The sequence below is a fragment of the Triturus cristatus genome, chromosome 7 (assembly GCF_964204655.1).
Source record: "Triturus cristatus chromosome 7, aTriCri1.1, whole genome shotgun sequence".
Classification (NCBI taxonomy): domain Eukaryota; kingdom Metazoa; phylum Chordata; class Amphibia; order Caudata; family Salamandridae; genus Triturus; species Triturus cristatus.
In genome coordinates, this window is record NC_140590.1 from 552350464 (window position 1) to 552494642 (window position 144179).

At 44.4% G+C, this 144179-nt stretch overlaps 1 long non-coding RNA gene across 3 annotated transcripts; it reads right to left on the reverse strand.

Annotated features, from left to right (window-relative positions):
* Nucleotides 1-32761: 32761 nt before the first annotated feature.
* Nucleotides 32762-117756, reverse strand: LOC146810087 (uncharacterized). Of its 3 annotated transcripts, none has more exons than XR_014966544.1 (4): nucleotides 117714-117756; nucleotides 113221-113321; nucleotides 76713-76860; nucleotides 32762-32931 (listed from the first exon to the last, which is right to left on the reverse strand). It is a non-coding gene; the product is annotated as an uncharacterized LOC146810087 (long non-coding RNA). The 3 variants fall into 3 exon arrangements; XR_014966546.1 differs by lacking the exon at nucleotides 32762-32931 and adding an exon at nucleotides 35383-35413; XR_014966545.1 differs by lacking the exon at nucleotides 32762-32931 and adding an exon at nucleotides 37486-37594.
* Nucleotides 117757-144179: the final 26423 nt, after the last annotated feature.

The window sequence follows — 144179 nt, forward strand, 5'->3', positions numbered from 1 at the left end:
CCTGTAGCTCAACACCATAGACGGATCCCCTTTCATCTCCAACAAGCAGTCGAACAGGAGCTACAGGATCTGCTCAAAGCTGACATCATTGAAAGGACAGATGGACCTACACCCTGGGTTTCTCCAGTAGTCGTCGTGCCGAAAAAAGGTGAACCTGACAAAGTCCGTCTGTGTGTTGATATGAGGGCGCCCAACACCGCCATTGAAAGAGAAAGACACCCTGGGCCACATATCAGTGACATGATTGCCTCACTCAACGGAGCAAAGATATTCTCCAAACTGGATCTCAATAAAGGTTACCACCAACTGGAGTTACACGAGCAGTCGCGTCACAACTTTCTCAACCCACCTTGGTCTCTTCAGGTACAAGAGACTCAGTTTTGGAGTGTCTTCTGCTGCTGAAATCTTGCAAGAAGCCATTAGAAAAATCATTCATCACATCCTCAATGCCCTAAACTACAGTGATGACATCCTGGTTTTATGGGTCCACAACACAAGAACACGACACCGCCCTAGAACGAGTCTGTCATGCACTAATGGAAGCCAACCTCACGTTAAATAAAGCCAAGTGTGAGTTCCATAAGTCCACGTTGAAGTTCTTTGGCCATATCTTCTCCCAGGCGGGAATGAGACCAGATCCAGACAAAGTGGCTGCGTTGAATGACACCCCCAGCCCTCGGAATGCAGGAGATGTTCGCTCCTTCTTAGGGATGGCCAGCTACTGTGCCCGGTATATACAAGACTATGCAACCATCAGCTATCCCCTGAGACAACTCACAAAACAAGGTCATCCGTTCCAGTGGTCGGCGGGATGTGGAGTCAGCCGACAACATGGCTTATTTTGATCCGAAGAAAAAGACAGAAATCACCGTAAACGCCAGTCCCGTGGGGCTGGGAACCATTCTAGCTCAATATGACTCTAAAAGTGACCAACGATACATAGTTGCCTATGCCAGCAGAAGCCTGACTGAGACGGAGAAAGCATATTCACAGCCCGAAAAAGAAAGCTTGGCTGTCGTTTGGGCCTTTGAGCATTTTCACATCTTCATATACGGAAAACATTTCACATTAATCACCGATCATCAGGCCCTCATCACCATCTTTGGCAATCCTCAAGCTAAGATGCCACCGAGAATAAAACGCTGGGGCCTTCACCTCCAAGAATACACTTACACAATTGTGCACAAGCCCGGAAAAGCAGAAAACCCTGCTGCCTACATGTCAAGGCACCCCAAAGAGACAACCAAGTGCAGATCGTCTGTAGCCGAGGAATACATATGCTTTGTGGTGGATCAGACCCGACCACCAGCAGTCCCGCTGGAAGCCATCTTAGATGCCACTCTTGAAGATGTCACTCTGCAAGACGTAAAGCGCCGTGTACAAAACAATGACTGGAGACACTTAGATGTCAACACTCCAAACAGCGTAGTTGACAGACATGAACTTACCGCTTCAAGCACGTGATGGAGGAACTGTCAGTAGCCACAAATGGCCTGCTCTTACGAGACAATCGAATAGTCATCCCAAAACATTTACGGCAAGGCATTATTAATCTGGTACATGAAGGCCACAGAGGCATTGTGGCCACCAAGAGATCACTGAGGGAGCGGGTATGGTTTCCAGTGCTAGACCAAATGGTAGAGCTCACATTGAAGGACTGTCCCCAATGTCAACTGGTCAGTCGACCTGATCCTCCCGCACCACTGCAAATGTCCCGATTGCCGGAGGGTGTGTGGCAGCATATTGCTGTAGACTTCTTTGGGCCATTTAAATCTGGACAATATATCCTGGTTATCATGGATGAGTACTCACGTTTTCCGATCGCACAACTCATTGCGTCAACAAAAGCGTCCAGCACAATACCTGTCTTGGATGAAGTGTTCGCTGCCTGGGGCATTCCCAAAATAGTGAAACGGATAATGGGCCTCCGTTCAACAGTCAAGATTTCCCTGACTTTGCCAAGCATCTCAACTTCAAGCATCGCAAAATTACACCTCTGTGGCCACAGGCCAACGGAATGATTGAGAGATTTATGCCTACATTAAAGAAAGCCATTCAACAGGCTGAAGTGTCGCGGCAAGACACTCAAATGGTCCTAAATGAAGTCCTGCGAGCTTATAGAAACACGCCTCATTCCACTACCGGTAAGTGCCCCGCGACCCTAATGCTGGGCTGGCCGGTGCGCACCAGAATACCCATGGTTGACTGGAATGATGGAGCAGTATCCCACGACTCTGACCCAGATGACATAGCTGGCACTGACCGACTCAAGAAGGAGAGAATGAAGACGTATGCTGATCGTCATAGTAGAGCTGTACCGTCCTTGATTCACGAAGGTGACTGGGTACTAGTGAAACAAGAACAGCAAAAGAAAACCGATTGTCGTTATCATGAAACTCCACTAGTAGTCACCAAACAAAAGGGAACCATGATCACTGCTGAATCGGATGAGAAGAGAATCACCAGGAATGTGGCGCACTTTCAGAAGTGCAGTCCTAAAGTTAAAGAACTACTCAATGGTCCTGCCACTGGAGAAACAAGACTTAGTGTAACTGAAACCAGTGACCAGCCATCGAGAGCGATCCTTGATGGAGGAGAACCTGACTGTCCAGACGTCCATATCCGTCCCCGCCGAACCATTAAGAGACCGAGTCGTCTGATTGAAGAACTGTAACTATGTGACATTTTTTTTTTGGTTATCTATTGAAAAGATTGAACTAACTCATTTTGTTAAGAAAGGGGGAGATGTAGTATTGCATTCAAACATTGGGCACTAGGACCTCCTCGGCTGAGGAGGCGGGTTGAGGGTGGGATAAGGGAGGAGGCGGAGTCATGCCCTGGGGAAGGGCAGTAGTGAGAAGGAATCGATTAAGGAAGGTAGCAATAAAGAAAGTTGAGAGACTCCTGACCCTGCGTCTGTGTCCTCTGTGGCTAGGACACTACAGGTGTGAACATGTAAATGCGGGGCCCGAACTGTACATCTTTGGTTGTGCAGCGCTTGCACCGCGTACCCAGAGTGTCATGTGTTGCGACGCAACCTTTGCACACAGTCAGTAAAACATTTACGCTCTCAAGGCCCGGGCTTTGGTGGGCCATTGTTCTGCTGCTGCATCACGTCATCTCATTAGGTGCATTAAACACCATTTAGAAGTGTTTACTCGGGATCCGAGTTACTCGATCATTGTGTTCTCTCCCTTCTGCTCATTTCGTAACATTGGCTAATTCTTGTAAAAGCTCCTTCGAAGTTCCCCTATCGTCTTACCCTGAACCTTTTTACTGCTTGACCCGCCGTCTGAAGTTTGGATAGCATTACTTCTAAGCATCTTTAGTATGAAAGAAGCCTTTGTGTTCTTTTTGATGTCAAACATTTTTGCAATTCCTTCCTATTGTCTCCAACGTGAAATATGTGTTTGTCTTCGCATTGCCTTGTGAAATGGGGTGACGAGATTTTGTGTTCAGAGCAATTGTTTTCTCTTTTACAAACGAACACTAGACCTTGATCCAGATGAAAGGCAATATATCGGTGTCTATATGAAGATCGTTGTATGTCCATGCCTAAATGTATATATGGTGTCCATTTGAAAACTGCCAGATATCCTTGCGTGTTGTCATTGTTGGGTTTATTTGTAATGACAAAATTCACTAAAATTAGAAAAAAAGATCAGTTTCCATGGTAGGCCATGCATTCTGCTCCAAAAGTATGATTCCAATAAATGTTATATTTCCGTGTGCTTTGTATTAGAAATGCCATATGCACTCTTTAATCCATATTTTAATGAAACATTAATTAAGCCTTGCAAGTGAATTTGAAATGTGTGTCACTAATTGCGCCTCTGTAGTTCAGAACACTGCTCAGGAAAAGCCATTTTTCTATTACCAATAACTTTGCTCCCACTTTTCCAATTCTTAGAAAACATTCATAACAACATACTGACTTTCAGACTACCAAGAATGTTTATCAAGAAGGGGTGATAAGTGTAGGAAGGGGGTAATAAAAAAAAGGGCTTTTCACTTTCAATATATAGATATCCCCAACTTTCTCCACAATCAAAACAGAAAAACAGCCACCCATGCATGATATTGCTTGCTCACCCGAACTGGGACAATTTAATTTGTTAAAAAATCTTTTGACAATGATATTGACTCTAATGTATGCTCCGCTTAACATGCTTTCCTTAGACATGTGTTAAGTTAACTAACCTCAGGCAACTGAGTCTGGGGGCACTCTTTGCGGAGGCTAATAGTGTCTGATTTTAGACTACTGCCTGTACACACAGATGGCTGCAGTCTCCTGGCTTTCCTCGCCTGTTCACACAGATGGCTGCAGTCTCCTGGCTTTCCACGCCTGTTCACACAGATGATTGCGGTCTCCTGACTTTCCTCGCCTGTTCACACAGATGACTGCAGTCTCCTGGCTTTCCGTGCCTGTTCACACAGATGACTGCAGTCTCCTGGCTGTCCACGCCTGTTCACACAGATGACTGCGGTCTCCTGAGATTCCATGCCTGTTCACACAGATGCCTGCAGTCTCCTGGGTTTCCATGCCTGTACACACAGATGACTGCGGTCTCCTGACTTTACGCGCCTGTACACACATCACTGCGGTCTCCTGGGTTTCCTTGCCGGTTCACACAGATGGCTGCAGTCTCCTGGCTTTCCACGCCTGTTCACACAGATGATTGCGGTCTCCTGGGTTTCCATGCCTGTTCACACAGATGACTGCGGTCTCCTGGGTTTCCATGCCTGTTCACACAGATGACTGCAGTCTCCTGAGTTTCCATGCCTGTTCACACAGATGACTGTGGTCTCCTGGCTTTCCACGCCTGTTCACACAGATGACTGCGGTCTCCTGGCTTTCCATGCCTGTTCACACAGATGACTGCGGTCTCCTGACTTTCCACGCCTGTTCACACAGATGACTGCAGTCTCCTGGCTTTCCGCGCCTGTTCACACAGATGACTGCGGTCTCCTGGGTTTCCATGCCTGTTCACACAGATGACTGCAGTTTCCTGGCTTTCCACGCCTGTTCAAACAGATGACTGCTGTCTCCTGGCTTTCCACACCTGCTCACACAGATGACTGCGGTCTCCTGGCTTTCCACGCCTGCTCACACAGATGAATGAGGTCTCCTGGCTTTCCACGCCTGCTCACACAGATGACTGCGGTCTCCTGGGTTTCCATGCCTGTTCACACAGATGACTGCAGTTTCCTGGCTTTCCACGCCTGTTCAAACAGATGACTGCTGTCTCCTGGTTTTCCACGCCTGCTCACACAGATGACTGCGGTCTCCTGGCTTTCCACGCCTGCTCACACAGATGACTGCAGTCTCCTGGCTTTCCACGCCTGCTCACACAGATAGCTGCGGTCTCCTAAGTTGATGGCTCATATTATTATGATAAATCGATGGCGATGGGATGTGCGATATCTTGTGCATATTTTGAAGAAGGCAGCTCGCGCCTAGAATGGGTTTTCTGCCAAGTGCCAGTCTCCATCAGTGTGATTCGTCACTTAGATGACATTCCGTTTATGGGAGGGAGCTCCAACATCTGGCGAGTGTGACTGAGAGCCAAGCTCCTTTATTCACCTTGGTAAGGATTTAGGCGTTCTCCTTTTGTGAAACAAACAACTGGGCCATCCCTCCCGGCGTCCAGCAGGTCTTTGGGCTTGTACGTAGCAGAGGTATGGGCCATATTAGAGGACGATTGGTTCAGGAGGGACTGATCTTTCCTAAGGAGTGGAATCTGATTTTTTGTAACAAAATACACTTTTTTGTAATTGCTCCCTTTTGTGATCGCCGTTTCCATTTTGACTGAGCATTTCAAGGATAAGAGCATCGTATTCTGTGTGACAATATGGGAGAGGCCAATAACAAGCAGAGGGTGTGCTACAAATAAGTTTTGAGATTGCAGAAGCAGCTGGTGTTGTAATGTTTGAAGGAAAATACATCGTTTTAAGCAAAACGCCCCAATGCTTTGTTTCACTTTAAGTTGCAAGAATTGAGAAGCCTCCCTCCCCTGGGCAATGATGGACTTCCTGGATGAGTTATGGAGGCGTGGTATCCTGCTGTTTCTGAACTAATAGTCCATCTTTTGCAAATAAAATGTGCGGCGCCTATGACATATAGGAATTTCTTACTGGGGAAAGGGAGGGAAGACATCTTTTCACTTGTCTGCACTTCTTCCCATAAAGGAGCTGCCAACACAAGGCTGGGCCGCCTCTTACGCGTGGTCCCATATCATGGCTTTGAGCTTCTTTGCCAAGCTTGTGGGAGTGACTGACAACTGATCACATTTCCTAATTAAGGAGGCCTTGATGGGATGGTCTTGATTATCACTAAGATGGGCAGACTCTAGGCACCCTTTAGACATTAGTAAGCAGCATGGTATAGTGGTCCAGCTGCAGAAAGTGTGTTCCTCATCCTCATCCTGTGAAGGGAAGTTGTTTGTCACAGCATTTGTGTTTGGCTTTTATGGAGCTTTTCATGTCAATGAGATCATGGAGAAGTTCAGTTTAATCCAGCGGATCAGATTAAAAGAGAGGGGACCAAACTGAATGTCTTTGAATGTATCTCCCTAGTTGATGTTTCAGAAATGGCTATCGTAAATGCTAGGTCGGAAACTCCCCTTGATCCCTGCCTCCCTAGTATTCTAAAATGTGCAGCTTCCGCCATCAACAAACATATTAATGCGTTGATCACTCGATTGCTGGAATTGGGATCGGTCCCTCCCTCCTGCAAAATGGCTTTAGTTTTACTATTGTTGAAAAAGCACAATGCATATCCACTTAGTCTGAGAAATTACAGGCCCATCTCCTTGTTTCTAACTTTGGAATTGCTGGAAAAATTGGTAAACAAGTAGCTCTCCCATTATACTGAAAGGAAAGGAATCTTACATCCCACCTAAACGGGGGCCTTTGGCTTGGTTTCAATACAGAGTTTGCACTCCTAGTGGTGGCAGAGTGGGAGGGGTCAGGGGACGACAGAAGACAATGACAAAATAGAAATCAAATAAAAAAATAATGTACCTGCAGCCGGTCGTGTCTCACTCTTCTGATCCCCTGCTTTCATGCTGCTTGAAACAGCGTCAGGATTGGCTTGACCACTCTGAATTTGTGCTCCCAGTGAGTCTGGAAGACTGAGCCTGCTGTCTCCAACCTGACAACACAGCTCAGGTTGGAGTCAGCTTCAGTGCGCATGACAGTTTGGCCGGCCTGAGACGGTCGGCCAAACCGTCATGCGCACTGATCACAGTACACTTACCACTCCTCCTGACGCTTGTCATCCCCATGGCACCGCCCCCAAAGACTCGGCAGGAAAAGAAAAACAAAATGATTAAACATGTTTATTATCATTTTATTTTTCCTTCCCTGCCATTTTGAGACAGCTGGCAGGAGAGGAGACGCTCCTCCACTATAGCTGAGTATTACCATGCATTTCCAGAGTTAGTTAAGCAAGAACGGGTGGACGATCGTTCTTGCTATGGCAGCTAAATTGTGGAATGCGCTGGCCTAAGAGCTGAGAGAGATTAAATCAGAATCACTATAAAAATCAGGTCTGACGATCTTCCTCTTTAGGGGAGGTTTACTAATAGTTTATGACACGATGTTGATAAGTGCTGTGACGCTTCCTTTTGAAAAAGCTGTTTAACTGATCAAATGGCATTTCATCCAGTTATTTATTTGGTTCACTGGGAGAGGATGGTGATCCATTTTAATGTGAGTCAAACTGGCATCTGTTCTCTTGGACATTCCAGATTCCCCTGTACCCCTCTCTATTCTTATTAGAAGCTTGGTGGGTTGGGGTAGGCACTAACTCTTATCTGTATTTAGCTAAGATCTCTCCTCTGGGAAAACCCCCTCCTTTTGTGCTGGGTTATTGTCCAGGCCTCTTGGTCTGGAGTTAATTAAACAAAGAGACTGAAAGAGATCCTTCTCACACAGACTGATCATGGACTGATCCCGCAGTGAACATGCAGATAATATGCCCCAGGATTGGAGGGTCATCCAGGATGCAAACGCCGGGGACCCTCTGATTGGATTCACCTGTCATGCAGGCAATGATAAATGTTTGGCTTCCTCTGCCTGTTGGTGGTTGAAGGCTGATCTTATTTCTGACAAGGCCTCTGCAAGGGGTCGTCGAGGAAGCCGAGATCCAGGAGTGGAATCCAGGGGTTGGATTGCCATTCAAATTCTTGTTTTCAATGTGGTTAATCAGAAGACGAGTATTACCACACTAAGGCAATTCCTGTGTAATTATTTATCCTAATTATTGTTTTCGTTTTTATTATTCATATTTATAACTATGTATTATTCTCCATAAACTTGCTGGTACTGTTTTATGTGTTAAACGAACTTTTATGGCTGACAGCCGAAATAAAGTTTTCTGACTGGCTGACTGACATTCTACTTTCTGACCTGAGGGTAGGGTTATAACTTTAGAAGGTGTCTCTGTGACGGATTACTGGTGAAAGGAATTTGCCAGTCTGACGGAAGGAGCAGGGCTGCAGCTCGGAAAGATCATCACAGCAGAGAACAAGCTTTCTGAGGCTTGTTGAGGCTATTTGTGCTTTGGAACACAAGTAGGCTTCAGACAGCTGCTCAAGTTGAGGAAAAATCCTGCACATCAACATTGAGGGAGACAGGCGATGCTCCATGTTGTCAATGAAGGTGAGAATACTTCGCCCCTGACCTCTTCCCTCTGCTGTGGGAGCCTGTGAGTGCTTCCAGCTACCACCTGTAGCTGGGAGAAAACTGCCCTGTTGAAGAACTTACCATTTGAACCCTTAGTCCCTGCCCCAGTACTAGCACATTCTCCAGCTCTGTTTTTGCTTGTCCTGCACTAGTAGCAAGTAGCCTGTACCTGTGGGTGCCCTGCTGTTAGAAAATCTACACTGTGACCAGTGGGCCCTGTGGTACAGGCCCTTACTCCTTTTGTGGCATCTGAGGGTATCGGGGGGACTGGCACCCTGGCCAGCCGCTTATCTCCTACAGCTAGCCCAGTGACTACTGGACTAATAGGACTCCAATATCTGTGTGAAGACAACAGGCACCCCCAACCAGACCTCTGACACCACCAATGCAGTGCTCTCGCCAAGCAAGGGTTTGTTTGAAGATTTATTTAGCACGGCTTTTCACCGGTGAGGTTATCCAGTCCCTTTTCATGGGAACGGGCGATCAAATGATCTGCCCAGAATCACAGGTTGTTGGGCCAATGCCAAAGACTCAAACCCAGTTCCTCAGTTCTGAAGTTTTGAAGAGTAACCCTGTCCAACATAAGGCCTGATTACGAGTTTGGTAGATGGGATACTCCGTCACAAATGTGACGGCTATCCCGTCCTCCGTACTACAAGTTCCTTAGGATCTAATGGAATTGTAATTTGTCCTGTCCACCAAACTCGCAATCAGGCCTATCATCTGCATAATGACATTGTAACTGTGTTTTACAGTGCTTAGCTTGCTCGTTTTCACTGTGTATCTTAGTTTTATGTGTAGTATATTTTTCATGTGTTATTTTGTAGTTTAATTTTATAAAGTAAAGCGCTGACTGGACATTGATCTTATTAGCTGGTGTTAGGGTGTAAGCTATATTCTGAATGGCCAACCCACCTCACCTCCTTGAGTAAGGCTTATACTGCTCTGCCTTGCTACCCTGAGAGAGTCAAGTGTTGTAGAGGAGTACTTGGTTATCCAATTTGGGGTCCAGCAGTGCTGTGGCCGCAGGACACCAGCGTTTAACGACTCTAGCAACTGGAGCTCTGTTTGGTCTTAGAAATGGACCATCTAGTAGCTTTGTGTATTTTCTCCAGCACTCCCTCCTAAAAGGGAAATGAGCTCCGGCATGCCCATATCATGTGAACAAAGTGAGCTACTGCTTCCCCGCATTTAGGGCAAGCATCCGAACTTTCTGTATAAATTTTACTTAATCTGTATGGGGTTAAATATACTTAGTGTACTATGTGATAGTGAATTAATTTAAAACGTGTGTTAGAACTCACTTCAGTGACCCCTTCATTCCTTGTAACTCCTGACTGCCCTGGCGCTCCAGGAACCTAGTCGTCACACACATCATTAATTAGTACAATAAATGTTTGACTTAAATGAATTTGGGATGGCACTCTGGTTGTCACTGTACATTTTCATTCTGTGGAATGTGTTCCTCATGGGTGCCATTAAGCAAATGAGACTCAGCTATAGCTGTGTAGGGCACTGGGAGCCCTGGAGCTCACTACTAGGGTTAGGACCCCTCTACCTGGTGGATTTAAGGGGGCAGGTCTAGAACTGGGTGGTAGCCTGGGATCATCCCCCAATGACGCAAGTGTTTTCGCTTGTGTGTGTAGCTAATGATCGTGTGATGTTAAACTGCTCATCATGTAAAAACTGCTGTTAGTTTTGTCCTTTTTTAGTATGTGCTTAATTTTGAGTACGTTTAAGAAGATATCAAAAATTGTTTAATATATTTAATAAAGCTATTTTTATGGCTTTCATTTGTTCTCCTAAAAAGTTTTCTCTTGTTTTTTGGACAAATACAGTCCACGTGCGATTGCCGTTGATGTTTAGAACGATTTGTGTTTGACTCGGTTGAGTAGCAGGGGTAGGAGCCAGATTAGGCACTTCTGCAACCTAAAGGGGATTGGACGGCTGGGACGCTAAAAAAAACTACCATACATAAATCAATCAATCAATCAGGCATTTGTTGAGAGCGACTACTCACCCGTAAGGGTCTCAAGGCGCTGGGAGTGGGGGGGTGCAGGTTCCAGTCCGTCAAGGAGGGGGTCTGTTGAAGAGCCAGGTTTTGAGGTTTCTTGCGAAGATGGGGAGCGATGTTGTCTGTCTGAGGTGGAGCGGAAGGGCGTTCCAGGCTCTTGCCGCGAGGAAGGAGAAGGAGCGGCCTCCTGATCTGGTCCTTCTGGTGCGAGGGACCACAGCGTAGGAGAGCTGGGCTGTTCGTAGGGTCCTTTGGGGTGCGTAGAATTTGAGTCGGCTGTTCCGTTGTAGTGGAGGGCCTTGTGTGCGTAGGTGAGCATCTTGAAGGTGACTTAGCCTCGATGGGGAGCCAATGGAGTGTGCGCAGGTGCTGGGAGATGTGGCAGTGTCTTGGAAGGTTGAGGACCAGTCTTGCAGTGGCGTTCTGGATGTTCTGTAGTTTGTGCGTGAGGTTTTGTTTATTCCGGCTTAGAGTGCGTTGTCGTAGTCGAGTCTGCTGGTGACCAGGGCGTGAGTGACGGTCTTTCTGTGTTCGAGAGGGATCCATTTGAAGGTCTTACGTAGGAGGCAGAGGGTGTGGAAGCAGGAGGACGAGACGGAGTTGTTCTGGTGTTCCATTTGGAGCTCAGAGTCCAGGATGATTCCCAGGTTGCGTGCATGGTCCGTAGGGGTAGGCGGGTTTCCGAGGGCGTGGGGCCACACGGTGTCGTTGCAGTCATCGTGGTTTGGGCCCATTATGAGTACTTCTGTCTTGTCGGTGTTTAGTTCTAGGCAGCTGGTTTTCATCCATTTGGCGACTGCTTCCATGCCTTCTCGAAAGTTGTGTCTGGCGGTGTGTTAGTTCGTTGGGAAGGGAGAGGATGAGTTGGGTGTCATCTGCGTATGACACAATGTTGAGTCCGTAGGTTCTGACGATGGGGCGAGCGGAGCCATGTAGACTTTGAAGAGAGTAGGGCTGAGGGAGGACCCCTGGGGGACTCCGCAGGTGGTTGGTGTAGGGTCCGAGAGGAAAGGGGGAAGTCTGACCTGCTGCATTCTGCCGGAGAGGAAGGAGCGGATCCAGTCGAGGGCCTTGTCCTGGATCCCTGCATCATGGAGTCTGTTTATTAGGGTGCGGTGAGAGACTGTGTCTAACGCCACTGGGAGGTCGAGGAGGATTAGGGCTACTGTTTCTCCTTTGTCCAGTAGGGTGCGGATGTCGTCTGTTGGGGCAAACTGGGCGGTTTCCGTACTGTGTTTTTTTCTGAAGCCTGGTTGGGAGGAGTTGAGGATGTTGTGCTCTTCGATAAAAGTGGCAAGTTGTCTGTTGATGGCTTTCTCAATGACTGTCGCAGGGAACGGGAGCAGGGAAATGGGTTTGTAGTTTTTGAGGTCGGTGGGGTCCGCCAAGGGTTTCTTTAGGAGGGGGTTGACCTCGGCGTGTTTCCAGTTGTCGGGGAACGAGGTGGTCGCCAGGGAGCAGTCGATGGTGTGGCGGAGCATGGGTGCGATGGTGTTGGCGGCTCTGTTTAAGATGTGGTGGGGGCAGGGGTCTGTGGGGGCCCCGGAGTGAATTGACTTAATTGTCTTCATTGTGTCTTTGGTGGTGATGGGTGTCCAGTTGTTAATTGCTGGCTTCAGGGTGTCAGGGTGGTTGGTGGGGGTTCAGTGTGTTGGTTGTCTTCGTCGAAGTTGTCGTAGATGTTCTTAATTTTGTGGTGAAAGAAGGTGCTGAGTTTGTTGCAGAGGTCTTGTGAGGGAGGGATGTCAGTCGACTCGCTGGTGGGTTGGGCAAACTTCTTGATGGTGTTGAAGAGTTCTTTGCTGTTGTGTGCGTGTGTGGAGATTCTGTCTTCAGTAATTTAGTTCCACGTTTTGCTGATGAGATGGTGGTGAGCGTTCTTAGCAGCTCTGAAGTTGTTGTGTGTTTCTGTGGATTTGGTGTTCCTCCAGGCCTTTTCGAGGTGGCGGCAAGTGCATCTGGACTTTCGAAGTTTGGTGGTAAACCATCTGGCTTTCTTGGAGTGGGTGTTGTTGTTTTTCTTGAGGGGGGCTATGGTGTTGGCGCTGCCGGAGATCCATCTGTGCAGGGTTCGGGCTGCAGTGTTGGGGTCGTCGTTTTCCGCGATGGTTGTGGTGGAGTTGCTGAGTGAGGAGGTGAGCTGGTCATCGGTGATTCTGGTCCAGTTTCTTCGTCGTGGGAGCAGGTGCTGGTGTCTGTGGATTGTGGATGTTCTGAAGGTGAAGTGGATGCATCGGTGGTCAGTCCATAGGAGTTCGGTGGTGTGGCTGAAGGTGATGGAGTTTCATGTTGTGAAGAGGGGGTCGAGGGTGTGTCCTGCTGAGTGCGTGGGTTCAGTCACGATTTGGCGGAGACCAATGCTGTGTAGGTTGTCCAGGAGGGATGTGGTGTTGGGGTCCAGTTGGTTGTCGAGGTGGAAGTTGAGGTCTCCCAGAAGGGTGTAGTTGGTGGATGCGATGGCCAGTGGGGAAATGATGTCCGTGATGGAGTTGGCGAACGGTCCACGGGGCCCAGGGGGTCAGTCGATGAGGGTTCCTCAGAGGGTGGTGGTAGGGCTGGCCAGTATCTTGAAGTGTAGGTGTTCCATTATGTCTGTGGGCTCGTCGGGGAGTGTGCTCAGGCGGAGGTTGGATTTGTGGATGATGGCGATTCCCTCCTCCTAACTATAACTGCAGAGCTTGTTCCTTCTAGGCATGGCATGAACATGTGAAGGTCATACCTCCTTCAGATAAAGAACACAGCGTTTACAGCATGAAAACGTTCTCTTCAAAATGTCAGAAATAAAAATTCCACTTTGGCGTCCTCTGGATTTGAAATATCACATGCTGCTGTCTTCTACCTTTAATTGCATGGAAACATTATTAAACCTTTCAAGTGAATTTAAAATGGATATTACTAATGGCTGCTCTGTAATTAAGGTTAACACAAAGACATTTTTTCATCACCCATAACTTTGCTCCCATTTTACCACTGTGTAGCAAACTTAGGAAAACAGTCATACAGTATACTGACTGTCATACTGCCCAGTCTGTTGCTAAGGAGAGGTCACAAGGGGACACAAAAACATGTTTATGCTGTTAATAGGGAAATGCCCAAATTTCTACCAAATGAAACAGATAAAACACTTATTGGAACTAAATCAGTTGAAACAGATTTGTATTGCCAACATTCATTTGATGCCTTTTATTTGTTTAGTGCATGTTCGTTCAGCCGTTTCAACTTGGATAAAACAAATATACCTATTGCACATATGCAGATGATATGTTTGTTGGATGTGATTGGTTCACGCTTTTACACGTGCTATATGTACCCCTAGAAAATTTGTGTCTCAAAGGGGCGCCCTAATGTTGGGTGGATCGGGGAGGGTGGTGACCTCAAATCATGAGCCAATGTGTCCCAGAGACAAATCCAAAATAGCATTGCAAAATACAGTGAATGCGAAAAGGACTGACTCAAAATACGAGTTCTAGAACGGAATTTAGAAAAACTACAAAGGAATATTTCAAAAATGTAAAAATACAATACAGAAATAGTAAAATGTAAATGCCAAAATATCCTCGTTTAAATGCACAAAGTCATTGCCATGAAGATTCTCAGTAACCGAAATAATGGAGAAAAATAGGCAAAATCAGAAATAGACTAAGGGCCTGATTACGAGTTTGGTGGTCCCATCTCCGCTTCCAACTAGATGATCCGCCCGCCGTATTATGATGTTATCGGTTTACTGTTCAAAAGATAGCCGGAGCACTCCCAACACAGCCAGCTATTCGCAGACTGACTTGACGGTGGTCAGGGGAAAGCAGCGGTCATAGGGCAGTACAGAGAAGTTTCACAGCCTTCTGAATTGCAAGTTGGCTTTCCAACGAGCTGACCATGGTGGTGGGACCGCCTGCTTAGATTCGGTGGAATGAAAGGATTTGGGGTGCATATTGACCCACTTCCTTTTCTTCCCTTCAGTCTCCCACGTGGATCCCTTGCTCCAGGTCCCCCCTTCGCAGTAGCATCTTAAACCCGAAGAAAATGACCCTTTTGGCACTGACGTCCAGGTAAGTCCATTTGGCAGTATTTACCTGTTCACTGGACTGGGCTAATATGGTCCAGACTCAAGCAACGGAAAAGTACTGGTAGGAGGTATTTTTTTCACATGTCATGCATATGTGTGCACTGCAGTCATAAAATGCACACCAGCATCGACATATATGAAAAAATATTCCCCGCCATCAGAAACACCACTGCAGGGCCAGCGGGAACATCGTAATACAGCGGGTGGGAGACCGCAGACGCAGCGGTTTTCTTGGGACCACCACAGCGGCGGTATGGCGGTAAGACCACCAAATTTGTGATCAGGCCCTAAGTCTCAAATGGGCAGCAAAATCAGTAAAAAATCTGCCAGGATCCCCAGGGGTCAGGAAAAGTCCTCTGGCTCACCTGTAAATACAAGGGTTTATGTGCAGTTTTCTTGCTTAGGAAGGTATAAAATCTGCACAGCCAGTGATGGAGCAGGTAGTGCAAAATGTTTTATACCTCCTCTATTATCGCATGAAAATACTAATTATAATATTATTAAACGAGTATTGCATGTATACTAATCAACATTATTAAAACTTAAATTACACATGGGATTTGCTATTTGCATGGCTAAATAACTCTTATAACTAAAATCTGTATGCATATTAACAATAGTATAAGTGGTAATAGAATACTGCATGATATATGTTGCTTTGTGATGTTGCACCCTCGAGGAGGATCGAAAAAGGTGAATATAAATGCTTTAAATGTCGCTATATGCTAGAAAAATACAAGCACATAGAGGGATTAGCAAGGGGTTAACATTAGAATCTCCATTTCTATGAATTAATTATTCTTGTGTGTTTGTTTTGCTTAAGTTGGCATCTGGGCCTAAATCCAATATGGACGCTGTCACCACACGCAGAGTGAGCTGCGCATGTGCAAGAAATCTCCTAAACCTCATAGCGACCTTTGTTCATCATGTACCCGGTCAAGGATATGAAACGGGACGTTCGCCAAGACAGGGGACCAATCAACCTTACAGTAAACGGCAACAAGCCGACATTTCGCTGACCAATGACCTCACCCCTCGAACTGTACTAAGAATCTGGGAATAAAGTCGGACGATCTCGACCAGCCAATCATGACTGTTCTAAAGCTTAAAAGTTGCGTCTTCTTTAACTTGATTTTATTATAAAAAGCGTAGTAGAATAGGGAGGGGTACTCAACTACTTCATCTTTTCCTTGCTCAAAGCTATGTTCGTGACGCCGTTCCTGATGATCCAGATGCTGCCCGACCACTTGATGACTGTGATAATGCCGGATTCTTGCCTACCTGACTATCTCCAAGAATCCTCACAGGTCACCTGGATCTTTTTATTTGCCAGATAGCTTGGAGGGGATGAACACAATTATCAGAATATATCTACCACAATTGGACTTCATTTAAGAAAGGACCACTGAATCTAAAATTTGTAAGATTTTATTACAACCAAAAATAACTGAACATACAAACACCTCAGAACAAGGTGTAAAAGGTAAATGGGCACTAGCACAAATGCAAGCCTACGCAAAATTCTCATTCGGCTTAAAACAAACAGAATTACAGATTCTAAAAGCATCAAAAGGTGATTGTAAGACCAATGTCTAAATTGGGAATCATTATTCAAAAAGGAAAATGTTAGTCTGTCCCTACTCTACCTCTAAGGTGACATCCCTACTTAGCGTTCCCATCCCAGGCAAGAGAATCAAGGAAAAAGGTGTCAGAAGTGAAGACTTCCTTTAAGGAGTACCTTCACTTAGTAAGAGCTCGGTCTAAGATGCTCCTTCTAGCTTCCCGTCTAAACCTCATCTGCCCAACCCACGGGGCACTGTCCCTAATACAAAATCCCAAAATCATAGAACATGCCCTTTGGCACACCTCTTCAACCAGGTGTTCTCTCGGTAGTTTTCCACAAAGTTGTCTTGCATCCAACGACGGTTAGCTTGACCTTGGGTCCCAGGCACCTTGCGCAGTAAATGTATCTATCTCACATTCCAATGCACTCCCCTGTTGGCTTCTAACAGCATCCTAACTCCTACAACAAAGATCTATTCCCTCTAACGAACTAAATGTCCTTGCACCTGCAACAGAAACATGGGAACAAGAAAAGCCATTTCACATCTTTAAGATTTTACATTTCCCTGCAACCCAAAGCCTTTTCCAAGGGAGTCATTTTCGGCCTACAACATTAGCTAACATAAGGAATGAACAGGCCTTCTCTTTAGCATATAGGTGATCAGGCCTTTACACATTAAACACTATTAAACCACACTCTAAGCATTAGTTCACTATTTTCATATATGTGAATAAGCAACCTATGCGTAAACTTCAACATGGCACACGTTTAGCCTAATACATTGCATTATACGAAACTAATGATTATTCGTTTTGTTGAATACATTCACAATAACTTGCAGCATTGATCCTCACAAAAGCATTATTACAGTTCTAATCACCTCTAAGGTAAACGATTACATCAATTCATTTCTATGACACTTTTAAACATACATTGATTAATATGCGGGTGCTGGCTAACGGTGAATATGACGCACCCCTACAAATTTCAGAATCTTGTGACGCACTATCACAACTGCAAACTTTTTCTAAATCCACGGGCTATGATAGATGCTTGCACGATATCTGGTCCTTTGACAAGTTGGGACTGTAACGTGCTGAGCAGAGGACTTTGAGCTTTGGCCTGCTTTTTCTGACAATTTACGACAAAATTTGGTTATGCAGAGTCAATGAATTAGAGGACTTCAAATAGCCAGATTAGGTAAATATGAATTTCTGCGATTTATTTGAATTGATCTAAAAAATTCTAAACTTTGATGAGACAAATGCAAATATTAATCATTATGAAAATTTAGATAAACAAATATTGATTAACAAGAAATATGAGTTTATGGTTTCATTAAGGGAAATAAGGATTCTGAGTCTTAAAATGTGTTTTAGCTGGTTCTAAATCACCATCAACCAATCCAACTAAATTGGTCCGTTGACCAAGTAGGTGGAATGTTTGGGACTAGGGATCTATAGGCGGAGGATTTTAATGTTTATTTTGTAAAATAACTTTTCTCTCCCTATAGGTTATAAGGTATTTCCCCCCACATGTCCAGCGCTTGAATTACTCATCCCTCCTGTGTGTGCAGATCAGTGAGAGAGACGTATGAGTGTTGGTGTTATGGGCCCCACCAATGACTGCGTGTGTGAATGAGCTAGTGTGACGTCGGGTCTGCGACGCAGGGAGGGTATCGGTAAATGTTATTCCCCATTCCCAGTCTTGTGCTGGATCAGCTTTTCTGGTAGCAGAGTTAAGGTTTTTATTGTATTGGTTTGGTGATTATTGCTTGTAAATTGCTTATTGATTATTGATTGTGGATAAGTATTGGTTTATGTATTAACACTCTATGTTGAGTCGCGTCGAGTTCTGTGTTATTTGACGGCTTCTGGGATGTAGGAAGTCGGAAGTTTGTAACGGTTCCATAGTAGAGCAGAGGTAAGTGCTGCTCTCGGGAAAGATGGGATTGTTGTTGCCCCGTAGGTACACGGGAAAACGTGTGACGATTGAGTTGCACGACGCATTGTCTGGATTCGATAACATCGTCGTGTGTTCCCATTATGGATATTTTCTGTATGAGAAAAATGTATGGTAGCGAAGGTCACCTGTGAAATTGTGGTCTTAGGTACCAGGAGTCCAAAAGGCACTCTGATTACGCTTATCACTGGAAAGGTAATAGGTGTTCCCTAAGCTTGCTAGAAAGATAAAGTAGAGGGAAGTGCTACTTTATTAACGAAGTGTCATAATTCTGTAGTAGGACAGACTGTTCGCTGTTCTCGGGAAAGACAGAATTCTGTGTGAATGAACTACATTTTCCGTATGAAAGTGCGTGAATGAAACATTATTCAGGTTAATTGTGAAACTCTGGTTTTATTTCTCAGGAGCAGAGCGTCTCCAACTAGGTGTCTTAATTCTGGAGAAAAGGTTAGCTAATGCTTGCTAGAAGGGTAAGATAGAGGGATGTGCTACTTTATCAACGGAAGTAACCATTCCGTAGTAGGGCAGAGGTAAGCGCTGCTCTCGGGAAAGACGGAATTCTTGTAAGAAAGGTCATTAACTATTCTTTTGTTAGCGAAACAGATAATGGTAGTGTTTTTATGTTGTTACTAACAGATTTGTGAGTCAGAAAGAACGTAAAAAAGTTTGCCGATACATTTTGTAAAGGAGGGGTCAGCAGAAGCAGGAGTAGCGAGAAAAGCTGACGTCAGAAAGACCGCGCTGGGATTGGCTCGTCAGTAAGAAACGTAGACGCTCCTGATTGGTGCGTTAGTGTACGCCTTGATAGGAGTGAAGAATTACAGGGTGACGTAGACGCTCCTGATTGGCGCGTTAGTGTGAGTTGCGCTGGGATTGGAGAATTATAGAAGTGACATAGACGCTCCTGATTGGTGCGTTAGTGTGAGTCGCGCTACGATTGGTTAAAACAACAGAATAGTCGTAGGGAAAATCTAGCGATACACGGAAAACAAAATGATGTATTACGATCCACCAGAAAAGGAGAAAAAGTCCTGGTTTGGAAAGATCAAGAGTTTATTTCAAAAGGACAAACCGATTGTGGCTAGAGAGGGACAGTTGCTTCCCCCGCCAAAAATGCCTGCATCCTTTATGGTTGTGAAATACGGATACCATACTTCTATTTGGTTGGACAATTGGGCAAAGTATACAAAAGATGATGGAGTTTTAGCATTTCCAGAACATGGTTCATTTAATTTAGCGGTTTTGAGAAATTTAAGAGAGAGAATGATGAATCTAGAACCGAGACCTAGACCAACACAGTTTGAGGCACTGACAGAATGGGAAGATGAGATGCATGACAGAGAACGACAGAGGAGTGGCGGAAGGTACAAATATATGTTTGGTAGCTCATATGGACAGGAGAATCATGATGATAGAATGAGGAGATGGTGAAGTGCAAATATGACTGAGGGTTTGTTTCCTGTAAGAAATGCTGAAGAAATTAGCAATAGAAAATGTATGGAAAAGAGAAATAATATCGAGTCAAGAGGGTATGGTGTGCATGAATCGGAGGATGATGTTCTTGACGACATGTTTTATAAAAATCCACCTCCTTATCAATCAGATTCCACATTGACACTAAGTGCCCCAATGAGAGAGACCCCACGAAATATACAATTTGAATCAGTATCACAAGAAATAGGAAGAAACGATACTTTTAGAGAAATAGAGAAAACACAACATGGTAAAATAGGTAATGGGAATTCAGCTGAAGTAGCGAAAACCACTTTAGAATTAACTGAGAAAATCAGGGAATTGACAAAAAATTTGGAAGCCGTAACCGTTCCAGTAACTATAGGACCTGTAATGCCTATTTTTGATAAACAGAAGGATAGTGAGCATTGTCTGACGATTCCTTATAACAGTAATAAACAAAATGAGAGACCAGAAAAAATTGCAGACGAGAACCCATGGAGACAAACAACCGGTATTCCAGAACAAAGTACACCTAAAAATTTGACAGTAAATCAAAGTTTAGTGGATAGAATAATAATGACGACAGAATCAGTCCCAGGATCACCAAAGAGATTAGCTCAACAAACTACTGAGAAAGATAGTGTAGGGCCTACTTCAGATGAATTAAGTGAATGGCTAAGGAGTTTGCAGCAGAAAGATAAAGAATCCCAATCTATAGATGTGGCCAAGCTGAAAATTGTTTTGGCTAATTAATAGTAGGGACTATCCCCACGGAGAAGTTAAGAGCCTATCAGGATGAAAAATTACTATTTTTATGTAAAAGTATGACCTGGAGAGCAAGAAATCTACATGAGAGACTAGAAGAAGTGGCAAATGAAATGGGCATAGACTTCGAAAAAGTAAAAGCTTTACAAAAACCATACAGAGTAGATTTATCTGAAAAAGATATTGAAAATCTGAATACCGCAGGAAGAGCAACTCAAATTAAAGACATAATCATTTTGTTAAGAAAATGGGGAGATGTAGATAAATGGAAGAGTAGGTGGTTCCGAAAACGAGATGATGCCTCGGATAAAACGTTTGCAGCTTTTCCCGTAAGAGAAAAAGAAAAGGTGGTAACAGAATGTCCTATGAGAGAAATTCCAGGAGGAGGATATGTACATGTCCCTTGGACTAGACAAGATATTTTGTCATTTACCAATGATTTCCCTCGACTATGCGAAAAGCCAGTCGAATGGTATAGGCAAGTGGATAGGTTCGTAAAGTTATCAAAAGTTTTATGGATTGATTTAAATAGTCTTTTTGACATAATAGTACCAGCAGATTTATGGACGGAGTGCAAGATCATGATAAACTGGCCTACACAAGAATACCCTCTTGACCTAAAAACAGGTGCCCCTGATCCTGAGGTGATGAAAAAATATGAACAAGTAATTACCTTTATGAAAAACAAAGTACCTCCCAAGGAGACTGATTGGGTAAAAATTGACAGGACTCATCAGGAAGCTAAGGAATCGGTACACGCTTATTATGAGAGGTTAATCCTCGCCTTTAAGCAGTTCAGTGGTGATGAAAATTTAAGTGAAAAAGATTTAAGTCACTTTGTATACCGATTTGTATATGGGCTGCATCCAGAAATAAGTGAAATGATTAAACAGCATACAGTGGACTGGCAAAATAAGAAAATAGATGAAGTACTGAGACATGCAAAATATTTTAGTGATGAAATTGAAGCCAAACAGCCTAAGTTAAAAGAAAAGGCTATGTGGGCACAGGTAACGGTGGCAGAAAGACAGGAAGCTCAATTGATTGAACAGGTAAATGGTGCAGGTATGAAACCTGAATTTAATGTTGGAAAAGGAAAGGGACAATTTAATATAGAAGAAGCCAAAAAGAAGTGGCCATGTCATAATTGCAGAAGAATAGGGCACTGGAAATCCGAGTGTAAATTTCCCCCGAGTACTAATGGTGATAATGCATCATTGAATTCGCAGGTGCAGAAAGAGGTGAGTTGTCAACCACAGCGACAGCAGCAGGTTGTTGCCCAACAGAATCAGGCGCCAAAACCGCCTTTTCCACAGAGCGTAAATCCTCAGAAATACAGTAATGAGACAGGATTCTACAACGAAGAACAGGTAACTAAACTGCCGCGCGCTAGTGCTGTTTCTCAGTATTGGCTACAACGCGATGAGCGTGAGTCAGAAGAAAGCTATTGACGGTGCCGAGGGGAGGAAGAAGAGTGCGTACTTGGCGCAACTCTAGAAGTAGACCAGACAGGCCCTTTTGTCGATGGAAAGGTAAATGATGAAAATATTACTTTCCTAGTAGATACTGGTGCTACTCGTTCAACTGTCAGGTCAGCTGATGTTAAAAACCTTCCTCTCTCGGATGAAACAATCCAAGTAGTTGGGGTATCCAACAGACAGATTAAAACGTATCTCACTGAACCAGTAAAAGTTTCATAGGGAAATGTTCTGAAATGCACCGCTTTGTCGTGTGTGATTCAAGCCCTGTAAATTTGTTCGGAAGAGATTTATTGTACAAAATTAATTGCACCATATTTTGCACCCCGATGGTATAGCATTTGAGTCCCCTGATGAAGATGTACTATATAAAATGACTATGGCTAATATGGAACCTGAGATTTCTGAGGCATTTGCTGTATTTAACCCTGAAGAACTACCAAAGGAACTGAAAAAGACAGTAAAGGCAGAGGTCTGGGATTTCACACGAGAAGATGTAGGATTGATGAAAAATGTAGATCCTGTAAGAGTGACTGTAAAGGAAGGAATAAGTTGCCCAAATATTCCTCAGTACAAATTGACACCCGAAATAATTGAAGGAGTTACTCCCATAATAGAGAAAATGATTAAACAAGGTATTTTGAGAGAAATAATGAGTAGTCCATGTAATTCACCAATTATGGGCCTGAAAAAGCCTTATGGAACATTCAGAATAGTACAAGATTTGAGAAAAATAAACAAAATAGTTGTGTCATGTTGTCCTATTGTACCAAATCCATCTGTGATTTTGTATCAGATTCCACATGATGCGGAATGGTACACAGTAATTGACCTGTGTCATGCTTTCTTTTCCATCCCATTGCATCAAGACAGTCAACAGATTTTTGCGTTCCGGTTCGGCGAACGCATTTTGGCATGGTGCCGAATCCCACAGGGGTATACAGAGAGACCCTCAATATTTAACCAGATATTGAAAAAGTCTTTAGAAGATCTAGAGATGTCCGAGAGCTCAGTACTAGTGCAATATATCGACGACCTGCTTGTGGCGTCAAAAACACGAGAAGCTTGTGTGGTGGATACCATAGCATTGCTAAATCATTTAGCAGATGGAGGACTTAAAGTATCCCCATCGAAATTTGCAATTCTGCCAGAAAGAAGTACAATATTTAGGCCATAAAATTGAAAAAGGATTGAGGAAAATAACTGCAGAGAGAATCAAGATAATAAAAGGAATGCGAGCCCCAATGACGCAAAGAGAAGTGAGAATGTTTCTTGGAATGGTAGGATATTGTCATCAGTAAATAAGTAACTTTTCCCAGATTGCAAAACCTTTGATACGCCTGACAAGAAGTGATGTAAAAGACCCCAATGAATTGAATAAAGAAGAGCTAACAGCCTTTAAACAATTGAGAGACAGTTTGTGTGAGGCACCAGCACTTGGTATGCCTGATTATGAGAAGGAGTTTGAACTATACTGCAGTGAAAGGAATGGATGTGCACTTTCTGTATTAATACAGAAACATGGAAAACTGAGAAGACCAATTGCATATTTTTCAGCTATACTCGACCCAGTAGCTGTAGCGTTACCTGGTTGTCTGAAAGCAGTGGCTGCCACTTGTAGGAGTCTGAAACAGAGCGAAGGAATTGTGATGGGATATCCTGTGCAAGTATTTGTACCTCATGATGTGGCAATACTTCTAACAAGGAGCCGCACTCAGTTCATGACACATAGTCGGCTGACTAAATATGAAAAAGTCATATTAGGTGCAGCAAATGTTATCCTTGTAAGATGTCTGAATCTGAATCCTTCAACGTTATTGCGGGATGCTGAGAATGTGGAAGTCAGAGATGATGTGGATCATAACTGCTTGGATGTGCTTGATTTCTGTACAAAACCACGACCTGATATAAAAGATGTACCTTTGACAGAAAGTGACTATGTGATGTTTGTGGATGGATCATGCTTGAGGACAGATGAAGGAATTTCGAGTGCAGCATATGCAGTGTGCACAGTAGCAGCAGTAATGGAACCATCTTACCTAAAGGAAGTAAAGTCAGCCCAAGTTGCTGAACTTTTTGCTTTAACCAGAGCATGTAAGTTGGGAAAGAATGTGAGAGTGACTGTGATAACTGATAGTCAATATGGCTTCGGTGTTGTGCATGATGTTGGACAAATTTGGTCACAGAGAGGATTTTTGACTTTAAGTGGAACCCCTATAAAGAATGCTGAAGTGGTTGTGAAATTGCTTGAGACGATACAGCTGCCTAAGCAATTGGCTGTTGTAAAGTGTGCTGCTTATTCAAAGACCGGAGATTACATCGCAGCTGGGAACCAGTATGCAAACGATATGGCTCAATATTGTGCGCGAAATCAGAATTCGGTGAACAGGGCAAAAGAGAAGGAAAGGAATTCATGTCCCTTGTTGTTTACTAACATTGTGAATACATGGGAAAAAGTGAGGCAGTTACAGGAAGAAGCAGGAGATGAGGAAATGAGACAATGGGCCAAGGCAGGATGTGCACCAAGGGAAACAGATCATGTGTGGGTCTATCGGGATGGAAGACCAATTATGCCTGATAGCATGGTGTCAGCCATGGCCCGGATGTATCATGGACAAGCACATGTAGGGAGAGATGCAATGCTTAGATTACTTAAGCAGACATGGTATAATGCAAAATTCAGACTTGTAGCTGAGAGTCTTTGTCAAAGATGTCTTATATGTCAGCAGTTCAGTCCTGGAAGAAAAGCAGTGGTAAGTCTAGGAACGATAGGTCGAGAAGGAGGGCCTTTCACTAGAATGCAAATCGACTTCATTGAGATGCCTCCCTGTAACAGGTTGAGGTATGTTTTAGTGATGGTCTACCTGTTTTCTAGATGGGTAGAAGCATATCCCACAAGAAGAATTGATGGAATAACAGTAGCAAAACTGCTTTTTAGGGAGTTCATCCCAAGATTTGCTTTTCCAGTCACAATTGAATCAGATAGAGGAAAACATTTCCATAATGAAATCACAAAGCTAATTTGTGAAGCATTGAATGTACAACAAAAACAGCATTGTGCCTATCGGCCAGAGGCTTCTGGTGTGGTAGAACAGATAAATGGCACTATTAAAAACAGATTAAGAAAGATGTGTTTAGCCACAGGACTGAAATGACCTGATGTCTTGCCTCTGGTACTCATGACTATTAGATCAATTCCAGATAGGAACACAGGTTTGAGTCCCCACGAGATTGTGATGGGGAGAGCAATGAGGCATGTATTCATACCAGTCAACAAGTTATTGCCTATCTCTGATGATTTGGTGTAGGATTACTGTAAGGGGCTGGCTGACGCCGTACATTCTGTGTTTCATCAGGTTGGATCGGATGCCACCACCCTTGAAAAGAAGCCAACTCATGATCTGAGCCCAGGTGACTGGGTGAGAATTAAAGTGCACAGAAGAAGGAACTGTTTGGTCCCACATTGGGGAAAACCACGACAAGTGGTTTTAACTACAACAACAGCTGTAAAGTGTGCAGGAATAAAGAACTGGATCCATGCTAGTCATACCTTGCGAATTCCAAACCCAGTGGATAACAAGGAAGGAGAGTATTTTGAAGATTAAGAAACTAGTTCTGAATCTGACACTGTAGACACTAGAACAGGACAAAATACTCAAAAGTGGGGAGTCAGAACCAAATTTGACCGTTGCCCCAGAGAACATTCCCTTGAGGAGGAAGTTGCAGATTTCTGACACCAGCTCAGACTCAGAGACTGAACAAGCACAGGTACATACAGGAAAAGAGAAAAACAGTGAAGAGACAATTAAAGAAGTTTTCGATAAAGAAATTCCTGATGGAAAGTTGAGAGAAATTCCACCTGAAGTAACAAAAGCAGATGGTCAGGTGACAGATACAGAAAGTGAGGGAAAGATTTTTGCGGAAGACCCCCGAGGAGTTGTAGGGAATTCGAACATCCAGTTAGAGGAAGGGACAGTGAGTCAGCAGGAAGATTGTGTGCAAGAAACACGAGGAGGGACAGAAGTAGGGAAAATAAAAGAAGTGGTGGAAAGAAAAACAGCTGAAGGTAAAAGTCAAGTTGAAACAGAATCAGAGGACAGTGATGAAGAAGCACCAGAAGGTCGAGTCCTGAGAAAAAGAGCATGGAGAGCTGAGAAAAACGAAAAGGGAAATAAATTGAAAAGATCAGCAAGAGATGAAATCTGGCCAAACAAAATAAAGAGATTAAGATACCGACTGACACGAGTAAATTCATCCAGAGCTGAACAAGTGAATGAAGTATCTTGTCAAGAAAAATTGAAAGACGAGGGAAAAACGACAACAGAAGAAAATAAGAGAACAAGAAAACCTAACCAGAAGTATAAGTCACCGGAATGGTCATATGTGGTGCTGCCTGAAATAAAAGAAGAGGCGGATAGCCAAGAAAATCCAGAGGTGACTGTACCAGGAGTGGTTGAGGAAGACGAAGAATCGGAAATCCTGAGAGTTATCTTGTCCGACATTGGAGAAGATACAGATGTTCAGGAAGTTCTGTATCAAGATTGTGAAAGAAAAGTGAAAGACGATCAAATGCCAAATTGAAAAGACCAGAAGTGATACCAATGGAAAGACAATCAATTACTGGAAAAGACATACCTGATAGAACCAAGTAGGTGCTTAGAGCCTTGGGTTAGACAAAACTAGTTGTGAAGTAGAAGAGGCTAAGTCAAAAGACACTGATCATTTTTCGAAATGGCAAACACAGAGAATAGAAAAACGAAATGTGTATTTCTTAGAAGGAGGTTAAAAATGTGTTGTTGTTGTACAGGATTACTAATGCTTCTATGGAGTGCTTTGGCTTTAATGATCTCATTTAAAGTTACACTAGAAACAATAGAAGGACATAGTGAGAATAAAACTAATGTAGAAAAGTTTCAGAAAGTATATCCAACTAATATAGATAGAAATTATTTACATAAAGACAGGTCTATAAATGATTTCTCTAACAATGTATTTTCAAAATGACTATATGAATATGTAAAGACAATGGGTTTGAGGGACTGCTAAGTCTGCATGCAGTTACCTGCATCTGTATCTGAGGGAGTGACCTATCATCACCTCCCAGTAACGTATGGAATAACATGTAGTGTAATAGCAAGTTTGTTTTACAAAATAGGGAAATTAGAATATTACTTTTCAGATGTAGATAACATATTTTCACAAGTACCTGTAATTAACAAATTGAATAAATTAAAACCTGCAAAGGTATTAGGGGAATTTTTCTTAGAAACTAAAGAATTAACATTAGAGTCCATATTTAGAAATAATCTAATTTGTAGTTTAAAGAAGGAGGAGAAAGTGTTCTTGGCTATGGTTGAAGAAAGGAGATTGAAAATGCGAAAGAAAGCATCAGAGGGAAGAGAAGAAAGGACAGTCTGGGATGTTGAAAAGGAAAAACATTTGAAAGGAGAAGCTAGTCCAACAATGGCTTTAGATTTGCCCCAGAAAGGAAAGTTGTGCATTAGAAGGAATCAAACGGCATATGATAATTATTTTGTAGGTACAAGTGATTGCCATGATACATATCGAATCATGGGTGGATGGGGATTTAAAGGAGGAAATGATCCAGTCTTCCTGGATTATATTTTATCTGCGGGAACAAAGCATATTATCGATTACCATATCACTGGTTTGGCACATGTTATGTGGGCATGGTTTTCCCAAAGATATTCCATGTGGGAAGAGGAAGAGATGGTGTACATGAGTTAGGTAGACAACTAACACGTAGAAAGAGAGAATCTTGGTCAGAAATTGTGGGAGACATTTTTGGGCATTGATACCAGCAGTGGGAATATCTCTGAATGCACATAAAATTAGAAAATTATCAACAGTAGTGGATCGCTTGTCAACAAGCACCACTGGAGGATTTTTTGGGGTAAATACAGAAATGGTTGCCATGCGCGCCATGATAATGCTAAATCGACTTGCCCTTGATATAGTTTTGGCAAAAGAGGGTGGAGTCTGTGGCATGCTGAAAGTTCAACATTGTTGTACTTATATTCCGGACGAAAGTCAAGATCTAAAGTCATACATTAAAAATATAACTGATTTGCATGAGGAAATTGCACCACTGGAGGTTGAAGGTGTTTGGGAAAAGATTGGAAAGAAATTGTCTTCTATTAAAGATTTCCTATTAAAATTAGGAAGTACATTTATAGGTAAAATCTTATTTCCACTAACCTGTATAGTTTTTCTAGTATTAGTTATAAGACTAGGATGTTTATGTTGCAAAAGAAAGAAAATACAGAAAAATTTAAAGAGAGAAACTTTGAGAAAGAAAGAAAATAAAAGACGAGAAAGAGAAATTGAGGAAATAGAATTAGAAGAAATGAAAGATAGTATGTATAAAAAAGCAAGAGGAGAAGAAATTGGGGAAACAGAAATGTGAACTAAAATTTTATGAATTCATTTTCTTGTATAATAAATTTACAAACTTTTAGGTATTGTGGTGATAAAATCACCAAAGGGGGGATTGATGGAGCAGGTAGTGCAACATTTTGTATACCTCCTCTATTTTCGCATGAAAATACTAATTATATAATCTATTAATTATAATATAATTAAACGAGTATTGCATGTATACTAATCAACATTATTAAAACTTAAACTACACATGGGATTTGCTATTTGCATGGCTAAATAACTCTTATAACTAAAATCTGTACGCATATTAACAATAGTATAAGTGGTAATAGAATACTGCATGATATATGTTGCTTTGTGATGTTGCACCCTCGAGGAGGATCGAAAAAGGTGAATATAAATGCTTTAAATGTCGCTATATGCTAGATAAATACAAGCACATAGAGGGATTAGCAAGGGGTTAACATTAGAATCTCCATTTCTATGAATTAATTATTCTTTTGTGTTTGTTTTGCTTAAGTTGGCATCTGGGCCTAAATCCAATATGACCGCTGTCACCACACGCAGAAGTGGCCACTGTCTCATGAGGCGCGGAGTGGCTGCGCATGTGCAAGAAATCTGCTAAACCTCATAGCGACCTTTGTTCATCATGTACCCGGTCAAGGATATGAAACGGGACGTTCGCCAAGACAGGGGAACACTCAACCTTACAGTAAACCGGAACAAGCCGACACTTCACTGACTAATGACCTCACCCCTCGAACTGTACTAAGAATCTGGGATTAAAGTCGGACGATCTCAACCAGCCAATCATGACTGTTCTAAAGCTTAAAAATTGTATCTTCTTTAACTTGATTTTATTATATAAAGCGTAGTAGAATAGGGAGGGGTACTCAACTACTTCATCTTTTCCTTGCTCGAAGCTATGTTCGTGACGCCTTTCCTGATGATCCAGATGCTGCCCGACCGCTTGATGACTGCAAACTTTTTCTAAATACACGGGCTATGATAGATGCTTGCACGATATCTGGTCCTTTAACAAGTTGGGACTGTAACGTGCTGAGCAGAGGACTTTGAGCTTTGGCCTGCATTTTCTGACAATTTACGACAAAATTTGGTTATGCAGAGTCAATGAATTCGAGGACTTCAAATAGCCAGATTAGGTAAGTATGATGTTCTGCGATTTATTTGAATTGATCCAAAAAATTCTAAACTTTGATGAGACAAAAGCAAATATTAATCATTATGAAAATTTAGATGAACAAATATTGATTAACAAGAAATATGAGTTTATGGTTTCATTAAGGGAATTAAGGATTCTGAGTCTTAAAATGTGTTTTTAGCTGGTTCTAAATCACCATCAACCAATCCAACTAAATTGGTCCGTTAACCAAGCGGGTGGAGTGCCTTGATGTTTGGGACTAGGGATCTATAGGCGGAGGATGTTAATGTATATTCCATGTGGGAAGAGGAAGAGATGGTGTACATGAGTTAGGTAGACAACTAACACGTAGAAAGAGAGAATCTTGGTCAGAAATTGTGGGAGACATTTTTGGGCATTGATACCAGCAGTGGGAATATCTCTGAATGCACATAAAATTAGAAAATTATCAACAGTAGTGGATCGCTTGTCAACAAGCACCACTGGAGGATTTTTTGGGGTAAATACAGAAATGGTTGCCATGCGCGCCATGATAATGCTAAATCGACTTGCCCTTGATATAGTTTTGGCAAAAGAGGGTGGAGTCTGTGGCATGCTGAAAGTTCAACATTGTTGTACTTATATTCCGGACGAAAGTCAAGATCTAAAGTCATACATTAAAAATATAACTGATTTGCATGAGGAAATTGCACCACTGGAGGTTGAAGGTGTTTGGGAAAAGATTGGAAAGAAATTGTCTTCTATTAAAGATTTCCTATTAAAATTAGGAAGTACATTTATAGGTAAAATCTTATTTCCACTAACCTGTATAGTTTTTCTAGTATTAGTTATAAGACTAGGATGTTTATGTTGCAAAAGAAAGAAAATACAGAAAAATTTAAAGAGAGAAACTTTGAGAAAGAAAGAAAATAAAAGACGAGAAAGAGAAATTGAGGAAATAGAATTAGAAGAAATGAAAGATAGTATGTATAAAAAAGCAAGAGGAGAAGAAATTGGGGAAACAGAAATGTGAACTAAAATTTTATGAATTCATTTTCTTGTATAATAAATGTACAAACTTTTAGGTATTGTGGTGATAAAATCACCAAAGGGGGGATTGATGGAGCAGGTAGTGCAACATTTTGTATACCTCCTCTATTTTCGCATGAAAATACTAATTATATAATCTATTAATTAATAATATAATTAAACGAGTATTGCATGTATACTAATCAACATTATTAAAACTTAAACTACACATGGGATTTGCTATTTGCATGGCTAAATAACTCTTATAACTAAAATCTGTACGCATATTAACAATAGTATAAGTGGTAATAGAATACTGCATGATATATGTTGCTTTGTGATGTTGCACCCTCGAGGAGGATCGAAAAAGGTGAATATAAATGCTTTAAATGTCGCTATATGCTAGATAAATACAAGCACATAGAGGGATTAGCAAGGGGTTAACATTAGAATCTCCATTTCTATGAATTAATTATTCTTTTGTGTTTGTTTTGCTTAAGTTGGCATCTGGGCCTAAATCCAATATGACCGCTGTCACCACACGCAGAAGTGGCCACTGTCTCATGAGGCGCGGAGTGGCTGCGCATGTGCAAGAAATCTGCTAAACCTCATAGCGACCTTTGTTCATCATGTACCCGGTCAAGGATATGAAACGGGACGTTCGCCAAGACAGGGGAACACTCAACCTTACAGTAAACCGGAACAAGCCGACACTTCACTGACTAATGACCTCACCCCTCGAACTGTACTAAGAATCTGGGATTAAAGTCGGACGATCTCAACCAGCCAATCATGACTGTTCTAAAGCTTAAAAATTGTATCTTCTTTAACTTGATTTTATTATATAAAGCGTAGTAGAATAGGGAGGGGTACTCAACTACTTCATCTTTTCCTTGCTCGAAGCTATGTTCGTGACGCCTTTCCTGATGATCCAGATGCTGCCCGACCGCTTGATGACTGCAAACTTTTTCTAAATACACGGGCTATGATAGATGCTTGCACGATATCTGGTCCTTTAACAAGTTGGGACTGTAACGTGCTGAGCAGAGGACTTTGAGCTTTGGCCTGCTTTTTCTGACAATTTACGACAAAATTTGGTTATGCAGAGTCAATGAATTCGAGGACTTCAAATAGCCAGATTAGGTAAGTATGATGTTCTGCGATTTATTTGAATTGATCCAAAAAATTCTAAACTTTGATGAGACAAAAGCAAATATTAATCATTATGAAAATTTAGATGAACAAATATTGATTAACAAGAAATATGAGTTTATGGTTTCATTAAGGGAATTAAGGATTCTGAGTCTTAAAATGTGTTTTTAGCTGGTTCTAAATCACCATCAACCAATCCAACTAAATTGGTCCGTTAACCAAGCGGGTGGAGTGCCTTGATGTTTGGGACTAGGGATCTATAGGCGGAGGATGTTAATGTATATTTTGTAAAATAACTTTTCTCTCCCTAAAGGTTATAAGGTATTTACCCCCACATGTCCAGCGCTTGAATTACTCATCCTTCCTGTGTGTGCAGATCAGTGAGCGAGACGTATGAGTGTTGGTGTTATGGGCCCCACCAATGACTGCGTGTGTGAATGAGCTAGTGTGACGTCGGGTCTGCGACGCAGGGAGGGTATCGGTAAATGTTATTCCTCATTTCTAGTCTTGCGCTGGAGCACCAGCATGATGTGAGCATTACTCCAAAAAATCACAGTTTCACAATCTAACAAGACACATACCCTATCACTTTAGTACTAACCCACCACATGACTGCTGATTCGCCATTAGGGGCGAGTGGTTACCAGAAGTGTTAGAACAAGTTAGGTACATAAATAACAGTGAACCATTGTGAATAAAAGCAATACCTAGTGCAAGCGGAAGATTTTTCAGAAATAGTGCAAAAGGATTTCTAACACGTTCTTCAAGAACAGAGTCACTGAGAAATAAACAATTCACATCTGGTGCACGTAGTGCCAAGCAGACATATAAACAGAGAATGTACATTATGATGCAGCATACATCTTAGACATGATGGCATTGAGGCCTAAATGAGGCATAGTTAGACTTATCTAGAAATACACACGTCATAGCAAGTTCATTTCAATTGCAATAGCTCCAGATCACTATACACATGTGAACTCCAGAGCATATAAATTATTCTGCTGTGAGCAAAGGTCGATTAGAAGAAGACACCAGACTACGATAGTTTCCTTTTGAAGAAAGTCAACTTTCTTTATTTTTTGATTTTCAGAAATTCTTATGTCTATAGGTCTTGATTTGTCCTTCTTTCTTGGTCCTTTTTTGCTTGATCTTCGCTGTTGATAATGTCTCTTATCTTCTCTCTCTCTAGGTTCTTCCCTCAGGAGGGCCGAATATCTCAAACAGAACAGAAAAGTAACAGGTAAGTCTTTCTTTCCCATACATTTCTCTTACTCTTTCCCTTTCTTCTTTTCTTCTTTATGTCATCTAGTTGCCTTTGTCTTTTTATCTCACTTTTCCTTATCTTGCCTGTCATTCACTATGCATTTCCTTGAAGGCTTTCTTTTGTTTCTTATTTCACTTTTCTTCATCTTGTTTTCAATTCACTATATATCCTATTGAACCTCACTTACTTGACTTCTCTGATCCTGTGAGCTAATGAACCCGAAAATTAAATAATTGAAAAAATAATCAATCAAAACCACCTCCACATCTTAGGTTTGCTTTTCGTAAGGTAATAGGAGCTTTCTCAATACCCCTGTAGCGGTAAGCAGAACTTAGGCACTTTGAAGAAACATTTACAATTATAGAAACACTCTGACTGTAGTCCTTTCTTTTAAAATCACTTTGTACCCATAGTAATCCCTTGCTGGGTACCCCTTCCTGATCTCTTCTGCCATGAGCATCCCCTCCACTCCTGCATACAGAAACTAACCAGGTCAAGCCACGCTCCCCTGTGAACATGGCTAGGGCTGGGTGCCTCTGTGGTCCTGCTACAGTCTGAGAGGCACTGAGGATGAAGTGGCTTCCTCCCTTTAATCTCTAGTGAGTGTTTGTCTCTCCCCAGTTCTGTTGCTTCCTTGGAGGGGCCTGCCACCAGCTGCGAGGTGACTTCTCTCTCCTTGCTCCTTCTCTCGGCATCCTTATTTCCCATGGTTTGTCCAGAGCCTCTTCCTTCTCTTCGTGTATTCCGTTTTCAAGTCTTCTCCCTCTGCCTAACTTCCATCTTTCTTAACCAGTTGTATTCTCCATGGGTAAAAGGTGAATCCCTTGTCTGTTTCTGCGTTTCACTTGAGTTTTCCCATTTGTACTTCCTCACTCTCTAATTAATTTCCCTGGCTTGTTTCCATTTTAGATGGTGTCGCAAGGGACACAGCCCAACTAAAAGATGGAGTTATTGGTAAGTATGGTTCCTCCTCTTCTTCATTATTAATGCACATTTTAAATTAAATGCACAAAAGCTTTATGAACTTCCTCCCTCTGATGATTTTATCATCACTAAAACCTCATATTATTTACAATATGGCTTGCATCACTTTCTGTCTCTTGCGTCTCGATATTTCCACCAACATCTTAAGATGTTCATAGGCTCGATCTCTGGCATCTTCCATCTCCAGTTCACATCTCTTCCTCTTGGACAATGTCATCTCCTTCTTATTACTCCCACAGTTAAAACCCATCATTGAAATTAGTTGTTCAAAAAAATTGAAAAAAGGAACAAAATGATTGAACAAATGAACACAACAATTATAGGTGTTAATATGACACGTAGCATGCCTACCCACCAAACTATAAAGCCATTAACCAACCTCTCTTAAGCCCTTCCCAATCTCACCAAACCAGGAACCAAATGATTCCCACAAGTCATACTCTTTAAAAACTTTGACTTTGTGAGAAATGTTAATAATACTATTGACATGTGCTTTAATAAGCTTACTGTTATTTGGGGTGAAGGTGCAGCATTCTCTCACCTTTAAAACCCTACAGCCTCTGCCCTCTTCATGAGAAGGACATCTACTGCAAGGTTCGGCATAATCGTAGCACATATTGCAATTAATTAATTGCTGATTTGGGTTAAGGCACCAGCAGTGTTAGAAGCAAGGCAATCTACAAGCATATATAATATTCTAATTTTAACATAATTCATTGCAACTTCTATAGCTTAAATTATGGCTATTAGCACATCTAACACTAGTTGTCCAAATCCTTGTCTCAGTCTCTTAAAAACAACAGCATTATTCATTTCAGTCACATTGTAAACCCTCGGGAAAATCGAAACATCATAACAGCTTCCTATCCAGTTACGGGGTAGGTTGCAATAGGCAGTCTTTCTACACACATAATCAATTAATTCTAATATTGGCTCTTCACCAATCAGAAAATCACCCCTTGCATCATAACTCCTTTCACAACCACACTTTCCAACAAACTCTATTTACCTAGCTCCTGTAGGTTCATGACGCACGATATATAATTCACCGTTTCTCTAATACTCTATTCTCAATCTTGGATGCTAATCCGAATTTCTAAATTCCTCTTCAAACTCAATCTGTTCTCAAATTCTGCTAATCTTTCAAATTTATCAAAGTGTTCACTCGCCTCTCATCATATACCTTAACAAATTAATTATCCTCCTTACTCAAACTACATACATACTCCCTTTTAGTTGTATTAGTGTTTAGATTAGGTTGTACAATCATCATTAAATATTTGGAATAAGTCAAAGAATTTCTGAGTCTTGGCAAACAGGAAGTTCTTCCAGTGAAGTGTTGAAGACCAAAAGACATGGTAACAAAACTCTGCTTATTAAATATACTAACAAAAATATTACAAGATATGCTATAAGATATTGGGAGTTGGTAGTACGTTGAGCCTTCACCTGCAGAAGAGGAGAGAAAAATACACACAACACAATTCACTATACCTCTGATTTTAACACCTTCATTAAAAAAATTGCATTGTCTTCATAATTACTCACTAATCTGTCCCTACGTGTTACTGTCATGTGCTCTACTTTGTTATGTATTGTAGTTAATTCAATTTGTGAGGGACAGTCATATCCAACCTGAGAAATTAGACACAATGTTAGACAAAGTAACACTATTAATATCACTATTAATATCACTGTTAGTGAAATAAACGTTTACAGTATTTGTTGTGTGCCATCTTCTACAGAGGAAAAATAGAATTTAAAAATGAACAATTTAAAAATCAGAAGAAAAAAAATCAGGCTTTTTTTCTTTTCAGTTCATTACTTCAGCTCATAGTTCCAAAACATTTTCTTAATCTGGAATACTTAGATTTAAAAACATAAATCAATGGTTTCATGCAAAGTTCAAATTCTTAATTTCAAAGTCATCAGGATTTAGCAAAAATTCAAGGCTGCTCTTCTACTTCTGGTTCATCTTCAAAAACAAATTGGCAACAGTTTGGTAGATTGTAGATTTCCAATTCTTCTTCTTCATGGTCTTCTTCTTCTTAACAGTCAGGTGATGTGTATTTTCTATTCAGCGCGCTTCTTCTTGTTGGTCTCTTAGCAACAGGTAATTCACTTTCACTATTGTCAGAATGGATTTCAACTGTCTCTGGTACTTCTCTGATTAACTCTGATCTCTAGTGTACCAGAGACAAGGTCAAAATAGCACTTCAAAATACAGTATATAAGAAAAGGACTGAATTTGGTAGATTGTCATTATGTGGTATGTAGTGGAATGATGTAGAGTTGAATTGTGTGGTGCAGAATTATGAGATGTTGAAATGGTTTGTGTAGTGCAATTATGTGGTGTGCATTTGTGTGTTGTGGATTTGTGTGGTATTTAATTGTGTGGTGTTGTGTTTAATTATGTGGAATTGAATGCTTGCTGTGTTTTCAAATTCCTAACGTGAACCAATATAAAGATATGCTGGATTAGTGTGTGCAATGGAATTATGTGGATAGTAATTATGTGGTATTATGAGTCGTGGACTTCTGTGTAGTGGTATTGTGTGGAGTGGTATCTATTGTGTTGAATCAAGTGGTGTTGAATTATGTGGCACGATGAGTAATTGTGTGGTGTGGATTGTATGTATGTGGTGCGTAGTGGAAATATGTGTTTTGGAGAGGAATTTTCTGCAGTGGAATGGAACTGTGTGAAGCTGAATTGTGTTGTGCGGAATTGTGTGGCACTGAGTGAAAATATGTAGAGTGGAATTATGTGCCATGGTGTGGAGTGTATTTATGTGGAGTATTATATTGCATGGAGTAGATTTATGTGGAGTGTAATTATGTGGTATGGAGTGGAGTGTAATGTGTGGTATGGAATCATGTAGTGCTGAATTGTGTAGTGTGGCATTGTGTGGAATTATGTTGAGTGTAAATATGTGTTTTGCTGCTGACTGGATATATGTGGGGTGTAAATATGTGGTGTGAAGTGTAATAATGTAGTTTGGAGTTTAAATATGTGTAGTGAAAATATTTAGAGTTTAATTGTGATGCGTGGAGTGTAATGGAATTATGTTGCATGGAGTGGTAGTTTGTGAAGTGGAATTATGTGGCATGGAGCGGAGTGGAGATTTGTGGAGTTGAATTTGATGGACTGTCATTAAGTGGCATATAGTGGAATGATGTAGAGTTGAATTGTGTGGTGAAGAATTATGAGATGTGTGGGTATTGGAATTAAGTGGTGTGCATTTGTGTGTTGGGGAACTGCGTGGTATTTAATTGCGTGGCGTTGTGTTGAATTATGTGGAGTTGAATGCTTGTTGTCTTTATAAGTAATGGTGTTGAGCAGCCTGGCTTTGTTAGTGGAAGAGGGAACATTGGGAGGAAAGTTATGTGTAAGGATTGGGAAGAAGTGAGTCTTTGAGAGAGTCATGTTCTTGTTTAGCCAACGCATTCAGAATTGAATATGGCTCAGCTGAAACTGTCTCTGTCCTATTGGCATTTCAGAATAAAGAAGAAACTGATGGGGGCCGTGTTTTTTGTTTCATGGTTCTCCTTGGAAGGGGAGTGGACTGGGCTGTAAATCCACACTCGCTGCAAGTCTCTGCCTCTGGTCTCAGACGTGAAAGAGTTTGTGCTCTGTGGTAATAAAGAATGAAAAGTAACCATGCACCACAGGACTAAAATATGCAAAGTGCACCTTCAAGATGAGAAAGCAGCCACCAGAGTCCCTCACTTTCTATGGTTGTTAGAGGTATTTATTAACACATAGGTAAAGAACAGCTGGTCTAAAAAATGCGCAGCTCACAGGCTTGACAGAAGAAACAGCAAGAAATGTAAAAAAAACAAGTGGGCAGAGGAGCTGCGCAGCTGGGATCCTGGGATAGAGAGGCAGGGTGAAGAGCAGAAAAAAAAGCACAGCCGGCATGTTAACAGATGAAAGGCGGCGGGCGCCGTGTTGATCAAAAAGAAAATCGTGTCACAAACAAACATTAAAAAACAAGCATTTGCAATGCATTTGGTCTCGCCTTTGGTACCTTATATGTGTTTAGCTATGCAGCACATTAGCCTGGGTTCTGAAACATCTACTGTTCTTTAATATGGAGGGAAAGTAAGCACCAAAATGCGTGACACGCCAGGTATGGGAACACATGGAGAGAAATATTGCCTTTCAGCGGGAAATGGTATAGTCCAAAGCTCTGTTTTTAATATAAAAACAACGCCTTCGGTGGTCATATCACTGAAAATACAAGATTTGAAAAAAAATATTTTTTTGTACAGGTGCTTGTGGAATACAATTTCTATGGACTGGACTCTAGAGAATGCTAAAGTGATTCTGGTATTTTACTAACCTCTGCTGGTCGTTTTCTATCAAGAAAGTTAAATAGAGGCAGTTGCCAGAAGAAAAAAAAAGAAATTCCCTCAGCAGAAAGCAATTCTGGTATTTTACTGACCTCTGCTGGTCATTTTGTATCAAGACAGTTAAATAGAGGCAGTTGAACAGAAAAAAAGTCCCTAAGCGAAAGCAGACAAGTCCTAGGGCTGATCTCCAGAGCCCACAAAGTAAATACACATATAAGTATATACTGATACTAAAGTATATACTAAAGAATATATGAGAGGTCTCAAATGCTCGACCTAAAAAACAAAGAAGAACACATGTAGGAGGGGCCATCTGCTGGGAGGGTCCGGAACAGCAAAAGGCGGTACGAATTAACCGTATTCACCAAGGTAAAGCAGCCATTTACAAAGAGCAGCTTCTTCCAGCCCATGTACCAGATACAGCATCTCTCGTAGAGAGCCTATGCAAGACCTAAGTATTATAATTATGGTCTGGACCAGCAGAAACTAAAACGCCCTGTGGCAAATTGGTCCATTGACACAGAGAAAAAGAACCAAATAGGATATATCTAGACTACCTACCGAGCCTCAGCCCTGACGAAGGTCAGATACTCCGCCATGAGAAATGATTGTTGTCAGATTACTAGTAAGAGTACACATATGATGTTAAACCCACCAAGGGGTAACGTGGAGGGGAAGCATAGACAAACTCCCAGGACAAGAATCTCCTGGAGTCTAACAGAGAGATGCCGCGGCTTCAGAGAAGGATTGGACCAAACAGGTTGAGAGCAGAAGTAGTTGTTTACCCTCCGCAAAGGAGGGTAAAGAAATGAACAAACAGCCGCGGCCCGTGGAGGGAGTTCCGTGGGGCGGAAAGGCGGAAAGGCGGGGCGGGGGAGAGCAGGATAGGGGGTTCTAAAAACCGGAATATGGATAATTGCAGGTAAGTAAACAATAAAATAAATAAAACTAATTTCGTAGCGCGCGCTGCATCGCAATTTGCGATGCAGGGCGCGCACCCTGCCCCTCCCCTGCCCCGCCTTTCCGCCCCACGGAACTCCCTCCACGGGCCGCGGCTGTGAACAAAGGAATGAACAAAATGCCCTGTGGCCACCAGTCACCGCCTGAATAAAATGCACAATGACAAACAGTACCTTTTTATTCTTTTCAATAATTTCAGTGCCTATTTAGATTATACAAATAAAAGGCTTGTAAGCTGGACCAATCGCTAAGCTCTTATCCAAGTTTGACTTCAATGTGTCCACCGTATTTTGCTGTAGTGCAGAGCAAAAATCTGAGACACAAATAGAGAGACAGAGCAGGAGAGGAAGAGAGAGAGAGAGAGAGATAGATAGAGTGAGAGAGAAAGAGAGAGAGAGAGAGGGGGGGGAGAGAGAGAGAGAGAGAGAGAGGGGAGAGAGAGAAGGGAGAGAGAGAGAGAGAATACTGTGTATGTCCTCTTGTGGTGATATAGCTAACCCTTAATCGCATTTCTTTTATGACATACATTTTTGGATGCACGCCTTCCTCCTCCACCAGTCTCTGCTGAGAACAGGATCCTTCTTAAAGCATTTACAGAATCAGCGTGTGGGCGGGAGGGGTAATTGATGCTGGGTGTCCTCTTTTTGTGGATAGATGTTCTACCACAAAGAAAATATTGCAAAGTAAACTGAGAACAAAGTGTGCTCCTGTTTTCTTACAGTGTGTTGCATATTGAAGTAATTACATAATTAACCACCTCAATAGGCGCAGAGTAGCATGTGGTGGCATTATTTAAACACACAATATTTATTGATGGATTTTATACCACATAGACATGGTCGAGGAATAAAACTGCAAGCACAGTGTATGCCTGCCAAACTCCAGAGCACTGAATTGGAATACAGTATATTTAAATAATATCATTAAACTAGCAGAATGGGCAGATGGTGACATTATTAAATCATGAGATTACCCAAGGGACACATCACTTGGGTGCCAGATTAACCAAACTTTGGCTTTACCCTCATGGAGACATATGATGACGTCAATCAGTTGCCAAACGAGCTTTGGGGTGACATTTTTCAGGCACCAGATCAGTCATATGGTTTCTAGAACCATGGTGCTCTCCTTCACTCCCCCACCCGTGTAAAACAACATATTGGTGGCCCGCTAAACTAAACAAAACATTTTTTTACAAATATACTATACATTGGCAGTTTTAAAGATATTTAACAATTTAAAAAATGCAGTTATGTTTAGCAATCCTTTTTAAAGTGAGATCAAATACATAATTGCCAATATGCTACGGCAGCCTGGTCTCCCTGAAGTTGAAAAGTATCCATCATTTATCATAAATGGGGTAAGGGACTTTAAAGGAAATTTAAACACCCGGCCCAACCTTTTACACCTACTCCCAGGACATGAGTGAGAAAGGATTTTACTTATGGCTCATTACAGAGTAGCTCATTCCACTCTGTTGTTTTCACTAAATTACAGCACTCTTTTCACCATGAAACACCTCGTGGCCAGTGCCTGCCCCCCACCAGGTCAACTCAGCCCCCCAGTGGGCTCTCTCCCTAGGTTGAAGACCTGTGTTCTAAATGCAAATAACCTAGCACTGCAGACATTTAAGAAATGTGCACCTATTATCTGATTTGAATCTTTTTACATTCAAATTATTTTTGCTTTCACTTTATACCAGTCAATATGGATCTGTTTATAGTTGCAATATACATAAATGCATCAATATTTGCATACAAGTCAGTATTTAACCTCTAGGATGAATATTCTTCTTATATGTTGGTATAGTGTTGCATTGACAGGGAAAAGTTGACAAGGTTGTACAGGAAATTGTCTAATATAAGATCAGCATCATACTTGTTTTATATATGAAGGCACAGATGAAATGAGCAGGGCCAATAGGAACACATTCTACAAATATGTCAGCATACATCACGTGCAATAGTCATTGTGTTTCAATCCTTTTTGGATGCCTTGACACTGGGGTCTTTCTCAGGATGATGCTTTAAAGGTGAGCAATGTATTCATTTATGGCTAGTTGATTCTCAGTTCAAGAACATAGGGAGTTTTGAAACTTGAGGGAAGAATTTAGGTCATTAAGTGGCTTGTTGTTGATGAAGTATAAGTTAACATTCTCTGTCTTCATGAATCATATAATAAACAGAAATAAACGAGGAAATGAGGGTGGTTCTAAGAGTCTCCACAACATCATTGTACTACCACATAATGCAAGTAATGATGTCTCTCAGACACAAAACTAGCCGGGTGGGGACTTCATTCAGTGTCAAAATTCACTAACTTTGCTACCGGAAAGGAAGATGTCAATGCTGTCCCGAATCTATACGAGGAGGTCATTCTTAGGTTTGGCAGGCAGAAGGGATGCACGGTGTCACCCCCAAAAGTTAAGTGCAGGGCAGACTACTTGCCAAGGAGTTTCTGGGTCCCTCCACCCGGCGCTTGTGTGGTTTGGAGTTTCTGCACACACAAATGTGTCGGAGTGGAAGAGTATCATTGGGGCTACAAAGCTTTGCGGCCTGGACTGGTTTGTCCTCTTTGTATGTCTCTCCACACCCCCTCATCAACCACCTCCGTGACCCACTGGGAATACACCCACCCCTTTAATATGCCACCTGGGAGGAAGGCAGAAAGGAGGGGTGTGTCACATGAGCTGAAGATGGATCGCCAGGACAAATATTCTGGAGCATCTGCCTTATTCTCCACATACGGGGCACGCGGGGTTGCTATTGCTCCAGTAGTTTACCTAATGCTCGTCTGGTACTTTGCAGCTTGCAGGTGTCCATTTTAAGGCCTTACATGAACAGCTCAACTCCAAGTGCGGGCCTCAAGAAGGGTTGACAGATTTGCAGGACACAGGACCGGGGAGCCGATGCTTCAGACCCCTATTTCCACAGCCTGGGGGGCTCGCAGAGTTTGATAAGGGCATCAGTTCCAGGACAAAGCATCTAGGGACAGATACCCATGATTGACACTAGAGTATGGATGTTAGAGGGTGGTATTGGGATTTCTCTTTGTGAGTGTCCCTTTGTTTCCAGTCTTTGGTCTATGCAGACCAGCGTGGGTTTGATGATCACCACTAGGCCTGTTCCATAAACTTTTCCTGGTCTCTGTTTGCATGTAAATATTTTCCTGTGAGTATGAACATGTCAGTTTGCAGGTTGTAATTCACAAAATATAGCACTCATAAATCCTGAGGATCTGCAAGCTAATGTGCTTTGCTTTCTATGCAGTCACCAACAGAATGGTTTCTCCCTCCAAAACCTTGACATAGTGTCATAAAATGAAGGCACAGTTAACAGTCCTGTTGCGGCCCAGTTGCATGACCAGATGTGTGCCTGACATGCTCCTGCTCAGGGGCAGCAGCAGCAATATAAAACTCCCTGCTTGTATTTTGCTTCGTAGTTGACATTTCTGGTATAGACTGATGATAAAGCCTTGTGTCTTTGTCCACCTGTTGCAGTGTTTTTCAATTGCTTCTCTGAGTTGAAATTGTTCTGTCCGGGCTTGTCTAAGCTTCATTTTCTGGATCGGTTTTAGAAAGTCTCCCTATCTCTCCTGTGCACAGGGTTTGTCCAGCTCCTTGAGGTCTCTTTACTCCTTCCTTGCTTCTCTTCCCGAGTCTTTTTACTTCAGCTCGTTGCTGTTTCCACTCCCTAGTTCTGTGTTATCTGTTGCATCTTGCCTTCTCTATTTATGTCACTTTTTCTGCTTGTGATTCCTTTGCCCCTGTTTTGCTCTCTCTCTTCTTAACTACAACTACTTCTTCTCCGCAGCTGTGGAAGCCTTTGGTTCTATAGCATCCCAGGTGGAACAACAATTATGACCCTTTGAACCAAAGTCCCATTCCTCATAAACTCCACCCTTCCCAAGCCCCATCTAATTGTGTTTGACAAATAGCTCTTTATGCCAGCTAGAGGCAGAAGATTCAGGGCATGGTTGTCCGCTGTACAAATTACTGACAGTTTAGCTTTGATCAACTTGGTTTATCTGTTGGGCAATGTTTACAACATTAAAAAAAAAACACTGGTTTGATTTGAAATAGGAAAATGATTCAATGTTGTACTGCTCAGAGTCATTCCTTAACGACCATTAAGAAAACAATTAGAGCTTTTTTCAATGACAAGCTTAGGTGGGTTGAGCAAGGAGACGTGCAAGATCATCTTTTTGGGTTGTGTCTCTGAAGAGGTTGTGATTGGTTGAAGCCTACCAGACTGTACAAGTGTCTGGTTACAAAGACATATTGGGGACATTCTGAAAGGTTAGCTAGGAATGTATTGTGCCCATTGCTTACCATTGGCTTTTTGTTTTGTCACTGACAGTTGCTTTCTTTGTATTCGCTGGCTCTGTTTATTTCTGCCCATCCAGCATCTTGTCACCTCTTTGCAGTCGTGGCTGCTGCCTAGAAGCCGCAGTGGGGCGGGTGGGGGCAAAGGGGCAGGGGACGGAATTAGGTAAACTAGGTCTCTCCTGTATCATGTCCCTTCCTCTTCCTGGCTTCTTGTTAGAAACAGAAAGCAGGAAGCACCAGGGCACCCCCTGCTCCCTGCAGCCAATCAAAACACTGTAATACACGCCACTCAGCCAGGGGCTGGAGGGGTGGGCATGTTCTCCATGCAGGCTGTAATGCCGCCTTGATGGAGAACAGGGAAGTGCGCATGACTGTTTTGGGCGGCCTGAGAGGGCCCACCAGTCATTTAGCACAGGAGTTTTCTATCACTCCTCTCCTGTTCGACAGCCCCACCCTGCCCCCTCACGCTCGCTGCCGCAGCAGGAGGACAAAATAAATTGATAATACCATTGTGTTATTGTCATTTTATTTGTTCCTTTCTTTTGCTGCTTCCTGGCAGTGGGGCGACTCTCCTCCATCTTAGCAGAGGAGCCGCCACTGCCTCTCTGATTGGCTGCTTCAGTTCTTCTCCTAGTTATTGCTTTTCATGAACTCTTTTCTTTCTGAAGCAGTCCAGGAGTATGCATGTTTTATCTGGACATCTCACTTGTATGCTTTTGCTGCACTTTGGAGCTTCAAAAGTGATCAATCAGGACATAAAAAGTTGGGGATTTCACTAAATCCGTTAAGGGTTTTTGATAATGTGCTGGCATTAGTGTTATTTGGGCTTAATGTGAGCGTTGTGATAAGCAGCTGTAAAACTATACATTTTTAACAGTAAAGGCATTACACTTGAACAGAGTTGAAACACAGACGCCTCTTTTCACCCTTTTAGGTCGAGCCTGGGCGGCGCATACGCTGCTCTGCGAGCCATGCTGTTTTGGAGTATATACTTGAAGCCCCGACCACTCTCCACCCATATTTGTCATTGGTGTGTGTCATTGTCCTTCTGATGTGCTGGCTTCTGATTCGTGACTAGGCTTCTTAGTCCCTCCTTTGTACCCCTTTGTCTGCTTTTGTAACCTCCCATGAGGACTGGCCCTCTTTCTTGTGTTGGTACCCTGTAAGTTTTAATTATAGTCTGTCAGTACTATTTTCTTAAACCGCTTTGTGCAATGCTTTTTAGTAGGTCAGCACTGCGCCCGCTTTATGGGCGTCGTACTATAACTTGCATATATGTGATGCAGTGGTAATTTCACGGTAATTTCTGAATGCAAAACCTCATTTACCTCTAATATACCTCTGTAAAGGTACTGGTCCCTTGCCACTGTATATTACCTTCAGGAGACCTTACATAAACATGAAAAATCAAAAATGCATTTCATATTTAAGCCAATAAAGAGAGTTGTGAATATTTTTAAAGGGTTTTATTTTCTTAGTTAAAAGTGAAGTTTTTCTGACCCTTTATTTATTAGTCAAATATCATTCAGGTTACAGAATTTGGAAATTAGGAAAATAGCATTAATACAGAACATATTACAGTCTGCATATAAGCATCACATGTAGAAAAGAAAATGTGGCACAAAATTTCAGTCAAAACTCTTAAAGAGTGTCTAAGAAAAGAGTGAGTCTTGCAAGGCTAATCAATAATTAATGAATGGCAAAAATCTCCCATAAAGAGAAATAAAGGTATAAGACAAATACATCTTTTCAAAACTAATTAATTAGTCAAAGCATAAACTTAAAGTTTTAGCATTCTAAATCTACCTTCTGCCCTGGTCTGTTCATCTCTGCCACTCTGAGCTACACAAGGATCAAGACAGCCCCTCCTTTACAGACCACAGAGGAATGTGATCTGCCTTGCCAAAAATATGATGTGCAAGGACTCTCTGAAAAAATATGGGCAAAAAGCCCCCACCTCCCTGTCTCTATTCGGACGCAATCTCCACCCAGGCTGCACCCGCGACGTTTCACGTACCTAACCCATATGGTGCCTGGCCTCATCTGCTGCCTCTCCTCTCTCCTAAAGCTAAGGCTTAAGGCCTAAGGCTAACACGCCCCCTATGGGGTCATTATTTATACTCTAATTCTTGGCAGACTACACTTATAATGTTGCAGTTTTCAGTAAAGCTCGCACTGATTGGTTAGCATAGATGACATGAGGGTCTCACCATCCTGTTCTCATTGCAAATTCCCAAACCATACTGGTTTTAACAAAAGAAGCGTTAATGTTTAATACAATTATATGTTTTAGCAACATTTACTAGGAAAAATGTTTCAGTCTATATTTTCCTTCCTGCCACATTACACGCAGGATAAGCACATTCCACAAACACTGGTACATTGGCAGGGTAACAAGAATGCATAGTTCACAATGGCCTTGACTCCTTCTGTACTTGAGGCACTTGGCAGTCCTGCACATGCGTTTTTCAGCACGATTCTCAGCCATGCTGGATTCTTAGGCAGCCATTTATCTTGGGCCCAAAAATAAAACAAACTAATAGTAATAATTTACAAAATAGAACCCATTCTGTTTACCTCCCCCATACTAATACCTTGTATTATTTATTTACCTAGCAAAAGCTATTAGTTTTAAGCAGCTGTTCTATTATTTGTGCACAACATGCAAAAAATTTGCAATGTACAGCATCGCATAAAACATGCACCAGTGCAAATTTTCACAGCACACGCAGTTAATACATACTTATAGCAACATGCTCTAATATTTTAGATAGCTTTTCATGCAAAATGCTTTAGCCCCTCGTGTAGGGATGGTGCATGGTTAATTTAATACACATTATAAAAATATGTGTTATGAACTGAATATGCATTGTTAAAATATGCAACAAAGCCAAAGTCTTTTAAGACAGGAATAGGGAGTGTAGATTACAAGGAAAATGAGCTGGGAAGAGAGAACACATTCAATGGTTATCTTCAAAGCTAAAGAGGCCACTAAAATCACAAGTTTGCTCTACACTGCAAAAACACATGTTAATGCAACACAAGCATTTCAGACTGAAAGCATTGACCAGGCCTCATTTTATGTCTTTCACTTTGCTTTGCACCAAAAGTGCCACTTTTAATAAGCATTTGTCTAGGCCTCATTTCATGCTTCATGTGTTTTCCACTTGCACCAAAATCTGTGTCATTTTAAATGCAGTCTGTCTGAAGCACAAAAATAAAGCAATGGCTAATCTTGATGAAATCTAGCTCTATCATATGTTCCCCGCCTAACCCACACCCCCCACCCTCAGCTGCACGGACGTCACGCTTCATGTTCCTGAAACAGGCGCCGATACGTGCCGCTACTGTTCCCCCTCCCTCTCCCATCCATGGGTTCCAGCGCATGCTCTGTTCACCCACAGACTGGGTTTTTGGGCCATTACTGGACCGTGAGACAGCGTGATTGTAACACACTGTTCACGCTGGCTGGCCAGTCGTGCCTTCTGCTGCCGTGACATTTACCCAGTCCGTAAAAATGACCGATGTCCCCCACCTCCTGACCTGCAAGCAGTCCTGCTTTCTTTCTAAAAACGCCAGAAGACAGAAAGGCAGAATGCTTTCCCCCACCAGGACCAAATGTTAGGATTCCATGAAATATGCTGCTACCTGAGGTGATTTAGAAAAAGATAATTTGTTGGTTTGCGTTGTCCTGCTTGCGTTTGCACTCCTACATGGGGCTGGTGGGCTTGAAACTGGGGTAATTAACAGACTTCATGTAAATAAAGTTTGAGCTACCCCTCCCCCTAATCCACCCAAAAAGACTTTGTTGTGTTATGCAGCACAACACCTCTTTGTGTGCACAAGGCTTCCGGTGATGTGTTGATTTCCTGTCATGATAAGCAAATGCCCCACCTTCTACAAAATAGTGTTTGGTATAAGGCAATCCACATACTATCCAGTCCTGCCAAGTGCCATGCATCACGGTAACTCATTTTAGTGTTGGTTCCCGCATTACTGCACTAAAATGTACAGTCAAGCATTTTGAAGCTTCCCTCTAACAGAATTGCCCCAGGCACTTCAGTTTGCTCTTAGCTATAAAGCCAGAGAGACTTCTTTGCTATGTTCCCCAGGCAGTGTGAGCCATGGCCCAGGGTGGGGGAGAGGTGTCTGGTTTTTATAGATACCACTCATCTCTGCCCGGGCCGGGCTTCTTTACTTTGTATGTGTTTACCCCTCTTGTTTGAAGTTGGCAAGTCTGTGATTCAGTGATTGCAAGGTTCCTCAAAGGGATAGGGAGCACAGAGCTCATAAAATGGAAGAGGCTCATTTTGTTGTATGAAACTGATGCAGCGCGAAGCGTTTCAAGAATGTGTCTTTACCCAGTAAACAATGTATCTCACTAGGCCCATCTCATTATCAAACCCTCTGTCAAGCTGACAGGGCCTGGAATACTAAAAACTTCAACAATTATTCTATGAGGAACTGGAATAAATAATTGTTACCTCAAACCAAATCTAAACACTTTCTCAGCCACAGATACAAATGCCTTGAGACAAGAAATATGACCAGAAGAAGAAAACAAAATCGATATAGATAACTCATGAAAAACATTTATCTAATGCCTCGTTTTGGATGGGCAAGTCAAGAAAATACATTTCAACTGAGATTTAATAACAAGATTATTATTGCAAGTAGCTACACAGCACTAAACAGAACATCAATAGACAGCTGGAAAATCCTCTGTGGAGAGAAACAGGATACATTTTGAGGTTCAGTTATTAATCATACAAACCAAAGAAAAGCTGAGCAGTTCAGGTTCATCCTCAGTTAGATCTGGCCATGTCTGATCTGCAGCACCATATGCCACAGTCGGAGACAGATACCCTCTCAGTCAACAGATTATTTCCCTGCACACTTAACAAGCCGGCAAAGTACAGGATTCAAGGTCGCAGTTGGATATAGTTCAGTTCATGAAAGTCTATTCCACCCAATGTGGATGGAAAGTGGCAATAGGAAAAATAATAGGGATCAAAAGTCTGTCCGACAGCATGCCAGTCAGGAAGGAAAACTTATAGCCAGCCCCCACTCTCCTCCGATGGGGCACTTATACCTCAAATGTTCCAGGTTTACACTCCTTAACGTATTGTAACGTATTCATTCCATCAGTCCATGGGGTTCTCATTGGTCACTCATAGTGGTTTGATCAGTAAAATACACAAATCTGAAAGAATTGGGCAATACTTTTTGCGTTCCCATTTTGTCATTTCCAAGGAAGTAGGTGGAGTTTTATTTTGCTTACTGTCCATCCGTCCGTTCCCAGGTGCCTTTCCCTGGGTGTGCAACAATACTGTTACACTTCTATCGAATATGCTTCTTAGTGAGAAGTGAGTCCTTTGTTAGCAAATGCAGAATTGAAACTCCACAGAAAGTTCTCATAGGGCTTAGGTGACTACCTCATATGATTTTAGATTAAGTCAGGGTAAAAGAAGCATTTGAGGCCTACATAAAAAATTTTGCTGAATCACTATTGGTTAATTCCATTATAAATCACCCATTTCCATATATGCAATTCGATTCTCTCCATTATAGCAGTTATAGTTTTTTTCAGGTACTACACCTCAATATTAGGTACTACTAAAAAAAAAATTCTAAAGCAATTATTTGTACGTTGTCTTTTATCAACTCATATTATTTATGTGTCACTCTCAATACATGTGTTATTGGTAGATGTTACAAGAGCTCAAATTTGCACTTCGTAAAATCTCTTTAGTTTAAACGATTTTCCGTTTAAGAACCTTATTATGCGTACATATAATTTCAGGTACGATTCACATTTAAATGTTAATATCACACAACTCTCTATGTTAACAATGTTTTATTTTCTCACAACTCGTAAATACGTTCATGTGTAGTTTCTCATGTTATTTTTTTACCTGGTTCACATTTTCGTATTCATCATTTTGAACACTTTGCATGCTTTTACGATGCAGTATATATTCTCAAATTTTTCGTTTAAGCCGGTTAACATGTCTTTATCAGGAAGTATTTGTCGAAATGATCTTTTACCGGTGAGAATTGATAAAGGTAGATATCAGTTAATACCTACGCTCCATCAAAACCAAGGATAATACTGATAGATATAGGAGTGGGCTGAGGCGAAAAAGGTTCTGGGGACCGCTCAATTGTGAGAATATTTTAATGTAGCATTGTCTTGTACTTTTTATGATGTGTTCTCCTTTTTAACAATTTATGAATCTTCTGCAAAGTCCGTCACTTTGTTTACACCATAAACGCAACTTATGCTGCAGTTGCATTCTGTGCCAGAGAAGGGCACCAGGATGAGCCCAAACCAAAACAAGCACTGGAAAGGTTAATATGTTTGGCGTTGGAAAGCTGGCATATTGCATTCATAAGGCACAAATAAAGAACAGTTGGAAGAAAAATTGTAAATGTAGAAATAAATTAACTATCTCACATGGTTACAATAGAACAGTATGCTGCTTCTTAGTACACAGGTTACTTGGAAGATGAAAATTAATTACTTTTGTCAGATGTCCTAAGTGTGATGTGGGTTTTTGCTTACTGTTTCACTGGAAAAATGTGGTCCAGCAAGGCTGATACAGTTTAAAGCTCCTTCTGTTCCAATTGAAAGAGGATATGGCCTGCTGGTCTAGGCTCACTTTGACTGTTTCTGTTATAGAAGGAATAAGACTTGGTGGCCCCTATCTGAAGTGGCACAGTAAGCAAATAATAAATGATATATTGGAATGCAGCCTAGAGTAATGACAAGTGGCTGAGGTTAATTCAAACATTCCACCCTACGCTTTTTGGTCTGGCTTACAGACAGCTTTTGTTAAAAACTTAGTGTGTACACTACCAATACTTAAAGTGGGCTTTGGGTCAGCCCACTGACTATCAATGATCACTGGCTGGCTTTCTTGTCAATTTCATTGGCTTGCCTCTTTTTCCATGTCTTTTATTTCTCTTTTTGTGTTTTCCCCCAACAATCCCTCCCCACCCCACCACATCCACCCACCTTACAAGGTGCATAGCTTCTGTACCATCCTTTTAACTCAATGACTTCCCCACCTCTACTGTGCTCTCTGTGTTGCGCCACCCCTACAGCGCTTTTTCAGCTCTTCTCAATCTTGTGTGGCTTTCTTGCTTTTTAAACGCCCACCCAGCACATCTATTGCACTTCCATTGAACCTATCGCCTTTTTGATGCTGAACAGGATCAGCATTAGAAAGGCGACACCCACTGGCTTTTCCAAAGCTTATTACATAGGGCTATAGTAAATTGTTAGGATCATAATTATATCAAACAACAAAAGGGTGTGACCTACAAGGGAAGAGCAGGCACAAAGAATCCCACTAAATTCTTAAAAGAGCCCTCACTCACCAACCTAGTTGGTGACATGCTTCATCATTGGGCCCCCACCAGAGAGGCCGAATGCTCTCCGGTGTGCTTCACCGCCAGATTTACTACGGAGGGGGTTAGTGGTGTGGACAGTGATAGTGATAGGGAAGTGGTTTAAAAATGTCTTATTAGTTTTACCACTGAACAAGCATTGATAGAGTCAAAAAGATGCAGCTTTAAAGGGCTGAATTATTAGCTTTACCAATGCTTTGTGAGACAGCATGCAGCGGCACACATTGCAGAAAGCAAGAAAACACATTCACTCCTATGGAGTGTTGAATATTAAATAAAAGAGTTAATTAGTGTATGCAGAGGACGTTTCTTCTTTCCAGTTAATCCTGTTCAGTGTTTTTGCCTTCTAGTACACCACAGTATAAATTCAGAACCACAAGTACTAGAAGAATAATTCGGAACTATATGGAGTCAGTTGCGCATGGAAAAGGGAAACTGGAGATTTCTTGAACTAACATCCCTTTATCTACTATCCTGGTACCGGGGGAGGGTGGGTGTGGCCAAGCAGGCTGTAATGGCGGATGTGCTGAGCTGAGGCTCCCACCTCGGGCACGAATCTCGCCAGTCACACCGTGCCTAGCTCACGTAAAACAGGCCTGTGAATCCGGTCCTGACGGCAAGATGGAGGCCATCGCAGTCCGAGCTGATACCTGGCCAGACGAGTGCGGCGGACAAGTTTGGGGGTCTGTGCCTGGATTCGAGTTCGGCAGAATCAGCAGATAAGGTGCAGCAAAACCGCTCATATCCCGCGGAGGTGGGAAGAAACAGGAGGCAGATGGGAACTGGCGCGAACTCCTTGCGCCCCCTCTCCCCCATCACACCGGGAATAAAAAGTGTGGTCAAGTAATGAGCCACATATCCCGCATATTCACCCAGGAAGAAGAGTAGCGGTATTGAAGAGGTCCATCCGCTGCCCCGGTAAATAAGATCAGCGGGAAAAGAAACCGGAGCGTCCAGAAAAGAGTTAAGGTCAGGCATGCCTGGAGTCAAGATGGCGGCTGCCGTCGACCTCACACGAGCTCAGTGATCAGCGAGAACCACGGCACTGGGTGAGTGGGAGCCCCAATAGCAACGCCTCGACCTAGCTCCTAGCGAGGGGCCAGATAAAGTGTTCAAAGTAAGCCAGGGCGCCTGGGAACTGATAGAGGACAGGCACGCCTAGAGTCAAGATGGTGGCCGTTCTCAAAGTGAAATGACTCCAAGGCTCAACTGGAGCCTCAGCATTGAACGAGAGAGGTCCAATAGCAGTGACTCGGCCCCCCTGGCTTTGAGTAAAGGCTAGACGGGGTGGGGGCGTGACGTGAGGGTGGGGCCATCAAGAAGCAGACGTGCTGGCTCCCTCCCTCCCTCCCCTCCCCAGTGCAGAGTGGACGACAGTGCGCCACATGGTGTGAAAACCGCTGCCATAACCCAACGGACACGGAAAGGCTCCCCCCTGGTGAGCAACACAGATTAATCCCGGGGAGCGGAAGCGACTTCTAAAGGGGCACAATATCTGCCTCTGAGGCAGTGGTACGGGGGAGGGCCGAAGAATACTTGCAGGGATCTGGGGTACCGGCTGCCCCCTCACCACCTTTGCTTCTTTTTCACTCCAGAGCTGTGGGACCGTGCAGAGAAACGAGAGTCTCAGCCCAGCGAAGGACAAGAGCCTGCCCGGGCAAGGTGAACCAGATAGGCTAACATCACGCACACAGCGCCCAACGGTACCAGGAGACACAAAGGCGGCCGGCAGCTACAACCAACGATTCCCAGGACTGACACAACCCCCGCGTGGGCCAAGGAATTGCAGGGCGACAGATCCAAGAGCAAGGGGCCCCCCAGTGCATGTCCCAGGAGAGAGAACGCTAATTGAACTTGGCGCACTTGCTCACCAAGCCAACGGAAAGCTATTCGCCCCAGAATTCAGCCAGGCGTCAACCCCCTCATCCTGAGTAGGAACAAAACCCGTCCTAAAGACCACAAAAGCCCTGGACCAGCAAGATGGGAAAGCTACATGCCACGGCAGGGGCGTCAATGTCAGGGACATCACAAGGCACCTCGACAGGCGGAAAACCACAGCTTAATGCCACGACAGCCTCAACAGAACTGACCCTCTCGGAAAAAATGGACAAGGTGCTCACAGCTATTTAACACTCCAGAGTTTCAATGGAGGAGAGACTCGGTAACAGATAAAGTGTCAGATGGGGAGAAAATTATCGCCACCATGCAACCCCCAGTTAACACGCACCAAGAGACCTTGCAGATCCTGCTGGGTCGAATGACCACAATGGAGGAGCGGATTGATGATCTCGTAGGTCACTCAAGGCGATGCAACAAATGAGTCTTGGGACTGCCAGAAGGAGTCGAGGGCACCGACCCAGTAGCATATATGGAGACATGGACAAATCATTCACTCCGATCGAGGAGCACACAGCATTCTTCTCCATTGAAAGGGCCGCCTCGCCCGATGCTCGCAAAATTCCTACACTTCAGGGATCAGGATGCAGCACTAAGAGCAGCTAGACAACATGGCCCCATCCAGTCAGAGAGCAAACAAATAATGCTCTTTCCAGACTATTCCCGAACAGTGCAGTGCTAACGGTCCTCGTTTCTCGAAGCCAAACGTTGCCTCAGGCTTGAAGGCATACAATACTCCTTGTTGTTTCTGGCCCGCCTCAAAATAATGCGAGATGGATCCACTATATTTTTCACAAAGGCAGAGGAAGCCCATGAGTAGGCAGACCGACATTGCCAGAAACACCTCAGTGTAATCACCAAGTTTGTCAGACATCCAAAGTCACAGCGCACCAGGTGACGCCAGCCAAAACGTCTTAACGGTAAAGACTCAGACACGCACACCCAGTCAGTGGGCTCACCTGACCTGGAGCAAATCATACAGGAATGCCGAAAAGCCCTACAAGCTGCAGCAGAACTCAAACCCTCCTCACTAGCTACGGACTTGGAAAGAGCCCACACATCTTCTCCTCGGGGGAGAAAGATGGTAGCGAAGGATCGACATCTAGAGCCGGCTCGGTGACCCCACCTCTGGTCACATCACAGACTCCCGATACATTCATTTGAGTGTACATCAGTAAATCACACTGACAGGGTACCCCTGACAGGTATATCATAATGCATCTTGAGGTATGCGGTTAACTGAGCTGCATGGCCAGCGAACAAAAGTTTCGTTATTAGGCCACCTAGCGCGAAATGCTCCTACAAGTGCCCCTAGAGAGAGTCACCTCGCTGACATGTCCCGCCACCCCCATACTATGTTTAAGTTCTCTTCTCGCACAAAAAACAAGTTTGGACGTATCGCTTGTTGCGATAGGTCCCCAGAATTGGGATTGTTCCCCACCCCAGTTGCCTTTCCCCAGGAAGTCATGCACCACTACACTGTCTCTTACCCACATACCACTAAGGGCTCGGAACTGAACCAGAGCAGCAGAGCAGAGGGATCAGCCCAAGGCAGGGAGGTGGGTTAAAGCTCGACGCCATGCCGCCCGACCACACTGGCCCCTCCAGACACCCCCTAATACCACATGGCACATAAAGGAAATATCACCATCCTCAAGCTAAACGTGCGAGGCATACACACGGCATGCAAGCGCTACTCAATTTATTCATACATAAAGCGCAGATTGAGATGGTGCAAGAAACCCACTTAATAGCGGAAGTGCTGGATAAACTGCGCAAGCGATGGCGTGGGACAGTTTGCGCCACAACATACTCAACCTATGCGCGGGGACCCTTATTTGGATCCAACCAGGGGTTCCATACCAAGAACAATCCAGAGCAATTGACACAGAGGGCCGCTATGCTCTTTCACAGGGGCTCCTAGATGGTCAACCGATAGTCGGAAGCGTCTATGCGCCAAACACAAATCAGAGTAAATTCTGGGACACACTCTCACAACCATTAAGCCTATATACCCAAGCACCATGGATCCTGGGAGAGGATTATAACTGCGTGCAAAACACGAGATCCTACCCCCCTCACCCAGCCTCCCCAATAATAGAACAGGCCAAACACTTTGGAGAATGGACAACTCACTGGTCCCTAACAGATGCCTGGCGCTCCAAACACCCAGATACACGGCTATATTCAATCCACTCGATACCACACGATCATAAGGTCCGCTTGAATAGCTTTTACTGCTCCTCCCCCATACTACCCAAAATACAAGAATCTGAATATTTGGGACAGGTATTGTCTGACCATGATGCCCATACAATCACCTTGGCGTGGCGACCACCTAGACCCCCGGGCCCCACCTGGCGGCTGCCCAAAGAATGTCTGGACGACCCCGTTTTCAGGCATGCTCAAGCAGCACACATTAGTAATTATTCCCATGAGAACACGCTCACTGACAACACTCGCACAACGGAATGGGACACGTTCAAAGTTGTAATTAGAGGTACATGCATACAGCACATTACAGGGGTGCGCAAAACCCTAGAGCGGAGCATAGTCGAAAAAGAACGCACGCTGACCACATTAACCCAAGCAACAGATAAAAACAAGACCACACCGACCCAAGTAGCGGAAGCTAAAACCGCTTATGCAGAGGCACTAGCAGACCTCCACAGATATAATTTTGGAGGGTATGCAGCCCGGATGCACAGAGAGGGAGATAGAGCAGGTGCGCTCCTGGCGTGGCTAGTGAAACAGGATACAACCCTCCCACCAATTACTGCGGTGCGGAACACAGCGGGTGCCCTGGCCCATTCACAGGCCTCCATCCTAGATATCTTCCTGCAACACTATACACAGCTATACGCAGCCCCCAGGCTAGCAGACTCAGAGCTACAGAGCAGATTTCTGGACATGCATCCCACACCTCGCATAGCGCGACACGATCGACACGCCCTAGATAAACCCAACACAGCGACAGACGTCACACAGGCCATAGCCACGTGAAAGGCTTCCATTACAATTTTTTAAGGCCTTTGCTACACAATTGGTCCCCCAGATAGTGAAACTATTCCAAGTGGCCCTAGATAAGGGAGAACTTCCACAATTCATGTGCGAATCGGTTATAGTCTCCTTCCTCAAAACTGACAGGGACTCTACGCATGTTAGATCATCCCGCCCTATAGCCCTGCTCCCAGCTGACCACAAAATATTTGGCAAAATATTGGCGGACAGATATTCCACAATCCTCCTGGCGCTGGTCCACCCTGACCAGTGTTGCTTTGCGCCGGGAAGAAATACATCCTACAACATAAGATGGCTGTTTCACGTCCAGGATCAGGTCCGAGGCCACTTCCCCCTTGCGGCGAGCATGGTCCTGGATCTGGAAAAAACCTTTGATACCCTCCATTGGTCCTATCTTCTGCAGGTCATTCAGGGAATGGGCGTGGGATCCCGCATGCTTGCATACACTAAACTTATATACTCCAAGCCCACCTCACGAGTAAAACTTGGATACCTAGTGTCACCGTCATTCCCAATACTCAGAGGTACGCGCCAGGGCTGCCCGCTCTCCCCCTTGCTTTTTGCAATCGTGATGGAGCCACTTGCGATTCGCATCTGCAGGGAGGGGGAGAGCTGGGGAATCCCAATTGCAGAAACGATTCACATGGTATCATTATACGAGGACGATCTGCTTATATATATCCGTGACATTACTTCAGGTCTTACTCCAATTTTTAATACGCTACGAGACTTTGAGGTGGTAGTGGGCCTAAGGGTAAATTGGACCAAGTCCACAAAATATCCACTTTCTAACAGTTCCCCCCCCCCCCCCCCAGAAAATACAAATAGGCGACATGGACCTATCATGGAGCACCCAGGTGGAACGCTACCTTGGAATACGATTGTACCACACACAAAAAGACATGTACGAAGGAAACCGCCGCAAGGCGCTGGCTGCGATCCGATCCTCCGTGAACTTTTGGAAGGACCTTCCCCTAGCACCCATTGGGAAAATCGCAGTGGCCAAGATGACATTGGTCCCGCGGTTATTATAATATTTCACTAACCTTCCGGTGGTCCACCCATCCCTTCTTTTGGGATCTGGATACCCTCCTAGGTACCCTTATCTGGGGATCAGGACGTAGGCGAATAGCTCTCGCAAAACTACAGTTACTGCTAAACCAGGGAGATCTAGGTGCCCCCTCCTTTGAGGCATACTTCTTAGCTGCCCAATTACAATGGGTGTCACGGTGGACGGCAGGCCGCGCATTAGGGGAAACCCATTCAGATGCGGGACCTATTCCAATCCCTATCATACATCGCATGTTTTTGCTGGGAGCTGATCCAATATGGGAGTACCCACTACAGGTGTTGGTGGCCCGCACATGTATGAAAGTGATACATAAGATGATGCGAGAAGCCCCCATGTACTGCCCCATCCAACCACTGGTAGGATTCCCCAAAGGTCGTGCTTATTATACGGAGCGAGCACTACGCGTGTGCACTGAGTACTTGGTCAGGGGGGCAGGATTCCTCTACGCCAATGGGCAGCTGCAAACATTTACAGAACTGGCTACATACTCTGACCTCCCAAGAGGACTGTTCCTTTTACACCGGCAGCTTCTAGGTGACTGTCGCCGAGTTTGGCACACAAAGGACACAGAGCCATGCAATCTTACAGATGGGTCCCGGGTGACACTAAGTCACATGCCTATATAATGCAGTGAGGGCTCTGAACACAATCAACCTCACCCCACTTCACGAGAAATGGGAAGCAGAAATCCAGAGACCACTCCACGACAAGGAATGAAAGAAGGCACTTGAGTTTCCCAAGAAGGTGTCCCCCAACTACTGCTTCAAAAATATACAATTTCACATATTGCACCGTGCTTACCTGACGCCCGAAAAGCTTCAACGCTACTTCCCAAATACGCTCTTCACTTGCCCTAGATGTCCAGAACCCAGCGCATCATTTCTTTATATGTTTTGGAACTGACCAAGGCTTCAAAACTACTGGTCTGCCATACATACCACCCTCCGAGAGGTAACGGGACTCACAGATTTGCATACATGGAAGGCCTGCTCGCTGGGTATAACCTAGCATCGTAACCACCAAAAAGTAGAGACACCCTTTGCATCCCTGGCAATCCTACTATCCAAAAGAAGTATAGCAATGCACTGGAGGGCGCCAGGAGGGCCACCGCTGGCTGCCTGGAGGTGGGTGGTGAGCAAGTGGGGGGCAGCAGAGGAGGAGGCATTGCAAGCAGAAGAAATTAAAGGTATTCGCAAGCGCCACATCTCCATGCAATGGATGTTGTTGCTTCACTCCTTTAAGCAGGAAGCAATTGACGGATCTTAGGCACCAGGCACCCCGGCCCCCGCGGCAGAGCCCCGTCAGGAGTCAGGCTAACGCGTTCCTCATTCCCCCCCCTAAATCGAGCATGCAGCGCCACCAGCACATCCCGGCTAGACCACCCCGCCTCACCTCAAGATGCGTATAGCCTAATTATCAAAATGGATAAATCAGCCTCCGACCCAGTCATAATGTGACATGTCATATACAGTTAACCCCAGTTACAGCTGCCCCAGTTGAAGAGTTATGTTTTTATTACTAAAAACATAGTAAGCGGTGTACCCCAACACCAGTAGCGCAGAATCAAGAGAGGACCACTGTACATCAAGCAGACAATGTCTCGCGCTCTCACATGACAAGCATGCACGTCTCTCCTAATCACTAGGTTAACTTTTCTTTTTAAATATGATCTTTGTCGTTAAGGATTATTGGCACAATTGTATACCAGAAGGTGCGATATAAACATGTAATGTGATTACTTTATGGTCATGAATGATATATGTATTCTGCAAAATAACAAAATGCCAATAAAAATGATTTAATAAAAAAAAATCTACTACCTTGGTACCGTTCATTCCAAAACTTGTTAGAGGAAAATTACTTTCTGGGGAACATGCACATGCGAACAAATATTTTTATAATTACAATCAAATCCAGCAAAGTGAACATACTGACCAACATGTCATACAGCACTATAGAAGAATGAAACGAAAAACAAGGAGTGGCTGAAAGTGGATATCAGAGCACTCAGGTTTCCTAGATCCATATGAGAGTGTGATCCAGTCCAGGTTTTTACTTTGTATTCTGGGTTTTGTAGTCCTGATTTTATAATGCGATAAACAGGACTTTCAATCCCAGAGTACAAAAAGTGGCCTGTTTAAGCTACTCATGCATGAACCTGGGAAACTTAAGAGCCCTGAATGCTTACAAGTCAAGTTACATTTAGATTTCTTAGCAGGTGCAATATCCACCTGAGCTCAGGCTTCAGAGGTCTTTGATACAGACCAAAGTCGAGCAGGAAAGATGGCTCTGTGGCATAAAAGTTTGCCTCCAACATATGCTGTGACCTGTAAATCACAAGTCCAAATCCCAGCAAAGCCAACTCAGCTTTTCAGTTTCTCACGTTGGTGTCCAGAGCACGATTAAAGTGGGTAATAGTAACATTTGTCATTAACTGCACTTAGAAGTGGCCATCTATGGTACTAGGCACTATGTAAAAACAAGCATTTGCAATGCAATAGGTTTCGCATTTGCGAGAGTTTAAGCTATTGGCATTGTAAATGACAATGCCTTCTATTTATCCGTTTTGAAAACCAATACATAAATAAAAGTCATTGTCATTTACAATGCCAATAGCTCAAACTCTCACAAGTGTGAGACCTATTGCATTGCAAATGCTTGTTTAATGGCTGAAACCCTGAGGGACAGACTGCCGCTGCTGCCAGTGGGGGAGGGGTGGGAGCTGACGACCAGCGTGAGGGCAGTGTGAATCATTAAAGGTCGGTAGGCCTCCACAGAGCCTGGAGCTGTGATTGAGGGCTGTCGATTGGAGGAATGAATTCTTAAACATGTTTACACAACCCAGCCAGCACATGCTTATATTGCAAGAGACAGTCACACATTATGTTTTCATTTTATTTTGGATATTTCTAAAGGGATATTTAGTCGGATTGGTGTCCAAATCCATAACCAATGCCGTGTTTTTAGAAATGCCAAGGAGTTACCTTATTTGGAAGAAAGAATTTCTATTTCGCCACTATGGCAAATGTGTTTGTTGTGAAAGAAGACTTTTCCTCATGACGCAGATTAATCTGTTCCTCCGTATAGCACTGTGGCTAAGTCTAGCAGTGGAGTGTATAGAAGTGAATTTTAGGGGGCACACATTGGCAATTGGCCTGGGCTAAAACTGATGGAGCCACCTAAAAAGGTCAAACGGTAAATATGTATGTGTGTGTGTATCAGGTGAGGCTAGCACGGGTAACAGCGGTGGGGCGGTGGGGTGGGGCGGGGAGAGAGGGAGAAGTCAGCAGACGACTGGATAGAGAAAGTAAAGTAAAAAAATTAATAAAACCACTTACCTTGCACTCGCCTCATCGCCTAAGTGCGCAAGGTAAGTAGTCTTATTTATTTTCTTATTTTATTTTCCCTATCCCATCGTTTGTTGACTTCCCCCCGCCCGCTACCCCACCACACTGTTGCCTGTGTTATATATAATGTATTATTTTGGAAATGATTAATGACAACAGAATAATAGATGCACTAGCAAGCATATTGTACGAAGCCAAAATGTACTCAGTTCTGAATTTTCAGCAAAAGGAATGTTTGAAAGTGGAAAATGCATCATGCACATGAACTTTACTCTGTAAATTAATTTAGTCCTCGTCAGAATAGATAGGAACTGAAGCGGAAGACTTCGAGACAGAATCATGTGTGCACAAATCAAAAATTAAGATTTAGAATGAATTTTTGTGATAAAAACAAAATGAATTAATCATGAATTAGAATTATATCGGGGTATGTGATGAAATATGAAACCACCCGATAAAATTGTGACCAAAATTGTGAATGAAGCCTGTTTTCAGTGGCAATGAAAATGCTACCCATGTGATAACAGGTCTCCGAGGGTTTTTAAGTAACATTGATTAACAAACGCTTGATGTGTGACCAAGGCAAGGCAGCAATGCCGAAACACGTTACTGTGAAATGAAATAAAGCGCGAAAAAAAAAAATCATTCAAGTGTCGTACCTTTGTGTTGGGATCCGATTCTCATTGGGAAGTTGGAACTGGAATGAAAAATAAATAAATAAACATGTGTGTGTGTATATATATATATATATATATATATATATATATATATATATATATATATATATATATATATATATATATATATATATATATATATATATATATTATCTATTGGCGGTCGCCAGTAGATAGTTATAGTTAGGACCGTGTTTCCATAGGAAATCTGAAAATTCTATTTTGAATAACTTTGGCACCGGTTGACGAATCCTCGCGAAATTTTCAAAACTAATGAGGCGCTCTGTTCAGCTCCTACCCTGAAAGTTTCGGGGTGATTCGTCAAGCGGGGGCCGAGAAAAAAGGGGTGTCCCAAAACACGTTTTCCCCATGCATTTTCCCATAGGACCTTTAGTCGAAGGTGCAGCCCGAACGGCTGAACAGAATTACTTGAAATTTGGCAGAGAGGTAGTCCTCAGGTCAAGGAAGTGCCTTTTGCATATATGGAGTCGATCTGTACAGTAGTTTCTGAGAAAATTGCATTTAAAAGCACATACAGATCTATAGCCGCGCACCGTGCGCGCACCCTAACGTGCGCGAGCGTAATTCTGATTGGTGGATTCATGACAGTCAGCATTCGAATCAGTCGAAATCAGGAATCGGCGGCCGCCATTTTGTTTGTTGTGGGTGCGAGAGTGAAAAAGAGAGGTGGCGAACGTGAAAAGGGGGCAGGGTAGAGAGTTCCTGACCCCCTAGCCTTTGTCAGGGGGTCCCTAAAGGACCCCGAAGGGTAAAAAAACATTTTTTTTTTTTTTTAAGAATCGCGGGGTGCGCGCACGATGATAAACCATAAAAAAAAATAATAATAATTGCATTTAAAAAAACGTACAAATTCACTTAAAAAACCATAGGTTTCACACACGTTATAGTTAGGAATTAGCATTTAAAAAACCTTGCAAATTCACTTAAAAAACCATAGGTTTCACACATGTTATAGTTAGGTGGACATTTCACTCGTAAAAAACCAATGAAATTCCACCGTTATAGTTAGTTCAGATAACTATAACTAGCGCGACCGCCACTCTATCACAAGGATGATGTCATCAGTTTTGTCATGAGTGATGCCACTGACCATGTCATGAGTGATGAAATATGTGACGTCATGAGCACTGGATTGCGGGCGCGAGAGTTATAGTTATCTGAACTAACTATAACGGTGGAATATATATATATATATATATAAATATATATATATATATATAGTAAAACACAGGAAAAACAAACAGTGATACACAATGAAACATGAGCTTCGGCTCCGGTTCACCGCCTCGGCCGTCACCTACCCAGCCGGACATAGGGCACAGTTCTCCTCGTCTCTCCCCTGTGTCTCCTTCCGCCCCTACCTTTCCGTTGAAACACCGATGATTTGCTGACGACGGAGCCTATTTCAACGCGCCAATGCCTGGTGAAGATGTCTGGATGGCTGTGGTGGGGATGGGTTGGGGTCCTTCCCTCCTGGATGTCCCTCTGCCTTCTGGGTTTAACGGCAGCTGTTTAACCTCCTGCTTGGCCTCCTGAAAGATGACTTGAACGAGTCTTGTTCCCCACGGTGAGGGTACAGCGGCGGTGAGTACCGCGGCATTGCGTTCCTGTGTCCCGGAGCTTGTTTTTACATTTACTTTTCAAGCCTGGGGAGGCGCTCCCTCCTGGTCCCCGCTGCAGCCTCCCTTCTCCGGGGCTGCTGCCTTGGTGCCCGAGCTGACTTCCCCTGACTTATGTGGCATACTTAACGACAACACGTCTACACCGTTGCCCTGAACCTGTACATGTTGATGACATGATTCTGAGCGGCGTTCTCCTGCTCTCCACCCTCCTTGACCTTGTGGCTGCCTCCCCCATTCTGCCCTGCTCCGTGGAGCCAGCTCCCCTGTAGTTTCTCTTGATTGGATTTTTGTGTATCCCGCCATTTTGGGATATTGCTATTGGTGCCCGTGACAGGTTGTCCTCCATCTTGTAGCTTTGACCGATCCTCTTTGCCGCTGGACTGCTCCCTGTCCGCCTGTCTAACCTTCCCCCTTAAGTCTCCTACACTCCTCTCATCATGTACAGTCACCCAGTCACTGGATGTTGAGATTGCCTTTGCCCAGCCGGTTTGTCTGTTTTTCACTTTGTCTGCTTTGTCCCCCTGAAGTACTTTCCCCATTGCTGGTCTGCCTGTTCCGATTTGCATTCCTTTCCCCTTTTTCTCTCCCCTCTCTCCTTTATATGCCCCATGGGACATGTGTCTATGTAATGCTATGCTCCAGTAACTTATGAAGTGTCTTTGTTATACTATGCAATAGTAACTCATGTTTCATTGTGTATCACTGTTTGTTTTTCCTGTGTTTTAATATGTTCCAGTAACTGTTGTAATTTTTTAACTTATAAGACGCTGATCCTCATGTAAAGCGCTCTGATAGCTCGGGGTCTAGCCAGCGCTTTATAAAACTCTGCAAATAAAATAAAATGTTAAAAAAACATGCAATGACTTTAATTAACTAATACATGGCAATAAAAAAAGACACTGTGGAAAAATCTATACGTATATAATTAAATGTATATATTATGTAATGTATGTATGTATGTATGTATATATATATTCACTTAAAAAACCATAGGTTTCACACATGTTATAGTTAGGTGGACATTTCACTCGTAAAAAACCAATGAAATTCCCCCGTTATAGTTAGGTCAGATAACCATAACTCGCGCGCCCGCAATCCAGTGCTCATGACGTCACATATTCCATCACTCATGACATGGTCAGTGGCATCACTCATGACATCACTGATGACATCATCCTTGTGATAGAGTGGCGGTCGCGCGAGTTATAGTTATCTGACCTAACTATAACGGGGGAATTTCATTGGTTTTTTACAAGTGAAATGTCCACCTAACTATAACATGTGTGAAACCTATGGTTTTTTTAAGTGAATTTGCAAGGTTTTTTAAATGCTAATTCCTAACTATAACGTGTGTGAAATCTATGGTTTTTTAAGTGAATTTGTACGTTTTTTTAAATGCTAAGTTATGTATTTTTTTTTTTTAAGGTTTTTCACCGTGCGCGGCTAGGGGGTCAGGAACTCTCTACCCTGCCCCCTTTTCACATTCGCCACCTCTATTTTTCACTCTCGCACCCACAACAAACAAAATGGCGGCCGACACTTCCTGATTTCGACCGATTCGAACGTTGACTGACATGTAACCACCAATCAGAATTACGCTCGGTGCGTGGCTATAGATATTTATGTGGTTTAACTGCAATTTTCTCAGGAAATACTGAACAGATTTACTCCATACATTCAAAAGGCACATGCCTGACCTGAGGACTACCTCTCTGCCAAATTTCAAGTAATTCTGTTCAGCCGTTCGGGCTGTACCTTCGACTAAAGGGCCTATGGAAAAATGCATGGGGGAAACGCGTTTTGGGACCCCCCTTTTTTCTCGGCCCCTGCTTGATGAATCACCCCGAGACTTTCAGGGTAGGAGCTGAGCGGAGCGCCCCATTAGTTTTGAAAATTTCGCAAGGATTCGTCAACCGGCGCCAAAGTTATTCAAAATAGAATTTTCAGATTTCCTGTGAAAACACGGTCCTAACTATAACTATCTACTGGCGACCGCCAGTAGATAATATACATATATATGTATAAATTAGTATATATAGATCATAGTATATCTTATTTGCATTATATATATGTGGTGGAGTGTGTGTATATAGTTCTAGCCCTATCTTCAATCAAAATACATGTATGTCTCAGTATGTAAATCTGTCAGTGCATGTATACATAGACATAACAAACTATGCTTATCATGGTATGGAGATGAGGCTGAGGTTGTCGTTATACTTATGTCATTGTACATTGAACTATGCTTCCTATTCTGAAAAGATATATTTCAATACGGGTAAAAACATGCATATTACAACACAAGATACATGTGTATATCAGAAGGTGTACATAGTGCTGCTTCTATGTACATCTCGCTGTACATATAGAGGAGTTTATGACTGCTACTGAAACTTTACTAAAGTCATGTGTATATATATGTATGTAGAAGCTAATTTCAGTTATTTGATCAAACAAATCTATGCATACTTCATCACAAGATGCATGTGTATAGATGTATATAACCGCCGCAGCCAGGGCGGTGCTGACATTGTTGGGCCATGACTTCATGGATAAATGCATGTTACTCAAGCTGCGCCTTCAGGTGGGTTCATTATGGTGATATGCAGCTGGATGTAGGAGCCTGCAGAGACTTATTTTATTTTTTGAAATGTGACTTTGGGTCTTAAATAGTAACAACGTTCCCATGGAGAGAAGGTGAATGCTGGGACTTGTAGTTGTTCCGGAATGGCCAAAAGGCACCCTCCAATGAGAGCGAGGCAAAATGTATATCAACCCACATGTGAGCCCCAGGTGCATTTGCATTTGATAAAGGCACTTTTGCCGCAACGCGTCATGCTCTTCGGAATAAAAGAAATCCTGCAGGCCCACTATGTTCCCTAATCGATTCCCTGAGAGGAATGGTTTGGTGTATGTATGTATGTATGTATATATGTATATATGTATGTATATAACAAACAAATCACCCGAAAGCTTGAGGGCGCACACAACGGCAGGGAAACCATCCAGCTTTCACACAGGCGGCTTACATCACATAAGCAACTTGCTTCGCTTTTCCGGAAATATTATCCTGGGACCTGACGCGTTTCAAGGCTTACGCCCCTTCATCTGAGGTCACTGCAACTGCTGGTGTCACAGGAAGTTCTCTGCATGCTCCTTTTATAATGCCCTGAGTGGGCCTCGCACATCACGAGTTGTGATTACAGCATGCTGGGAAAGTGAGTCCCGTTAGAGTACGATTATTTTCTTTAAGTAAGTCCTGTGCAGTCAACATGATTTAAAAGCACATTTTCTGCCCTGAGTGGGCTCCAGATTAGCACACAAGTTAATTTCGCCATCCCTGCCGTGCTGTATCAGCAAGCAGGACCAGTTCCTGCCAACAGCCTCCATTTGTGGGTCTTCGGATGGTGCTGCCCTCTACGGCAGGGCAGCCGTGATAATGTAACAAACAAATCACCCGAAAGCTTGAGGGCGCACACAACGGCAGGGAAACCATCCAGCTTTCACACAGGCGGCTTACATCACATAAGCAACTTGCTTCGCTTTTCCGGAAATATTATCCTGGGACCTGACGCGTTTCAAGGCTTACGCCCCTTCATCTGAGGTCACTGCAACTGCTGGTGTCACAGGAAGTTCTCTGCATGCTCCTTTTATAATGCCCTGAGTGGGCCTCGCACATCACGAGTTGTGATTACAGCATGCTGGGAAAGTGAGTCCCGTTAGAGTACGATTATTTTCTTTAAGTAAGTCCTGTGCAGTCAACATGATTTAAAAGCACATTTTCTGCCCTGAGTGGGCTCCAGATTAGCACACAAGTTAATTTCGCCATCCCTGCCGTGCTGTATCAGCAAGCAGGACCAGTTCCTGCCAACAGCCTCCATTTGTGGGTCTTCGGATGGTGCTGCCCTCCACGGCAGGGCAGCCGTGATAATGTAACAAACAAATCACCCGAAAGCTTGAGGGCGCACACAACGGCAGGGAAACCATCCAGCTTTCACACAGGCGGCTTACATCACATAAGCAACTTGCTTCGCTTTTCCGGAAATATTATCCTGGGACCTGACGCGTTTCAAGGCTTACGCCCCTTCATCTGAGGTCACTGCAACTGCTGGTGTCACAGGAAGTTCTCTGCATGCTCCTTTTATAATGCCCTGAGTGGGCCTCGCACATCACGAGTTGTGATTACAGCATGCTGGGAAAGTGAGTCCCGTTAGAGTACGATTATTTTCTTTAAGTAAGTCCTGTGCAGTCAACATGATTTAAAAGCACATTTTCTGCCCTGAGTGGGTTCCAGATTAGCACACAAGTTAATTTCGCCATCCCTGCCGTGCTGTATCAGCAAGCAGGACCAGTTCCTGCCAACAGCCTCCATTTGTGGGTCTTCGGATGGTGCTGCCCTCCACGGCAGGGCAGCCATGATAATGTAACAAACAAATCACCCGAAAGCTTGAGGGCGCACACAACGGCAGGGAAACCATCCAGCTTTCACACAGGCGGCTTACATCACATAAGCAACTTGCTTCGCTTTTCCGGAAATATTATCCTGGGACCTGACGCGTTTCAAGGCTTACGCCCCTTCATCTGAGGTCACTGCAACTGCTGGTGTCACAGGAAGTTCTCTGCATGCTCCTTTTATAATGCCCTGAGTGGGCCTCGCACATCACGAGTTGTGATTACAGCATGCTGGGAAAGTGAGTCCCGTTAGAGTACGATTATTTTCTTTAAGTAAGTCCTGTGCAGTCAACATGATTTAAAAGCACATTTTCTGCCCTGAGTGGGCTCCAGATTATCACACAAGTTAATTTCGCCATCCCTGCCGTGCTGTATCAGCAAGCAGGACCAGTTCCTGCCAACAGCCTCCATTTGTGGGTCTTCGGATGGTGCTGCCCTCCACGGCAGGGCAGCCGTGATAATGTAACAAACAAATCACCCGAAAGCTTGAGGGCGCACACAACGGCAGGGAAACCATCCAGCTTTCACACAGGCGGCTTACATCACATAAGCAACTTGCTTCGCTTTTCCGGAAATATTATCCTGGGACCTGACGCGTTTCAAGGCTTACGCCCCTTCATCTGAGGTCACTGCAACTGCTGGTGTCACAGGAAGTTCTCTGCATGCTCCTTTTATAATGCCCTGAGTGGGCCTCGCACATCACGAGTTGTGATTACAGCATGCTGGGAAAGTGAGTCCCGTTAGAGTACGATTATTTTCTTTAAGTAAGTCCTGTGCAGTCAACATGATTTAAAAGCACATTTTCTGCCCTGAGTGGGCTCCAGATTAGCACACAAGTTAATTTCGCCATCCCTGCCGTGCTGTATCAGCAAGCAGGACCAGTTCCTGCCAACAGCCTCCATTTGTGGGTCTTCGGATGGTGCTGCCCTCCACGGCAGGGCAGCCGTGATAATGTAACAAACAAATCACCCGAAAGCTTGAGGGCGCACACAACGGCAGGGAAACCATCCAGCTTTCATCTGAGGTCACTGCAACTGCTGGTGTCACAGGAAGTTCTCTGCATGCTCCTTTTATAATGCCCTGAGTGGGCCTCGCACATCACGAGTTGTGATTACAGCATGCTGGGAAAGTGAGTCCCGTTAGAGTACGATTATTTTCTTGCTTCGCTTTTCCGGAAATATTATCCTGGGACCTGACGCGTTTCTGCATGCTCCTTTGATGTGCGAGGCCCACTCAGGGCATTATAAAAGGAGCATGCAGAGAACTTCCTGTGACACCAGCAGTTGCAGTGACCTCAGATGAAGGGGCGTAAGCCTTGAAACGCGTCAGGTCCCAGGATAATATTTCCGGAAAAGCGAAGCAAGTTGCTTATGTGATGTAAGCCGCCTGTGTGAAAGCTGGATGGTTTCCCTGCCGTTGTGTGCGCCCTCAAGCTTTCGGGTGATTTGTTTGTTACATTATCACGGCTGCCCTGCCGTGGAGGGCAGCACCATCCGAAGACCCACAAATGGAGGCTGTTGGCAGGAACTGGTCCTGCTTGCTGATACAGCACGGCAGGGATGGCGAAATTAACTTGTGTGCTAATCTGGAGCCCACTCAGGGCAGAAAATGTGCTTTTAAATCATGTTGACTGCACAGGACTTACTTAAAGAAAATAATCGTACTCTAACGGGACTCACTTTCCCAGCATGCTGTAATCACAACTCGTGATGTGCGAGGCCCACTCAGGGCATTATAAAAGGAGCATGCAGAGAACTTCCTGTGACACCAGCAGTTGCAGTGACCTCAGATGAAGGGGCGTAAGCCTTGAAACGCGTCAGGTCCCAGGATAATATTTCCGGAAAAGCGAAGCAAGTTGCTTATGTGATGTAAGCCGCCTGTGTGAAAGCTGGATGGTTTCCCTGCCGTTGTGTGCGCCCTCAAGCTTTCGGGTGATTTGTTTGTTACATTATCACGGCTGCCCTGCCGTGGAGGGCAGCACCATCCGAAGACCCACAAATGGAGGCTGTTGGCAGGAACTGGTCCTGCTTGCTGATACAGCACGGCAGGGATGGCGAAATTAACTTGTGTGCTAATCTGGAGCCCACTCAGGGCAGAAAATGTGCTTTTAAATCATGTTGACTGCACAGGACTTACTTAAAGAAAATAATCGTACTCTAACGGGACTCACTTTCCCAGCATGCTGTAATCACAACTCGTGATGTGCGAGGCCCACTCAGGGCATTATAAAAGGAGCATGCAGAGAACTTCCTGTGACACCAGCAGTTGCAGTGACCTCAGATGAAGGGGCGTAAGCCTTGAAACGCGTCAGGTCCCAGGATAATATTTCCGGAAAAGCGAAGCAAGTTGCTTATGTGATGTAAGCCGCCTGTGTGAAAGCTGGATGGTTTCCCTGCCGTTGTGTGCGCCCTCAAGCTTTCGGGTGATTTGTTTGTTACATTATCACGGCTGCCCTGCCGTGGAGGGCAGCACCATCCGAAGACCCACAAATGGAGGCTGTTGGCAGGAACTGGTCCTGCTTGCTGATACAGCACGGCAGGGATGGCGAAATTAACTTGTGTGCTAATCTGGAGCCCACTCAGGGCAGAAAATGTGCTTTTAAATCATGTTGACTGCACAGGACTTACTTAAAGAAAATAATCGTACTCTAACGGGACTCACTTTCCCAGCATGCTGTAATCACAACTCGTGATGTGCGAGGCCCACTCAGGGCATTATAAAAGGAGCATGCAGAGAACTTCCTGTGACCCAGCAGTTGCAGTGACCTCAGATGAAGGGGCGTAAGCCTTGAAACGCGTCAGGTCCCAGGATAATATTTCCGGAAAAGCGAAGCAAGTTGCTTATGTGATGTAAGCCGCCTGTGTGAAAGCTGGATGGTTTCCCTGCCGTTGTGTGCGCCCTCAAGCTTTCGGGTGATTTGTTTGTTACATTATCACGGCTGCCCTGCCGTGGAGGGCAGCACCATCCGAAGACCCACAAATGGAGGCTGTTGGCAGGAACTGGTCCTGCTTGCTGATACAGCAAGGCAGGGATGGCGAAATTAACTTGTGTGCTAATCTGGAGCCCACTCAGGGCAGAAAATGTGCTTTTAAATCATGTTGACTGCACAGGACTTACTTAAAGAAAATAATCGTACTCTAACGGGACTCACTTTCCCAGCATGCTGTAATCACAACTCGTGATGTGCGAGGCCCACTCAGGGCATTATAAAAGGAGCATGCAGAGAACTTCCTGTGACACCAGCAGTTGCAGTGACCTCAGATGAAGGGGCGTAAGCCTTGAAACGCGTCAGGTCCCAGGATAATATTTCCGGAAAAGCGAAGCAAGTTGCTTATGTGATGTAAGCCGCCTGTGTGAAAGCTGGATGGTTTCCCTGCCGTTGTGTGCGCCCTCAAGCTTTCGGGTGATTTGTTTGTTACATTATCACGGCTGCCCTGCCGTGGAGGGCAGCACCATCCGAAGACCCACAAATGGAGGCTGTTGGCAGGAACTGGTCCTGCTTGCTGATACAGCACGGCAGGGATGGCGAAATTAACTTGTGTGCTAATCTGGAGCCCACTCAGGGCAGAAAATGTGCTTTTAAATCATGTTGACTGCACAGGACTTACTTAAAGAAAATAATCGTACTCTAACGAGACTCACTTTCCCAGCATGCTGTAATCACAACTCGTGATGTGCGAGGCCCACTCAGGGCATTATAAAAGGAGCATGCAGAGAACTTCCTGTGACACCAGCAGTTGCAGTGACCTCAGATGAAGGGGCGTAAGCCTTGAAACGCGTCAGGTCCCAGGATAATATTTCCGGAAAAGCGAAGCAAGTTGCTTATGTGATGTAAGCCGCCTGTGTGAAAGCTGGATGGTTTCCCTGCTGTTGTGTGCGCCCTCAAGCTTTCGGGTGATTTGTTTGTTACATTATCACGGCTGCCCTGCCGTGGAGGGCAGCACCATCCGAAGACCCACAAATGGAGGCTGTTGGCAGGAACTGGTCCTGCTTGCTGATACAGCACGGCAGGGATGGCGAAATTAACTTGTGTGCTAATCTGGAGCCCACTCAGGGCAGAAAATGTGCTTTTAAATCATGTTGACTGCACAGGACTTACTTAAAGAAAATAATCGTACTCTAACGGGACTCACTTTCCCAGCATGCTGTAATCACAACTCGTGATGTGCGAGGCCCACTCAGGGCATTATAAAAGGAGCATGCAGAGAACTTCCTGTGACACCAGCAGTTGCAGTGACCTCAGATGAAGGGGCGTAAGCCTTGAAACGCGTCAGGTCCCAGGATAATATTTCCGGAAAAGCGAAGCAAGTTGCTTATGTGATGTAAGCCGCCTGTGTGAAAGCTGGATGGTTTCCCTGCCGTTGTGTGCGCCCTCAAGCTTTCGGGTGATTTGTTTGTTATATACATACATATATACATATATACATACATACATACATACACCAAACCATTCCTCTCAGGGAATCGATTAGGGAACATAGTGGGCCTGCAGGATTTCTTTTATTCCGAAGAGCATGACGCGTTGCGGCAAAAGTGCCTTTATCAAATGCAAATGCACCTGGGGCTCACATGTGGGTTGATATACATTTTGCCTCGCTCTCATTGGAGGGTGCCTTTTGGCCATTCCGGAACAACTACAAGTCCCAGCATTCACCTTCTCTCCATGGGAACGTTGTTACTATTTAAGACCCAAAGTCACATTTCAAAAAATAAAATAAGTCTCTGCAGGCTCCTACATCCAGCTGCATATCACCATAATGAACCCACCTGAAGGCGCAGCTTGAGTAACATGCATTTATCCATGAAGTCATTGTCCAACAATGTCAGCACCGCCCTGGCTGCGGCGGTTATATACATCTATACACATGCATCTTGTGATGAAGTATGCATAGATTTGTTTGATCAAATAACTGAAATTAGCTTCTACATACATATATATACACATGACTTTAGTAAAGTTTCAGTAGCAGTCATAAACTCCTCTATATGTACAGCGAGATGTACATAGAAGCAGCACTATGTACACCTTCTGATATACACATGTATCTTGTGTTGTAATATGCATGTTTTTACCCGTATTGAAATATATCTTTTCAGAATAGGAAGCATAGTTCAATGTACAATGACATAAGTATAACGACAACCTCAGCCTCATCTCCATACCATGATAAGCATAGTTTGTTATGTCTATGTATACATGCACTGACAGATTTACATACTGAGACATACATGTATTTTGATTGAAGATAGGGCTAGAACTATATACACACACTCCACCACATATATATAATGCAAATAAGATATACTATGATCTATATATACTAATATATACATATATACGTATATTATCTACTGGCGGTCGCCAGTAGGTAGTTATAGTTAGGACCACGTTTCCATAGGAAATCCGCAACATTCTATTTTGAATAACTTTGGCGCCGGTCGACGAATCCTCGCGAATTTTTCAAAATAGGTGGGGCGCTACGCTCCGCTCCTACCCTGAAAGTCTCGGGGGGATTCGTCAAGCGGGGGCTGAGATAAAAGGGGGGTCCCAAAACGCGTTTTTCCCATGCATTTTTCAATAGGACCTTTAGAGAGGGCTACAGCCCGAACGGCTGAACAGAATTACTTGAAATTTGGCAGAGAGGTAGTCCTCAGGTCAAGGAAGTGCCTTTTGTAGGTTTGGTGTAAATCTGTTCAGTAGATTCTGAGAAAATAGCCTTTAAATCAATATATATATCTGAGCCAGCTTACGGTGCGCTTACGGTACGCTTACCGTACGCGTACGGTGGCGTGCGCGAGTGCGATTCTGATTGGCTCTTAGATCTTAGTAAACATTCGAATCGGCCGAAACCAGGAAGCGGCGGCCGCCATTTTCTCTCTCGCACTGAGAGTGATGATGAAAATACAAAGCACAAAAACATGTAAAGGGGCTGTTTAGACAGCTCCCACACACATAGCCAAGGTGGGGGGGTCCCCAAAGATCCCCCAAGGCCAAAAACGGAATTTTTTTTTTTCGCTAATTTCGCCGATTACGCTTACGCTTACGGTAAAAAATTATATAAAAAAAAAAATTATCCACACTCTCCCCACCCCGTGTGCAATTGGTGGCCGAAGGACACCAATTGTGCAGGGCTTATAAGATCAGAGAAAAACTATAATATTTAAAAAAAAAAAAATACAAAAAAAAATTATCCACACTCTGTCCACCCCGTGTGCAAATGGTGCCCGAAGTGCACCATTTGTGCATGGCTTATAAAAATTTTACGAAAAATTAAAATATTACCTTTCAAAACGAAGTGCATCATATGTCCTCCATGTGCGCACGGTGCGCGAAGCGCATCGTGCGTACATGGCCCATCTAGCGTAACGTGGGCACCGTGCGTGCACGGCACTAACTGCGTAAAGTGGGCACGCGTGCGTGGGCGCGCGCGCGTGCTTACTGTGCACGCACGGTGCGCGAAGCGCACCGTGCGCGCACGGAACGAACTGCGTTAAGTGGGCGCGCACGCCACGAATGGCGTAAAGTAACTTAGCATTTAAAAAAACGTACAAATTCACTGAAAAAACCATAGGTTTCACACACGTTATAGTTAGGAATTAGCATTTAAAAAACCTTGCAAATTCACTGAAAAAACCATAGGTTTCACACATGTTATAGTTAGCGGAAATTTTACTGATAAAAAACCAATGAAATTCCCCCGTTATAGTTAGTGCAGGCAACTATAACTCACGCGACCGCAATCTTCTGCTGATGACATATGTGTCTTTATGAAAAAAAAATATTTGTAATATATGTATAGCTAAAAATGTATGGAAGAAGACATGGGCAAATAAGTGTCTAAATACAGTATTAGCATCAGCAGAGGATTGCGGTCGCGTGAGTTATAGTTGCCTGCACTAACTATAACGGGGGAATTTCATTGGTTTTTTATCAGTAAAATTTCCGCTAACTATAACATGTGTGAAACCTATGGTTTTTTCAGTGAATATATATATATATATATATATATATATATATTACCTACTGGCGGTCGCCAGTAGGTAGTTATAGTTAGGACCCCTTTTCCATAGGAAATCCGCAACATTCTATTTTGAATAACTTTGGCGCCGGTCGATGAATCCTCGCGAATTTCTCAAAATAGGTGGGGCGCTACGCTCCGCTCCTACCCTGAAAGTCTCGGGGGGATTCGTCAAGCGGGGGCTGAGATAAAAGGGGGGTCCCAAAACGCGTTTTTCCCATGCATTTTTCCATAGGACCTTTAGACAGAGCTACAGCCCGAACGGCTGAACAGAATTACTAGAAATTTGGCAGAGAGGTAGTCCCTATGTCAAGGAAGTGCCTTTTGTAGGTTTGGTGTAAATCTGTTCAGTAGATTCTGAGAAAATAGCCTTTAAATCAATATATATATCTGAGCCCGCTTACCGTACGCTTACCGTACGCGTACGGTGGCGTGCGCAAGCGCGATTCTGATTGGCTCTTAGATCTTAGTAAACATTCGAATCGGCCGAAACCAGGAAGCGGCGTCCGCCATTTTGTCTCTCACACTGAGTGTTATTTATCAAACATGATGCCCAAAAACATGTTACGGGGCTGTTTTGACAACTCCCTCCCACATAGTCATGTTGAGGGAGTCCCCAAACATCCCCCAAGAGCAAAAACGGTTTTATTTTTTTTTCGGCAATTTCGCCGAGTACGCTTACCGTACGCTTACCGTAAGCGTACGGTAAAAAATTGAAAAAAAAAAAACACTATCCACACTTACCCCACCCCCTGTGCTTTTGATGGCCGTAGGCCACCAAATGTACAGGGCTTATTACATCAGTAAAAAAACTATATTTTGGCAACATGAAATTATAAAATCGAAATAAAAAAACACTATCCACATTGACCCCACCCCCTGTGCTTTTGGTGGCCGAAGGCCACCAAATGTACAGGGCTTATTAAAGTTGATAAAAACCGTGCACGGAACGCACTGCGTTAAGTGGGCGCGCACGCCTCGAATGGCGTAAAGTAACTTAGCATTTAAAAAAACGTACAAATTCACTGAAAAAACCATAGGTTTCACACACGTTATAGTTAGGAATTAGCATTTAAAAAACCTTGCAAATTCACTGAAAAAACCATAGGTTTCACACATGTTATAGTTAGCGGAAATTTTACTGATAAAAAACCAATGAAATTGCCCCGTTATAGTTAGTGCTGGCAACTATAACTCACGCGACCGCAATCTTCTGCTGATGACATATGTGTCTTTATAAAAAAAAATATTTGTAATATATGTATAGCTAAAAATGTATGGAAGAAGACATGGGCAAATAAGTGTCTAAATACAGTATTAGCATCAGCAGAGGATTGCGGTCGCGTGAGTTATAGTTGCCAGCACTAACTATAACGGGGCAATTTCATTGGTTTTTTATCAGTAAAATTTCCGCTAACTATAACATGTGTGAAACCTATGGTTTTTTCAGTGAATATATATATACATATATATACCCGGAGGGGGGTGGCGTGTGTGCCGGCGGAACTTCTGGCGTATTACACACTTAGAATTTAGGTAAGACGCGCTCTCAGTGAACAACAAAGTTAGAGATGCAAAGAAGATTTATTGTCTCATAAATCATATACATGTATATGTATATGGCCCCAATCCTGGCCCATCTTGTTACCGATGAGTTCCTCCAGGTACGGCCCACACTTGTGGAGACAGAAATAGTCTTCGATAAAGTGCTTTAATAGTGCCAATAGTACACAGTCTGTATCAGGCTAGTGCCTGCCATGACGCGCTTCTGCCATCAAAACGTGGCCTTGATCACATATATTTATTTATTTATTTTCTTCTTGTATTGCGGCTGCAAAACCTGCTGTGAACCTCACCAAGAGGCGTTGACAAAATTGGAGATGGCTCGCTCTGTACATCAGTCATACGTATCGCATATTTCAATAGCCCAAACAGGCACCAATGCTCCGAGGCTGCACAACAATTCAAATTTATTAGTCAAAGAAAGGCTGTTGAAACACGTTTCGGCCAAGTACATTTCCTTGTTCTCACACAGGATGCCATGAAATTCCGTGCGTAAATACGTGCTCATGTGATGACCCAGCTCCTGAGCAAGACGTACAACGTAGGAGTTTTTTCATTGAAGAAGGACGCGAGGAGAAGGAAGGAGAGCTGCCAGGCAAGGGAGGTGACAGCAACGCAGGTAAGTGCCTTCTTTTTAAAATTTTAAATAATTTGGGAGGGGGAAGGGAGCGGAGCTCCACTGAGTTTTTTTTCAAACTCCGTGGAGCTCCGCGTAGAGGCACAACGCCAGCTCCGCCCACCCTTACTGATTGCAATTCCTGTTCTAGATGAGCCTCTGCTTCAGTAGCACCACTGTCAAGGACCCACAAACACTGCTGAATGGCTTTGCACCAAATGCTCCTGAAGCCCCAACCTACGCCATACCTCATTATCAGTGCTTCATGTGAAACTACTGTTACCCGTGAATATGGTATACTTGTAAACCCATCAGTACCTTGAAGCATTACTGGTATTGCTTTGCTTCTGCTATCTATTCCCGCCCGGGACTCTGACCAGTGTACTTACCATGAGCAGAAGCTTGTTTGCTCCTCCATGTGCACATGCTGGCCCACTGCTGTTCTGTGTCAGGACACAATCCCAGCCCATCCTGATGTGGAGAAGTCTATTCCCAATTCAGACCACTGCCATCATAAGTTGCTCCTGCATTGGCATTCTGAAATAAAACAGATACCTTCTTCAATAGAGTGCTGTCCAGGCACTTAAGTTCCTTTTAAATTCCTTCTGACTCAACAAGTCATTTTTAAATTCCTCCTGACAATTCAGAAACAACTATGGCGCACTGCTTCTTCTGTTTCCCTACAGTCCTAATAATGACCCATTAACCCACCAGGGTTGAAACGGCATTGATGTACACAGCGAATGGATTTACTCAGTCACTGACCTAGGACCCTTGTGTATGCAGTGCTGTTGATTGATGACTTATGTTACTCCATTGTTATATTGATTGTATACACCCTGGGTCTTATTTTTCCTTCTTGTATCGCTGTGTGAGCACCAATGCGCGCTGAGCACCTTCTTTAATGCCATAAATGTGTTACAGAAAACAAGATACGGAAGTCATGCATTCTCCTACGTTGCTCTTAAAGCGTGGAACGACCAGCGACTACACTCTTCCTCATTTCTTGGATTCTGCAAGAATCTGAAGACCTGGTTTTTTGAGTAGTCCCACTAGGCACTAGGTTTGGCTAGGCTCACACTTGCTCAGCGCTGGGATACCCTCCGGGTGATTGTGCACTCTACAAATCTGCATGACATAACATACCAATTGCAAAGTTTGTGGCATTTTCTCTTCCATTAACCGACGCATAATTCATTTAGAACATTTATTTTGTTTTCGTTATTCTTGTTTACCACCTGGAACCTTGGATCTGCATGTGTTAATTACCCCTGGTACCAGGTGTTTTTTGGAAATAAGGGTTGTCTCTTTACCTTCTACTTTGCTTCAGTCTGCAGCTGCATCCTAAAGCCATGTGGGGCGCCCTACAAACCATCAAATAAAATGAATAATAAAAAAGTATCTTGCCTCCATCACGCAGATTATTCTCAAAGTGGGCGAAATGCGTCTATAACTGTTGAACATATTCGATAGATGTACATCACCTTTGTTGGGTGACAGTATTCTGAGCTTATTATTGGCACCATTGGGGCTAAAAATTAATGTTCCACAGTGAAAACTGTATGGTCGAAGATATGATTATGGATCATGAAGCAGTTTCGCAATCGCAAACACTGCGAATCGCAAAAAAACAGTGTTTGCGATCGCAAAAGTACGCAAAATTGCTATACGCTAAATCTGCGATTAGCAATTTTGCGATTCCCACTCAATAGCGATTTTATAGCGAACTCGCAAAATGTGACACAACTTTTGCGAAAATCGCAATCGCTGAGCTCGCATTTTGCGAATTCGCAAAACTGAATGTATGAAAAAAATCGCAATTAGCGATTTGATGAAATTCTATATTTAGAGAATCGCAATTACTACCAAGTATGAGCAGGTGGTAACCAGGTGCAAACTATTTAAGGCAGCCCACAATGCAACAGATGTCTTCCACAATGGCTGGGCTGTATGTGATAGCCAGGGGGCTGCGACTCAGAGCTGCTGCACAGAGAAGGAGACGCCAGGAAAGGATCTTTAGAGCGCGCATAACCCTGTTCCAGTGGACTGAGGAGGAGATCCATACAAACTACAGGCAGGAGAGCATCCTGGATTTAATTGATGAGCTCAAACCTTTTCTTGAACACCCCAAACGCAGGACACACACCATCCCCACCCACATCCAGGTCCTGTGCTCACTGCACCTCTTTGCATCAGGTAGCTTCCAGGGGGTGATAGCCTCAGCAGGAGGGGTCTCCCAGAGTGCATAGTCGCGCTTTTTCCACGCGTTCCTTGATGCCATGGTACAGAGGCTGCCTCACCACATATACTTCCCCAGCACACCACAGGCACTAGACCAGACGAAGCAGGACTTCTACCAAATTGCCCCGTTTCCCCACGTCATTGGGTGCATAGATGGGACACATGTCGCCATATCCCCCCCTCCCAGGATGAGTATGTGTTCAGGAATAGGAAATCATACCATTCCCTGAACATATAGGTGGTGTGTAATGCCAAACACATCATCACCAACATCGTTGCTAAATACCCAGTCAGCACGCATGACGCATTCATCTTCCGCCACAGTGGGATACACCACCGACTCACAAATGGGGAGTTTGGTGAGGGATACCTACTAGTAAAGAACTGCATTGCCAGTACAGTGTTCAACCATTTTCTCCCACCCCACAGGTGACAGTGCGTATGCGGTCCGGGAATTCATACTGACGCCGTACCTGAATCCTGCCAACACTGCTGAGCGGAGGTACAACAGTGCCCACATAGCAACCAGAGGCACCATCGAACGGACCTTCGGGATTCTCAAGAGCAGATTCAGATGCATACATAAGAGTGGAGGGGCACTCCAATACAGCCCCCAGACCTGCTGCAAGATAGTGGTAGCATATGCCATGCTGCATAACATCGCCACCAGGAAAGGCACACCGGTGGAGCTCAGTGAATCTGATTCATCAGATGAGGAGGGCCCAGCGCAAGGACGCATGCCAGCCAGTGCAATTGGTGCAGCTGCTGGGCGCCAGAGGCGTGAAGAGGTCACACAGAACTATTTCTAGGTAATATATGACAAAAAGCGATATATCAATTAGGAGACTGTGTTTTATTTCCTTAAATGCAGGATTATTTTCGTCACACAGCCTGTGTAGCACACAATGTTATGTCCAATTAGCAGCACATGTTCAGATCACAGTGCGAAGGAACAATCAGTCACAAGTGTCCGTGTGCACGGAGTTGATTCACCCATCTCCTTGCACAGGTCTGTGCACCTCAACTGCGGCGCTGTCGTCCCGTGGCCCCTGGCTGTGGGTGCACAGTGCCCTCCTCACCTGTCCCAGAAGCCCCTCTGTGACACACACTACGGCGCCTATCCGGGGGTGGTGGGGGTGTAATGCTGCTCCTTGTAGATTGTGCGTCTTCGTCTGTTGGAGTGAGGACTCCAGGGCCAGTTGTGCGAGCAGCACACAGCTCATCCACAGCACATGTCACCTGTACGAGGACCCTTGCCACGTCCTGGCTGTAGTGTGCCACCTCACGCTGCATACTGATCCTGCGCCTTGACATCACATTGGTTGCTGAGGTGAGGCGGTTGACGGCCCTGGTGTAGAGGTCTAGGCGCTGCATCTCCCTGCGCCTAGCAGCACGATCCGCCCTAAGTTCAGTGCTGAGTGCCTCCAGGGCACCCGTCATGCCCATGAAGCCAGCCCTGATTTGTCTCTGAACTGCCCTGATATTTCTTGCCTGCAGGTGCTGGACCTCCATCATTTGCCCCTCCAGCCCTCTGAAGACTGTGTCCTCTCCTGTGTCTGCTGAACTGGTGGATGCACGTGCCCTGCACCTGGATGGAATTTGCGGGATTGCATCTACACGTGCTCGAGCACGGTGTCGTGGCTCTGATGGTCGAGGGACTGGTTGGACATCGCCTTCAGTGTCCTGGGCTTCATCCTCCAGCGGGGGCAATGGTGGCACTGCATGCCTCCTGCTGCGTTGCTGATGGATTACTGGGCTGCCCTCCTCCTCAATTCCCTCCTCCTCCTCTAGGCCTGTTGCCTCTGCGTCAGGGGATTCTTCCTCGCCTCCAATGGCTGTTCCCTGTGTTTCAGATGGTGCTGTGGACGTAAATGCACACATTAATTCTCTGTCCTGATTTACATCTGACATGCATTAAAATTCACTGTTTGGAGTTGCATGGGTCCTGTCTATCTGTATTTTAGCTTTCATGTTGCGCACATACTGTTTGGGACTGGTTGGGTGTCAATGCTCCACTGTTATGTGCATGTGACTACATCTCCCATAATGCATTGCTGTGTGTGCTTGTGTACCTGCACTGGACTTTTTGTTCTGTCGTTCCCCTGGGTCTCTCCTGGGGGTGTAGGGTAGTAGGGGGGTATCAGGGGTGTGATGGCATGCTTCTTACCTTGTCTTGGTTCTGGGGGGTCGGAGCTGTCCAGGTTGGCGACGCCCATTACGCTCTCCGGATGAAGAGTCCCTCCACCATTTCCTCCAGTGGTGTTGAGGCGGTGGCAGTGGAGGTCCCACCATCAGTCTTCTTGGCTTGCTCCAACCTTCTTGCAACCTTCTCCTTGGAGCGCTGGCGCAGGTCGTACCAGCGCTTCCTGAGGTCTTCAACGCTCCGGTGGGTGACGCCTATTGCATTAACTTTGCGCTGGATATCCGCCCAAATCCTCCTCTTGCGTGTCTCAGGCACTCGCAGGGACTTTTTTCCAAAGAGGAGCTCATGACTGCCAACCATTTCCTGTATCAGGACCTCCAGCTCACTCTCAGAAAACGTTTGTTTTCTCCTTCTTTGTTTCTCCCCCTGCTGCTGGTTGTCCTTGCTGGCCATGTTTCCAGTCTCTGCCATTCTTTCTATCACTGCAGTGATCCCTCACCTCCACTCCTGCTCTCTCACTGTGATTCAGAATCTCAGGTGCAGCATGGGTAGTCACACTTCCTGGTTGTGATGTCATCATGCAGCACCTGAGTTTCCGATTCCGTATTTTGCGAATTTCGCAATTTTGCTATTTTTTGTGATAAGTAATCGCAATTTCCGATATCACAATGAAAATAGAGATTTTTAATGAATCGATATTTTTTTGCGATTGTTTGAATACATACCGTTTAGCGAATCTCAATTTGCGATTCGGTAATTATCGCAAATTGAGATTCGCTAAATGGGAGTTTGATACATATGGCCCTAAATGCCTTAGTAAATGGGGTGCGTTAAATTTCACAAGAAACTGCCCCCTATGTGTGAAAATGGATGAAAAATCAGGAGAATGTTTCCAATCACTTTGCGAGTGCCTTAGGGGGAAATTGACTACAATATCAGGATTAGTAAAATTTTAGCCTATCAATGAGAGCATGTATTGTTCATAGAGACTTTGATTTTCCAAAGCTTCAAGATGTGGAGCTGTTCACAGTGGGAAAAAAAGTGGGTGGGAACTCCTATGAGCTCAGTGGTGTTCTACTTATCTTGTTTTACTCTCCCCAAGTTTGTCCCTTAAAGAAAATATGTATTGTCCTCCTTCAGTCCTCTTGGTTCATTGATGACCTCAGGGCTCTTTTCTCTCCATTAGTTCTTAAAAGAGCGCCAACGCCCAACTCCGACCTAATTTCATCTCTTAGGAACATTCAATGTGCAAATGACAAGGGCCTTGTGTTAGTAGGACGTAGGGTGTGTGATTGTAAAATGCTGCAGGATGGCGTTAGCCAATTGAAATATGTAATGTAACGAGCAGGGGTGAGTGGTGGGTGGAGATGGAAGGTAGAGGGTTTCTTAGGTGCGAAAAAAGGGAAATCATTATTCTGAAAAACAATTATTATTTCTTTTACTAATGTATTGATCCATATACTGCAATTCAAATAATGAAAGGAGCTAGTCAGACATCGATGTTACTGGCAGCACCGGTTGGTACTCACCCAGCACATGGGCCCAAGCCTCAGCAAGTGTGCATTAGGAGAGCAAAGCACAGTGAACAAGGCTACTATCTATTTCTTCACATCAACCCCAGAGGAATTTGTCCTCAAAAAATGGCCTGGGGAGGAGCCTAGCGCGCAACCAAGATGGCCGCGTAGGTGCGAGGCTCCCGAGGACCTCCGCGACCTCCTGAATTAATCCTGGCGATATCCTGTCCTTGTTGAGGGGACTGTGTTGGGGAACCGGAGCTGAGGCGCCACCCGTTTTTTGGGCTCGAATCGGACCCCGAACGCCGGTGGGAGCATCGATCGAAGGTTGCGGCCTTCTCCTCGCCGGCCCCCCGGATTGGAGTAGTGGGGCGATCCGGGGACAAAGTGAATAACAGCGGCGAGCGGGGCTGGGCAACTGGCGTACCCCGCACTTTCACTTTCGCTTTTGCGCCCTCCTAGCTCTCAAGCGGGGTCGGGCTGCGGAGCGGGGTGCGGTGGTGTGGCCTTGTCCAGGAGCCCGGCTGACCCGCCGGCGGTGGGTTGACCCGCGGTTCGGTGGTCGCCCCTGACCCCCCCCCTGGCACCCGTGACTTGGTATAGCGGCCCGTTTGGGGAGCTTCGCACAACGGTGGAAGAGCCAGCATGTCCACCAAACAAGATGGCGACCGGGCGAAGGTGAAGACGACCCGCCGTGGCACGGCGCACCAGGCCAACAGTATGGACCGCTACACGCTCCAGAAGGGTTCTCCGGAGACATCGCGTGCATCCCCGGTGGGCCCGACGGAGGCATCTGCTCATCCGGTGGATCTGACCCTCCGGGACGTCATGGGCGCCATCGCAGAGATGAAGGCCTCGGTGGACCAGCGTTTCGACACCTTAGCGCAAAAAATAGACTCGGTCCTGGTGGATGTGAGCCTTGTGAGGGCAGACTTGTCCAAAACAAACGACCGAGTCGACTCCCTGGCCCACACCACAACGAGCCTCACGACAGACGTGGTGGCCCTCCAGAAGGAGGTGCGACGGCTTGGCCAGGCGAGCGCCCTGATGGACCGGCGACCGGAGGACTCCGAGGGTCGGGCCCGGAGGAATAATGTCCGTATTGTGGGGGTGCCGGAGGGACGAGAGGCGGAGGCGGCGGATCTTTTCGTGGAAGAGTTGATCCTGACCCATCTCCAGCCCCGGGGGCTGAGTAAGCTTTTTGCGGTGGAGCGTGCTCACCGGGTCCCCGGGGGCAGACCTAAGACTGGTGCCCCGCCGCGGCCTCTCATTGCCCGGATTTTTAATTTTCGGGACAGAGATGCTATCCTCCAGACCTCCAGGCAACAGGGACCGGTCAAGCTTGACAACATGGAGGTACATTTCTACCCAGACTTTACTCCGGCGGTCCAGAAGCAGCGTCAGAGCTTTCTTGGTGTTAAACGTCGCCTAAGGGACCTAAACCTCAAGTACTCAATGCTCTTTCCAGCTAAGCTGAGGGTAGAGGTGGATGGTCGCACGCACTTCTTTGACCGGCCCGAGGCGGCTGGGGACTGGCTGGACACTCTGCCTGGAGATCGGGGCCGGGGGGGCGGGGGGGGCGCGGCTGGCGAGGAGGGCCCGCCGGATCAGAATTGAGGGGTGACTGAATAGGCCTTGCTCTGGACGTTGTTCCTTCACCATTTATTGATTGCGTATGTTCCCCTCCTATGGAGGTCGTGCGGGGTCTGTTGGGGGCTTCCCTCCTCCTCTGGGGGACTCGTTAGTATTTTAGCTATGGGGCGACAGGCACACTGCACTTTGGGGGGGCTGTCTGGGCTCATGCAGGGGTGCAGGGAGGGGGGAGTTCTGTTGGGACCGGGGGGTGGGGGGGTGTGTTGTTTGTTAGCACCGCAGGGCAAACCCGCTACTATGTTGTTGTTTTTAGGATGCTCGATGGGGGAAGACCGATTGTTTCGACTTATGATGGGGGGTAGGGATTTGACTGTGTTGTCATGGAATGTTAACGGCCTGGGGGATAGGATTAAGCGTGGTGTGGTCCTGCAGTACTTAAAACGTATTTCACCAGATGTTGTCTTCCTGCAGGAGACGCACCTTATAGGTAACTCCTTTCATGCAATGAATCGGCGGGGATATCGTTTGGCGGCCCATTCCGGCTTCACCTCGGGCTCGCGGGGGGTGGGTATTATGATCAAGAACTCGCTCCCGTTGGAGATTGATGAGGTGCGCCATGATGAGAGGGGACGCTACACGGTTCTGGTGGGAAGAATGGAGGGTAGAGTGTTTATCTTTATATCAGTGTACGTCCCGCCTGGGTTACAAGCCACCACATTCGCGGACCTGGGGCGCCTCCTTCTGGACCTTCCGAGTGGCCTGCTGGTGGTTGGAGGGGACTTTAATGCGGTAGCCTCTGGGTCTATGGATCGCCATCCCCCTAGGGACCTCCCCCGGGCACAGGCCTGGCTGCCCGGCCTTCTGGACACGCTGGGCCTGGTGGATTGCTGGCGATTAAAGCATCCCGCATTGCGACAGTACACCTTCCACTCGGGTGCCCATGGTAGCCTCTCGCGGCTTGATTACATCCTTGTCCCGGCGGCCCATGCAGGGAGGGTGGGGGAGGTGCGCCATCTGGCGCGGGGTATCTCAGACCACTCCCCATTGTTGTTGCATTTCGATGTCTTCCCGAGGGGGGATGGCAGGGTGGCCCCAATCAATGCATGGTATTTGCGCGACCCCACCATTCGTGCCGATTTGATCAAATCCTTACTGCGATATTTCGACGAGAATGTGGGGTCGGTCTCTTCGGCCATCTCCCTGTGGGAGGCTTTCAAGGTAGTCCTTAGAGGGGAGGCCCTCTCCTTTATCTCCCATGCCCGGCGGCGCGAGCGGGAGGAGGTGACCCGGGTAGAGGCCGAGATTGCAGAACTGGAGGGTGACCTGGGGAGCGGGGTAACAGACGACAAGTTGCATGTTCTACACCTAAAGCAGGCGGCCTATCGGGCCCTCGTCACGGAGGCGGCCAGGGGCCTCAGTAGAGAGCAGCAGGGGCGATTGTATGATGTGGGTGATAAGGCTGGCAAATTGATTGCGTGGTTGAATAGGAGGGAGAGAGCGAGCCGCGTGGTGCCTTTGATTGAGAGTGTTGATGGTGCGTGTGTCACTGAGCCGGAAGCCATTGTCTCCTGCTTCGCGGATTATTTCCGCGAAGTCTACTCCCCGGTTTCCCCCTGCTCGGAGGAAGATTCCCATGCCCTGCTTCGGGACATCACACTGCCCTCCCTAACGGTGGAGGACAGGGATTCGCTGGACGCCCCTCCCACCTCGGACGAAATTGCCTCGGCTATTCGCTCGGTTGCATCCGGCAAGGCCATGGGCCCCAATGGTATTCCCATCGAGCTCTACAAGCTACGCCCGGATGTGTTGGCGCCCCACCTGCGCGCGATGTTCCTGGCGGCCCACTCGCAGGGTTCCCTCCCGCCGGACCAGCGTCTGGCCACAATTGTGGTGATCCACAAGGAGGGGAAGCCCCATGAACGGGTCACATCCTATAGGCCGATTTCGCTTTTGAACGCGGAGCCCAAAATCCTCGCCAAGGTGTTGGCCAACCGGTTGGTTGGCGTGGTGGGCGATTTGGTCCACCAAGACCAATCTGGCTTTATACCGCACCGCAACACGGCGCTCAATCTGCGGCGCTTGCACGGGGTGCTCGCGCGTGTCCCATTTGTGCGGGAGCCGGCCATCTTGGCGTCCTTGGACGCCACCATGGCGTTTGATACGCTTGAATGGCCATACATCTGGGCGATGCTGGCGAAATTCGGGTTTGGCCCGGGTTTCATTAGCTGGGTCAAATTGCTATATTCGGGCCCATTGGCGCAGGTGGTAGTGAATGGGCGAGTCTCGGCCCCATTCGCGCTGGGGAGGGGTACGCGACAGGGTTGCCCCCTGTCGCCTCTCCTGTTTGCCCTGGCCCTGGAGCCCCTGGCGGAGTGGCTGCGGTGGCACCCTTCTATCCGTGGTCTCCGCTGGACTCCCGAGCATGAGGACCGTGTGTCCCTCTATGCTGACGATATCCTTCTGTATCTCGCCTCCCCGCGTAAATCACTGATCGTCCTGGTTGATGTTTTGCGCTCATTCGGTCGCAACTCAGGCCTGGTCATCAACTGGGCGAAATCCTGTGTCTATGTGCTTTCCGGGGAGGCTCCGGCCCTACCACGGGACTGTCCGATCCAGATTGCCTCCCAAGGTTTTCGGTACCTGGGTATCTATATCACACTTGACCCGGAGGCCCGCTATGAGCGGAATTTGCTACCCCCCCTCCAGCGCTTGAAGGAGGACGTGGTGCGCTGGCGGCGTCTGCCGCTCTCGCCGCTCGGCCGAGCGGCCTTGTTTAAAATGATGTCCTTGCCGCGCTTCCTCTACGCCCTCCAGAATACTATGGACTTGGTTCCGGCACGCTACTTCCGTGAGGTGGAGGGCCTCCAGCGGCGCCTGTTCTGGGACGGGAGGCCGCGCATTGCTCTGGCTAAATTGACGCTCCCGTGGTACGATGGGGGGGTCGCCCTCCGGACATTAAACGGTATTACTGGGCCTCCCAACTAGCTGCAATTAATCATGGCCTTTATGGGCCCGCCTTGAACCCGGCATTTGAGATGGATAAGATGCTCCTACCCGGTGGCGATTACAATCGCGCGCTCTATTCTGGCGCGCCCGACTCCCGTTTGACGGGACCGACGCGTGTCATGGTGCGTGTCTGGCACGCGGCTAATGCAGCTATGGGGTGGAAGGACCGTTTGACCCGGGCGTCACCGCTGTATGCGTCTGAGAGGTTGGGCTCCCTGTGGACGTCGAAGGGCTTCGAGAAGTGGGACACGATCGGAATCAGCACGGTGGGAGATCTCTGGACGAGGGGGGGATTCAAGACTTTTGAGATGCTGCAGGCGGAGTTTCAGCTGCAGGGCAGTGAGTACTTTCGGTACCTACAAGTCCGCCATGCGCTGGGCTCCGTCTTCCCGGACGTCGCATCCATTCCGGAGTCTTCCCCCCTGGAGGACAGAGTGCTGGATGGCCATGTGCCGGACAGCACGATCTCCCTCATATACAAAAAACTGATCAACGATAGATCGTGCCTGCTGACTAGTCTCCGCGAGGCCTGGGTTGCCGACGGGCTGGAGCTGGACGACGAGGATTGGATTTCCGCGGTGGCCTCTCCGAAAGAGGTGGCCATCCCGGCTCGCCTTCGTTTCGTCCAGCTCAAGATCCTTCACCGGGTTTACGTGACGGGGCCACGGCTTCTGCGTATGGGTTTTGCTGGTGACGGAATGTGTAAGCGTGGCTGTGGTGCGTTGGCGACTTTCATGCATATACTGTGGGAGTGCCCGAAGGTGGAGCGATTCTGGCGTGGTGTGCATGAGGTCCTGCGTGTGGTTACGCGTGTCGCGCTGCTGCCTGAAGCGAGGAGATGCTTGCTGAATGTATGGGAACCGAATGACTATTCGGTCCCGCAGACGCGGTGGGTGACTCTGGGATACATGATAGCTAAGCGGGACATTGCTCAATTGTGGGGATCCCAGAGGCCCCCTGCGGTGTCGGCCTGGAAAGAGCATATGGATTGGTGTATGTTTCGTGAAAAGGTGGTGTATGTGGCGAGGGGTAAGCCTGGGGCGTGGGTGAAACTCTGGGGCCCCTGGAACGCCTACCGCGGGGGTATTTGTGAGCCACCATTGCTACCGGCTGCCTCGCCTGCTCCGTCTCCCTAGACGGCCCCCCTCCCTCGGCCGCGGGCGCGCGGTCCCCCAGTCCCTGATCTACTCCCATTCCCCTCCTCAGAGTTCTGCTGCTGGTTCGGATCCCCCACTTCTGGAGCACGTGCTGTCACTTTGGATCGCGGGTTGCCTTGCGGGTGTGGTTTTTTGGTGTTGTTTTGTTTCAAGAAAAGGGAACCGTACTGTGGGCTTGGAGCTGTGTGGCCTGCACCATTGATTACTCCTGTTTCACTGCTCTGCACTGCCGAGAGACTTTTACTGTATGTATGCAATATGCTTTTGTCATTCTAGCGGCCGGCCGGGTGGTTGTAGGCCCATACCTGTAACTTTTACAAACTGCAATAAACGGTTTCAAAAAAAAAAAAAAAAAAAAATGGCCTGGATATCCGCGGATTAACACACATATTCTGTCTTATTCCACATTGCATGGGAGAGTCATATGGCATTACTTGTAATCCTGAGGTAATTCTGCATGCCGGGATTAGCAAAATGTAATTCCAGTCATAGCGCTCTTTTGTTTAACTCTCAGCCATGCTACTGTATGACATGGCTAAAAGACAAAGGCAAAGTAGATAGCTCATTTAGGCGAGACCTTCTGGCTTTGCTAATGCTTGTTTAACCTGCTGCCATACTTTTAATGTGCACCTTTACAGCAGTACCCAGCAAGGCTGGGTTACTTTGATGGGACGGAGCGCTGCTGCTGATGTTGTACTTGTAATGAAACATGGATTCAGATGGGCTGCCATGCTCTGAATCTGATAGAATTAGCAAGTACTCCTAGGCAGAGATGCTCGAGAACTAATCAGCACTCATTTCACTTTGGAGCAACACTGCTGCTTTAACTTCAGTGATACAGATCCGGCTCAGGGATCTCATTGTAATAGGATAGTTTCAAAATGACTAAGACACTTTGTGGGGCATTACCAACACCTTCCAGGAGTGCTGCTATATATTGAGCAGGGAAATACGGGCACTATTTTAAAATGGAGGCTATAACATAATGGGATTTTATCAGAATTTCACAGCATGGCTGCTGTGCGTTTAAACTGACAGTCAGAACTTCTCAGCCGAGATGATGTAACATTAACAGAGCAGGCCAAAGCCTGCTAATGTTTTAATTTGACAGTACTAGACCCATAACCATGGTTTCTCTACTTTTAAAAGTGCAATATGGAGGGATGTATGCTGACCTTGGAGCATGGACCAAGTACTGCTTCCTTTTTTTTGGGAATGTTCTTCCGCTGCTTCTGCTTTCAGTCTTGGAATATTTTTTAGGTCGAGCCTAGACAGCGCATGCGCTGTCGCATGACCTAAAGTAAACAATATAGCAAGAGTAATCCCGCCTGCTGCTTGCAATTGGGTTATTTATGCGTCACTCAGATTCCCGGCCTCCCTATTGGTTGCTGCTCCGATTCATCACTTTCGTTTTTATCGGAAGCAGCACCGACCAACTACAGTTTTGCTACACTGGAAGTAGTCATTTGTACTCTTTTGGGACTACTTTTTAACTGTGCCACAACGGCGCATACCATGGCTCCTGGTTTTGTATTTTTACAATAACATTCTCGTGTAACTTGCAGCTTCGCGCTGCATCTCCCCATGTTGTACTCTTCCTCCCTCCCTTCCACCATCTCCTGCTCATGTTTTTACAATAACGACGTTCTCGTGTTACTTGCAGCTTCGCGCTGCATCTCCTCATATTGTACTCTCCCTTCCACCACCACCATCTACCTCCTGCCTCGGCTCAGATTGGTTGCACCAACAGGGCAGAGATGAATGGCGGCCCGCTCCTTGTTGGTTGCTTGTACATTTTTTTGGGTGTTTGCTGAATATACCGACCTCAGTCACAATACCTTTTTAGCAGGGCTGCTGGTGTGTGGCAGTCACGGGGTGACCATGGCGATGTTGCGTTTAGAGAAGCTTTCCCGACGCCGTAAGTTCCCTGGTTTGTGGTTGTGCCAATTTTTCGATTCTGGGAGATCTTAATCTCCACTTTGATAATCAGAGCTCCCCGGCTGTCTTGACTTTCCTAGCGGATCTCGAGGCCCTTCAGTTGGTTCAAAAAGTAGCACAATCCACCCATATAGGGGGCCATATACTGGACCCCTTTTTTACGAATCTAACTGAAACCCCAGTCTCTTCTATCTCACCCGTAGGATGGACTGATCATTTCCTTGTGGATATTCGGGCCTCTTTGCCTGATAGTCCCCCTACTCCTCTGGTCAGATCAGTACCTAGAAGGCATTGGAGTAAACTTAGGCTAGAGGACCTGCATAATCTTCTGGCTATCGATCCGCTAGGACCCCTGGATGACGCTGAAACAGGTTATGACCGGTTCTGTCAATGGATTACCAGGGCGCTTGACTCTTTGATTCCAATTACTATAAGTAAATTGAGCCCCAGAAGGTCGAATCCCTGGTACGACAGCGCTTTACGTGCTTTGAAAGGGAATTGTAGGCGGGCCGAGAGAGAATGGCGGAGGTCTTATGATACGGCTAAGAAAGCGGTGTATCTGGCCTCCATTAAGATTTATCACCGTGCCATCTGCAGAGCTCGTGCGGCGTTCTACTCTCTGGAATTCCGCAACAGCAAGAACCCGTCTAAAACCATATTCAAGGCCCTTAAAGATCTTCTGTCAAAAAGAATTTCCTCTCCGGCTATAGCTTCTATCTCTCATTGTGAGGCTTTAGCATCTTTCTTCTTGGAGAAAGTGCAGGGCATTTATCAGGCCTTTCATTGCACGGGGTCACCCTCGGAGGCTTTGGATATTATTCCCGCTCCTCATACTTTGGATTCTTTTCCTCTGCTCCTCCCTGAGGCTTTTGATAAACTGGCCCAGAAGGTCAAATCTGGATCTGCCCTTTTCAGGGTCAGTCTTTTGTGGGTCGTTCCACGATTTGTTCTTTGATTAACATCTCGCTGGCTACGGGCATCGTTCCAGCTAAATGGAAGCGCGCAGTAGTCTCTCCTATCCTGAAGAAACCATCTTTGGATCCTTTAAGGTTGGAGAGCTACCGGCCCATCTCTCTGCTTCCTTGGCCGGCAAAATTGGTGGAGGCTCACGTCAACCAGGTTCTCGCCGACCATCTCACCCGTGCTAACATTCTGGATGCTACCCAGAATGGGTTCCGGGCTGGGCACAGCACGGAGACAGCCCTCCTCGCCATGGTTGAACATTTGCGCTCGGTGCTGGATGGGGGACAGACGGCGGCGCTAGTATTATTAGATCGGAGCGCCGCCTTCGATACTGTTTCTCACCGCATCCTTTTACATCGCCTGGAGGAGATTGGCATTGGTGGGTTAGCCCTACAGTGGTTCCGTTCCTTTCTTGACGACCGGTCTTTCTGCGTTGCTATACCACCGTATCAGTCCAAATTCCATCCCCTGGACCTAGGGGTGCCGCAGGGTTCCTCGCTGAGTCCCACGTTATTCAATCTCTACGTGAGACCGCTGGCTGATGTCGCCAAGCAGTGGGGCATGTACATGGTCTCATATGCGGACGACACTCAGCTGGCGGTTACTATCAGCGGGGATGCGGACTTGGATGCCCCTGGGTTCGGGAATGGTCTGAGAGCGGTGGCAAGCTGGTTGAATGCCAACTCTCTCCAGCTCAACGCTAAGAAGACTGAGGTTATGGTGGTGGGGAGGGGTAAGGAACTCTGGGGGGAGAGATGGTGGCCTCCGTAACTTGGGCCGTCTCCAACTCCGGTTACGGAGTTGAGAAATTTGGGAGTGTGGTTGGACTCCTCTCTGAGCTTTGTTGGGCACACCAAGAAAACTGCAGCCTGCTGTTTGAGGGTCCTTCGGGGCCTAAGACCTATCCTGAAGTTTTTTGACTCCCTTACCAGGCAGCTGGTGGTTCAGGCAACAGTCATATCTTGTCTGGACCATGCCACCGCGCTCCTGATAGGGACAAACCAGGCAGAAATCATCCGCCTTCAGCAGGTTCAAAATGCTGCAGCAAGAGCCGTAGTTGATTTGCCTAGGTCTTGCTCGGTCTCAAGTACTCTCCGATCGTTACACTGGTTGCCGGTTAAGTCTAGAATTCATTTTAAAGTCTTATGCCTGGCTTTCAAGATTATGAGGGGATTAGCCCCCCAGATCCTTTCGAGTCTTTTGACCTGCTACATTTGACCCGTTCTTTAAGATCAATGGGCCAAGCGCTGGCTGTAGTTCCGAGGTTTAAGTTCAGTCGAGTTGGCGGTCGAGCTTTTCGGGTAAAAGCAGCAGTGCTCTGGAACTCGCTTCCGCGTGAGATTCGCGCGATGGATGACCTTTTTCTGTTTCGGAAAGCTATAAAAACCCTCTTGTTTTAAACTCTGTTCCCTTTTTTCGGCCCCCTCTTCTACTTCCTATTTCAGTGTTAGTTGTGTTTTACCGGTCATGCGCCAGGACGCCCCTTAGCTGGGGCAGCTGTGCGCAATATAAAAGCTCCTAACATAACATAACATAACATGGCCCCGAAGTGAGAGGAGGTGGGTGCTGCGTCGCTGCTCAGGAAGCTCATTGTGCACATCTTCTCATTTCATGCCTCGGCCGCCTGTTCGCAGTGGTGGGACTATCTCCTCTAACCAGTGCTTTGGCCCGAACTTCAGCTCAGCTACTCCCAGCCCTGCTAAAAGGTATTGTGACTGAAGTCGGTCTACAAACACGAAAATGTAATTCCTAGAGGAACGGTAGGCGGCTTTCAGTATTATTATTTTTTAATAGTGAGACCTTCACTCGAAGGTATCGGGTATCAGAGGGCTTTACATGAGCACCAGTTGCGCTACACAAGGACACATATTCTATTTTACCTTCCTCTTTGAAGTCTGTTTGTGTGTCTTGGCTTAACCATGTAGGATGTCGGTACTGCGTGTTGCAGCCTCACATAGCGCCACCCTAGGCTCTCACTGTGCTTGTTTATTTTATCTGTGCTTCTCATTAAAATGCTCTTTTCAGGCCTGCCACCTAAGATGGCACCACAGTGTATCACAGGATATCGACACTTCACACTGTTCAGTTGTGAAGAGGCGATATCACAGTGAGCTAGAACGTTTCCATCTCATTACATGGCAGCTGTGGCAACTGGCGAGTCGACGTCCATCAGGGCTTTAGAACCTCCCCAGGACGTCAGTGGAAGTCTCACAACCCACTGTGTTTTGTTTTGGTCGACAGTGGGCGTGTCTGCGCAGGCAACGCTGGGATCTTAAACCTTCCCCATATCTTTGTTTCCATTTAACCCCTCCCTCTCGCCATCCCCGTCACCACCATCCATGGTTGACCAGTTATTATTAGGCTCAAAACCCCGCCCATACAGCTGACCCAGATTTCTCATCCCACGAAATACTACTTTCAAACATGGCAGCTCAATATTATCCCTGTGTTACGATTGAGGGATTTCCCATTTTCATTATTTATTTCTGGTGTATCACGCTGCTAACTCTGAGAATTTTTCCCCCATCCATCAGGGTTCGACTCCTGTGTCCCTGTTAATCCATGCCGATCGTAGATTTCCGTATGCACTCCTCAGTACTACCTGCGGATTGCTCACACCACAGAAATATTCAGTAGGCTGAAACCTCTACCCCCATAAAATATGACATTCTTTGGAGCCACCAGCCCCCCTTTTTAGGTCTCGCTGAGTCAGCACGCATGCGCTGCTCGGAGAGACTTTGGAAGGTGAGTTTTCAAAGTGCTGCTGGCTGGCGACAAGCTTGCGTTCACGCGAGCGTGCACGCGCGAACCGCCAGCCTTCAGCGCCATTTGTCTTTCCTCTTGCTTGCTCCCTGCCTCCGCCCCTCCCCCCGCCTTCACGCTTACAAGCGTAAGCAAATTAACATGATGCAGCATAACATAATGGCTACTGATATACACCATTTTTATTCTGCTACAATTTCAGAAAACCAACAATAATTCAAATCCTCTTGCAAATACAACATACTGGGCGAATGCCACTCTCATGCCTGGATGCTTGCATTTGCACCAGCACCACTGCCCCCAGAGGACAGAAAACGAACAAGCAACTCAAAATAACAATACGAGTTATGTTATGTTCGTTGTAAGGACATTTACGAGCAGCAGACTTGAATACTGCTTAGCCCTCCACAGAATACAAGAGAGGTTTCTTCTGCAAGCCAAACAGCATCTCTGAATTTTACTAACCCTTTGTCGTAATCATCAATAAAATCGGGCTACAGCGCAGAAAAATCTACACTCTCCTTAAGAAGTGTAAGTTGCTCCATCGCCATTCCACTTTTTTTCCTTCTGGATAATTGTATGTGGGTGGTGACATGAGAAACGCAAACTATTTCATCTGCAGGATGCAATACACAAATACATCAACATATCTACACAACATATATATCGAAATCGAACCGAAATGATGGCTCCGTAAGTTAAATGATCACTGCTGATATCTGCACTGCTCTGCAAGTCAAATGTTCAAATCCCTGCAAAACAGACAGCCTTTGCGCCTTTCGAGGTCGGCAGTTTGATCACCATTAATCTGGTATAGTAACACTGCGCATTTGCAGGGCTTACAAACGTGAAAACAACACATACACACACAACCACACACACAACCACACACACGCACAACCACACACACACAACCACACACACACACAACCACTCACACAACTACACACACACACCCACACACAACCACACACACTCAACCACACACACACAACCACACACACACACAACCACACACAACCACACACACACAACCACACACACACTCAACCACACACACCCACAACCACACACACACACACAACCACACACACTCACACACACACAACACATACACACAACCACATACACAACCCCCCACACACACAACCACACATGCACACAACCACACACACATAAACACACAACCACAGACACACAACCACACACACACAACCACACACAACCACACACACACAACCACACACACTCACACACACACACAACACATACACACACAACCACACACACAACCACACACACAAGCACACACAACCACACACACACAACCACAAACACAAACCCACACACACAACCACACACACACTCAACCACACACACACTCAACCACACACACTCACACACACACACACACACTCAACCACACACACAACACATACACAACCAACCACACACAACCACACACACACAACCAACCACACACACAACCACACACACAAGCACACACACAAGCACACACACACAACCACACAATCACACACACAACCACACACACAACTACACACACAACTACACACAAAACCACACACACAACCACACACACATAAACACACACAACCACACACACTCAGCCACACACAACCACACACACACAACCACACACTCACACACACAACCACACACACTCACACACACACACCACAACACATACAAACAACCACACACACAACCACACACACAACCACACACACACACACACACACACAACCACAACCACACACACAACCACACACACAACCAACCACAACCAACCACACAACCACACACACAACCACAACCACACACACAACCACACCCAACCACACCCACAGCCACACCCACACCCACACTCAACCACACACACACAACCACACACACAACCACACACACAACCACAACCACACACACAAAGGGAGGAGACTACTGCAGCAGGACCTTCAGCTCGATCAGGACAGCAGAACCACCGGAAAAGGAACCCCTCGGAACGACCTGGGCAGCAAGAAGTTGTCACTGGAGACATCGTGATCCTATGAACAATAGTGTCATCAATGATCTAATTCAAACTGTAAACTGTGACAAATAACATCCCTATAAATTGCAGTACCACAAAAACAGCAACAAGCATTGGCATAGCCAATAGGTCTCGCCTTTGGGACCTTATAAGTGTTTTGCCATGCAACAGTTGTTGTTGCACCAATGATATTGTGCTGCATAACTAAATACTTATAAGGTCCCAAAAGCGAGACCTATTGGCTATGCCAATGCTTGTTGCATTTGGACTCTGTTCTACTTTGGAAGTAAATATTTGTGCATGTGGAGCGGAAACGCATCGGTAGTTATGTGAATACCTACAAAATGATACACTTTTTTGTAGTCCCAGGCTTTTCAATAGCCACCTGCTACCCTCTCCTAGGAACGCTTATGTAAAACACGACATCAAAGCAGCAAGCATTTGTAATGCAATAGGTCTCAGTTTTATGCGAGTTTAAGCTATTGGCATTGTAAATGACAATGCCTTTTATTTATGTTTAAAAACAAAAATAAAAGGCATTGTTATTTGCAATGTCTATACCTCAAACTCGCATAAATGCGAGACCTATTGCATTGCAAATGCTTGATACTTCTACTTGTAGCATCTCAGAAGATTGTATGTGTTTTTAGGTTGTCTTGCTCCTGGTTTTGTTGAACACAGTTGCTTTCAACCAGTAATTTCCGGTGTTTGTTCCCTTTTACTTTTCAACCTCTCTTCCTTCTACTCTTTGGTGCTGCATAACAACAACAGCAGGCCACAGGTTGTTAGAGTTGCTTTTCACAATGATTTCAAAATACAGTAATCGCTTTGTGCTATCGCTGCCCTCAGTAGCTCACAGATTGCTAAGTGCTTCTTTTCACAATGATTTCAAAATACTTTAAGAGCTTTCACGCTATAGTTATTAAGTAATCACACGTTTAGTTTCTAACAAAATGATTTTTTGGTACGTGTTTCATGATTTGTAGGAGGTCTTGGGCACGAATAAAATGTATCATTTAAAAAACAGGGTGTAGTTTATGTTTGCACAGTTACGAGTTGGTTAGAACATACTAGCATAAAAATAATGTTATATTGTAAAGCTCGTTTTTGCTTGTTTGGCCCTTTCTATTATGCTTTCTAACATTGCTTAATGTGTACATTGTAACAAAGGTTACTATACCATATAATACTATACAATGACAAGCCATACTATACCATACAATACTATACAATGAAAAGCCATACCATACCATACATTATACTATACAATGACAGGCCATAGCATACCATACCATACCATATCATACCACACAATGATTGGTCATACCATACTAGACCATATACAGTGACAGGCCATATCATATCATCCCATGCCATACCATACTATACGATGACAGGCCATATCATACCATCCTATACTATAGAATGGCAGATCATACATAACATACCATGTTATACAATGACAGGCCATCCCATACCATACTAAACAATGACATGCCATGCCATACTACACCATGCAATGCAATGCCATACCATATCATACCATACTATGCAGTGACAGGCCATACCATACCACACCATACTGTGCAATGATAGATCATACCATACCATACAGAGGATGTGGCTTAACAGCTAGAGCAGCCGACTTTGAAGCTGGAAAACCAGGTTAGAGTCTGGCGGGAGGCTTAAACATCCTGTGATTCTGGGCAAATCACTTATCTCCCCATGCCTAAAAAAAATAAATGAATGTGTCCTTCTGTAATGCAACTGGTGCTCATGTAAACTGCTCTGATACCTCCAGGTCGAGTTCAAGCTATATAAAACTGAAGAAAAAAGACGTGATGACAGGCCATATCATAACTTCCAGGTCCACCTATACCATACTATACAATGGCAGGCCATATCATTCCATACCATACAATGCTATACAAAGGCAGGCAAAACCATTCTATATCATACTATACATTGACACACCATACCATACCATGCTATACAAAGGCAGGCCATACCATACCGTGCTGTACAATTACAAGCTGTACCATTCCATACTATACAAAGCCATACCATCCCATACCATCCCATACTATACAACGACAGGCCATGCCATACCGCACCATACTATGCAATGACAGGTCAACGCATGCAATACCATAACATACCATACAATGGCAGGTCAAACCAACCATGCTATTCAAAGCCAGGCCATACCATACCATACCATACTATACAAAGGCAGGCACCCTTCCATACCATACTATACGACAGGCCACACAGTATCATACTACATAATTATGGGCCATCTGACACCATAAAACACCATACTATATAATGACAGGCCATACCATACCATGCCATACTATACAAAGACAGGTAACACCAGACCATACTATGCAATGACAGGCCTACTATACCATACAATAGCATACTTTAAATGACAGGCCATGCAATACAATACTGTATAATGACAAACCATACCATACCATGCCATACCATGCCATACCATACATGCTTGCATATAAAACTTAAATTCCCGTGGTAAAACAATGACTTGTTGTTTCAGAAAAATAGTTGGAACTCCCAAAAAAACATAACAATGGTTCACTTGTATCTGTCTGTTTGCAAAAGACATCCTTAGGACCATACAAAAAACATACAGCGGGCTTAAAAAAAGACTTCCCATTAGTTTGCTTATTAGCACTCGCTTTTGCTTGTATATTATTTGTTCTCACCTGAGATAGCACATATGCTGTCGCTTGCAAGACATTTTGTGAGTTTAAAGGGGACTGATAGCCTGCCCATGTTTGTCAGTGCTTAATTTGTAAAAGGAATAATTGTCAGGGCCCTAGTCAGGAGACCACTACAGCTTGACCAGCCATTGCCCCTGCCATCGCTGCCAATGATGATACGAACACAACTACTAAGCATCACACTCCTACAAGTGAGACAATATGAACTATTCAAAGCCCCCAAACCTAAAGGAATGGCCGGGGAGGCAGGTTTTAGTCATTTTTAATGCATAGTCTATTAATAAACAACTGTTGTGCTCATATCTAAATTAGATAAACAGTGCCACAATATGGCAGGCTGTCATAAGTGCTGGGGTTGACATTTAAGTGCCAGTGCCGAGCACCGGAAACCACCGGCTCAAATTAGGCTTGGGTTCATCGTCACTCTTATTTGTTGGCTCCTGTTTGGTCAGCTTATGCCAGATTCCTTTCCTCTTTGTATGTTTCTCCATTCCATAGAGCATAACTCAAGTACTTCTTCCTTCCTTTGTGAGTGCCCTTCCGCTGCTCACGCTTTCTGGCTTGGGCTACTTTTTTCTTCTACTCGCAGGCCCTCTCCCGTTGAGGCCCCATCATCGCTGTTTGCCACATCCTACTCCCCCTCCTGTGTTGTAGACTGACGTGTTCCCCACCCCTGTCATTCCTTCCCTGTCCCCCTTTTCTGGTTCCTCTTCCCCCTCCTGTATTTTTGCCTGGTTGTCAATGCTTGCGCCCTCTCTTGAATTGTTGTTTGACCCATTCACCCTCCCCATTCCTCCATCGTTGCTTATCCTGTCCAATTACCCCTTCCCCACTGTTGCTTCCCCTGTTCCTCTCACCAGAAAAACACAAGCATTGGCCAAGCCTTTATGTCACACCTATACAAAGCAGACCAGCTGTTGCTCAATATGGCTAAAAAAACATTGACAAAGCCAATAGATCTAGTATAGACGAGACCATTGGCTTTGCCAATGCTTGTTGTGTACCATTATAAGAAAATGGGGTAACCATTGTTTTGGCAATATACTCATAACCATTGGCAATATACTCATGCCCGGCTGCAGCCCAGTTGGGGATGAGTATATTTGCCGTCATATTGCCCATTCTACATTCATTGATGAAGGGGTTGACTCTGCCGCGCCCCCAATTAGTACACCTTAGGTGGAAACTTTGGATTGATTAACCAAGTCTTTTTCGATGAGCTCACATTTGTTGTTCATTTCACAAAGACAACACCCATGTGAGGGGTGTCATGTCATGCGACTCTAGGTTGCCCCATGTACTTGTCCTGATAAAGACCTTTGTGAAATGTTCTGATTAACCACGTATTTCTGGATCGAAACATCGACAATCTATTCTTTGGCCTGTACTATACCACTATCCTTGAACAGGATCAATATTGAGTAGAACTTCACCCCTACTTGAAGGCTACAGACTCTGATATTGAGCCCAGCCCAGACAGGCTTTGTGCAGTTGCGTGTTTGCACTGCATTTCACATGTATACCGGATTTGGAAATATTTGTTACTTGTCACATTGCATGAGCACTTTTTTTTCACTTTCTTCGCTTAATGGAGCCACTGCTTTTATGATTTGAGTAACTTACATGCTATACAAGTTCCCCAATATATATAATATATTCCAGTTTTGACTCTGGTGTTGTATTTCTTTTTCTCTTTTTTCCACAGAAATTGTCCTGCAACAATTTATGTCTCGCTTGTTGTTTGATTGAATATGTTTTCCTGGTTTAAATTGTTGTCCTGACAGGACCATTTTGTTGTCTATACTAATGCTTGTTGAACGGGCTGGAACACTCGGTACCTGTCGTGGGCTCCTGAGGAGGTTGACAGTTAGTGGCTTGGCGAACACAAGTAAGATATTTTTTTATCACAGAGCAGCTTCAAAGCAGGCAGTAGCAGAACAGCAGGCTTCAATCAGAAATAGAGAACAGGCTGAACAGGCGGGAGTGGGGCAGCTTCACTTAGAGACAAAGCAAGCACAACTGAGGAAGCAGCGGTGCAAGCTTCTGTAACACAGTGAACACTGATAGCGCGCAGGCACCAGCAACACCGGCGCCTGCACACAAAGCGCAGGCAGCACCAATGCTTCATTCGGAGACGGAGAGCCATTAAACACGGGCTCATTTCTTTGCACGTGCATTCCACTTCCGGTGTTAGTCAATCTTTTATGAAATGAGAACTACAAAGACCAGAATGAACAGACAATGTCACATTTTAAGCATGTACCCGACACGCGCCCTTTTGACTTCTCTCTAACGGTTTCAAGCCACCTTTGCGATATATTAACATGTTTCTCCATTTCAGACATGGCTGTAAATCATGCACCATTGCTTTGCATTCATCCTCTTGCAGTTCTATCTATTTATTACAAATGCAGGAATACAAATATCAGAAAGCAAAGCAAGAATACAATCGGAGATTGATTTGAGCCAGTGGTTTCCGGTGCTGAGCACATCAACACTGGCACTTTTCATGAGCACCAGTTAAGGACACATTCATTCATGGTAGGCACGGGAGATTAAGTGATTTGATCACAATCACAATGTTGAGCCGACACCGAGACTCGAACCTGGTTCTCCTGCTCCGAAGTCGGCAGCTCTGGTCATTGTGCCACATCCTCTCCCCACTTTCAGCCCCGAATGCAGACATAAAGATAGTACTCGTATTGCCCTTTGTGAATTCCCAAAGTTGTAAACGTAGACGTTTGATCTAAGTTAAGACCAAAGGTCTAAGCTTACCTTTGTGAATTGGGCCCATGCATTTTACAATAAATCTGGAATCTGACATAATGTTTCCCAGTGAACCAATCAGGCTTCATAGCCTTCCCCATTGGCTTGACATCATAACCGACACAGGCATACTGAAGTGTGCATAAAGTGGCAACCATCATGCACACAGATCTAAAATTAACAAGCATTGGCTTAGCCAATAAGTCTCGCCTTTGGGACCTTATAAGTGTTTAGCCATGCAACAGTTGATGTTGTTGCACCAAGGATATTGTGCTGCATAACTAAATACTTATAAGGCCCCAAAAACGAGACCTATTGGTTATGCCAATGCTTGTTTTAATAACTCTATTACAACATTTGCAGATTAAATTCATAATCCACATTGGACAAGGACGGAACACCTAAATACTATTCCGTTCCACTCAGACACTCCATGCCTTCACCATTCAAACATGCACCCCAGTTCATCCCAGTCAGGCCATGAAGCAGCAGCAACAAAATGTCTAGTGCATGAACCTATGCAGCCAAGTGTCCGAGTTGGGGTCTCTGGAAACAGGAGACTGGCGCGTAAACTTAAGCTTCGAAATCTCACCAAATAAAATAAAAGGATTTTCGGCAATTCACATCAACATCCTGCACCTCAAACCGTAAATAACTGCGATGCAAAATGGGTGCGCTCCAAAGTACAAATCTACACAGCGCGCTATCCAGTCCTGCCTCAGTAACTAGTACCTCCTTCCCCCGCGCAAAGTGTGGTCTGCAATTCAGCGAACTACCCCCTCCATATCATGCTCCTCCACCTACAACACCTTATGTTTAGATGTCCCTGTTGCAATAAAATGTATTTTCTGTAAAGTGTTCAGCTGCTTCTTCAATCTAGATCTGGACTTTATCAAATACAAACATTAAATAGAATAAAAAATTAAACTGTGTAATAAGTAACAAACTGAGCAATACCGTCGAACTGGATCGCTAATGGGTTTGTATGCTGTTATTCTTTTAAATTCAGTGTTTTAGGGAGGTGTACATGTTTTATGTTGGGCATGTTGATGTTTTATGTTGGTGGGTAGTGACTAACGGTCATGATCTTTATAACAATCAACACTTCATGTCTCCATCTAAGTGCCCAGCAGATTCAACGACGCCGCTCTAGACTCTCACATCTAACCAGTAAGACATACTTTTTACTACACTTTAAAAGCTTCACTTCCTGTTTCAGAGAAGCGTGAACTTAAGATTCTGAGTAGGAACGAATAAGCTACCATATCATGGTCTTTCAGAAGGTTTGTGTCTGCAGGAACCACTGCGTTGCCTGCTAAGCGTAGAACCGATAACAACAGGTTCTTGTGCCATTTTATGTGACTGCTAGTCATATTTAAAATATTTGCTTGGATAGCAACAGGTCTGTGCATAAATCAACAAAAACTTAGCATTCCCTGGCAAATGCATTACTAATTGAGCTAATTCCTTTCCAGCACTTGGTTGCTTGAATTTCCAAAATATTTGCACTGCAACTGTCTACAACCAAACAGCCCCTCTGCTCCATACATAGTAACGTCCTTTCATCAATGGGTGCTCTGATAACATTTATTCTGCACACACTTTTATCACTTAAGTACATTGGGCATTATCGCTTGCATGAGCATCTAGTTCTATGCCCATCACACTATGAGCTTACAGCGACCTACAAACGACGCATCTCCAGCAGTACCTAGGCTTCTGCAATTGCCTTTAACCGATAGCTCTTTGTACGTTTTGGGTTAACAACACTACTGCCTAGCATGCAAGTGCTAGGCATCCGTACCATCAAATCAAATCTCATACTTCTTTTCACCAAAATATTATTTCTTGACAAGTGTGCATCACAAGTACCACAATCAACTAATGTATGGTGGGAGCTACTGGTGTGTGAGCTAGAATACAAGGCCTGAATTATTCGTCAAGCTATTTCTTTCATTATTGGGTCAGGGGGACACACGGAGACAGGGTGCATACTTTTGCAGTCAGATACTAGGAGTCAACAGGCAGGCACCCCTCCTTTTCGCCGACTCCTCTGAACTAGATACGCCGTATGAAGGAGCGGACTGAACCAGCAACTGCCATTAAAAAAAGTACTGTAAACACACACACATGTGATTCTACATGAATGCAAGGCAGAGAAAGATCAGATTTTCCAAATGCACAATTGGGTCTACAATGACTTGGGAAGGCCAGACTCACGCCACAGAAGACTGGGCTGAAATTGGCCAGAAAAGGGCCGTCTTGACACTTATGCGGCATTTCCAATACTTCGAACAAGAAACGCTTAGCAATGGCCAACATTGCCAGTCTGTAACATCCAACAGCTTAGACATCATAGGCATTAACCTTACAAAAGGGGCAAGTCCGTTTGGCAATAGCAAACATCTGTATGTTTAAGGAGGCAACGGACGTTCTTTGGGTAGCCGTTAGATGAGTACCAACAGATATAGGTCACGTGTTGGTCGGAAAGTCTCCGGCCCACTATGGTACACTCAGTTGTGGATGAGTGGGCTGTGCTGCTCTGGTGCCAATTTCATGATGAGGTAGTCTGGAAGGAGGCGGTGTCCTCTGACAGTGGAGGTAGCAATAAAAGATGTTTGCATTTCTCGTATACCTAAAATTACAGATAACTAAAAAGATGCTCATGGACTTGCAATATGAGGACTTCCAACCCCATTACACCCCCTCAGCCCTACGTCCTTCAAAGTTCACTGTCGCCACCCAATATTCAAGTGCTCAGAGAGGATATAGATTATGAAGTGTGCCCTCAAGCAGTGGCTCTTTATAACAGAGGGCGGATAAAGACACCACTGACTTCCACGCACACCCATGAATCACCACATTACTGGCAGCAGGAGGAGCAGGAAAGCTAACTGCCCCAGTAAGGCTCAACAACCACGGTAGACAAAGTTATCTTTAGCGCGAACAGTCTCTGAAATGTGACTGGCTGCTGTCGCTCCAACATTCCACTGAAATTGCAACCAGCAGGGTGTTCTCAGTCACAGCACCCGGAAGTATGCCCAGAGGGGGTTTGCTTTCTTTCTGACATGCAATCACGGGAAAGCCATCAGAGTGTGTGGAGAGCTGCACAATATGTATACTTTTCAAAATCATCTACACAATGTATTTTTTTCGGATACAAATTTCACAACGTGCGAGTTTGTTTAAAACTGCAGATAATCTAGTTTTGGAGATAACCAGAGCCTATACACTAAAATGTTACGGTGCAACATAAACATTGCGAAATGTTAAAAGTGGAGTTACCCTTGTTAAGAAATGAAGCTCTGAGCAACAGTGACAGACTGCACCTGCGCAAAGATCTGTGATTTAAGCTAAGTTCTAAAAATTAAGAGGTATAAGAAAATTATACCATGGGATGCGTAAAGATACTGCTGTATAGGTGTCTATGCAGAGCGCTCCGTAATTAAATACATAGACTATTATGTTGCATAGACTGGTGAGCAAAACACCCCGGGGCGGGGTGGTGCTATAGTTGTCAAAGTCAGTTGATGTGCCTTCATCCTGGATTGTATCTGCTAATTAGTTGATCCCTTATTTGTTTTCAGGACTTGCACCATCATGCCTCACAACACTCACAACACCACATGCATTCATATATGCTTTGCAGAGGCTGCCTACAGCACCCGGTTTAATCACCGATATGCAAACACGTTTGCAGCTAGGGTGCACGCAACTTATGATCCATCTCTTGGCAGAAGGGATGTTCCATTCTTCGCTTTTGCTGTTAAAATGTTCAAGCACATGCATCACACTTCCCACTTCTAGTCAGGCATAACCAGGCAAACACACACAACATGCCCCTTCTCCTCTTCTCGGCCCAGACAAATATCCAGGAGAACCCAGTAACGGGGCTGGCTCCAGCCCCATACGCTTTCCTTTGGGAATCCTGTAGTGATGGCGATGGCTCGAGCACAGTCTGATTACAAACCACGTGATCCAGATGCCAGCCCATATGCCCCTTAACAGTATACATGCTGCTTGTGTACACACACACACCCTCTGCTGTCCCCGTGTACCCATGTGTAATTGGTACAATAAGCTTAGACATCTCCAGGCCTTGGTTTCCTCCATACACAATAACGGTCAAGCTCAACTCGGGCATTTTTAGCTTTAGTTTTGTTTTGCTGTGTGTACCTTTTACGAGCACTACAGTGCCTTCTCATTCAGTTTACAACTTTCAACTACCGTTCTTAAAATGCGCTCCCAAACTCGCGCGTCTGGTCTATTCACATACTTGCTGCTATGCTCCTGCTCTAATTTATCCTGAAACCTGTATGGCCTTTTATTATTCAGCAGATGCTGCTGTTAACATCTGCAGAGTGCAATTCGAGCATCCGGCACGCTGCATTTCACTGCTATAATTTAATCTGTATGGAAATATATTACGTGTATGATGACACGCGCTGTTTAATAACTGTAAAAAAAAAAGAACCCTACACGCATATTCTGAATCTTTTTTCCAACAGAACCGCACATCTTATCGCAAAGTGAAAAATACATTATAAAAGAAATACATAAAAAAAAAATCGACATATCTGCCTCTGGAGTATTGAAAAAAGCAGAATACAATAATATGAGCAGCTCTGGTGAGATGTGACAATGGAGGCACAATTTAGACGAGACATAGCGTTTAACTGAGAGATAGTGTGTGAGCGAGAGTGCGAGTGTGTGTGAGTGAAAGTGTGCGTGCCTGAGTGTGTGAGAGAGAGAGCACGAGCGGGCGGAAGAGATTTGGGCTCATGCTAATGCCCTTAATATGAACCGCGGGCAGGTACAAATGAATGTCCAAATGAAAAAGTCAGAATGATACCAAGCTCTATAATAACCCCCATCTTTAGAACAGCGCGTGACAGAAGATAAAAGCACATGCGCGCGCGCCTCGCGCAGCAGCAGGGGGAGAGAGGAGAGGGCTTGCGCGAATCACTTGCGGGAGCGAGCGGCTGGCGCCACGATAATTGATAACATATGGCGCCAGCCGCTCGCTCCCGCAAGTGAATCTCCAGACGTGCACGCATTGCCATTGAAGGCAATGGAACGTGTGTACGTTTTTGGCTGAAAAGCCAAAGCGATCGCTAAAGGTCTTTTTGCCTATGCAGCGCATGCGCGGCATAGGTGAGACCTAAAAATATGTATAGAATTACATTTAGCAATACAATATACAACCCCTCTCAACAGGGCGAAGCAAGAGTCATCAAAGTGAAATCTTCTACTGCAAGGGTGTGTCAGAGTGTGTGACTAACACCAAATCATTTGCCTACTGTGGTAATCCGGGAGATTTCATGTAACCATATACATGCCAACAGCCCATACCACAGTGTGATAAAAATCCACTGTCAGATGCCTTTTGGCTTTAACATATGCTGGTCACAATAAATATGCCAGACCTCTTGCCTTTGTCATAACTTTTCAAAATAAACAGACCTGTGGCATCTGGCATAATCTTTCCCTTCACATCAATCAGGTCTATAGGGGTTTTGATTGGCTTGTCACCGTAAGCAACTCAGACCGAGCAAATCCTATCTAACCTAAGAGGGATCAACAAGGCTTCTCACAGTGCAAATCTTCTATACCCACGGTTTGCCAGAGTGAGTAACTAGCACCAAAACTCTTGCTTACTACAGTAATCTGTGAGTTTCCATGTAGTAAAGTACCCATTTGTAAGTTATAATAGAGTATAATACCAATTCACCCTTGAATATCCATTGATTTTAACCCCTTGCGTGCTCATGACGGAACCACGCCGTCATGAGCCACGGGCGGCGTGTGCTCATGATGGCGTGGTTCCGTCATAACTGCGGCAGTTGCGGCCGCTCCGCCCACGCTGCACTGATTCCCCGCCTGTGCGGGCGAACAATGCAAGTGGGCGGAGTCGTGAAGGAACCACGCCGTCATGAGCACAGCTCACCCGTGGCTCATGACGGCGTGGTTCCGTCATGAGCATGGCGGCGCCGCGCTCACCCCGCACCCCCCCAGCGCCGCGGCGGAATTCGCGCCGCAGCGAAGGGGTTAACGTATGCTTTTCAAAATATATACATGAGCCCTACAGCCTTTTTCATAACATTTCATTATAAACAGATCAGGCCTACAGCCATGATCATTGGCTTGCCGCTATAATCAACTCGGTCTAGTTGCATTGTGTATAAGCTTTGTCCAAGCCAAAAAGTACAATACACGCAGGAATTGGAAGCACACAACTTCGGCCCAATCAAATCCTCTAGTTAGAGAAACTAACATGTGGGTAAACCCTAAACCACTCTCGCAACAGAAATCTAGAAGCTCTTTTTTGCTGATCACATAGGTCAAGGCAGACCCAAAAATGAGTGTGGATTACTGTAGCACTGGGCATCCCATACTGCTCTCAAGCGTATAACTGCACGCTGAGGTCTAAAGATAATGATGGAAAAGGAAGGGGATCTGTGCTACTTCCGAGGAAAACAAACACTATAAATGATCTTATCTAAGAGACTTTAACTGTGCCATGAGCGCGTGCCCCTGAAAACTCAGAGTCCATCATGTTATAAGCTTCATGTTTCGTGTTTCTGTGAGCCTTCTCTGGGTAGTCATGCTGCTGCTGGCTCATGCAGCTGGAAAAACAAGCGAAATAATCACAGCTGCATGGAGTGGAAGCACGTTTTCTGTGGAGACACACACCTCCTGCCAAATCAAAACCTACTCCTCGTGGACATCAATAAGGGGTTGCCAGTGGTCGCTGCTGCGTCTCCTTGTTTGCCCTTTGCTACCCTCTGGCGGAGTCTCCCCACCCACTGACTTAGTGTTTGTAACAGCATTAAACAGTAAACGTGGCTCACTGTGTGATGTACATTTCTGAAAAAGAAATATGCAAGAATGTCGCTGTAGTGCTGCCTGTTTGTCTTTAAAGCACCAAACAAAATACAGCTACCACACACGTTTAACACTTTGCTTTCGGGTTTTTTCAACAATGTTAAGTGCTTAAATGCAGTGTAGAAAAAAAAAGCAACGAACTGGCAGGTGACAAGTTTAGTCAGAAAATAGTTTTTAGGAGCATGACACCACTAAAATGGGGTTTCTCAGTGTATGTGTGTATATTGGAGGTTAAAACGTGTTGTTATTTGCCCAGTGCTCTAGTCCCATGAAGGTGTGTATGCTGAAACGTGAGGAGCTGACCAAGGCACCAACAGCTTTAAGAGTTGCATGGCAGGGCCTGGCTAGCACTGCTGTTGCAAAAGAGAGATCAGACCTCAAGCAGGTCAGTCAGTACTCTGTGTGCTTTATTTTTCTAGTTTAGAAAGCTTTATTAAATATCATAATCCAAGTAAAACATCAGTACAAAAGAAAGACCAAGGCAATGTAATAGAACAATGGAAAAAAAAACTAAATCGTACAATCTAAAAAAAGTGCCATAGAAAGATAGAGAATATACATATGTAAAAACCATTTTAAGGTTTTGAGTAATGGGTAGGGAGGGTAGAGAAGAGAAGAGGAAAAAAGGAGGGGGAGGGGGGAAAAATGTAACCATTATACAAAATAAACATCATATAAGTGTAGAAGTTAATAGATGAATAAACATATTAGGAGAAGCTGTATCTATAACATGAACAAAAAAAAAAAAGAGAAATAAAAACAGCTATTTAAGGAACAGTTTGGGAAAGAAAATTGGTTAATGGCAACCATAACAAATCCTTTTTGATCAAAAGGGGTACAGTGTTGGCAAAAGCACGATCCATTCGGTGGTGATGACATAATAGATTCCACCATGCATTATATGAGATCTTGGAGGCATCTTTCCAATTGGTCGTAATTATCTGTAGAGTAATGGCTATATACAAGTCAATAAATTTACGAACATTAGCAGAACATTCCATATAGGAGCCATACCACCAAAAAAGATATGAACAATCTCAAAAGTGTGGTCAGTAGCTAAGATATCGTTCAGTTTAGACCAAACACGGGACCAGAGGGATTTAACCAACGGGCAGTGAAAAAACATATGCAAAAAGTCACTATTCTCAGAGGGGCAAGACCAACATATTTTAGAGTCAATCAATTTAAAGCTATATAAATCAGAAGGAGTAAAAAAAAGTTTATTATAAAAAAAATACAGAGTCTGTGTGGTACTGGCAGAACGTGAAGCAGTGTGCAACTTTAACCATAAAGAGTTCCAAACTTGGAGAGGAAACTCTTGGGCTAGGTCCAATTCCCAGGAGAGTTCAAGCTTGGATTTAATTCTTGCTACAGGAGAACAAGAAAGTAACTTGTAAATAGCAGCAGCTTTAAGGGGAATAGAGAAGTCCGGGAGGGGGAAAATGGTTGAGTCAGCAGTGGAAAGTGAAGCGCCCTGAGAAATAAAAAGATCTAAAGAGTTCTTGAGCAAGGGATACTGAGAGGAATGAGCATTAGAGAGGTGAAAAGAATCTCGAATATCGGAAAAGTTGCGCAGGGAATTATTACTAAGTAAGGAATCGAAAGTAATGATGCCTTTATCTATCCATTCTTTCCAAAAAAGTGCTCTGTGATTAATCATAATGGATTTGTTGTACCAAATTGGGATTGAGGAATGGAATTCCAACTGCGAAAGACAGAGAGGGCGAGTGCCTTAGAGTGTCTAAAGATAGGAGTAAGAAAACGTTGTGGAGGATGAGATAACCGGGTAGCCGTAACGAATGAAAAAGGCGAGAGCTGGGCAAGTTCTATAGCGCTCCAGGCTGTTAGTCAAGTCAGATAGAAAAGGCCAAATCTGTTTCAGAGTAAAAGCTGAGTGAAACCGAACAATGTTGGGGAAATTCACTCCACCCAGATCTTTAGGTTGTTGAAGACGAGAGAGAGAAATCCTTGCCTTACGTTTATTCCATAAAAAGGAGGTAAAAATACGGTTTATAGTTTTAAAAAAATAGAGTGGAAGGGAGATTGGAAGCATTGAAAGGTAAAAATTGACTATAGGGAGGAGCATCATTTTAATAGTGGCGAGCCTCCCCCACCAGGATAAAAAAAAGGGGGGACCAACGTTCTATAAGGGAAGAGAGTTTTTTAACAATATCCTTCTGGTTAAGCATTATCGTATCTCTAATGGTGCTGGCATACAGAATACCTAGACATTTAATATTACCTGAGTTCCATTCAAAACCCGAACCCTGAAACATATGAGGAAGGCAAAATGTATTAAGTGGCAAAACCTCAGATTTATCTATATTACGTTTATACCCAGAAACCAGAGAGTACTCTTGTAACAGAGAAAAGAGTGCGGGCAAAGAGGTGGACGGGTTAGAAATATAAAGCAAAATATCGTCAGCATAGGCCGTAAACTTAATATCCATGTTTTGAAATTTGAAGCCAGCATACAATGATGAACGGCGAATTTTTTCTAAAAAGGGCTCCAGCGCAAGAATGAAAAGAAGAGGAGAGAGAGGACAACCCTGTCTAGTGCCTCTATGCAAAGAAAAATAAGAGGATTGAGACCCGTTAACCCAAATAGAGGTGGAGGGAGCGGAATATAGTAACTTAACATAACGAATAAAGGGAGGACTAAAGCCATGCCAACGCAAAGCACCAAACATAAAATCTCAACAGACTCTATCGAACGCTTTCTCAGCATCTAAGGTAATGGCAGCGATTGGGGAGTCCATCTTTGAGGCCAGGTGAATAATGTTAAGGAAGGTTCTCGAGTTATCAGTGATGTATCTACCTTTAACAAACCCAGATTGATAGATGTTGATAAGATCAGGGATAACTTTGTTAATACGAGAGGCCAAAACTTTAGCATAAATTTTACAGTCCGTATTAATCAAGGAGATGGGTCGATAATTTTTGCAGAGGGAGGGATCTTTATCTTTTTTAGGGATTAAGCATAGCAGAGCCTGAGTGAAAGAACCTTGAGACCTCCCTTGAGCCACAAAGGAAGTAATCAAAGAAAATAAATTAGGTAAAAGGATATCCTTAAAATGGAGATAAAAACGAACCGTGAAACCATCTGGGCCCGGGGTTTTATCTTTGGGAAGAAGAGTAATAGCATTAAGTAGCTCCTTTTCTGAAGGAGGAACGTCGAGTGAAGAGAGATCCACAGACCTATCCGAAGGCCAGGGGAGGGACTGGAAAAAGGAGTCTATTTGAGAAGGCGAGGGAACAGATTCGGGCGTATAAAGTGTAGAATAATATTGAACAAAACAGTTGAGAATTTTGTCATCAGTATGCTGAGGAACTCCATGCGAATCGGTAATAGTTATTATTTTAGATTTTTGTTTTTTAATTTTTAGATAGTTAGCGAGAGACTTACCAGCTTTATTGCGCCCGCCATACATTTTGGAGTGAAAATTGAGGAGGGTGGTACTCGCAGAGTCCCAAGAGTGCTTGTTAAACTGCATTTTTGCTTTGATGAGGGAAGAGAGTGATTCTGAGGAATTAGTGGTGAAGTAGAGATGCTCTAGGTCTTTAATTTGTTTAAGAATTTGGGCCGACTTTGAAAGAGCTGCTTTCTTTTTTCGTGAGACAAAAACAATAATAAAACCTCTGGCAGCAGCCTTGAAGGAGTCCCAAATAGAGTGAAAGTGAGGAGTGGAGTGAAGATTATTTATAAAAAAATCCTTTGCAAAAAATGGAAATTGCTCGACAAACTGTGAATCTAGGAGGAGCGAGTTATTGAAGCGCCACCGCCTAGAGGTGGGAGTAGGTGAGGGAAAGTCCAGATCAGTAATAACCGGAGCATGGTCAGATATAAGAATTGAGCCTATTTCTGAATTAGTCATAAATTGGAATGAATGCTGTGTGAGAAAAATATAGTCTATACGGGAATGTGAGGAGTGTACTGGAGAAAAAAAGGAAAATTCTAAGGTATCGGGATGGGAAAGTCTCCATGAGTCAATAAGACCTCTGGAGGAGATAGCATTAAAAAAGGACTTTTGCATTTTGTTGGGGACATATCTGGTGTGTGATTTGCGATCTAAAAATGGGTCCATTAGTTGGTTACAATCACCACCTACAATCAAATTATCACTCGCATGAGAGGATAGAAGTTTAGAGAAGTCCCTCCAAAAGGTCAAATCTACCCCGTTAGGGCCATAAACATTACAAAAGGAAAATTGTGTATTATTAACAGTAACATCTAAGAATAGCCATCTACCACAAGTGTCATGGAATTCATTGTGCAATTGAACAGATAAAGACTTATGAAACAAAATAAGAACACCATTTTTACCATTTGCTGCTGGAGAACAAAATGCCTCTCCAACCCATTGTCTACGCAACGACGATAAATCTTGAGAATTAAGGTGGGTCTCTTGTAACAGTGCAACATGACATTTCAACCTTGCTAAATGAGATAAGACACGTTGTTTTTTAACAGGGTTGCGAACTCCTTTAACATTCCAAGAAATGACACGAAGACCATTAATTTGTGTAAAGAAAGTAAGGATAAGCCGAAAGGAGTATGGAATTTAGGACAGGAAAGAGAAAGAGGAGCAAACTGAAAATAAAAATGAAATGCACAGGTGCCTGAATAAATAGTAAGGGACAGAAAAATTGAAGCAGACAACAGCCGCAAATACGTTGGTGAAGATATAAAAGAGAAGAAGGACAAAGAAGTACCATGAACAGAAAAAGAGAAAAGGAAAATATGGTGTGTATCAGATAGTGAAGAGGTTGCCAGAAGAATAGAGATGACAGGAATAAAGAGGTATGAGGAATGGGAGGACAAACAGCAAAAAGAGGGGAAAAGCGAAAAGGAGAAGGGAAAGGATAGGGAGAAAGGTGCAGGGGTACAGAAACCCCCAAAAGGCATCAAAAGGAGGGTGGCAAAAAGCCAATAGACTTTAGCCACGGAAAATAATTGAACAAAAAACATTACTGTGAGAGGGGGGCGACGAAGACCAAAACAGCCGCGCAAGAGAAGCATATAAGAGAACAAACCACCATAGAAGTATAAAAAGAAACTGATAGACAAAAGACTATAAATCGGAAAACGAGAACAATATAAAAATCAAATAGGACAAGCGAAGGAACTTACCAAACATCTAGGGAAAGAAACGGCAACAGAAGGGGTAGAAACTGTAAACAGCGGGATGGGACAAAAGGATGACCATGACAAGAACACCACAAAGGGGAATCCTGCAAAACAAAGGAAAAACAAGGAATGAGCACAAGAAGTACAGGAACTATCCAACTTCTAAGTAAACATTTAAGCAAAACAGGTTAATACTATACTTTTAAAAAGAAAGAGAAACAACTAGGATTTGCTCAGTTCCATAAGTTCTCCCTTGTGAGTATGAATAAACTTCCGCAGGTCAGCAGGATCCTCAAAGCTATAAGTTCTTTCCTTATAGGTCACTTTGAAAAAACAAGGGTGTATTAAACCATAGCGTGCGTTCATAGATCTCAAAGCCGGTCTGAGGTCCAAGAATTCCTTTCGGCGGGAAGCAGTAGGCTTGGAGACATCCTGAGTGAAAAAGACCTTGTGCCCAGACCAGATCATTTGCTTATGTTGCTTGGCGGCCTGGAGAATCATCATAAGATCTGAGTAGAGGAGGAAATATGCTATGATTCCACGAGGTTTAGATGCAGAAGATGCATTTCTTGGCCCCAGACGATGAGCACGTTGTATATTAAAATCTGAGGATTTCGGGAGGCCAACAATTTGAAGAACTTGGGATTTAAGGAATTGAATCATGTCCGACCCCTCTGATCCTTCAGGAATACCATAAATGCGCAGGTTGTTGCGCCTATTGCGGTTTTCCAAATCTTCCGCCACTTTCTTGAGCTGGCCAACTTCTTTGGTGAGAGTGTCAACTTTAGTGACAACATCCTGTGCATCACTAATCCTCTGTTCCACCTCAGACAGTCTCGTATCCATACTAGACCACTTATCATCTAACCTCTGAAGCATGGCAACAGTGTCCGTGATAAAAGGACGAATAAGACGCAACTCCTCCATAATATCCTCAAGAGTGAGAGGCAGTGGAGATTTATTTGGGGAAGGTGGGTCCTTTTTGGTGCGTTTAACCGATGGATTGCTTGAGTCCTTCCTTCCCCCAGTAGAACCTCCGTGAGGCTTGGTAGATTGTACGCCCTCCATACTGACAGTGCCGCAACCAATTATGGCAGAAATAAACAATGGCGGAATACAGGCAGGACCGCAGAAAAATTGCGTAGTCAGCAGCAAGAGGAGGAGTAGCAGACGATGATAGTATCAAGGTTTAACACAGCGGAGGGTATTGGGACACCTGAGACACAACTGGCTCCCTCTTAAATAATTACTAGAAGAGACAATCTGAGGAATCCACAGAAGCCACCAGAGAGACCAGGCGCCAACAGATAATTGCTCAGAAAGAAGGCAAAAGGTGAGCTAACGCAGCCACCGCCGCAATACCACCAAAAAACATCAGGAACCTGGCTTAAAGATTCAGTGGCAGCGAAAAAATAGAAGAAAAACGCTGAAGAAAAAAACAAAATGGCGGCCGTCATCTGAGGGAAGCAGAAAGAACGCAATTATGGTAACGAAAAGACCGCATTTCGGTCAACAAAACTTGCCAAGGCAGTCCCTGCAATGTCCCAAAGCCGAATCCATGTTCAAAGCGGAGCTTCGTTGCCTGGAAGAGGTGCCTTCATGCTCGAATCGGCGTTTTTCGAGCGGAGCTTCTCACCCGGCGGCCATCTTAGATCGTCGCGCCGCGCGCTCTCGCCTGTGTGCTTTATTTTTAAAACCAATATAGAGCAACTAGTGAGGGTGGCGCTGTGCTCGTGACGAGCCCAGCTTGTCATGAGGAACAGTGGAGCTGTGCTCATGACGAGCTGAGCTCGTCACGACCCCGCCCACTGATTGATTCTCCCGCACAGGTGGGGAATCAACCACACGTGGGCGGGCTGCGACGGTTATGACGAGCCCAGCTCGTCATGAGCACAGCTCCACTGTGCCTCATGATGAGCTGGGCTCGGCATGAGCGTCGAAGAGGGTAAACAAAAATGTACTTCTAGAAATATGCTACTTACACTTGTCCAAAAATCATTGAACACACAAACTGATCCCAAAAACATTTATAACTGGTCAACAGGCTATTCGACTGAGTCTTTGGTATTATTATTGTTATTATTATTATAGTTTATAACAATAATAACAGTAAATGTACCCATAGTTTGGGTCCATGCAGCCTGTGTGTAGACTGACTGCGAGACAGAGAAGAGTCTGCACATATGCTTTGATGAGGTCGTGACAGGGTATGTCAGGCTATACCTGGTCAAATAAAGTTTGTGTCTGAAAAAAAGAAGGTTCTGGCTTGGTATATGAAAGTTTTGCCTAGGCATAAAATGATGTGACTTGACATTAGACTTTAAGCCTGGGCATTTGAGACTATGTCTGGAAATACAATGATTGTACTTGAGCGTTAGAGGGTTGCGCCAATGATGCCATGCTCCTTTGCTGATCACTATTGTACCTCAGACATACATTGCAGCGTCCTGCTTTATATATGGAGAAAATGTAAATAGTGTTATCCACTTTGGTATCTTTTCTATCAATATGGTAACTTTATTTTACTATATGCCTTTCAAGTTCTATTATATCACTTCGTGGAAAGTTAACCACTGTTGAGGGTCTTAAGATGTCCTAATGTGTGTGAAAAAGTATATGATGTCACTTCTGCTACCCTTGGCATTTCAGTGAATCGACAGCCATGGTTCTCCTGTTTATTAACACCTGGGCGGAGCCAAAGCCCCTCTCTGCTATGTGCTCCCCTCTCTCCTCTTTTGTGGTTGATCAAATAAGGTTTGCTGACAGCTCTGGTGTCAAGCCCGACCTACAAATAATACCACTTAGTGGTTTCTGTTTTCCTCTCTCTTTGGATGCAGGTACATGAGAAAGGTGGAGCTTTCAGCTTTGATGCGCAGATAGTCCTAATGAAATAAACATCAAGGGCCCAATTACAAGTCTGGCGGTCTGAAAACCACCAGACTCGTGGATGTGCAGCGGTGGTAGTCCAGCGACCGCCCGAGCTGGCGGTCTGACAGCATGAGCAGCATTAGGGGTTTTGATAGACAGTAGAAGACTGCTGTGGATTAAACCCTGGAAGGTGGAGCAGTCACTAAGATCTTTAATACATCACCTTCCTTTTCCGGGAAACAAACATCTAGACTCACAGTTGGATGACATGGTTAAAAGAATCCGCAGAGGAGAAGAAGATGCTTTTTTCTTTTCTAGCCCCTATGGCAAAGAAGTAATTTTTCCAGAGAAAACCAGGAGAAACAGTGATAAATAGGAAACATGCAGTTCGAACCAGGTCCCAAGGTTGGGGGGCTGCACGCATCTCAAAATCCGGTCACAGTCAGATAATCAGCAGTCGGGTAAATACTGACTAAAAGGACCTGCCATTGGTAGCCAGACAATGGGACTTTTATTCAGAATGGGTTCAAGTTGATTCGAGCAAAGGGGTACTGGATGTGGTAAGAGAGGGGAATTCCATAGAACTTGCAGGTCAACCCCCAAAACATTGTTTTCAGAACAGCCCAATGCCAAAGGACAGGATAAAGAGAGAGGCAAAGTTGGATGGTGTTCAGCAATGTTCCAGAAGGGAGTCATAGTGCCGGTACCAGATTCTCAGAGAGCATCTGGTGTTTATTCGGTTATCTTCTTCATCGCCAAGGGTGTTCACGAAAGCACTTGTACCAGTTGTTTCTTTCTTGTAGTTACATGGTCTTCGGTTGTTTGTCTATCTGGACAACAGGTTGATACTGTCTCTTCTGTTTCGAAGGTGGAGTCCAGAGCTAAGATGGTGTGCCCTCGTCTGAAGGATTTGGGATTTATTGTGAACTATCAGAAGTCCAGTCTGGTCCCAGAGAAATTAAAGACAATTTATTGTGGCACTCATATACAGGCAAAAAGAGCAGGTATTTGCTGGAGATCAGGGTTCAGTCACTTCAGACAAGGGTGGTCCAGATAATGTCAATGCAGAAAAGGGCAGTCATACAATTGTTGAGAATTTAGGGTTTTACTTAACAACAACGGCTGTAGTTGCTTGGTCACGTCACCACTTTAAATCAGTGGTCTATCATTAATTATGAGGACGAGGCAATCAATCATGTGTCAAGTGAGATAAGGGAATGCTTACAGTGGTGGTTGAATCCAGATCACCTGAGAAAACAGGTGTGCTTTCATTACCCAGGTCCAAAAGTTGTGACATCCGACGCAAGAACATGGGGATGGGGGGTACGCTTAGGGGATTGGAAGCAAAACAAAAGTGGTCACGGTTAAAAAGGATCAATTTGAATTCAATGGAGTTGATGGCAGTGTGGTATGCTTTCAAGAACTGTGTGCCACAGACAGAGAATGCCTTAGTATTGATAAGGACTGACAACCAAGTGGAAAAAGCATACATAAACAGACGGGGCATGAATAACACAGAGTCTTTTAATCTACTGTACCGATCTGCTTATGACACTTGCATCTTTACAAATGTTATTTTTAAAAAACTTGCGCACTGTACTTTAAATATTTTAAATACTTCTTCTCACCTCGCATTTGGCGTCCTCCCCGGTCCAGCACGGATTGTTCCGGTTGTCTGGAGGGAGGCGCCACAGACCGGAAGCAAGACTTGACCACTTCTCTCCCTACCCCGACGGGAGGTTAGCAGTCTAGCTACCATAGTATAAAATGCATATGCCTAGACAGACACGCAGCGGACGCGCTTAGGCTGGCAAAGGTGATTGATTGTGAACGGAAACAGAGCGGCTGGGAAAGGGCTCCATCCAACATTGTTTGTTCTTTTAAAAATTGCACTGAACTTTGCTTTTAATACACTGGAGAGCACCTGGGAAAGGGCTCTGACTTCTTTTAATCTACTGGACCGATCTGCTTTTGACACTTGCATCTTTACACATGTTATTTTTAAAAAACTTGCGCACTGTACTTTAAATATTTTAAATACTTCTTCTCACCTCGCATTCAGCGTCCTCCCCGGTCCAGCACGGATTGTTCCGGTAATCTAGATGGAGGCGCCACAGACCGGAAGCAAGACTTGAACACTTCCCTTCCTACCCCGACGGGAGGTTAGCAGTCTAGCTACCATAGTATAAACTGCATATGCCTAGACAGATGCGTATACTCAGTCCAAGAAGGTGAGGTCTCTTCATACTTATACTAGTAGAGAGTTGATTGAGATCAAGAACGGCAATTCAAACAATGTAACAGCTAATAAGGCCTGCCCCACTCCTACTGAAGTAATGGGACCTTTTTCCTGCTGCAACTGTCAATAGCAAAGCACTCTAGCCACTACCAGAGAACCACTACAGAAACGAAGCAGAGCAATGGCTGTGTTCACAATTACACAGAAAGTATGCACTCTGCCAGATCAGATAGCAGCTAAAGACTGGAACCGCTTTCTGGCCAATGTAAGGTCTCTGCCTAAACATGCAGCCAACATTTGAGACCTGCTGTCCTCCACTAAATCCCATATAGGGTTCCTAACAGAAACTTGGACAAAACCACACTCCAACCCAGACATAGCAGGAACACACCCTGACGGCTCCCACATACAAAAACGAGATAGACCAAACAGGACTGGTGGAGGAATAGCCATAATCTACAAAAACCCCGTCACTTTCTCCATTTGAGATCAAGTAAGCAATGACCAGCTGGAAATTCTGGTTTTCAGTATGAACTTACATCACAATCATAGCTGGAAAGGAGCAGTAGTATATGGCCCACCAGGACCACTAACCAACACCATCACACAGCTCATGGAACTCATTGCTCCACATGTTATATCTTCCAGGAATTTTCAACTTCTTGGAGATTTCAATATACATAGTGAAATCCAAGACAACCCAGAGGCTTCATCTCTTTTGACTGAACTGTCTGCACTCAATCTTACCATAATAAACCAAGCCCCAACACACCAAGCTGGACATACTTTGGACATTATATTAACTAGCTCTCCCAATATATCCTACGTAGCTACTCTTTTCCTGACATGGTCGGACCAGTCTATGGTCGAGTTCCGCATTAACAGCACCAAAGCACAGCCTGCTCCCAAATACTATCAAAACAAAAGCTACAGACACTGGCATACAATCACACCAGCACACTTTGAAGTCGCATTTTGACCACCTCAACACTTGGAATCGGAAAACATTGAAGAACACATAGCCTCCTTTAAGGCCAGCCTCCTAGCAACCCTAGACCGCTTAGCTCCTCTGAAACAATGCCCTACGAATAGCCTCCGGTCCTGCCATAGAATCGAAATTTGTCTAGCATAGTAACGGTAAGTTTCAATTCTGTTAAGGACACGGAGGCGAGGATTATCCCTCCCTTGGCACAGTCGGTGCGAACCCACCCGTATGGCAGTAAGTAAAATGTTTTATTTTGCACCACAGGTTGTTTGCATGTTTAATGTTTGCTTTATAATGTTGTGGTGATAAGTTATACCGTTTCAGGGATTTTACGATATGTGTTTGTTTTCAGGGAATGATGGTTCCAAACAAGACCAATAATTTCGCGCGAAGAAAGAGGAGGGACAACGGATGTAGAGGACCTTCTAGCAGAGGCTGACACTGAGGAAGGACTACTGTTGGATGGGACCTTGACTCATGGGAGCTGTAGTTTTATGGACTTGTGTTGTTGTTGTGATTTATCTCTCAGGATTGTTTCCCCTCATTTGGGAAAAAGAAATGTTGTTTGTTTTTGGCTGCTGTGGAAAAATGTGATTATTAAAGCGAAGAAGGAAAAAGCATAATCGGAGCCTCCGGTCCTGCCATAGAATCCCAAAATCTCAAGGGAAGACGTAACCAATTATCGATCCACCTCTCTCCTTCCCCTCCACACTAAAATCTTTAAAAAAACACATCAATATATACCTCTCCAAATTCATCAAATCCACTAACTGCCTAGACTCCACACAATCTGGATTCCATCCCAGATACAGCACAGAATCCACTCTGGTAGCAGTCACGGACAACATTAGGATGCTGTTGGATAAGGGTCAGGCGGTGCTTCTGGTGCTGCTTGTCCTTTCCGCAGCATTCGACACCATCTCCCACCAAATTATACTCAGAAGATTGGGTGACATAGGCATCACAGGAAATGCACTGAAATGGCTGTCCAACTTTTTGTCCGACAGAACACAGACCGTTAACCAAGGTCCATATCATTCTAAGACCACCAAGGTGACCAAGGGAGTACCACAGGGCTCATGCCTGAGCCCAACCCTGTTCAACATTTACGTCACTCCCCTGGTAAGACTGTTGAGGAAATTGGGATTTATCCCCATATCATACGCAGATGACACCCAATTACTCCTCTCACTTGACAAATCCAACCCCAATATTCAAAGCACCTTCAATGAAGGAATGAAGACCATAGCGGAATGGATGAAAATTAATTTTCTCCAACTTAACGCTGCTAAGTCAGAGATAATGTTTTTGGGCGATGCCACTGTAAAATGGTCCCCATGCTGGTGGCCAGAGGAATTGGGTCCTACCCCATGTCCAAAACAGGTGGTAAAAAACCTTGGAGTCCGATTAGATCATAAACTTACGCTGGGAGACCATGTCTCTTCTACCGTCAGAGCTTGCTTCCATAGCCTCAGCATGCTCAGAAGAGTCTTCCCTTTCCTGCCAATATCTTCCAGGAAAACCTTGATCCAGGCACTAATCTTAAGCCGCTTGGATTACTGTAACATGCTGTTGATCTCAGCAACGAAAGTGCCATAAACAGATTCCAGGTTGTCCAGAACAATGCGGCCCCACTGGTAACCAACGCCCCCCCAAGAACTGCCTCCCTCCCTTTGCTTCATAAATTACATTGGTTACCCATAAGAAAAAGGATTACATTTAAAATATGCTGTATGGCACACAAAGCCGTAAACAGATCTGGCCCCAGCTACCTAAATGATAAATTTGTTAACTATGTGCCCTCCAGACCCCTCCGCTCCGGAGCCAAAGCCATGTTACTAGTCCTGCGCTTTAAAAAATCCCGCCAAGGTGGTAAGGCTTTCTACCATCTTGCCCCACTCTACTGGAACAAACTCCCCTTACACCTGCGTCAATGCACGGATTACCTGGTTTTCAGGAAAATGCTGAAAACATCGCTGTTCTAATCATTTCTCCTCAGCACTCCTAGGCGGTCTTAGCGCTGAGATACCCTTATGGGGTGATTCACGCGCTCTATAAGCACATAAGCATAAACATAAACATTGGCAAAGTTAGCCATGGAACTTTTTCACATGGGCAGAACAGCTCCTCATGGAGTTGAAAATGATGTGTTTTACTAGAGTGGAGAACATGATGGCAGACAGGCTAAGTCACAATCTGCCAACTTCAGTATCATATCTTCTGAGCAGGGAGACGTTTTAGTTAATAATGAGAAGGTTTAGGAGGCCCTTGTTGTATCTGTTTGTCTCTCGAAGCGAAGGCTTTCTCACACAATTTTGCTTAAAGACATGGCATCAAAATGTGTGGGTGGTAGACACAATGGGCCCAATTACGATGTCGTTCGGAAAGCCTGTGACCTGCGGTCGGAGGATTTACAACCAACATCCCTTGTTTGACTTCCAACCGCCTAATTACAATGTAGGTGGTCGGAAGTCAAACCAGCCGGTCATTCCTGCTGGCTTCTGACAGGTTCAAGAAGCCTGTCGGCTAGTCGAAACTGCAACATAATCCCTTTAGGACGACGTTTCTGCCGTCGGGATTACGATATCGGTTCCACCCAGCCTTTCCATGCCGGCCTTTCTGCAATGGAAAGGCTGTCGGAAAGCAACTTTGGGGGCCCCTTGCAGGGCCCCCTTGCTTCTCGGCCTACGTTTATGGGCCTGAGGGGCACCTATTGTGCCCACCTGTAAATCCTTGCACCCTGAAGCAGGCACTGTGAGGTGCCTGCCACAGGGTGCAGGGATTTTCACATACTCCCATTTCTCTCTGAGGGCTTGTGCTGCAGCCAGTTTCTGACCGCAGCACAAGCTCCCATAGGGAAATGGGAATGTGCGACCGCAACATGTTCAGTAGCATCATAATGCGGTTGGGAACACCGAATGGAGGTCGATCGGTCCCGATTCTGCAGCAATGTGGGTTGGAGGCAACTTCGACCGACATTGTAATCAGGCCCAATGTCATTTCAGTGGCCAACAGGGTTGCTGTTTGCTTTTCCCACAACACCTCTCATTCTGATGGTATTACAGAAAGTTTGAAACAAGCAGGTGCAGGTAATTCTGGTATCTCCATTTTGGCCAAGGCAGCCTTTGTTCCTGCTGAAACAGTTGAGGCAGGGGCAAAATCTCTAACTCCCTCTTCGGCCTCCACCTCTTCAGCCTCATTCGCTGTCTCTGATACAGTTAAAGACCTCATGGCTTGGAAGTTGAACTGCTTTACAAGGCTTTGGCTTTTCAATGTAGGTAGCTATTGATATCCAAGCACGTAGGAAGCTGTTAACTCTTGCATTATTTGCAAGACACTGGAAATATTTTGAAAATTGGTGCCAAAAGAAAGGGGTGTATCGAAGGTCTCGTGACCAATTCCAAATTTTAGATTTTTTGTGTGATGGCTTTGTTTTGGGTTTGGCCTCTTTGACTCTGTCAACTCAGTGACAGCAATTAAAGGTTGTAGACAGTAATGTGTGTGGCTCCCACGATGAGAGCAAGGATTTATGAAGCCGAAATGCATTACTACTAACAAAATTAAATAGAAAACAAAGACCTTGAGTGTGGGTGTCTGGTGTTTTGAAGAACGAATGGATTATCTTCATGTTTAGCCGCACACCCACGCCACCATTGTTCTGGAGCACTGCAAGCGTGTGGTGCAACGAAGGTGTGTTTCCTAAAAGGAGAGCTTCGGAGCCCCCCGCAGGCTACATGCATCCGGATGGCTGACTTCCGGCGCTTGGAGGGTTTGAAGACCAATGATCACTGGCTAGCTGCTTTAGGTAAGAGACAGCTGATGCGGAAGAAGGGCTCTTGTGTTTTAAGCTTTCAACACAACTGAATATCCTGGTGTCCACAGTAAATGCTATAACAACCATAATGTCAGCTGATGCAGTGAAGGATAGAGAGGAAATAGCAAGTAATGTGTTCAAGGAGAACACAACTATCACTGAGCCCAGTCCAGGCAATGTCACCTGATATGGGGCATGCAATGGGGGTTTAACAACAAAGCTGAAAAAGCTACAAAAGTTATTGAGAAGTGTATTAACTGAATGGTGGTCAAGTAACTCCCTTCAGAGGTATAAGGAAGTGGGCAGAATACCCAGGGGAGTAAGTATTTCACTGGCACTGAGTTTCGAAAACCTGCATCTTGACATGCTCAGAGAATGGGCATAAAGAAATACAGTGCATCAACACGCCTGGTTCAGATTCTTATCCAGTATGCAGAAATCAGTAGGCAAACCATCTTGCAAGAAATCAACAAATTAGATACCAAACTGGCACGGGAACCAGATCAAGACAAAGCGGATGCCTTCAAGGCAGAACTGAAGGTTAGAATTGGCAAGCAGGAAGAAATCATCATCAACCCCAAGGCACAAAAGTTTAAAAGAGACAAGAATGATTAAGAACGCGGTCAAATTTTTATCTTCACCCGTCGGTTTGATACCATTTCACGTCAGAGGCTCTCTGAAAGTAACTGACAAAGACAAGAGCAAAGTCAAAGTGATACGGCATCGGCAGCAAGTTCTGAAGTGATGACAGATCTTGACAAGCCATCCACCAGCGACAAAACCAGAGATGTGCCAATAGTAGTGGACGAGCTAGTGGGCAGGGCCCTAAACTTGAGACCAAGGAAGCAAAATCACCAAAGAAAAGGAGGAACAGAAAATGATGACACAACCGTCACTCCAAAACAATTGGCCAAAGACACCAAAGGCAACACAGATACAACCGCAAATAAACTCTGATAGCACAGCAATAATTAATCTGTCGGACACAACTTTGAGTAAAGCAGAAGAACAAATCCTGAAATTAGGCCAGTCTTTTTGTCCAGAAAAGTGTTTCAACTATGCACAAACCCGTGTGGATGTTTACAAGTTTGTGAGAAAACTTAAACTACAGAAATTTTAACCCTCACAGTTGAAATGGAAGCTCCAAAAGTCCACCGATTTTATGACAGGAAATCTAACCTCACAGTATCCAATATGAAATTACTAATAGAACTCAAACAACTGGAAAATGAAATTGAAGGAATATCTGAAATCATTACTAAAAAGGGTATCATCTCCTGCATGGATTTGGGAGTAGATGATGAGGCAGTCACCCCATTTAAACCACTGCCGTCCATCTTTGTGCCCAATCTTCCAAGAGATGGTCTATGATATTTTCACCAACCTGGTAACGCAAGATATTAAGAATTTTAAAAAAGAACAAAAAACGAATATAAAAGATGTAACAAGTACAACACAAACAGAGCAGTATATAACAAACTGATTAAAAATCTTCATAAATATTCTAACCTGGAAGGGAAGGAAGATGGAGGATTGACGCCACCGACAGGAGGTCGTTGCAGAGCTGCCCCTGTGATACTTACCGGTTTCAGGCATGTAGGCGATGGTGATGGCAATGGCGACAGCATTTCAGTAAGTGGGAAAACAAAAGCAACTATAGCAGAAGTCTGTAGCTGTTAAAACTGCTATAACCCAAAAGGAAGAGATGCTTTTACACGCCTGCATCCAGCTCTTTGCTTCGCTCCACTCCTGTTCTTCTCCCGCGATCTAAAGGAGAAGCTGATCGAAGCTGACCGATCCGACGGACTAGCGGGCCCGGGGAACTTTGTGGACTTTGGCGGACTTAGCTGGCTACGTGCTGCAGGACATCGCAGGACATCGCAGGACAGAACGAGACGTGCCAGTCGTGGGATGTGGGACGAGAAAAAGGGTGAAGTCGCTTCTATACTTGAGGGATATTTTGGATTGCCTGTATGATACTGCTGGCTGATCGTGTTCCACTCCAGGTTGTTATTCGCCACTGGATGCTCCGGGCGTTTTTGCCGGCTAGCTGCTCAGGTGTATTGCGACTCGCTAGTTGGCCTGCCCTACCATAGCAAGCTACAGACAATGAGGCCATAGAAACGGATATGGTGAGCGCACTCATTGAAGCTGTGTTGCCACTTGGGGGAGAAAAGACACAGAACGACACAAGCCTATTACTTTCTCCGGAAGATATAGCAGCAATAGGTGACATAGTAGCCTCAAGGGAGAACCTGACTGTACCTGCCCCATATTCTTATATCTCAAATTCCGAGGTCTCTAATGTTAGTCAGCTTTCATAGCCTTCACAGCCTTCACAGCTCTCGCTACCTTCACAGAACCAACCAGTGACAGTATCTCTCTCTGTAGTCAGTAACTGTGAGGATCCTACGAAATATGTAGAATTATCTGAAGGTGGGGACTCCGGTGCTGCTACAATTGGTATGGATATCAAGACAGCTGCTCCGCAAAATCTGGGACATAGTATCAGCCTCATACTCGCTGCGGTAGCTGATATGCTGGAAACTAACTTTGGGATTAAGGAAGGCTTTCATGATATAGACACTACCTGCAATGAATGGATAACTGTCAGCTGTGAAGAGCGCATTATGGAGTATAGCAAGGAGGGAACCCCGATGAACAAACATAATAAAGGGGTTACTAAAACCAGAGTTCAAAAACAGAATAAAAAGAAGGCTCTTGATAAACAAGGGGATATCTATAATTAATTCAGTTAAAACTACTGCAACCAGCAGCCCGCTTCGAAAGTGGGTTACAAAGAAGGGGGGAAGTGAAGAGAATAATTTTGCGTCTCTCTGGCTCTAGCTCTGACTTGATCTCTCAAACTATTCAGGTTCTTCCAGATCCTCCTGCAGTAGATAGGGGGCAAGGCAACAATTGTATTAGTACCAGTGGCAGGGGTACTAACAGTCAGGGAATATCTTTGATGCCCCCTTCTCTAACACCCTCATTGGCTGCTATGGTAATACAAGGGGATCAAATGGACATACAGCCAGTTTCTAGTCAGCCTTCTGAAAAAAATATTGCTGCTAGAAATCCTTCAGGCACTACAAGCACAGAGAGTAGAAGCTCAGGATTATTACGCTCAGGCTAGACCGGATAGCTCTGCTACGAGGTTTACCCTCTCAGAGGTTAAAAACCAGATAGCTTCTCTCACTTCTGATATTACTGATCTCCAGCAGAGAGTATCTGACACAGAAAACCACATGAGCAGAACTATGAAACTTACAGACACACATGAAATTCAGTTAAGAACTATGCAGTTGAAGGTCAAGGATCTGGAAAATCGACAACAACGCAATAATTTAGGAGTGTTTTGGGTACCAGAAGGATCGTAAGGAACAGATTGCCAAGCATACATGGTTAATCTATTTCAGAAATCTTTCCCGGATCTGGCTGACTGGGACTGGGATAGCAAAGTCCAACGGGCTCATAGATTACCATTAACTACTAATAAACCTCCTGGCCGCTTTCCTAGACCTATTTTAAATTTGTCTCGGTAATTTTTTATTACAGCAAGTGGATTCCATTAAAGCGAGGCCAACTACCCCAATACGCATGGACTCTTTTTCAATATTTGTTAGCTCTGACTTCTGTAAGAACACTATGGATCGGCACTGGAAACTTCGCCAACTTATTGATCCCCTGAAGGCGGCTGGTGTGCAGGTGTATATTCAGGAGCCGGGGCGCTTAAAAATAATAAAGGATTTCTATACTAAGCTAGCATTTACGGAGCACGAGGCTCAGGAAGTTTTGAACTCTTGGCGACAGGAGCCTGAGAAATAATCTGAAAGTTTCTGGGTACTTTCTTCCTGGTGTTGCCAACCTTAGATTGCTGATTTTATCTTGTTTTTTTTTCCTTAAATGCCTTTGAAAAATTCTTGTTGTTTCTAGCTAGGGGCACTCTGCATCTGAACCTCCTTGAATGCTGTCTTGTTGACAGCAATAAGGGAGGTGATTCCATTCTTGAGACAGGGTTGGGTGAGAGGTGGGGTTTGGATTGCTGCAGGGTAAAAGCAAGGGAGCTAAACATTATATTCTTTTTACTTGGGGGGAGTGGTTTTTGGATGTGCTTTTGGAAAATGTGTTCTAAATGAGGTATTGGTTGCAATATTATGGCAGTGATAACATTTTTATGTTGGACTGTATCTGGGTTGAATGCCACTCGTAAACGCCAACTTGTACCGGAAGAGTTAAAGATGTATCGCCCTCATTTGGTCTTGGTAACTGAAACTGATATAGCGCACAAGGACCGGACACTGCTTAATCAACTTGGCTATAACATTGGCGTCTGCTCATCTCAAGCAGTTTCAATAAGGGGTGTGGCTATACTAGCTAGTACATTTTTGGATTATAAAATTGATCGGGTTATTGCTGATGTTAGGGGGAGGTGGGCTATTGCTCAACTGGTGGTCCATGGTATTAAATATGTCTTAGTTGTGATTTATGGACCTAATACAGATGATCCAGTGATCTTTAACACGCTCATGCTAACTCTACTTGAATTCCAGGGAACTTTAATAGTCATGGGAGCCTTTAACTGCGTTATGAATCAAACTTTAGACTCAACCTCTCGGCGCCCGATTTTAAGGATGCAGAAAGTACTGACTTCAATCTTGGAGCTAGCTCGCTTGCATGCTATACAAGATGCTTGGCGGGCTTTGTATAGAGATTCTCTGGGGTTTACATTAGTATTCAAGGTTGGATATGGCTTGGGTCAGTAACACCGTCCTGAGCGCAGCTAAAGTGGAGGTTTGCCCTAAGATCAACTCAGACCACAATCCAATTTTATTAATAATTCAGCTGACCCCTGTTGTTAAGACAGGACGGCCTTTTTCTTTTCTATGATATTTGTTATCGGACGATGAGTATACTTTGCATATGGGGAAACTCTTAGCTGAATTTCTGTATTTTAATACTGGCATAGCGTCTCCTCATATGATATGGGACTCCATGAAGGCATTCATAAGAGGCATCACTCTGCAATTTATACTGTCTAAAAATAAAACTAAGGAGGCTTTTGTCAAAGCGGCTCTTATGACTTTAACTAGTCTAGAGCTTTCTCGTGCACAATCTGTTAGAGGACAGGATGAAGATCAATCACCAATTTATTTTAAACTAATAGAAGCGAAAGAAGCGGCAATAGGGATTATCAAGGAAAGAGTGGCAGCTGTTTTTAATAAATTTAGCTCTGAACAATACGAATACAGTGAACAAACAGGCAGAGTACTAGCCTATAAAATTGCTGATAAAAAGGTCTAAAAGCAAGATTGCTGAAATTAAAGGAGCGGACAATGTCTTATATACCGAAGCCCGGACGATATTGAAGCAATTTGCGCTGTTTTATGAAGACCTATATGCCCCTTCAAACCCAGTAGAACTAGAGGAGGTTTCTCGATACTTAGGCAATGCTCGAATACCAGTGCTAACAGCTCAGGATGCTGCCCAATTGGAACGAGAGATATCGGCTGAGGATATCTGGTTGGCTTTAGCATCTCTCCCCTTGGGCAAGGCTGCGGGTGAAGACCAGATCCCGATAGAATTCTACAAAGTCTTTAAAAATGTATTACCCCTTAGATCCAAAATATCATTAAATTAAATTATGAAGCATTGCTGACTGAGACTGCCAAGAAGCTCAAGAACTGGCACAGGCTCCCTATCAGTGTTATTGGACGATGTAATATCGTTAAAATGACAATTCTTCCTAAGTTTCTTTATTTATTTAGGTCCATTCCTCTGAAACTGCCAAATCTGTTTTTTAAGAAACTAGACGGGATAGTAGGCAGCTTCATCTGGGGATATAGGCGTGCACGTCGGGCTATTAAGTTCTTAAAACATTCATTTAACCAAGGCGGTCTTGCACTCTCCGACTTCAAATTGTACTATTGGGCCTCTCTTACGAGTAGATTTCGTAGCCTCCTTTCTAATAAGGATCAAGATTTTAGCCATAAACTTTTGTTAAACCAGAACAGCTGTAGGTTTCTTTACCGAATACACAATCCTAACTACTTTAAGAGGGTACGCTTCAAGACACTGAGGGGCTTAGCTACTGTTTGGCAAGAAATAGCCATTACGTATTCTCTACCAACTTACTTTATCAAATTTCCGCTTTGGGATAATCCATTACTTCCAGACATATTCCAGGATAGTATCGCTAAACAGTGGGCCAGTCTTGGGGTAGACAAACTAGTGGATCTCTATGATGGTGATGGCTTCCGTACTTTCCAAGATTTGAAAGATTCTTTTCTTATACCACGCCAACACTACTATAAGTATTTTCAATTTAGGGATTATTTTGTAAGATCACAAGGGCTCAAGACGTTGGAACCCCATCAATTATTAGCTTTTTTTCATGAACTTTTCCAGGGAAAACTTGTCTGTGCCACGTATCGACTATTTAGCCAGGAAAGATAGGGTCCTCTTGGTCCTTTAGCTGGGAAATGGAGTGTAACTCTTGCTGAGGAAATATCTGTTACAACTTTAGAGGCTGCACTCTCTACAGTAAAAGACGCAGTATGCTCTATCAATCTAAGACTACAACAATTTATAACTATATGTATGTTGTACTACACACCTGACAAGGTTGCCAGATGGGGACAAGCAACGACTCAGTACTTAAGTAATAGGACGAATTGTCCTAAATGTGGGGAATATGGTGTCAATATTGCCCATATGTTTGCTACGTGCCCTATGTTAGTGGCCTTCTGGCAGGAGGTCATGTCTGTTTTAAGAAGTCGGCTTGGATTGGATGTGGCCCTCACCATCAGAGAGATAATGATGGGTTACAGCGATAATTCTAATCGAGCAAAGGGGGCCTTAATAGCTATTGTGATAGTACTGCTAGACTGGCTATAGCCCGTGCATGGATCTCTCCAAAGCCGTGCAAAGTAAAGGAGTGGTGGAGCATCTTTATCGAAATCTTTGAACGAGAAAAAGCTTTGGCTAAGGTTAGAGGTCTTAAGGCACTACAGAACTTTAATGCTGTTTGGCACAGTATGAATTAGGACTGATTTATTAAATACTCCACTATTTGCTTTCACTGTCTATTGCCTATGGATTTCTCTTATTATCCTTTTTTCTTTTCTTTTTTCTACTATTCTCCCCCTCAAAAATGAAATGTATATGAAAAAGTATGTAATAAGGTATTTTTTGTGTTTGTCTCCTGTGTTTGTCTTCTTTGCAAAAAAAAAAAATAGTTCTAACCTGGTGAGAAGAAGTGCCAACAAAAGTCGCAACATTGTGCTCTGGCCAAAACATCTATATGTGAAAGAAGCCATGCATCAACTCAATGTAATTAATCAATTGTATAAACAACTGAGAAGCATGGCTTTGGGCACCTGGTTCGTCCCAGCTATGCTAATCTGCATATGGGCTGATGGGAGGAGCAGATGCTCTGGACCCAATTTAGTAATATATGGAATGGAAACAGAATATTATGGTCTAGATTAATTGATAACTTGTTTGTCATATGGAGGGGGTCCGAAGAAAGTGCGAGAAAGTTTGTTACAGAAATAAACCTGAATGATCTAAATCTGCAATTGCCCAGTTCCATCAGCAAGTTTGAGGTGGTCTTTCTGGACTTATTGGTTTACGTAAAAAGTGATTGGTTACATATACAGAAAGCCAACCTCAGGAAACACAGTGTTACATACCAGCAGTTTCCACCCCACTAATGTAGTGACCTGTATCCCATACGGAGAAGCACTTAGACTACACAGAAACAGCGGTGATGATACAGAATTTGATATAGCCATAGTAGAAATGTCAGTAAGATTCAGGGAGTGGGGTTATTCCAAAGATGTAATTAGCAAAGCTATTGAAGACTAGCTGCTTGAAACAGGAGACAGTGCTATTCAGACCTAGTAAATAGAAAGATAAGTATCACAAGCAAAAAGAACACAGATTCATCACTCACTACAGTTCTGAACACACCACGATTTGCAAGATACTGATCTCAGATTTTTTATTAATTGCATAGTTACTTAAAACCGTTGCAAAAAAATGACAATTTTAAAACACAAAATATCAACAGTCTCCTCATAAAGAATACTTGGCTAATATGTCATACACATGAGTAGCCAGGTTACAATTTTGAAAAACACTTTAAAATCAAGTGAAAACCGTAGGCAGTGGCTGCATTTAAATTCTGCTGTGCATTGGAGTTTCCCTATCTAAGTGTTTTTGTGAATAGCATTTAAAAAGAGCGCTGCCGGCCTCACTTGTTTTGTCTTATGTGGCCCCACCATTCAAACAGTGTCCACGGAGGCACCAGTATAGACCCTTCCAATAAAATAGTAATTTTGGAATTTAAGGTACCATTAGTTTCCATAATAGATTTGGATTTGGATTTAGCCTGCACCTAAAACTGTAGGTTGAATACCGGTCAGTCTTTGTCCTAAGGAGCAGCTAATGCTGACCGTTGCTTGGTCAGTATTGTGATGGAATGATTTATCCTTGGTTAAGTGCAAGTGCAGAAATTAGGGGGATGAATAAGACAAGAAGTATTGTACTGACGAGACAGCAGTGCGTGGCAACTTGTGCGAGCCCCTCTCATAGTGATGTGCTCCAAAGACGCTTCCCCTGTAGTCGCAGTTAATCAAGCCATGATTGGCTTACTGCTGGCCAGGGCCAAGCCACTCATCTGAGGAGTGTCATTCAGTACTTGTTAGGCGCTGCCTGCACTGCGAATTTGACGGATGCACTGTGGGGCATCTTTTTTTCCACCTTCATCAGAAATTTGATAAAGAGACAGTTCAGCTGAGTATCTCCCAGATCAATGCAGGCCAGCCCGTCTGCCTTCGCACGCATATGGCCCTTTGGTTAAAGTTTTTTTTTTAACAGCTGTCTCCTTTTGCCCTGTATTGCTTCACAGGTGCAGACAAGATGGACCAAATCTTCCTTCCCAGCCCCACAAAGGCTGCAGATGTCAGAGAGGTCTTCTCGTACGCAGGGGGGAGGGTGGACTTTGAGGGTCACAGCCCCAGCCGATATCTTAAAAACTGCACATTGACAGAGGTTGAGTGAGTATCCAGTGGAAATATATTTCTGTGGCACAAGAATTTTGTAGTTGTTTAATGTTGCCCATGAGTTCTTCTTGACAGTGAGACCTTGTCTTCGACGAGCGAGTTTGTTTTTAAGGACTTCCAGACCAACCGTTTAAAGACCTGGTAACTAGTTGGCGTTTCCCAAAGTTGTGTGAGCCCTGTGACTTCTAATGATTCCTGAAGGTATGGCCTTGCTGGCGACAGATCACTGTCCTGCAACTCCATCCATAGCAGATGGTTTAGTGTGTTTGCCTCTGCTTTCCTGATCTTGTGCTAGCATAACTCATACACTCCCCACCTAGCCAGTGACTGTTTTAGCAACCCGAATTCCGGTTGAATCTATGCCGGTGAAGTAAAACACGGGAGTGAAAAGATAATTCTGTAAGAGTGTACCAGTATGTTATTTATTTAAAAAGTCACACTGAAAGGGGGCTCCTGAATTAATCCATAGGCAGGGGTACAGGGGAATAAGACTACAAAATCCAGAAACCAACGCAACTGCCTGAACACTGTTTATTTAATATGGCAGAAAATCTCAACCATAAGGACGGGACAAATATCGCCACATCCACACGGGGCTACCACCAGTGTGCAATTCAGGACGCTTAAATGTAGAGTAGTGAGAACCAACTTTCATATAATCCGGGTAAGTATCATCAATTTATTTTATGTATCCATCATACGAAAATATGTATATAGCAGTTTACATCAGCTAGTCATAAATAATCAATAAAATTCATGCAAATGGAAAAAATACATGTAGAAGGACACAAAACCTTACAGGTGAGATCGTACTTCATACACTCTGCCCCACACTATCACACATTTATTACAGCCCGAGCTCTTACATGCACACTTTCACTCAGATACATGAACAGGACAAGGACTACAACCCAAATGACCCAATACAAAGAACTGGAAAATAATCATAAATATACCAAATACACACACAAAACAAACATTAATGCATACTATAGAATCTCCAATAATGAATTGGTGTCAACAAGCACTGTTAATATTTAAAGTTTAAAAAAAAGTTTTTTTCATATATATATATTTTTACATAACACCTCGAGGTGGGCCAAAAAAGATTCTGATGTATGGCCTCATCCAGCATATCTACCCAATGGAAGCCGACGAACCTAAAAGGGATAAGGTCACTACATAAAGGGTCAGACATATAAGAAAGCAAAACAGAGTTTCAAGGAGAAATGAAAGGGAATACCTCAAGTAACCGGGGAGAGGCCTCGGACCAACAACCAATGGAAGACCCTACAGTCTCCAGGTGCGGACATAGGCTCCAACAGGATATATAGAGATGCTGTCGTGGGTGGAAGTGGCACTCTAAACAGAAAAAGAAGGGAAAAAAGATAGACATGTCTACTGAAAATAAAGAACACGAAAACTACCGCTAAAGGCTGAGAAAGAAAATGTAAAAACTGTTAAAAAAAAAAGCATTAGAATTGAGTAGTCTAACAACATTGTTAACAGCTTCAGACCACATATGGTGTTTTTATTATCTATCAACAGTGTGGAATGTGATATTGCAAAATAGTCCAGTCATAGTATAAATGTGAATCCTGGATTTCAATGCTGTGACCTCTGGGACTGTCGATTTGCATCTATTCCTTTTTTTCTCCTTTATGTTTATTGTTGTTATTGTTTATATAAATGCGATTTCAATAAAATAGATTTGAAAGAAAAAAAAAATACATGAAAGTGTGACAGACAGATTTTAAACAGATTTTTGAATTGCCCCAAAAAGAACATAGGTCAATCCGTGGTATATGGAAAAAATGGACAGACGAAACCATAAAAGCTGTGTCCAGGTGGAAAATGTGCAATGCCTCGTGAATTTATTAAGGGGCACTTAGTCCAACATATGATACAAATCAACCACAAGGATACGGGACAACAAAAGCAGGATAAACTAAATATAGCTAAAAAATGAACACAACCCATTCCCTCATCTGTGCGGAAATAATGAATATATTTTAAAATGCAGCTGGGCACTTAAAAGATAAAATCGAACGTTCAGCAGCACCAACTCCAACTGCAGCAATAAATAATAAAAGGGAACCCACAACATATCAAACTCTCATGCAGCATTAGAAAGCTAAGAGGGAAAGCGTCACGGAGCCACAGAGTGTCTACCTTGATAGGGATTGGGGAGATTCTCATGTGGCAGAATCCATTGTGTCTCGATGAAGTCGCTGCCGTAGAGTTCCCGGTGTGGTGGCTATGACGCAGGGGCGCGGAACAATTAAACTAATTACCCGGAAGGGGAGGAGCTAAACGAGGAAAGCATAGCTACAGGATAAAAACTCGGGAAAAAGACGTCCCTCTTAAAGTGGAGACAATGTTGGGAAGAGTGACCCATCACGTGGATAGCCTTGGGTGCTAGGTGATCTACATGAGTGAAAACAGCAACCCCTCGACAGAAGTTGGGGAAATAAGAAATGGAGACACCAAAGACACGGAAGGTGTTCCGTCATGCCGTGCTTAGAGAGCAGGCCCTGGGATGGAGATGAGATGGCCATCTTTGAAGGGAAAGCCCGAGTCTGGTGCTGCCTTCTCATGGGCATACAGATAGAGAAAATAGAACAGAGTACCTACGAGGAATAAAACCCCAAGATGAGAAGAATGAGATATCATTTTATTCGGGAGACTGAGGGGAACGCTATGGAGTAGGACATTTGTGCCGGCACAGTGATCCCACACAACAATATGTGGAAAATTTGTTTTTTTCAGCTAAATTTGAGGTTTGCAGGGGATTCTGGCTAGGAAAACGTTGGGGGACCCACGCAAGCCATACCTACCTGGACTCCCCCGGGTATCTAGTTTTCAGAAATGTGTGGGTTTGGTAGATTTCCTTAGATGGCCACTGAGCCATCACGTGAGTGAGGTACCATTTGTATCGGGAGACCTGGGGGAATGAGGGGTGGGTGGAATTTTGTGGATCCACGCAGATTCCAGAACTTTCCATCACAGAAATTTGAGAAAAATGTGTTTTGTTTTTTCACAAGGTTTGAGGTTTGCAAGGGATTCTGGGTAACAGAACCTGGTAAGAGCCAGACAAGTCCCCCTATCCTGGATTCCCCTGGGTGTCTAGTTTTCAGAAATGTATAGGTTTGCTAGGTTTCCCTAGGTGCCGGCAGAGCTAGGTTTCAAAATCCACAGCTAGGCACTTTAAAAAAAAGGGTCAGTTTTTACTGTAAAAAATGTGGTGTGGCCACGTTGCGTTTTGGGCCGTTTCCTGTCGTGGGCACTAGGGCTACCCACACAAAAGAGGTACCATTATTATCAGAAGACTTTGCGTAATGCAGGGTGCGTGGAATTTTGTGGATCCACACAGATTCCAGAACTTTCCATCACAGAAATGTGAGGAAAATGTGTTATTTTTTTATAAAGTTTGAGGTTTGCAAGGGATTCTTGGTAACAGACCCTGGTGAGAGCCAGACAAGTCACCCCATCCTGGATTCTCCTGGGGTCTAGTTTTCAAAAATGTGTAGGTTTACTAGGTTTCGCTGGGTGCCAGCAGAGCTAGGGTTCAAAATCCACCACTAGGCACTTTGAAAAAAAGAGTCAATTTTCACTGTAAAAATGTGTTGTGTCCACGTTGAGTTTTGGACCATTTCCTGTCGCAGGCACTAGGCCTAACCACACAAGTGAGGTACCATTTTTATCAGGAGACTTAGGGAAACACAGATTTGTAGAGGAACTGTTATTACCTATTGACGTTTGAAGCATTTCTGCCTTCCAAATGTAAGACAGTGTGTAAAAAAGAAGTCACTTTGAAAAATGTCCTATAATTCACATGCTAGTATGGGTACCCACAATTTCGGAGATGTGCAAATAGCTACTGTTTCTAAACTCTATATTTTGTTCCCATTTCAGATATGCACAGGTGTCTTTCATACCGATTTTTTCACTATTTATATTTTCCCAAATTAATTTCTACATACCATAACCATTGCAAGACGCTGCTTGGTGATTGGCTCTGGGTTCCTCGGGTTCTTGGTGAACCTACAAGCTCTATATATCCCCACAACCAGAAGGGTCCAGCAAATGTAACGGTATATTGCTTTAAAAAATCTGTCATACTTAGAAGCAGTTACAGGTGAAAACGTTGGCACAAATGGCTGTTTTTATCAACTCGTTTTCAATTTTTCCTATTTTCAATGGTTAGTTGCTATAAACAAACCTTGAAGGATCTGCACAAACGAGCCCTTGCTGAATTCAGAATTGTGTCTACTTTTCCAAAATGTAAAGCTTTCTAGGATCTATTATTGTTTTCATACCCATTTCTACCATTAACTGGAAGGAGATTGAGAGCACAAAAAATAGCAAAAATAGCTTTGTCCCAGTAAAATGCCAAAACTGTGTAAACTATTTTGGTTTTCTGACAAAGGTCTGTCAGTCCCTGAAAAACTGGGAAGATTGTGATTTCAGCACCACAAACCCTTTGTTGATACAATTTGCAGGTAAAAAAAAAGATACAAAAAAGAAACTTTCAACTGCAGCACTTATTTCCCATTAAAAAAAAAACAAATTGCTGTATTTTGGCTAATTTCTGGGCCCCCTACAGGGGAATCAACAATCCATGGGTACCTTTAAAATCCCCAGGATGTTGGAAAAAAAGAACGTAAATTTAGCGTGGATATCTTATGTGGTCAAAAAGTTACAGGGGCATAAGCGCGAACTACCCCAAATAGCCCAAAAAAAGACTTAGCACATTGGGGGAAAAGGTCAAGCAGCGAAGGGGTTAAGCGTCCTTAAGTGCACACTAGTGGTAGCCCCATATGGATGTGGCAATCTTTGTCCCGTCCTTATGGTTCTGCCATAATAAACAGTCTTCAGGCAGTTGGGTTGGTTTTTTGATTTTGTACCATTATGTTATCCAAGACTCTGGCATCTTTGCATCTTAATAGTTTGTTTCCATATGAGATCATCGGTATGAGTTTGGCTCGTGCTACTTAAAGGAGGGGTGTCAATTCAGGCGCGGACAGTTTTTTCTTTAGGTTTGTAAGAGTCAAACCTTTTCTCTTTATCGCTTCTTTCTGGGTAGTAAAGGAGCCTTTTTTGTAGATGATGACCCCTAAGTATTTGTTTTCATCCATGCTTTCTATCCAAGTGTCTCCCCAGAACCATGTCCATGTGCATTTTTTCTTGTTGTTATAGGTCATAGTCTTGGTTTTACCAAGATTGATGGTCAGGCCATAGGCCATAGAATAGGCCTTCGTAGCACCTAGCAGCTTTTGCAGCCCCACCTGAGTGCGACTGACCAGGACCACGTCGTCGGTGTAGAGGAAGCTGGATATTTCTGTACCCCTAATTGTAGAGCATGGGAGTTACAGGATTGCAGCTGGGGAGTCAGGTCTGCCAGAAAGAGATTATAAAGGGTCGGTGCCAGGACGCACCCCTACCTCAAGATGTGGGTGGTTGAAATTTCCATAGAAAGATACATTCTACTACCTAGCTTGACCCGTACTCAGGCATCCTTGTAAAGCAGAATTAGCATGTCCAACAGTTCTTGAGGTATTTCCAGCCTGCCAGTTTACTCCACAACTTTCCCTGGTCGACGTGGTGGAAGGCCGCTTTAAAATCAATAAAGCAGAAGTGTAATTGAGTTTTAGCACTTTGTGCTGCATCCATTAAAAGAGAGATTGGCAGTATATTTGTTGTTGTACCTGACATTTTGATAAAACCTTGTCTGGTTGAACAGAATTATGGAGTTACTAGAAGCCCAGTATAATAGATCTTTGAGCAGAGTCCTGGCAAAATATGTGGCATTGTTAACAATCAGGGCTATTAGATAATAGTTGGTTAGCAGAGAGCTATCACCGCTTTTAAAGATTGGAGAGATTATCAAGCCCCTCCATGAGGCTGGCAGGACGCCCAAACTCCTGATGTGTGAGAATACTGGTGCTAAGGTTTCTGCCCAAAGAGCTGGCTCATGTTTAAAGACCAGTGGTGGATCCCGTTTGAGCCAGGTGCACCTTCCCTTCACTCTTGGCTATCTCCTTCTTGATTTTGTCTGCCCTCTCCATGTTGGGCCCTTTGGTGAGTATAGTGTGTACGACATCCTGAGTGCCCGTCGGGGGACTACCTGTGAAGCGACGTTTGAAGTGGACTGTGCCCAAGTTGTTTTGGAGATGTGAGAGCTAATGCCCCCGTGATCGGGTCAAAGGAGATGGTTGATGAAGACCCAGAACCTAGCGCTGTCGTTATGTTTTATGTTCATATGCAGTTTGGTCCAGAGTTTGCCATCTTGTGCCCTTTTTATGGCCCATTTCAATATTTTTATCTGGATTTTCTGTTGTCTTGGGACCGTTTGAACGGTTAAGTCCGTGGGACTTTGCACAGAGTTCTCATCGACCTGATTACTGCATTTTTCAGCAGCTTAATTTGTGCTGATTGTGGTGTGTCTCTTTTCCCTATAAGGATGTTGTGGTCGGGACTGATTTTTGTCATTGTTGCATACATTGCCTGGAGTATTCCAGTAAGCAACTCCCACATAGACACTGCATCACTGTGTGTTCGCCTGGTCTTTTGTAGTATATCCGCCACAACTAAGGGCACATTTTTTAGGGTGGCTAGTGTTGTCTTAATTAGTTTATAGTTGATTGTGTGGGTAGTGTCCATTGCCTCCCTGATTTGTTTTAAGATGGATAAGTTGAGAGCAGAGGTCACCTCCTGCGGGAGGTGGTCACTACCGGTTCTGTCGCAGATTTGATATGTGCAAACATATTGGAAAAGTGGAAGGTGCCAATAGTGTAGGCCACAGTTGAGCTGGTTCTATTGGAGTGATATGTGGCAGTCAGTGGAATTGCTTCTGCAAATCTGCTTTTCAGTGCCCAAAAGCTCAGATATTTGAGATCGTCCAGTAGGCAACTTCCCATTTCTTTTGGAACCCAAATATATTCCTGCCATGCACCGGGATCTTTCATAGTGAGGTTTGGGCTGTTGCTATGTTACTGATGGAGGTGCCTAAAAGGCGCAGATTGAAATCCCCGGAGACAACAAGATATGTAAAGCTGTCCTCCTCTGTGTGCCTCAATAATTCCTGCACCAGTTTCCTGGAGTCTTTTGACTTACTTTTGGGATGGATGTAGGTATTGATGAAGACTACGTCAACGTCCGTGTTTTTGACTGGGATAACGCATTTGAACTGGGCAATTTGACTTCCAGAGGTGTGGCAGAGACTATGCTCGCTATGGAGATGTATGTGGCCAGGGCACCAGAAAGGTGACCATATTTTTCTCTTTTCATAGCTGGGTCAGAGAAGTTCATAAAGCCTTGAATGGAAACAGACTCAGCCAGCCAGATCTCCTGCAGAAGTATGATGTCAAATGATCTCAAGTGTGAAAGTCTGGATTGTTTAGCTTTGTGAAGAGACTGTTTAAATTCCAGGAGCACAAGTGCAGTGGGCGGCTGTTGGCTGTGTCGGATAGCTCCTGGTCCAGACGCAGTCACCTTCTCTTAGGTGAGCAGGTAATTGTTCTCACAATACCCCTTGCGCTCTCATTTAGTAACTCGGTTTCAGCTCTTCCTATTCCCCAATGATTCATATGGGCTGCTTGTTCTCGTGGTGAAGGGCCCCATGCTCCCTTGAGAACTGAGGAAGTTGTACTTTGTACTCGGCTTTGCCCTCCTGATCGACTGAGAAAAAGAAGGGGTAGGAGGTAATCTGGATCATAGCGTGGGCTAATCTTTATTCCCCACTTTTCAAAAGTGGACCCTTTGGAGACAACTCTATGTGCAATTCTGGTTGCAGTCCACGTGGTCTTGGTTGGTCCCCATCCAGTGCTTGTTCCGAGCTTATAAACTGAATTGCCACAAGGTCCCTTGATCTCTGGTCACGCAGTTCTGGAATTGATGATAATAGCCGAAGGATGTTGCCCCTATTTAGTACATTATAGTTTCCTCTGGAAACTTATTCTGGGGTAAAGTTTAGCACTGAGGTGTAAGCTCGCTGGTTCCATGAGTTATTAAAGGGATTTTTGAATCCCTGTTGTTCATGGTGAGATGTACGTGTGTTCCCTTTTTGGTTGCGCCTGTCGCGTTGGTTGCAGGAACAGTCCTGGGTACAGTGCTTAGGATAATGCAAGTATTTGGCGGGGCTCCTGAGCTATACTTGATTCACTGCTGTGAGCTCACTGTACTTTGTGGGTGTGTTGAGCTCATTGCCCGTGTGCTGTAGCTGTTCATCCCCAGGGAATTTGCTGAGGGGTGAGCTTGCTCTTCCTCTTGCCTTTTCTCCTGCCCTTCCTCTTGAGGAGTTTGGTAGGCAGTTCCGTTTTGTCTTTCTGCAGCACTAAAAAGGGGATATTCTCTCTCTTGGCTAGCAAGTTCTTTGTTCCGTCCCTTCCTCCTTTGTGTTCATCTCAATGTGGCATTATTTCTTACATTCACAGCCCCATTCAGCCCGGGTTGTGGATCGGCTGTGTCTGGCTGCGGGTCTAACGGAGTGACATATGTTGCCGTGCTCCAAGTGCCGCCCGTGTGGGTTTGGAATCTCACTATTTGGGTCCCCCAAATTTCCTTCACACACCCCTGCCATGTGAGCTGGAGTTGCATGCTTGCTTGTGCCTTCAATAGATGGTGGAGGGCTGGAGTGGTTCCAGTAGGTAAGTGTTTTGGAGCTGGGCAGTTTCACCCCAGTGAGTTGGGCCCACTGCGATGTTAGGTTTTGTTTGAGGTCAGTTATGAGATCATTCAACATTTTAGGGAATGTTGATAGCTTATCTATGATGTTGGTGCAGGAACAGTTTCTTTGTGCAAACGTGGTGTCGGACTGTACCCATTTGATCAATGCATTTAGGTTTAATTTGTCGTCGATCCCAGCCACAAAGACGGTAAGGATGTTAAGAAGTGAAAGTTGGATGTGCATCTTATTTGATTGGTACTGCAGAGCCTCCACAGAAGGTTGTACTGTATTCAAAAGGGACACTAACACGCTGTTCAAAGTTGTTTGTTTAACCCTGCCTACCATTGCCCCTCTGGCTTGAGGGCGGTGAAGCCAGGGAGTCTGGGATGGTTGGTCGGGGTCCTGTGAATAGGTTGCCAGTATTTCTTCCCATTCTGTCAGTTTTAACTACGAGAGCGCCCTGTGGTCCTTTTATTCGGCAGCTTCTTGGGCCTTAAAGGGTGCTGAGGCCTGAGCCCCCAGGATGACTGGAGGAGTTTAGAATGCTTCTTGTATTGTCTACATATGTGGGATTGAGCTGAGCTGGCCCTTTCCTCTGGAGCCACACCGGGCCAAAGAAGTCCTTGTTTCGCTCTGGTCTTGTGTACTGGAGGTACACCCATGGCTCTCTCCGCTGAGGTAGCAAAGTGTGTCAGGTGAAAGCCCTTGCATCCTGGGGAGGGACACATGCCCTGTTGGTCTCAGGCTCCCTTCTGGGCAATTTTGTGGGAACTTGATAGAGGGTCTAGGCTGAAGATCGAGGCCTGTAGGCAAGAAAAGTTGTCCCAGAATTGCTTTGGAGTTGCTAGAAGTTGCCACTAGGAATAAGGGCAGTAAGGGAGTTTGCAGCCCTGTCAGCCTTTCATTGGCTCAGGAAAAGGGCTGTGCCAGCGTCTTTCTAAAAGCTTAACTTTATGTAAATTTTCGGTTGATTTCTACAGGTAGCAAGTTTGTTAGGTGTAATGTCAGTAGTGGGTTTGTTAGACGGGATCGAGCAATTTCTTTCGGCAGGGAGGCTGAACCTTAAGCATTAGGACTGCGATGAGAAGTAAGTAATGGTTTTATTTTTAGTGGTCCGCAGACAATCCAAGTTACGCGGAGCTGCAGGGCACCTCCCCAATGCAAAGGTTGTTCTTAAATATACGCATCAAGCCCTCACTAATAACTGCTTGCATTATGTATTCCATGTGTAAGTAGGGTTTACATTTCACCTGTATATTCTTTTTGATAATATAGGGTTTCATTAAGTCTGCATGTCAATTATAACTGTAAAGTTGAATTATGTATGAGTACTGCTCAGCAGTGACTGAACTTCTTGGCTTTCCTGCGACATGCACTTAAAAAAACATCTCATTGAAGCAATACTCCAATTTCCCCACACGTCTCTGGGATTGCAGACCTCACCCAAAATCGCCCTTGAATGTGTTAACATCAGTGGCGGCTGGTGAAATTTGAAAGTTGTGAGGTGTAAAAGTTTAGGATAAGTGCCCTGTGACGAGTGAGCAAGGCAACTGTAATGAGGAGGGTACGTTGGGGGTTTTCCCCCCTGGAAATTTTGAAAAAAAAGAGTGGGCAAATGGTGCATTTTCAAGCAAGTTTGAGAAAGCAAGAAGGTTAATAAAGTAATTGTAGTTAAGACATTATCAGGGCACAAAAGAATGTAAGCCTGTAACGTGTGACTCAGGCTGACACTACTTTGCATATTATGGAGCCTCTGGTGGTGTTTTAATAAAAACACCTCTGTATTCTGAGAGCATCCACGGTCCTATCGTAAGGCAGAATACAAAACCCATGTAACAGAGGGACCAATAGCAGCCGCCCCATGCATCTGGTACCATAGGGAGCAAAATAATTAAAGACTGCACTGTGAGCGAACAAGAATGGCCTGCTCACACTGTTTCCCACAGAAAAGTTTTCAAAACCCTCCTCTTCAAGCAGTGGTGTAACAAAGGTGCCATGCATATTCTAACTTGTCAACTAGAAGGAGTGGGGGTGTGTGGAGGGAGCACGAGAGAGAGAGGGAGGGAGTCCAGGAGAGGGATAGGCAGAGGGACAGTAAGACAAAGAGCAGTGTGTGTGTCAGTCAATCAATTGGTATTTGTATAGCACAACTTGTCACCCGAGAGGGAATCCAGGCACTGTGCGGGTACTTGAGTCAAAGAGTCTGGTCTTGAGTCCCTTTCTGAAGTCAGACAGTGAGGGTGAATTGCGGAGATGGAGGGGAAGGGTGTTCTAGGACTTGGCAGATGTGAGAGGGAAAGAAAAGAAGATAGCGAGATAATGATAGGGGAAGAGAGAAGGGAGAAAGTAGAGGGAGAAGGAAAGTGAAGAGGGCCTGGAATCAGAGATAGATACAGTAGTAGGATCAAAAAAGGGGGAAATGAGGATGGGCTTTTGTCAAGCAGGTCCAGCATACATGCCCAAAGATCTATATAAACAGTATTGGTATGCAGTTCCTAATGAAGAACACAGGTTGTAAGTTGGAGTCAAAAGACTCTAAAAGGAGTGACAGGACAGGAGAATAATCTCCTTTTCGGAAAAAGGCCCTCACACACCCGGCATGCCTGATTGGGCATTGCAGCGCCGGCCCGAGTAGGAGCAGACCCGATGATGAAGCAAGACACCTAGCTTGCCGGGTGTGTGAGGGCCTTTTTCCGAAAAGGAGATTATTCTCCTGTCCTGTCACTCCTTTTAGAGTCTTTTGACTCCAACTTACAACCTGCCTTCTTCATTAGGAACTGCATACCAATACTGTTTATATAGATACAGTAGTAGTCAGAGCGGGACACAGGGAAAAAAACGTCTGAGCGAGGGAGAGTGGAAGAGCGAAAGAGGATGACCATTGAAGAGAGAGTGAACAAAAATTAATCATTGTTTTTCTAGTGGAAAATTGGTGTACTCAGCAACCAACTGGTCAAGTAGGCGCACTGTTTCTTTCAATACTACTCTATCACTTTACCACACATTGTTTTCACCTGCAATGTTCGAGTGGTTTGCTTTGTTCTACATCGCACTCATTTATTGTGATAAAGGGAAATGCACTGCTGTAGATCAATTTTGTATATATATATATATGCATATATATATACATATATATATTCACTTAAAAAACCATAGGTTTCACACATGTTATAGTTAGCTGGACATTTCCCTCGTAAAAAAACATTGAAATTTCCCCGTTATAGTTAGTGCAGGCAACTATAACTCACGCGACCGCAATCCTCTGCTGATGACGTCAGATATTACATCACTGTATTTAGACACCTATTTACCCATGTCTT